Here is a 144,179-nt window from a genome sequence, read left to right on the forward strand (position 1 = left end):
TTGCAGGCAGATTCTTTACCATCTGAGGAACCAGGGAAGCCCTTCCATTAGGTTAAATTGCCAAAATTTAATTATTTTTACATATAAGTCACATATATTACTATTTCTTCCTAATATTTATATATCATTTTGTCTATTTATTTAATTTTACATCTGAGATAACAATGCTAAACAAATGAAGTTTATACTAGAAAAATTAAATAATTCTTTAGCATAATTTTTAAAAACTTTTTCCATGACCTTCAGATAATTTAAGTTTTCAACTGCTTCTGATCTATTTAACTGATATATAAACTTTTCCTCTTTCTTTTGTTTTCATATTTATTAGTACCATTTTATACAAATAATTCTCTTTTCATTTATTATCCTCTGTAACTGATGTTCTTTCTCAATTTGTATTTCTTAGTTTTCTTTTTAATGAAACAATCAACAAGTTTTGTTTTATAGTAGTACTATTTATTTCCTGAATTTCTCCCAAGAACCAATATTGAGATGCACTTATTATCTATTTCTCTTATTTTTAATTATAAATTTCTGTCTTCGCCCCTCTCATTTTACTTAGTTATATTCTAATTTCTTGAGTTGAATGTTATATTTATTTTCAATGTTTAAAGCTAAGTATAACACAGATCCAGGTGACATTTTTTTTTTCCAGATGACATTTTATACTTTTTTTAAAAGAAGATCTATAGGAACCTGGCAGACTACAGTCCATGGGGTCGCAAAGAGTCAGACACAACTGAGTGAATAACACGCATACACACACACGTACATTTCCAACAGTTTTAGATTTACACAAAATTGAGAGGAAGTTGCAGAGATTCCCCATATACCTCCAGTCCCACATAGTTTCCTCCATTATCAATATTTCCCACCAGAGTAGTACATTTGTTAGAAGTGATGAACCTACATTGACACTTTATTATCATCCAAGTCAACTGTTTACATTAGAGGCCAGTCCTGGTGTTGTAAATTTGATAGGCTTGGGAAAATGTACAATGATACATATTTGTCATTCTGGGCTTCCCAGGTGGCACAATGATATTTCTTAGTTACTTCCAAGCTTTGGCAATTCTTTGTGCAGGATGCAGCATTTCTGTATCTTATGATAAGAGTATGTTTAGTTTTGCAAGAAAACACTTCCAAAGTGGCTGTGGCATTGCATTCCTACCAGCAGTGAATGAGAATTCTGGTTGCTCCACATCTTCATCAACACTTAATGTTGTCATGTTCCAGATTTTGGCTTTTCTTATAGGTGTGTACTGGTACCTCATTGCTGTTTTAAAATGCATTTCTCTGATGACATGATGTGGAACATCTTTTCACAGGATAATTCACTATCTGTTTATCTTTGGTGAGGTGCCTGTTAAGGTCTTTGTTCCATTTCCTAATTTTTTTTTTTAACTTACTAAGGTTTGAGTTCTTTATATATTTTGGATGAAGTTTTTTGTTTGTTTTTAAGTCTGAAGTGTCATTTGTAAATATTTTCTCATTCATCATTTCTCATTCTCTTGAGATGTCTTTCACAGAAAATACATTTTTCATTTCAATGAAGTCCAACTTATCTATTATTTCTTTCATGGATCATGTATTTAATGTTGTATCAAAAAAGACACACATTTTCTCAGGGATAGATATCTAGATTTTGTCCTATGTTATCCTCTAGGAGTTAAGTTTGCATTTTATATTTAGGCTTTTTTAAATCTACTTTGAGTTATTTTTTTGTGAAATGTGTAGGGTCATTATTTAAATGTACATGTCCAGTTGTGCAAGCATTATTTGTTGAAGAGACTATCTTTGCTCCATTGTATTGCCTTTGCTCCTTTTTAAAGACTAGTCTTATGTATTTATGGGGGTCTATTTCTGGGCCCTCTTTTCTATTTCACTGATCTGTCTTTTCTTTCACCAATACCACACTGTCTTGGCTACGATAGCTTTATTGCAAGCCATAAAGTTGGATAGTGTCAGTCCTTCATCTTTTTTTTTTTTCCTCTTTCAATATTGTATTGACTATTCTGGTTCTTTTGTCTCTTCATATAAACTTTAGATTCCATTTGTTAATATCTCAAAATAACTAACTGGAGTTTTTATTGAGATTTCATTTAATCTGTAGATCAAGTTGGGGAAAACTGACATCTTAACAATATTGATATCTTCCAATCTAAGAACATAGACTATATCTCATTTATTTAGTTCTTTGATTTTTCTCATGAATTTTTTTCCTTGTTTTAGTTTTCCTCAAATAGATCTTGCTCATATTTTGTTAGATTCACACCTAACTATTTCATTTTGGGGGTTCTAATATAAAAGATATTGTGCTATTTCACATTTCACTTGTTTGTTGTTCATTTATTGAAAAGTGACTGACTTGTATAACTTGTATATTAACATTGTATTTTCCAATCCTTCTAATAATCACTTACTAATTCTAGAAGGATTGTTGTAAATTTTTTCAGATTTTCTATATAAATGATCATGTAATCCATGACCAAAACCAGATTTATTATTTTTAATTTTCAGTCTAAACACTTTTTCTTGTCTTGTCTTATTACATTAACTAGAACTTCCAGTAAATTATCAACATGAGTGGTGAGAGAGGGGAACTCTTGCCTTGTATTTTGGCATGAATATTACAACCATTTAATTGATTGTCCAGTCATTCAGATTATTGTTCCCTGTGTCCATGAGGGTGCTTTAGTCTGATGAGAAATTATTATTTTACTAGTCTGCTCAGATCAGAATTTCATTATGATGGTATTGCCTTGTGTACATTACAAATTAATTGCATTTTACAATTTTCTCTCCTTCATTGGAATTGTGAAGCATCCCAGTTCTTCAGTTGAAACTCTGGTTATATTTTAAGCCACAATAATACTTAGAAAATACCCTAGATGGTATTAAAAATAAATTTGTAAATTAACTCTTGAAATAGTTAATACTGAAAGGTTCAGTGAGTTATTTTACATAGACTTCTATAATGGTGGTGGCCTGCTCCTTGGAAGAAAGGTTGTGACAAACCTAGACAGCATATTAAAAAGTAGAGACATTACTTTATCGACAAAGGTCCATATAGTCAAAGCTATGGTTTTTACAGTAATCATGCATGGATGTGAGACTTAGACCATAAAGAAAGCTGAGCAATGAACTGATGTTTTTGAACTGTGGTGTTGAAGAAGACTCTTGAGAGTCCCTTGGACAGCAAGGAGATCAAACCAGTTAATCCTAAAGGAAATCAGTCCTGAATATTCATTGGAAGGACATGCTAAAGCTGAAACTCCAATACTTTGGTCACCTGATGCAAAGAACTGATTCATTGGAAAAGACCTTGATGCTGGGGAAGATTGAAGGCAGGAGGAGAAGGGGATGACAGAGGACAAGATGGTGGCATGGCACCACAAAGTCAATGGACATGAGTTTGAGTAAGCTCCGGGAGTTGGTGATGGACAAGAAGGCCTGGAGTGCTGCAGTTCATGGTGTTGCAAAGAGTTGGAGATGACTGAGCAGTTGAACTGAACTGAACTGATGATGGTGGCATCCATCTAGTAATGCCTATTGTTGACTCTTTAGAACATTTCATATTTTCTAAATTATGCTATAGGTAATAAAATCTCAAGATGCTTGGAGGAGGGAGATGTTTCACTGAAATGTTACATGTGCAAGGAAATTTGGAAAATGTTACTTTGTATCTCTCTCCTAGAAATTTGCAGTACATATTAATCTTTTAAAGCTCCTGAGAATTCTGCTAAGAGTAAACAAAATCTAACAGTTTAAATCATTTTTTCAATATAGAAGAGACTATGTCACAGTGATATCCAATAGGTATATTTTTAACTTACTCACATAAGTATTTTTATCCAGGTAACTCAAAATGAATGGCAAATGGAACAGTATTTTTGCTGAAGTTATCATCTAATTTTGTTTTTTTATGTGTCACTTTATTTTACAAGTCTGTTAATGTTTCCTCATTCTCAGTATTGCACCCCTTGGATTTTTCTTCTTTACATTTAAGAAAGTGCTTATTAAAAAAAAAAAAAAACATTTATTTGTTTTATTTAGTTGACTGTGCCAGGTATTAATCGTGGGATAAGAGATCTTTGATTGAACCCAGCACCTTGCATTGGGAGCACAGAATCTTAGCTACTGTACCACCTGGGAAGTCCCAGAAAGTGCTCATTTAAAAACTCAAACTCAAATGTGATCACGTCACTCTCATTTTGAAGAATATCAACCAATTTTAAATAAGATGATATTGAAAATAGTTCATTACATACTTGAACTTAATGAATCTACTTTATTGAATCTATTTCTATCCCTTCAAACTATGTCTTCTTGTGTCCCACAGAGTAGGAACTAGGGTCAACTTTCTTCTCTATTCTCTCTTTTCCCTTCCCGAATAGTCAAATTCATTGCTTTGGATATTGACTCTAACTCTCTTCCCTCTCCTTTTTGTATCTTTGTAGATTTTCTTTTTTTTCTGAATTCCTCTAAATGTTGACACATTACAAAGCTCCTAGGATGGAACTTCTTAAGTTACCTACATTCAGAGTACAAATGACTTACTGTTCAAAGTAATTATTTTTTCAAAATACCTCAGTTACTCACTGATAGAAAGCCTCTGGTTGTGTTTAGTTTATAGTCAGTACACTATTTAAAATCCATGATGGTATAACCTAAAATTTCATTTTTTAATTCCCTATGGAAAAAAAGCTATAGAGTCATTGATGGACACAAACTAGATTCAATAGTAATAATAGAGTATACCAACTATTTTTCCAGTCATGCAGAGAACATTTATGTGTATGAAGAGAATACCTACAATACAAAGAAAAAACAAATTTATATTTTATTTAATATATATTTTTGAGCACAAAATTATTTTAGTAACACTCTGTACACTATATTTAATTTATGCATTATTGAAAACAGTCAGGTGTTACAAGGAAGTAAATTTGGGAGGAAATAAAAATTATTTTGCAAAATAATCTCCAACTAAATCTGATACTACAAAAAACTCTGTGCTACCTTATTTTCTATATATTCTCCCTTGTATAGTCAATGCCTTGGAGAATACTTAAATTGCATAGGAGATAATGAGTATATACACTGAATTAATAAATAAATGAATAATGAATAATTCAAGTTTTGAAAAAAACAGTGTCTCAAGATGATCTGTTCTTCCCAGACTTTTGTTCTTCATATCTTCAAAGACAAGAAGTTTTCACTGATATTCAACAAATTTTGCTCTGATTAATTTTTCACTGATTTAGTCTCTGTTGATTGGAGTCTCTACATCTGAATTGTCACATTCAAATAAACTTGGCCTATTTGTTATAGAGAGGATTTTTATTAGAAGTTGTTAACGGAATCTTTAAAAAAATGATGGATCCTCTCCTAAATTTGTGCAAATCTTTGATATCATTTTTAAAAAGCAAATTTGGAAAACTCAGCAGTGGCCACAGGACTGGAAAAGGTCAGTTTTCATTCCAATCCCAAAGAAAGGCAGTACCAAAGAATGCTCAAACTATCGCACAATTGCACTCATCTCACACGCTAGTAAAGTAATGCTCAAAATTCTCCAAGCCAGGCTTCAGCAATATGTGAACCTTGAACTTCCAGATGTTCAAGCTGGTTTTAGAAAAGTCAGAGGAACCAGAGATCAAATTGCCAATATCCACTGGATCATCGAAAAAGCAAGAGAGTTCCAGAAAAACATCTATCTATGCTTTATTGACTATGCCAAAGCATTTGACTTATATGGACGACAACAAACTCTGGAAAATTCTGAAGGAGATGGGAATACCAGACCACCTGACCTGCCTCTTGAGAAACCTGTATGCAGATCAGGAAGCAACAGTTAGAACTGGACATGGAACAACAGACTGGTTCCAAATAGGAAAAGGAGTACGTCAAAGCTGTATATCGTCACCCTGCTTATTTAACTTATATGCAGAGTGCATCATGAGAAATGCTGGGCTGGAGGAAGCACAAGCTGGAATCAAGATTGCCAGGAGAAATATCAATAACCTCAGGTATGCAGATGATACCACCCTTATGGCAGAGAGTGAAGAGGAACTAAAAAGCCTCTTGATGAAAGTGAAAGAGGAGAGTGAAAAAGTTGGCTTAAAGCTTAACATTCAGAAAACTAAGATCGTAGCATCTGATCCCATCACCTCATGGGAAATAGATGGGGAAAGTGTCAGACTTTATTTTTGGGGGCTCCAAAATCACTGCAGATGGTGACTGCAGCCATGAAATTAAAAGATGCTTACTCCTTGGAAGGAAAGTTATGACAAACCTAGATAGCATATTAAAAGCAAAGACACTACTTTGCCAACAAAGGTCTGTCTAGTCAAGGCTATGGTTTTTCCAGTGGTCATGTATGGATGTGAGAGTTGAACTGTGAAGAAAGCTGAGCCCCGAAAAATTGATGCTTTTGAACTGTGGTGTTGGAGAAGACTCTTGAGAGTCCCTTGGACTGCAAGGAGATCCAACCAGTCCATCCTAAAGGAGATCAGTCCTGGGTGTTCACGGGAAGGACTGATGCTGAAGCTGATGAAACTCCAGTACTTTGGCCACCTCATGCGAAGAGTTGACTTATTGGAAAAGACCCTGATGCTGGAAGGGATTGGGGTCAGGAGGAGAAGGGGACGATAGAGGATGAGATGGCTGGATGGCATCACCGACTCGATGGGCATGAGTTTGAGTAAACTCCGGGAGCTGCTGATGGACAGGGAGGCCTGGCGTGCTGCGATTCATGAGGTTGCAAAGAGTTGGACACGACTGAGCGTGAACTGAACTGAACTGAAATTTAAAAAGTCTTACATGTAATCTGACACTTTTAATGCTCATTTCTACTTACTTTACTTAACAAGTTCAACATACATATTTACAACATAACAATCTTGAAGTATACATTTTTCTATCCAAAAATTATACCCACTTTCCCATAAAATCTTTATTTTCATATTCATTTTTATATTTTATATTATAAGCACTATCACCTTTTCATGAATATGTGAAGCTCTTACAGTTTCACCCTTCTATTTCACCCCCTTTTCACAGATCCATTTCAAGTTCAATTAGTACAATTAATGTTTTATTTATAATGTTTTTATGCCTTATGTAGAATATGCCTATAAAGATTTTGAACTAATACAGGGAATTTACTCACTGTCCTCATAATTCCTTCCAGGAACTTGAATATCAATTTTCTTTAGTCATCATGACACTTTAAAATATATTATTCATTTATTTTTTCAATCTAAAATATTTATATATCTATAAAATAATTACATCACTTTTGATATCTTCAAAGTTGTTCCAGATGTGTTCATACTTCAAATATTCGTCCTAGTAAAATTATATATTCTTTCATATCACACAATTCTTTCATATGAGGAGCTAAAGACACTCAACTTTTAAATAAAAAGGAATGAATTAGACTTTGCTATTAAAGGTATAGTAGCAACCAGCCCATAAAAGACCAAATAAATAACTAGAAAATACAATTAATCTTAGAAGACATTCAAAAAATAATTATTTTAAATGACATTTAAAGCAATTAACCCCTACCCTCAGTTTCTTTATAACATGAATGCATTTACAAGCATGCATACCCTCTGAATGCTTTATAACATTTTTTTCTTGATTTAAATTTTTATTTATTTATCCTAATAATAATAAAATATGCTTCATTTAAAATTATGAGACACATGTTTTGTCTGTATTAGCCAACAGTTCTATCAAAAAATACTCCAAGAAATAAAAAATTACACATATCTCTACACAACATTTTTCACTGGAAACAAAGTACTTAAAATCATGTCAAAAACCACAGGCACAAATAAAAATGAATAAATGATTAATACACATTTCAACAGGCATGACGGAGAAGGAAATGGCAACCCACTCCTGTGTTCCTGCCTGGAGAATTCCAGGGACGACGGAGCCTGGTGGGCTGCCGTCTATGGGGTCACATGGAGTCGGACACGACTGAAGTGACTTAGCAGCAGCAGCAGCAGCAGGCATGAACCTAATAAACAATATGCTGATTGAAATAATCTAGCCATGAAAGGACACATCTTATATAATTCCATTTATGTGAAATGTCCAGAAAAGGCAAATCTTCGAAGACTAAATGTATTATTGTTCTGAGTGCTAAGTTTAGGAATAAGATGTGGCTATAAATGAGCACAAAGTTTCCTTTTAGATTAATGGGTATGTTCTAAAATTAGATTGTAGTATAGTTGTACAATTATGTAAGTATACTAATATTCAGTGAACTGTATATTCAATATAGGTCAATTTGTGATATGCAAATTATATCTTAATAGAAGGGACATAAGCCCCCTCCACCCCAAAAAAGTTACACTCTAAAAAAGGCATTAGCACTTCAGCAACTGTGAAGAACTGTTGATCTAGAAAAAGAATTCCAAAAAGACTAGTACTTGAATGTAGTTTGCTCTAACTTAAGCTTTCTCCTTGATTCATGCTTGATCATATTCTCAGCTGGAAATGGTGACATTGAAATTATAGATGAACACCTTGAAGCTATTGAGTAGAGATTGAATCTCAAAGGTTTTAAGGTGAAATTCAATATTTAATATGAAAAGTTAACTACCTGATGTTATTAGAAAGCAAAAATAAACTATTTTTAAGTTATCGCACTTTTTCTCTTTTATGTCAGTGAAAAGAAAACTTTGAAAACTTTTGTTGTCCTCAGCATCAATATTATGGTTGTATTTTCTTATCTGTTGTCTGCAGAGAGCTCAAAATATAAGGATAAATAGATGTGCTGATACCAAATGACACTGTACAAGGATTGCATTCCACTACTTAGTTTGTGAAAACTTATATCCTAGTTTGCCCAGGGAGGTAAGTTAGTATAAACTTAGGGAACTGCTGAATAGATGATGGAATGAACTAGTGGCTAATACAGCAGATGGTGCTGTGAAGGTAGCTGAAATAATGTTTTGAAATACCTTTAATTTCTCAAACCAGGTGTCCCATGAATATAAGGTACTAGATCTGATTGTATAGTAATTTGACTCTATAGTGAGAAAATTGCTCACCAAAATGGGGTGAATTATCTCTTCCCCAAATACGAAGGCTCCAGTTCAATAATGTACTGGAAGTGATTATTTACCAAACGTCATTCTGATCCTTTGAAGTTAATCCAATTCACATGGTTAAAATGTGTATATCTAGTGACTCTTTACATTGGCTAATACCATTTTTTTAATGTTTAACCTTATATTTAAAATATTTGTGTCAGTGGGTTTGTGTAGCTGCTGTTTTACAACCACTGGACATATGCATATTAAAAATTTAAAATGTCAATAATTAGGTAGATTTTTTCTTAATAATTTTGAAATGAAGTCGTGCATGAGACAGTAAAAGTTAGCAATTGCTGAATTGACAGAAATTTTAAAAAAAGCATAGAAAATGAGAAAAAGTCTTCCATAGAAAATATCTGCTTACTTGTTCCTCTATAAAATTTGCTAGTTGCAAGTGTCAATTGTGTTAATGGAGAGAGCAATTTGAAGTTGTAATCAAGATTAAGCCTCCATAAGACTCTTCATTTTTCTTTTCCATTTGATGACAATTTTCTGTAATTAATATCAGTCCTTTTTCACATCACAACTGCCTTCATATTACAAGCAGAACATTGTGCTGTGGCTTTAGGTAAGGGGTAAATTAAGAACAGATGAATTCTTAATAGCAGTCTTCTCTCACAAAATGTTCAAGATTATAAAACAATGTAAGGAAATAATTATTGAGGATGTGACACTGTATAAGAGAAAATTCATCTTAAAAATGTTTGGTGATTTTTCTTAAATTCCATTATCTTTAGTTCATCCGCACCTATGTATTTACATGGGCATGCCAAAGGATCTAGAAAATGCAATATATAGGAATTATGTATGTGTCAATTTACACATGTATATGTATTTATTTAAATATTAGAAATAATATTAAAATAGACAGTGTATATCAATTGAATTTTAATCTTTTAGATAAGGTTATTAGTCATGCACATGTAAAATTACATCTAGTTTGTATAAGTACAATGAACTCAGAAAATTTTGAGTTTTTTGTTTTTGTGCTTATAGAAAATAAAAGGATGAAAACTTATACATTAAATTATTGCTAATGGTCATGTCCCATCAGACTGTAGGGCAAAAAATCATGTTCATGCATATTGATTTTTTTCCTTTTACTCATTAGCAGCTTATTTTTTATTTCTGTATAATATACATATTTCTCTGTTGTTTTTAAAGTAAATAGATACATTTAAAATAAAACTGCTGTGAAAATTCATATGTGGGTAACTTAGCTTTGACAACTTTTAGAGACACAAAAGAATAAATATGTGAATTTTAAATTAGATAATTCTTTTTATTCTTTTTTCTAAAATCAAATAGCTATTTATTCTAAAGGCTTTGAATGGACCTAAAAAGTTCTTCATTCTGGGAACTGTAAGTCTAGCCTTTAATGCATAAATGGAATTAAAGCATTTATAAATCAACTATAACTAAAATAAAAAAGAATGATACAAAGCGATCAAAGGTATAGTGATGCAAATAATTTTTTTAATTAATTCTAATTAGCCAGAGTATGAATATCCTGTCTCAGTTTTCTTTTAGCAAAATGGGGATATTAACCCTTATCACTGACACAGTCAATAACAGATACATTTACAGAAAAGTTAAAACTTGGGGTAATAATGCTGCACTTCAAAAGTACCTCCTGGAACAGAGTAATGAAATACATAATGGAATGATGTTCTTCCTGGAAAATTCAGTATTTCTTATTGTGGTAATACAAAATAAACATGTTTTTCAAGAAAGAAAGAAAGAAAGAAAAACTTAAAAAAGCCTTCCTATTAAAAATAAACTCTCTCCGCTCATACAGACAGTAACTTTCCAGCTCTCACACTTAAAATTTAATAATCCCTAAAATATGATTTTTATTATGTTCATTAAATAAGAATAATCAACATAAGGACAAAGGTATGACTTATTTATTTCATCATAGTTCCCAAATAAATTTTTCCTTGCATAGTAACAAATGTTTAGAAAATTAATATTCGCATGAGCAGAGTAAATCTTTTACTAACTGAAGTTATACAACCCTTTTGGAAGTGACAATGCTGAATCGTTATCTAAAACTATGCTTTTTTTTTTTAATTGTTTTTTGTTGTCATCTGATCTTGAGCAAAACTTGCAAGACTATATTTTAAATTTTTGTCTTACCAACATTATGAAAACCCTGCCAAGCTTTTTGTTTAAAGTATAAAGTGATTCTAAGTTTTGGGTTTTGAGAATTCCTGAGTGGCCACGAGAGGAAAAAAATTCTGAAAGTTTTAGGCTTGTAAAAAGTTGAAAATTATGTGGTACTTATATTTAGAGCAGACTCAGTTGAGCAGTTTCAGGTTACTGAATGAGCTTAGTAAAATAACAAAATATTGCTACTACAGAAATAAGTTACTCTGTCACTAGGGATTGCCAGAAGAATCTACTTACATTTGAAAAAATATCAAAGAAATGAAACTCAGAATTGAAGCAAAAACTGGTCCAAAAAAAAAAAAATTGCTCCATGAAAAAGGTGAGAGGAAATAATTTAACTTTGCTTTGCTTTTTTAGTTATAAGTACATATATAAAATATTTATATAAAGTTTATAAAAGATCTTTTTCAGTTCAAATGAAGCCTGTTTTAGGCGGTGAAAACCATAGTGTGGAATGAGCTAAATATTGGAACTGAATTCCAACGGATTTTTTTCTATTTAAGTGGTATTTACTAAGATTTTTTTAAAGCATCAAGCATACTATTATTATATGCAAAGCTTCATTGAATAAATGTTAAATCTTCTGTGTAAATCAAGTATGAATAAAATGCTTATACATTCAGTTATACATTGTGTGTGTGTGTGTTCAGTCAGGTCTGACTCTTTGCGGGTTACTCTTTGTAACCCGCAGGCTCCTCCATCCATAGAAGTTTCCAGGCGAGAATACTGAAGTGGGTTGCCATTGCCTCCTCCGGGGGATTTTCCCAACCCACGAATTGAAGCAGTGTCTTCTGCATTGGTAGGTGGATTCTTAACCACTAGAGCCACCTGGGAAACCCCAGTTATACATTACCTTTTAAACATAATTTCAAAGACCAATATTTAAATTTTAAGCCTTTACATTTAGGGTTCTGATATAGAATCAAAAATCACAAAGGTCACATGCCCAACTTATTAATTTCTCAATTTTTTTTACTCTAAGTGCATTTCCGGTGACCATAAGCTTTATTACAGAGTAAATGCTGTTGAAGCTGTTACAGTTTGTATACTGATATACTCATGTTTCATGAAAGAAATATTTACATGTTTATGTTTACCTACTTATAGACAAAGATTTCTGAGTTAGGAGCAAGCAATTTCAAAGGAAATTGGAGTTGATAAAGGTGACTGATCTATCATTCACATCCATATGTGCATATTTTGTCTTATGTCTCCTTCAAGATAACACATTGATATTTGTACTGCTTTGTAACCATATTTACAATAATCATTTAGAGATTATTTCCATGTTTAACTGGTTTTAATATTCATAATTAGTTATTTTATATGACAGATTTCCCTTATGAGCTCTTTACATTTCTTGCTATCTCAATTGAGTAAATGTATTAGTTTGTTAGGACTCCTAGAGCAAAGTAACACATGCTGGGTGTTTTAAACAACAGAAATATATTGCCTTCCATTTCTGGAGGCTAGGAGTTTGAGATGAAGATGTTGACAGGGTTGGTTCCTTTTGAGATTGATGAAGGATGTGTTGTACATTTCTCTCCCACCTGGCAATCTAGTGTTCCTGGGTTCCTGCTGCATTATTCCAATCTCTGCCCTCATCTTCACATGATATTCTTCCCATGAGTGTGTATATGTGTGTGTATCCAAATTCCCCTTTTTATAAAGACACCAGTCATATTGTACTAGGGCCTGCATCACTCCAGTGTGACCTCATCTTAATTAACTGCATCAGTAATTGTCACATTACCAAATGAGGTCACATTTGGAGGCACTGTGTTTACGTCTTCAAAACATGAATTTTGAAGGTGACACAAATCATATTCACATAACAGTTAGTATATTTTTAATAAAAAGTACTATTGGTGGAGTAACATGAGTAATATGGTTTCTAGTCCTTTCATAACTGAGAATGTTTTTTAGTTCCTTTTGTACACAAACAATATTTTTGCTAACTATAAAATTTTTTAATCATTTTTTGGACAAAAGAAATTGGAGAATACACCCCAAGACCAGGTTTTGAAACAAGATTGATTGTATTTTCTTTGTGAACAATTTTTATTTTTGACCACCATATATTTGAAGGCATTTTTTTCTTTATCACAGATATTGCAAATGTACTTGCAATACAGTAAACTAATTTAATTTTCAAAATCTGATAGTATTAGTTAAAATGTGGGTTTTGCCACTGAAAAATATGACAATAGTTCACAAGAGCTTGACTCATAAAAATTTATTTCTTATTTAATTCTCTTTCTTTAAAAGATCCTCTATGTTCAAGGCTTTCCTCCGTGAAGTCATCAGGGTCCCAGGTTTGTTCTACCTTGATGTCGCTGCTGTTGCTGCTAAGTCACTTCAGTCGTGCCCGACTCTGTGAGACCCCATAGACGGCAGCCCACCAGGCTCCACCATCCCTGGGATTTTCCAGGCAAGAATACTGGACTGGGTTGCCATTTCCTTCAGCCACCCTCAATATCTAGCTTTCATCTTCTGTTCTGAAATGCTTATTCCAATTGCCGTTAACTTATCCCCACTCCAACTACAGAAGGAAGAAATACAAAGACACGGTTACTTGTGTTAAGGGCACTGACTAGAAATTGTACACATAGCTTTTGCTCCTATGCTATGGAACAGAAATTAGACACATAACCACACTCAATTTCAGACAATCTGGAGAAATGTAGTATTTCCATGGGGAGCCAAGTGCTCAAATAAAAATTCTATTAATGTAGAAGAAAACAATATATAAAGGGACAGATAGTAGGCACTGCTATAATTTACACTTTCCTTCTCTTAAATATCCATTTGTAAATATCTTTTCATGCATTTGAATATACTTGCCTTTTTTTTTCCCCAGAGAATAACACTCAATATTTCATCCACTCCAGAGTTCCATCCAGTTACTGTGTCCTACTTAAATTCTAGGATCTCTGGAAAATGTGTATTCTTAATTGTTAGGTCTGAATCTGCCTTATCATAGCCCAGCATCTTCTAAACTAAAAGACATGTTATCTATCTCCTTCTAATCACCCCCCATAACCAATATGGAATATAATAAGAACATATCAACAACAGATCTTACAATGACTGTAGCAAAGGGATGTTGGCTACTCCAGGTCACCCAGGGATGCTGCCCCATTGCAAAGGGTGATGGTTTCCATGTTAAGGAAGCAGACATGCATGTTGGTCTTGCAGTCTACCCCCAGCCAGAGCTTCAAGGAGTTGTTAACTGTGATCCCCTCCAACACTTCATCAGGCTCTGTCTGCCACATGCAGATTCTGGCTGATCCATCATGGCATCCTCTGCATTGGAGTGAATAGAATTCTTCTCAGTGTGATGGTTTCTGGAGAGAAGCTCCTCAATCACATTTTGATAGTCTTCCAGTGTTATTCTCTGAGTCATACACATGGAAAAGAAATTTTAGGGTTTTTTTTTTCTTTTTTTTTGGTGCACCTGCACCTGCTCCTCTACTACTCTGGTGTCCGTGGGTTGGAAGTAAGACATAATGATCAGGAAGTCCTCAACATTGACCTCCTAGGCCAGGTCACTGATCCCCTGCACACTTTCATATGATCAAAGAAGTCAGATGGCTATTTGGATCATATTTTGTCAAGCTCCAATTCTGGGACTTTGTTGAAGTTCTCTTTAGGAATGGGTAAACCATCCCTGTTTCTTAAGTTCAGCTTCTTAAACTCAGCTGTTTAAATCTCCATTGGAACTGTTGAGAAGCCTGTCTAGTCCATTAGCTCCTGCACCTTTTTAGGTGGGAGGTGGGTGGAGCCCATGGTGTTGTTGGCAGGGGCTGTGGGTAATGAATTTCTTGCAGGGTGAGAACTGGCATTGACTCTGCAACACCTGGTTAGGCCTTGGATCTAAGGGTGAGGATGCCAGGGATGTGTATGAGCCACAAGTCAAGTAGCTTAGGCAAAGAAAAAATAGGCATCCAAAGAGGAAAGAAAGGAGTAGAACTGTCACTATTTGCAGATGTTATAATATTTCTATTGAAAATCCTAAATATTCTAACCAAAAATCTGTTAGAACTAATAAACAAATTAAGTAAAGTTGTAGGATACAAAGTCAATATAAAAAGCTCTTGTGTTTCTAAACAATAACAAGACTGTCAGAAAGAAATTAATAAAAACAATCTCATTTACAACTGCACCCTCAAAAATAAAATATCTAGAAATATATTTATCCAAAGAAGTGAAAGATCTGCACAATGAAAAATTTAAGATATTGATGAAAGAAATTGATGAATTATTATTGTGGAAATAACCATACTACTCAAAGCACAAAAGACCCCAAAAGTCAAAGCAATCTTGAGAAAGAACAAAGCTAGAGGTATCATATTTCCTGATTTTAAACTCTATTACAAAGCTATAGTAAACAAAACAGCATGGTATTAGCATAAAAACAGACACACAAATTGATGGAAAAGAAAAGAGAGCTTAGAAATAAATTCACTCATATATGTTCAAATAATTTATCACAAATAAGATATTAATACACAAAATACATGAAGAACTCATACAACTTAATGAATGGCACAATAATAGAGAATTCACTTGCCAGTGCAGGTGATGCAGGAGATATGGGTTCCATCCCTGAGTTGAGAAAATCCTCTGGCATAGAAATGGCCTGCTCCAGTATTCTTGCCTGGAAAACGCCATGGGCAGAGGAGCTTGGAGGACTACAATCCATGGGGTCAAAAAGAGTTAGACATAACAGCACACACAAACACACACATCCAAGATGCATAAAGGACTCATAAAACTTAATATCAAAACAAAAACAAATACCAAAAGAAAAAATCTAAAACACCAAAAAGCAATCTGATTAAGAAATGGACAGAGGATCTGAATAAACATGTTTCCAAAGGAGAACTACAGATATATGGCCAATGGTACACAAGAATGTGCTGAATATCACTAATTATTAGGGAAATGCAAATCAAAATCACATTGAGATACACCTCACATCTGCTAAGATGGATATTATCAAAAAGACAGAAATAACAAGTATTGGTGAGAATATGGAGAAAAGGAAACCATTGTGCACTATTTGAGAGAATGTAAATTGGTGTAGCCACTAAGGAAAACAGTATAGAAGTTCTTAAAAAAAATTAAATAGAAATATCCTATAATCCAGCAACTTCACTTCTGGTATTTATGTGAAGGAAACAAAAACACTAATTCAGAAAAATATATGCACCCCAGTATACATTGTAGTATTATTCACAATAGCCAAGAATGAATAAAGAAATTGTAGTATACACACACACACACACACACACCACACTCACACATATGTAATTCAGTCATAAAAAAAGAGAAGGAAATCTTGCCTTTTGACAACAAGGACAGACCTTAACGGTATTATTCTAAGTAAATTTAGTCATAGAAAGACAAATAGCATATGACCTCACTTACAAATGAAATCTGAAACAGATAAGCAAACCAAAATAAAAAACAAAACTGAAATCACAGAGAATATATTGGTGGTTACCAGAGGTGGGGTGTGGGGAGTAAATAAAATGGGTGAAGGTGGTCAAAATGTATAAACTTCCAGTTATAAAATCAATAAGTACTGTGGATATAATGTACAGCATAGTGACTATAGTTAATAACACTCTATTATGTATGTGAAAGTTCCTAAAAGAGTTGTTCTCATCACAAGAAAAATATCTGTAAAATGATGGATTTTAACTATACTTACTGTGGTGATCATTTCTCAACATGCACAAATATCAAATTGGTACATTATACACTTGAAACTAATATAATATTATACATTTTATTTTATCTGGTAAAATATTATTGTCTTTTACTTGGGAAATGAAGCCCAAGGTCATACAGTTGAAAAACAGATCACACTTCTTCAAACATTTCAGCCGTCAAATATCTATGCTTACTCTAAGCCAGGAAGAGCTAGGTAAATATTTCCTGTCCCATAGTAAGGAAGAAAGTGGCAGAGGTGTAGGAGGTGACACTGTAGTGCCTTAGAGTTTTTTTCTGATACAAATCAGCTTCTCCAGAGAGCTGTCCAACTAGATAACTTTGAACTTTCCTCAGAGGATCTCCTATGGGTGCTCTCCAAATATGGCTGTTTGTGTATAGCCCTGGATGTTCTTCTATACCTGACATTCAGGAAAGCTGAAAAAATCAAGAGATAACAGGGATTCCCTGAGGGTACTGATGATGAGAGCCATTTCTAGAAGAGACCACTGTTATTCTTGACAGCAGCCTTCCTGGGAGCAGTAGAAGGCTTCTAGGAGTCAACACCAGTGAGACTTGAGGCCAGAAATAGAACCGCCATGTTGTAAGTGAGAGTACTATGGTTCTCGTGGTGAGAAGCGCAGACTTTATTTCATCAGTCTTCTCTGTTTCCAAACTTTGTAGGAAGGGGTGTGATACTAAATGCTCAGAAGATAACTTTAATAAATTAGTGTGTTCACATTTAAGTGATTTTTCACTCCATGATGGGGTACACTGGGAGAGGGAACTGGATGAGTAGAAAAATGAAAGTGTCAAAAGAAAACTGGAAAATTAGTTTTATTTATTTTTAAAATTTTATTATTATTATTATTATTTTGGGGTGGTTTTTGCCATACATTCACATAAATCAGCCATGGGTATACATGTGTTCCCCATCCTGACCTCCCTCCCACCTCCCTCCTCAATCCCATCCTTCAGGGTCATCCCAGTGCATCAGCCCTGAGCACCCTGCCTCATGCATCAAACCTGGGCTGGCGAAAATCAGTTTTTCAAAAGAAGCATTCATTTATCTTTGGCTGTGGGTCTTAGTTGCAGCGTGCAGGATCTTCACTGTGTCCCTCGGAGTCTTTGTGGAGCACAAACTCGTTAGTTGCGGCATGTGGGCTACACTTTGGTAGTGGTGGTGCTCGGGCTTCGTTGCTCCATGGCGTGTAGGATCTTTCCCAACCAGAGATCAAACCCGAGTTTCCTGCATTTGAAGGTGGATTCTTAACCACTGGACCACCAAGAATGTCCCTGGTTTTTTTTTTTTTTTAATTGTTTCACCCCAACGTGAGGACAGACTAACTACTGTGTCTTCTCCTTTGAAATCAATATATGGCATTGAGCTTCACAATGTTATAATATATCAATGCAATTTATGAAAAGATGATAGAATGCCTTCTTATTTAGGCAAGTCATGTCATTTTATTTACTCATTTCATATGACATTCTTCATGTTTTACCTTATGTGAAAGTGAAAGTGAAGTCGCTCAGTCATGTCTGACTCTTTGCCTCCCCATGGATTGTAGCCTACCAGACTCCTCCGTACATGGAATTTTCAAGGCAAGAGTACTGGAGTGGGTTTCCATTTCCTTCCTTCTCCAGGGGATCTTCCCAACTCAGGGATCCAACCCCGGTCTCCCGCATTGTAGGAGACGCTCTTACCGTCTGAGACGCCAGGGAGGCAGTGTAATAACACTACCTTCCACAGAAACGCAACTAAATATGTTTCGAAGAATACTGGATATGAATTGGGAGGTTAGTCATAGCCATCTGAATCTTAAAGGAGTGTAAAATATTTTTACATTTTATTCATTTATTCATAAACCAGATATTTATTGAGAACTTAGTCTGTATCAGTCATTTAGGTAGATGGTGACCTAAGAAAAAATGCTTATGCCCTCAAAGAGCATATAGTTTATTAGAAAAAAAAAATTTTAAACAGTTTCAGAATAATAAAATCAAAATTAAAATAAAAATACTGTCCTGTACTAAACAGGTACCTCAATGAGAGAAGATTCAATTCTTTCCTGGAGAGGAAGGACTCAGAAAAATTGTATAGGGATAACACACTACAACATATGACTTAAAATGCCAATTAAAAAAAAATAGTTTAAGTAAGTGGGATTGTTCTTTAAAATATGAGAAATATAAATAAAATAGGTCTATAAATTATTTATGATTTAAAATATCCAAAGTTTCTTCTAAATATTTAGAGAATGTCTAAATAATGGTAGAAGTGAAAGTATTAGTCTCTCAGTCATGTCTGACTCTTTGCAACCCCATGAACTGTAGCCCACCACACTGCTCTGTCCATGGAATTCTCCAAGCAAGAATACTGGAGTGGGTAGCCATTCCCTTCTCCAGGGAATCTTCCTGACCCAGGGATCAAAACTGAGTCTCTTGTATTGCAGGCAGATTCTTTACCATCTGAGCCACCAGGGAAGCCTAAATCATGGTACTAAATTTAACTGAATAAGAAAAATGTGTTCAATTTGAAGGGCTAAAGTGTGCAAGTTTATAAGGTTTAAAAATTTTTAGGCATAAGGGAAAGCTGTTTAATAATGGAGGCAAATGGGCAAAAATTTAGTGATGTTATTCCACTGGCTTCTGATATTCCATCAATTTTGTTAACATATTAGCATTTAGTCCTATGTTGACTCATTTAGTTTTTTCCTTTAATTGTTTAAAATTTTTTCTGTTTAAGTTATTTATAAAATTTTGAGTATGTTAAGTATTATTTTCTGTATTTATCCTGTTTTAATTTTATATAGTTTTTTTTTTTTTTTTTTGCTATGAAGACTAACATCATAAGCAGGTTTCAGAATTATATTTTCTTAGGTGACTTGGAGGCTTCGATAGTGGCTCAGACAGTAAAGACTCTGCCTACAGTGCAGGAGAACCCTGCAGTGTGGCAGACCCAAGTTCAATCCCTGGATCGGGAAGATCTGGAGGAGGAAATGGCAACCCACTCCAGTATTCTTGCCTGGAGAATCCCATAGACAGAGGAGCCTGGTGGGCTACAGTCCATGGGGTCGCAGAAAGTCAGACAAGACTGAGCAACTTACATTAGGGGGCTTCCCAGGTGGACTAGCACCTGCCGGTGCAGGAGACATAAGCAATGCAGTTTCCATCCCTGTGTCGGGAAGATCCCCTGGAGGGAGACATGGCAATCCACTGCAGTATTCTTCTCTGGGAAATCACATGGGCATAGGAGATAGAAAGGCTAAGATCCATGGAATCTCAAGGAGTCCGATGCAACTGAAGCAACTTAGCATGCACTGGTAACTTGGATTGTGTTCAGTAATATGGATGGTATCTCTGCATTCTGCTTTCTATATTTCAATAGTCAGAAGTTTTATTTAATATCAAAAGTTACATTGGAAATTGATGAATAGATTTTAAATTTCTTTATTTATTAATTTATTTTCTGTTTTATATTTTTGATACTGAAACAGCATACCCTGGTGGCGCAGACAGTAAAAAATATTCCTGCAATACAGAAGACCTGGGTTCGATCCCTGTGCTGGGAATACACCTGAAGAAAGAAATGGCAACCCACTCCAGTATTCTTACCTAGAGAATTCCATGTACAGGGAAGCCTGGCGGGCTGCAGTTCATGGGGTTGCAGAGTACATATGATTAAGGGACTAATACTTTTACTTTCAATAGACAAAACATTCTTAGTAAATTTTAGTGTTATCTGGAAGTGTTATATTCTAAAGTACTACCTTATGTATTAAATTAGGAAGGTTAGTAATGTATATTAATGATATTCAATGGGTTTTAAGTAATAACTTGAATAGATATGTCCCATTTACTTTTAAGATTTCTTTTTTCACATTTGCATATATATGTGTTGCATATGTACTTTTGTGGTGACTCAGTGGTAAAGAATCTGCCTGCAGTGCTGGAGTTTCAGGAAACTTAAGTTTGATCCATGGGTTGGGAAGATCCCCTGGAGGAAGAAAAGGCAACCCAACCAGTATTCTTGCCTTGAAAATACCATGGACAGAGGAACTGGTGGGCTACTGTCCATGGGGTTGCAAAGAGTCAGACAGGACTGAGCACAATACACATGAGGCACATAGATATACAGATATAAATATAGAGAGAGACATAGTGTTGATGGAAAATGAGATCTCTGGAAAAACTTCTTCCTTTTTGTTCTCTTAGTGAGAACATTTGACTCATACACCATTGTTCTGATTCAACCAAACACTTTTCCAGAATTTTATCATATGCATTTATTTCAACAGGTCTCTAATTTGAAAAGTATACTGGAAAAAACAGAGTAAAAAATAAAATTTAGAAATCCTTGATTTAAGACAGAATGTATAATTTTGCAGTCCAATTCCCATTCTAATTCCATATGATGATAGTAAAACATAATTAAGTTTAAAATCATATTCTACACCTCCATTTACCACATTTGGGTAACAGTTGCACTAATTAGTCTGTTGTGTTTACTCTACATTGCCCCAGAACTTCAGGAAATTCTCCCTGGAAGGTCATTTAGAACTGACATGGTGCTAACTTAAAAAAAAAAAAACTATTAAAAATTAATTTTTGTGCCTCATTAATTTTTAGATGCTACAGAAAAACATGTCACTTTTCCCACCACAAAGAACTTGCAATGTGATTAGGGAAATAAGACTGAGAATATCAATAAAAAAGTCAAAACGATTAGGTTCTAATCATTTTCCTTGTTTTACTTGTACTTCTATATTGCAAGAACAAAATACTAATATCAAGTCATATACTACAAGTATTAAATATGCCTGTGAAGAAGTTGTGGAATTTACACTTCGACTTTGCATTTCCACAGACAGGGCGGTAATGTTCATCAGTGCATAGTTGGTGATACTGTGCCCCTCAGAACTTCATCTGTCCTACAGACAAAACATATGAGACACGAACTGTCTGAGATCATGTTCAAACTTGGACAAGTCATAGACCCAGTGATCATAAAAGCCAGTGCAAGAATTACATACCTTGAGGACCAGTCAGTTGAGAAACCACTCACATAACCAAAAATCAGGAAGAACTTGATATGGTTTCATCACAGTGAAAGGAGGATTGGAAGTCAGAGCCAAAGGGAAAGATTTATAAGTTTGGTTTGTGGAAAAGTTTTCTAAATTTCATCACAAACTGTCCAATTTATCTTCTGGTATTTATGCTAAAAGTAAACAAAGTAAAGGAAGGCCTTGTTATAATTTTTCATAAAAAAGACAGTGAAGAATTTTATAACCTTTGATTATGTAGAAATGCTATAAACCATAAAAATGAGATGGGAAAGGGACAGAGAGTGGAAGATACAATAAACGGTACAGTTTTCTCATATTTTATAATAAGCAATCATTTTATAATCAAGAATCACAAAGAAATGTTAAAAGTATTAATGCAAGATATATATTTATATATTTATATTTATATATATATATTTAAGGACATTAAATAGACACTAAATAAAGTAATATAGTTGAAGTCAAGTAGGGGTATTATAAGCATTTACTCATATCTGGCTCACTTCACCTTCTTGGTACATACAAGGAGTACTGACTCCTTCCTAAGACTTGGTTTATGGCCAAAGGGATATCAGCAGAAATAACTGCTGTCACTTCTGGCTGCTCTGCTGACTTCCTGGTCTTCTGTACTCCCGTCCTCTGCAGAGTGCACATGAAGCATTGTATTGAGAAGTAGGGGTCACAAGATCAAAGCAGTCTAGGATCCTGAGCTATTGGGAGAATAGCTGCTCTGGAGGGCGTTTTTTACATTTGGAGAATAACTGCACTGGAGGGTACCCAGACTGTAGGGTACTTTTTTGCAAGAAATAAACTCTGTTGTGATACGTCACTGAAATGTTGTGTTCTTCTTACTGCAGTATAATCTAGTCTTACCTGATTGACCCAAAATAAGTGGTTGGGACATAGTAAAAGAGGAAAGTATAGATTTAGATAACAAATATACTGTCTAAAGATTTAAATAACTAAGGATGCTGCTAAAAGTAATACCGATAAAGAAAACCTCTGAAAAATGTATAAATTTCCCAAATTATAAGGAAAAAGCTCCATAAACATGCATAAAAGGAAACAAACACTGTTTACATAGTGGGAAAAAATAAATTACATTTTAACCAAACATGTAAATCACTTAAATAAATATAAATGGGCTTAAATTAGCCATTTAAAGAAAAAAGTTTTTATTAGAACCAAGGACAAAACCTAGTAATATGCTGTATACAAAAATACAAAAATTACAAAATAACCCAGAAAAGCCAAATATAAAAAATGTGGATGGAAATGGCAACCCACTCCTGTATTCTTGCCTGAAAAATCCCATGGACAGAGAAGCCTGGAGGGCTATAGTCCATGGGGTCACAGAGTTGGACATGACTGAGCAAATAAACACTTGAATGTAGCCAGCCCAAGAAAATGCAAATAAAAAAAAAAGAACTAAAGTGGGATTAGCAATATTGAATCAGAAACAGAAACACATTTTAATTGCAAACTCTTATTTTTTTCCAATTTCAGTTTAATAAAAATTTAAGACAATTAAATATGCTGACTATAAAATATTATTAATATACACATCATTTTTAAGTTCTGTACTCTAATAATAGAAAATAGTCTTTTAAAAATTGCTATGAACTTCCAAATTTGGTCATATGTAGTGTCAAAAAACACTTCAATAAACTTTGAAAAATCAAATTATTGTATACTATACCCTCTGATTTAAGAGAGCACAAATCTGTAAAAAGTACACTCTTGCATTTAAAAACAATATGTATGTGTGTATACACATTTAAGGGCTTCCCAGGTGAGTAAACAATCTACCTGCAATGCAGGAAACACAAGACTTGTGTTTGATCACTGGGTTTGGAAGATCCCCTGGAGGAAGGGCATGGCAACTCACTCCAGTATTCTGGCCTAGAGAATTCCCATGGACAGAGGAGCCTTGAGGGCTACAGTCCATGGGGTCACAAGGAGTCGGACACAATTGACGCAACTTAACACACATACACATATAAACATATTTTTAACTTTATTAAGATGTATTTTAAAGAGCAAAAATATCAAACCATTTCAAGTGTACAATTCAATTTTTTTATTGGCAGTTTCAGTGATCACCGTAAGTCAATTTTGGAGTGTTTTTACATGTCCCCAAAAGATTCCTCATGCCCATGTATATTTCAACCCTGTTCCCACCCCAATTCCCTCCTCTAGTCCCCGGCATCCACTAACCTACTTTCTGTCTGTGTAAAGTTGCTTCTGTTGGATATTTTATGTAACTAGAACCATATAACATGTTGTGTCTCTTATGTCTAGCTTCTCATACTTAGAATGAGGTATTCTGATATTAATCCATGAGACAGCATGGCCAGGAGTTTCTTCCTTTTTATTGCTGTTATTCTATTGTATGGATATTCCACATTTTATTTATTCATTTATCAATTGATGGACATTTAACTTATTTACATTTTTTAGTCATTGTGAATAATGCTGCTGTGAATACTCATGTGCAAGTTTTTGTGTGGACATGTGTTTTTATATAACCTGGTTATAGACTTAAGTGTGTTAGACTCTACAGTAATTTATAAGAAACTTTCTTTTTTTTTTCATTTATTTTTATTAGTTGGAGGCTAATTACTTTACAATATTGTAGTGGTTTTTGCCATACATTGACATGAATCAGCCATGCATTTACATGTGTTCCCCATCCCGATCCCCCTCCCACCTCCCTCCCCATCCCATCCTTCTGGGTTTTCCCAGTGCACGAGCCCTGAGCACTTGTCTCATGCATCCAACCTGAGCTGACGATCTGTTTCACACTTGATAATATATATGTTTCAATGCTATTCTCTCAGATCATCCCACTCTAGCCTTCTCCCACAGAGTCCAAAAGTCTGTTCTATACATCTGTGTCTCTTTTTCTGTCCTGCATATAGAGTTATTGTCACCATCTTTTTGAATTCCATATATATGCGTTAGTATACTGTATTGGTCTTTATCTTTCGGCTTACTTCACTTGTATAATGGGCTCCAGTATCATCCATCTCATTAGTACTGATTCAAAAGTATTCTTTTTAATGGCTGAGTAATATTCCATTGTGTGTATGTACCATAGTTTTCTTATCCATTCGTCTGCTTTCAAACTGTTTTCCAAAGTAGCTATACTATCTCATTTTCTCCCATAAATTGTATGAGATTACTCCACATTGTCACCACTATTAGTTATTGTTAGTCTTATTTTGTATAGCTGATCTAGTAGATATAAAATATTTCATGTAGTTTTAATTTATATTTATCTAATTATGAACTTGTACTTATGAACTCTGATGTGTTTTTTTCAAGGCCACCAAACAATTAACTTAATCTTGACACTATCTACCTGGAGATAGCATGAGATTGCACAGGTAAAGGGTTAAGTAATACAAGACTGCCCCCCACCCCACTCAAATGCACAAATTTCAGAGACCAAACACAAGCCCAGTTTGTGGCTTGTGCTTCTGACCAAACAGCTATAGATAGGAGAGTCCCATAACTTTCTGCCAGTGATTTGTCATTCAATTGTGTCACCCTCTTTATGACCCTTTGGACTGTAGCCCACCAGACTCCTCTGTCCATGGGATTTTTAAGGCAAGAATACTGGAGTGGGTTGCCATTTCCTTCTCCAGGGGGACTTCCTAACCCAGAGATCGAATGCATATCTCCTGTGCCTCCTGAATTGCATGTAGGCAAATTCTTTACTCACTCAGTCTTGGGCTTTGTTAATATGCTACAGTAGTTCACAGGATTTAGAGAAACATTTTACATATGATTATCTTATAAAAGTATATAGCTTAGGACTCTGTGGGAGGAGTTTCATTGGAAGCTCTCAAAATCCTGTCCTTTTCAGGTTTATGTGATGGCCTCATTATATCAGTATGGTTGATTAGCAAGACATTCTAGAACTAACATCCAATTAAGACGTCCTTTTCATCAGAGGAGACTGTAATGCAAAAGTAGGAGGTCAAGACATACCTGGAGTAACAGGCGAGTTTGGACTTGGAGTAAAGACTAACAGAGCTTTGCCAAGAGAAAACACTGGTCATAGCAAACACCCTCTTCCAATAACACAAGAGATGACTCTACACATGGACATCACCAGATGTTCAATACCAAAATCAGATTGATTATATTCTTTTCAGCTGAAGAAACAGTCAGCAAAAATAAGATGGGGAGCTGACTGTAGCTCAGATCATGAACTCCTTATTGCGAAATTCAGATTGAAACTGAAAAAAAAAGTAGAGAAAACCATTAGACCAGTCAGGTATGATCTAAATCAAATCCCTTATGATTACACAGTGGAAGTGACAAAGAGATTCAAGGGATTAGATCTGATAGGGTACCTGTTGAACTATGGACTGAGGTTCATAACATTGTACAGGAGGCAGTGATCAAAACCATCCCCAAGAAATGCAAAAAGGCAAAATAGTTATCTGAGGAGGTGTTACAAATAGCTGAGAAATGAGGAGAAGTGAAAGGCAAAGGAGAAAAAGAAAGATATGTCTATCTGAATGCAGAGTTCCAAAGAAAAGCAAGGAGAGATAAGAAAGTCTTCATAAGTAATCATTGCAAAGAAATAGAGGAAAAAATAGAATGAGAAAGGCTAGAGATCTCTTCTAGAAAATGAGAGATACCAGGGGTATATTTCATGAAAAGATGGGCTCAATAAAGGACATAAACAGTATAGACCTAATAGAAGCAGAAGATATTAGGAAGAGATGGCAAGAATACACAGAAGAATTATACAAAAAAGATCTTAATGACCCATTAATGATGGTGTGAACACTCACCTAGAGCCAGATATCCTAGAATATGGAGTCAAGTGGGCCTTAGGAAGCATCACTACAAACAAAGGTACTGTAGGTGATGGAATGCAGCTGAGCTATTTCAAATCCTAAAAGATGACGCTAAAAGATGAAAAGTGCTGCACTCATTATGCCAGCAAATTTGGAAAACTCAGCAGTGGCCACAGGACTGGAAAAGATCAATTTTCATTCTGATCACAAAAGTAATGCCAAAGAATCTTCAAACTACTGTATAATTGCACTTATCTCATACACATAAAAAGTAATGCTCGAAATTTTCCAAGCTAGGCTTCAACAGTATGTGAACCGAGAACTCTAGATGTTCAAGCTGGATTTAGAAAAGTCAGAGGAACCATAGCTTAAGTTGCCAGCATCTGCTGGATCATAGAAAAAGCAAGAGAGTTGCAGAAAAACATCGACTTCTGCTTCATTGACTATGCTAAAGCCTTTGAGTGTGTGAATCACAAGAAACTGGGGAAAATTCTTCAAAAGATGGGCATACCAGACCATCTTACCTGCCTTCTAAGAAAACTGTATGCAGGTGAAGAAGCAACAGTCAGAACTGGACATGGAACAAAAGACAGGTTCCCAATTGGGAAAGAAGTACGTCAAGGCTGTATATTGCCAGACTGCTTATTTAACTCACATGCAGAGTATACTATGTGAAATGCTGGGCTGGATGAAATTCAAGTTGGAATCAAGATTGACAGCAGAAATATCAATAACCTCAGATACACAGATGCCGTATCTTCCTTTAGTGAAGAGGAACTAAAGAACCTCTTGATGAAAGTGAAAGAGGAGAGTGAAAAGCTGGCTTAAAACTCAACATTCAAAAAATGAAAATCATGGCTTCTGGTCCCATCACTTCATGGCAAATAGATGGGGAAACAATGGAAACAGTGACAGACTTTATTTTCTTGGGCTCCAAAATCACTGCAGATGGTGATTGCAGCCATGAAATTAAAAGCCACTTGCTTCTTGGAAGAAAAGCTATGACCAACATAGACAGCATATTAAAAAGCAGAGACATTACTTTGTTGACAAAGGTACATCTGGTCAAAGCTATGGTTTTTCTAGTAGTCATTTATGAATGTGAGAGTTGGACCATAAAGAAAGCCGAGCACAGAAGAAATTGATGCTTTTGAACTGTGGTGTTGAAGAAGACTCTTAGAGTGCATTGGACAGCAAGGAGATCCAACCAGCCCATCCTAAAGGAAATCAGTCCTAAATATTTGTTGGAAGCACTGATGCCCAAACTGAAGCTCCAATACTTAGACTACCTGATGCAAAAAGCTGACTCATTGGAAAAGACTCTGATGCTGGGAAAGATTGAAGGTGGGAGGAGAAGGGGACGACAGAGAATGAGATGGTTGTAATGGCATCACTGACTAGATAGACATGAGTTTGAGCAAGGTCCAGGAGTTGGTGATGGACAGGGAGGCCTGGCATTGTTGCAGTCCATGGGGTCGCAAAGAGTCAGACATGACTGTATGACTGAACTGAACTGATTGATGGTTGATTAAGTCACTGCCCTTGGTGAAGGAACTCGATTTCCACCCTTTTCCCTTCCCCAGAAGTGAGGGACTGGTGGGATGGGAGTGAAAGACCAACCAACTAAATACCGAATGGTCTCCCCTGGCAACCAGATCTCACCCTCTGTTACCTAGGGGCTTTGCAAAAGTCACCACGCTAACATAACAGAAGAAGCCCTTAATGCGTTCCTTGCTTATGGAATTCCAAAGGTTTTAGAAGCTCTAGGCCAGGAACTGGAGAAAGACCAAATACGTATTTCTTATTATAAACCACTGGACTACATTATTTGGGTTTCCAAGTGGTGCTAGTGGTGAAGAACCCACCTGCCAATGCAAAATGCTTAAGAAATACGAGATCGATCCCTGGGTCAGGAAGATCCCCTGGAGGAGGGCATGGCAAGCCACTCCAGCATTCTTGCCTGGAGAATCCCATGGACAGACAAGCCAGGCAAGCTATGATCCATAGCATCTCAAAGAGTGGGACATGACTGTTGCGACTTAGCATGCATGCACACTGTCCATTTCTACACTTTGGTAAAATGTCTATTAAAATCTTTTGCTCATTTTTAGGTTTATATATATACATTATATAGCCTTGCATATTATATAGTATGAAAGGTAAGGTATTATGAATATATTACATACTATGTTACATATATGTATATATTATGTATAACAATTATATGTAAATAATGCATAGAAAATAATTAAAATTCTTTTTCTGAATTAATGAAATAAAACTAAAGCTTTTGGGGAAGAAAACTGATGACCTAACATATTTAGTTAATGGAAAGCAAAAAAGTGAAAAACAGGTGAGTTTTCAACTCAACAAATATGAAATTACAAAAATTAACATAAGAAAAACTGAAAAGAAACTGTATATATATATATACAGAAATAAAGGAATTATAATAAATAAATTAATAAACAAATGACCTATCTTGGGGGAAAATTAAGAAAATATATGTCATTTTCCAAATCAAACAAGGCAAATTGACATCACACACATATATGACATGCCCACTAATAATAGAAATAATCACAGATATAGGGGATGTTAAATAAGTTATGAGAGACTAATTTTCTCCATTCTATGCCTACGCATTTACAAACTTAAATTATGTGTGTATATATATTTGTGTGTGTATCTTTTTTTTATTTTTATTTTTTTTTAGGAAAATTTAAAATGCCACCACCAATCACAGAACAGACAGATAATCTTGAACTGAGTAACATGAACTACAAAACAGATTTGCCAAAGAGATATACTAAAAACAAACAAACAAACAAAAAAACGGACTGTTTCCCAGAGCAGTTCATTAAAAACCAGTTAATTCTAGAGCTATTTAAAATCCTTTGAAACACAAAAAGAGCTTCCAACTCTTTTTTACCAAGGTGGAAAAGTATTAACACAAAACAGTGATTAAAAAACATAGTCTATCTGCTACATAGTCCCCTACACTTTCAAAAAGATAAAGAAAAATAAAGAGAACTCCAAACTAATCTCACCCATGACACCAATTTACAGAAATATTAAATAAAACCTACCAACTACCCAGAAGCATACTAATTAAGACTGAGACTTATTCCATGTACGTACCTACTCCCTGAACTTGACTCCCTGAACTTGACTGCTCTAGCATCAACATCTGCAACATTACAGCATCTAAACAATAGTTGGTAACATTCGATGCTTTTCCACTTGTGCTCACAGAGTGCCTAATGTCCAAGTAACTCTTAGGTGACTTGAATCATTGTTATTCTTTAGTAAATGACTTCATAGGGAATGATTGATTCTCCATTTCTTCTCTCAAGACTCAGAAATGTCCAAGTGTTCTATTTTCCATTGCATTCTATCCTACATTTCATCTCAGCTTTATTTTGTATTTGTGTGAAGAGGCAGAGGTTTCCCTGGACCAGAATTAATTGTTAGGGCTTTCATTTCTACACTATTTACTTTTGTATGCAACTTATTTAACTAATTAGATATATAGCCTTAAATGCAATATATACATTGATAGTTTTGTGTTCAAAATAAACAAAACACCATGTAATATTTAAATGCAACATTTTTCAAATTTTAAGAAAAAGGCCAATTATTAAGCTAGTACACCTAGAATAGTGATTAACAACTTTCTGCATCTCTCTTTATTCCCCCCTCTCTTATATCAGTCTATTATGTTTATCCATCTGTCTTTCTATAAAGCTATTATCTAACCATTTCCTTGAAATTCCTTAAAGTTCTACTCTCACAGAAGTCCTAAAAAGGCTTTTAGGATAAGCTGTACATTCAGATTCTTTTCTGAGGGCAATAGACATCATCTGATTATCTTACTAATGGAGGTAAATGTCTATCTTGATTGGGAGAAAAATACCACAGCCTTGTATCAAAGTATATCATGGCATAATAAGAAATGAGTATAATGCATGGCTTTTATCTGCATTTTCTCTTCTTACTGAAAGAAGGAATGAGACTAGAATAGGTGCTGCAGAAAGCCATTAAAAATAAGGTTGTTTGCTCTGGGTCTTGCCTGGACTGGCATAAAGACACTGGGATAAGATGGGAGCCAAGGTGTTAGGAAAGCATCTCGTTAAAGATAGGCTGCCCAGAGAGAGCAGAAGGAACACTTCAGCTTGAGAGCAGAGCAGTAGCAAGTCCAGACATACAGGGATTCATACACCTGAAGTCTGGAACAGTCAAACCAGCTTGAGGCCATCTATCGCCATAGTGGTTAGCAGCTGCAGGGGCTGTTTGAACCCTAGATTCCTGGAGAGAGTACAATACCAGAGTGACTACTTCACAGAGCTTCTGACCCTGAGATCCAGTAAGTAAATGTTCATAAAGCAAGGATCAAGAGGTTTGGTTCTCCCTGGGCACTTGGCTCTGAGGGTGAACAGGCATTCATTAGAGAGATAAGGCTCAAGTTTGAGAGATAGGTCTTAAGCATTAGCAAGAGCATATCAGAGGCTTCCTAAAGTAAAATAGCAGGCCACCCACCAGAGTGGAGAAGGCTCGGAGAAGGCACAGCTGTGGCTGTCATAGAAGGATTGGACCAAGGAAAATTTTTATTATAAATGAGACTGTCTCTAAGAAAAGCAAAAAATTTACTGGGTGAGATAGTGTTAAACACTCATCCTTCCTATTAAATATACAATGCAGTTTGCTTTTGACTAAAGATTTGAGTAACATTCTGCTTCTGGTATCTCTAAAGAATAAGTATGCAAATTTTAAATTTTATGTTTTAAAAAATTAAAGAAAAAACTTGAGAGCTAGGAAGGATTGTCAAGATAATATATTCTATCACATACCCACAAAATCCATTTCCAAATGAGAAATGTGACACTCAGGGAGGTTCTCTAACTTGCCTAGAGTCACGAGTGGTAATGAAAGAATTAATAATCATATTGCTGATTCCTAGCACAAACTTAACTTCATTATACAATATAGAATGTAGCTAATAGAAAATAAATTTGCTAAATAAAATTTCTACCTTATTCTACTTTTGAAAACATTAACAAAAACAACTAATGGTTTGCCACTTGCAGGAACACAGGTTTGTTTGTTTTTTTTTTAATAAACAAAAATCCTTATAAATATAACTCATAGGTATTGGCACATTCTATATAGGTGCATAAAAATATATAATGTCACTATACATACACTGGATATATAGAGATATACTATCTAAATATATATCTATCCATCCAGATATACAGACAGATATATATATAGCTTTATATATAAACAAATATATGGAGGTATATATGTATATGTACAGTTTTCACTGAAGATGTAATTTCAACTTGTAATTCCTATCAACTGAAGAGTAGAATGTGTGTATACTTAGTCACTTCAGTGGGTCTGACTGTGATCCTGTGGACTGTATCCCACAGGCTCCTCTCTCCATGGGATTCTGCAGGCAAGAATACTGGAGTGGGTTGCTGTTCCCTTGTCCAGAGGATGTTCCCAAGCCAGGGATCGAACCTGGATGCCCTATACTGCAGGAAGGTTCTTTATTATCTCAGTCACCAGGGAAGCCCTTTTGTTTGTGTTTTGTCACTAAGTTATGTCCGACTCTTTTGTGACCCCATGGACTGTAGCCCACCAGGCTTCTCTGTCCATGAGATTACCCAGGCAAGAATACTGGAGTGGGTTTCCTTGCCTTCCTAGAGGGGATCTTATGGACTCAGAGGTCAAACCAACCTCGCTTTATGTTTCCCGCATTGGCAAGCAAGTTCTCTACCACCAGCACCACCTGGGAAAGGAAGAGAGAAAACGCTGCCTCAGAAGGTGCCGTATTGGCATGTGGATTGTTTTGAGTGAGAGGCAATCAAGATAGAGCAGATTTAAGAAACACTTTTTTGCCTTCACCTTAACTGCCTAACATAATTTAAATAAAGGGTCTGTTCCAGGAAGAAACTATCACCAGAGATAACTATGAAGAGTATGGGTTATATGTGGTAAGCTGGGGGAGCTCAGCAGGGTCTGTTCAAACTCCTCTCTTTGTCCCATTGTCTCTGCTTGGCATGGAAAACACTTGTTTGCCAAACATTTGCTCTTTCCATCTTGCTGTGATTTGTCATCATTTGAGGACCTAGACCCCTACCCTCTCCTTAGTTCAGGATGACATACTTGCTTGTGTGCTCCATATAAGTTTCAATTGCCTGAGTGTCTGAGAACCTCTCATGTCTGTGGGAGGTTCTGGTACACATGAACTTAATTTTGTTTTTCTCCTGTGAATCTGTCTTATGTCAATCTAATTATTAGATGAGTTAAAAAACTATGAAAGTAGAAAAAACTTTTCCTTCCTGACACAACTTAAAAGCTTGAACGTAATACAACAAGCAAACATAGGAAGATTCTGACTGATTGGAAAGAAAATGTGGAGCTGACTAAGGACAATGGGATTTGATGAATGAAAATACAGTGAGGTCCCTGGCTGTCATTTTCACCCTTTAAACAGCCAGGATGAGGCACAGGGGCCTGCAACCTGGAACTATCAAAAGAGGTAGACAAAACCCCTAAGAGAACCCCTAGACCTTCTACTTAGCCAAAGAAGAAGGAAAATGGTACCTTAACAGAGTAGTAAAATTTTTGATGATACCCACTGTACTCTACCTAAATACCAGTGGAAAATTTTTCCTCTCTCCTTTTTTGGTGTTAGGGGAGCTGAGCGCTGAGCCAAAGTTCCACACATTCTCCTCTCATCCATACTGACAATCAGTTCAGTTCAGTTCAGTCACTCAGTCATATCAACTCTTTGCGACCCCATGAATTGCAGCACGCCAGGCCTCCCTGTCCACCCCCAACTCCCAGAGTTTACCCAAACTCCTGCCCATCGAGTCACTGATGCCATCCAGCCACCTCATCCTCTGTCATCCCCTTCTCCTCCTGCCCCCAATCCCTCCCGGCATCAGGGTCTTTTCCAATGAGTCAACTCTTTGCATGAGGTGGCCAAAGTATTGGAGTTTCAGCATCAGTCCTTCCAATGAACACCCAGGACTAGATGGCAACAAATGGTGCTCTGATTATCACATCAGATTGTTCTTGTTTGAGCTAAGCAAAGAGCCAAATTTTGACCCTACCAGGCAGCAAAAATGTGGAGTAAAGCAGTGCTCATTGGTGTTATCCAGCACCCTGGACATCTGCACCAGTATCAGTGAAGCTCAGTGGACTGATGAACCTCCACCCTCACTGTTCTCCATCCTGCTGTCAGCAGTGAGGAAGTACCAAATGGTGTGAGGCAGCACTCACTGACATTCTGCTTTTGCTGATAGGATAGTATTGGTGGAAATCATAAAGTGTTGAGTTTCTACCCTTGTCCACCAGTAATAAGGTAGTACAATGCCATGCTCTGCCCTTTCAAGGGTAGTGTCATTAGAGCCCAGTGGGCATCTGAACCTCCACCTCCACCCCTACCTCTGCCACCACTAAACAGGGTGACTGTTCACTAAAACAGACTAAATTGTGAATCCAGACTCTCACAACATATCCTAGAAGTCCAAAATACAATCCAAATTCACACACCAATCCAAGAACCAGAATAATCACAACTTGTATGATGAAAGATAATCTATAGATGCCAATACTGAGATAATTCAGCTATTAGAATTATATGACAAGTATTTGAAAAAAATAATCATCTACTTGCTACAGTCCATAGGGCTGCAAAAGTTGGATATGACTTTTGCATCGTCTACTTGTTTCATGAACAATTATGAACTCTTTTAATAAGTGAAAAAGTAGAAAAAGTCCATGTCGAGATGCATTATGATCAAACTTTTGAAAACTAAAGACAAAGAAAAAATCCTAAATACAGCTAAATAGAAATGATCCATTTCCCATACAGGAACAATGGTTTGAATGACAGCATATTTCTGATCTGAATCTATGGCTTCAAAAGGAAATGCAATTTGTTTTTCAAAAAAAGAAATATCAACTTCAGATTCTATATATTGCAAAAATATTCTTGAAAAATAAATGCACTCTCAGATGAAGGAAAACTAAGAGAATTTGTCATCAGCCTTTTACCTTTTAAGAATGGTTATAAGAAGTTCTCCAAAGAGAAAGGAAAATAATAACTGTAAACTTTCATTTGGATGTCATAGCTGAATCACATATGGATTTAGCAGCTTAACACAGTTCCAATGGTAGTTTTTTCAGTGAGATTAATTTTCTTTATGTATGTTAAGTACTCAGTTTGTTAGTTGTTCACATAATAGATACTAGGCAAATGATTGTAAGCCTTTGCCAAGCACTAAGCTAGGCAGAGGGAACACAGCGCATGTTAAAATTGCCCACGTTAGAATTTTATACATGCAGAGAACATAAAATTTCATGGGAGAAAATGGCATTGGACACACAATGAGACAGTTTTAAAATTTTACAATTATTTAAGAGCCTATGAAAATGTGTAAGATCAAGGAGATTGTATGTCAGAGGAGCCTTACTTCATCTAGTGGATTGGGTAGGCAGGGTTTTCTGAGAAGTTGTGATTTAAGATATGTAAAAATGAGGGAGATAACAGGATTACTGTTGATAGGAGCAAGGAAGGGTGCAGGAAGAGCATTCAGAATAAAGGGACGCCAGGCAACAGAAACTGATGTGGAAAGAAAGGAGTTTGGGGACATTCTAAGAACTAAAACAAAACCAGCATAACTGAGATTTTAGTGTGTAGCATGGGGAAATGAAATTTTTGAGACAGATGGAGCCTGAAAGACACACAGTTCATTTTAAATTTTAAACTATGTGTATGATCAACATGAAGCTGCAGTTTTTTGTTGTTGTTACTATTTGTTTGTTTTTAATTGAGGTACAGTTGCTTTATGATGTTGTGTTAGTTTCTGATGTACAAGGAAGTGAATCAGCTATGTGCATGCATATACACTCTCACTCCTGGACCTCCCTGCCCCCTACATCCCACCCATCTAGGTCATCAAAGAGCACCATGCTAATCTTCCTGTGCTATACAGTAGGTTTCCACTAGCTATCTCTTTGACACATGGCACATGAATCAGTCCCATTCTCTCAATCCAACACCCCCCCCCCACCCTGTGTCTACATGTCCATTCTCTGCATCTGTATCTCTATTCCTGCCCTGAAAATAGATTCCTCAGTACCATTTTTCTAGATTTCCACTAGAGTCTGTCATACAGAGTGAAATAAGTCAGGAAGAGAAAAACAAATATCATATATTATGCAGCAGTGTTTTGAATGCAAAAGCATTATGATCAAGCCATTGGTTCCTGTTAGTGCTTTTCAAAGCCTCTTCTTTCTTTCAGGAAGCACAGGTGGATGACAGGGTGATTCTTAGTTCTTAGTGATTCCCAAGGATAGCAGTTATCATCAGTTTCCTCTCTTTGTGACAGGGGTAGCTACTGACAACAAATATTCCAAGTGACTTCTATCTTCCTTATCAATTTATTGCCCATTTTCTGGAGAATATTTCAACCAATCATTACTTTTTCAACACCTTTACTACACTTCTTTTTCCAGTATGCTTCTAATTTTCTTAGTTAAATGAAATCAATAAAATTATACTTAGAATAAACCTTGACACATAACTGCAAGAAAATACATTAATTTAAGGTAGTACCTATTGTTTGGGCTTCCCAGGTGGAGACAGTGGTAAAGAGACTGCCTGCCAATGCAGGAGACCTACGAGACACAGGGTTCGATCTCTGGGTTGGAAAGATCCCCTTTAGGAGGGCATGGCAATCCACTCTAGTATTCTTGCCTGGAAATCCCCATGGACAGAGCAGCCTGGCAGGCTACAGTCTGTAGGATCACAAAGAGTTGGACATGACTGAAGGGACTTAGCATGCATGCACACAACTATGGTTTACACAATTTTTTTTCAAAGTCCACCTAAGATGTCCTAGCGGAGAAGGCAATGGCACCCCACTCCAGTACCCTTGCCTGGAAAATCCCATGGACGGAGGAGACTGGTAGGCTGCAGTCCACGGGGTCATGAAGAGTCGGACACGACTGAGCGACTTCACTTTAACTTATCACTTTCATGCATTGGAGAAGGAAATGACAACCCACTCCAGTGTTCTTGCCTGGAGAATCCCAGGGACGGAGGAGCCTGGTGGGCTGCCGTCTATGGGGTCGCACAGAGTCGGACACGACTGAAGCGACTTAACAGCAGCAGCAAGATGTCCTAGAGACTTCTCTGGTGACTCAGATGGTAAAAGCGTCTGCCTACAATGCAGGAGACCTGGGTTCAATCCCTGGGTTGGGAAGATCCCCTGGAGAAGGAAATGGCAACCCACTCCAGTATTTTTGCCTGGAAAATTCCATGGACAGAGGAGCCTGGTAGGCTACAGTCCATGGGGTGGCAAAGAGTTGGACAGGACTGAGGGACTTCCCTTCACTAAGAAGTCCTAGGGAAGCAAGCTTGAATAACACCATTTACTGGTTGTAGTTATGTTTCCATCAGCTCCATGCCCACAAAGCCCCGTCTGGAGAGTAAGAGCAGAAATGTATTTGCTTTCTGAGCTCAAATTGATTGTTATGTACTCTAATCTTTTCAAGTGGTTGCAATGGAAATTTCTCTAGTACTATGTTAATTTATTTAAATGCTTAAAGTTTATTTTTATGTATATCTCCTGATGCTACTTCTCCTCACTTAGCAGTAAAAGGCTCAAGAATACTTCTGTAAAATGAGATTTATGTGGAAAATTCTTAAAGAGATGGGAATGCTAGACACCTGACCTTCCTCTGAGAAATCTGTATGCAGGTCAAGAAGCAACAGTTAGAACTGGACATGGAACAACAGATTGGTTCTAAATAGGAAAAGGAGTACCTCAAGGCTGTATATTGTCACCCTGCTGACTTAACTTATATGCAGAGTTCAGTTCAGTTCAGTTCAGCGCTCAGTCATGTCTGACTCTTTGCGACCCCATGATTCACAGCAGGCCAGGCCTCCCTGTCCATCACCAACTCCCAGAGTTTACTCAAACTCATGTCCATCGAGTCGGTGATGCCATCCAGCCATCTCATCCTCTGTCGTCCCCTTCTCCTACTGCCCCCAATCCCTCCCAGCATCAGGGTCTTTTCCAAGGAGTCAACTCTTCGCATGAGGTGGCCAAAGTATTAGAGTTTCAACTTCAGCATCAGTCTTTCCAATGAACAGCCAGGACTTATCTCCTTCAGGGTGGACTGGTTGGATCTCCTTGCTGTCCAAGGGACTCTCAAGAGTCTTCTCCAACACCATAGTTCAAAAGAATCCATTTTCGGCACTCAGCTTTCTTCACAGTCCAACCATCACATCCATACATGACCACTGGAAAAACCATAGCCTTGACCAGATGGACCTTTGTTGGCAAAGTAATTTCTCTGCTTTTAAATATGCTATCTAGGTTGGTCATAACTTTCCTTCCAAGGAGTAAGCATCTTTTAATTTCATGACTGCAATCACCATCTGCAGTGATTTTGGAGCCCCCAAAAATAAAGTCTGACACTGTTTCCACTGTCTCCCCGTCTATTTCCAATGAGGTGATGGGACCAGATACCATGATCTTAGTTTTCTGAATGTTAAGCTTTAAGCCAACTTTTTCACTCTCCTCTTTCACTTTCATCAAGAGGCTTTTTAGTTCCTCTTCACTCTCTGCCATAAGGGTGGTGTCATCTGCATATCTGAGGTTATTGATATTTCTCCCAACGATCTTCATTCCAGCTTGTGCTTCTTCCAGCCCAACGTTTCTCATGATGCACTCTGCATATAAGTTAAATAAGCAGGGTGACAATATACATCCTTGACGTACTCCTTTTCCTATTTGGAACCAGTCTGTTGTTCCATGTCCAGTTCTAACTGTTGTTTCCTGATCTGCATACAGGTTTCTCAAGAGGCAGGTCAGGTGGTCTGGTATTCCCATCTCCTTCAGAATTTTCCACAGTTTGTTGTGATCCACACAGTCGAAGGCTTTGGCGTAGTTAATAAAGCAGAAATAGATGTTTTTCTGGAACTCTCTTGCTTTTTCGGTGATCCAGTGGATATTGGCAATTTGATCCCTGGTTTCTCTGCCTTTTCTAAAACCAGCTTGAACATCTGGAAGTTCTCGGTTCACGTATTGCTGAAGCCTGGCTTGGAGAATTTTGAGCATTACCTTACTAGCGTGTGAGATGAGTGCAATTGTGCAGTAGTTTGAGCATTCTTTGGGATTGCCTTTCTTAGGAATTGGAATGAAAACTGACCTTTTCCAGTCCTGTGGCCACTGCTGAGTTTTCCAAATTTGCTGGCATATTGAGTGAAGCACTTTCACAGCATCATCTTTCAGGATGTGAAATAGCTCAACTGGAATTCCATCACATCCACTAGCTTTGTTCGTAGTGATGCTTTCTAAGGGCCACTTGACTTCACATTCCAGGATGTCTGGCTCTAGGTGAGTGATCACACCATTGTGATTATCTGGGTCATGAAGATCTTTTTTGTACAGTTCTCCTATGTATTCTTGCCACCTCTTCTTTATATCTTCTGCTTCTGTTAGGTCCATACCATTTCTGTCCTTTATTGAGCCCATTTTTGCATGAAATGTTCCCTTGGTATCTCTGATTTTCTTGAAGAGATCTCTAGTCTTTCCCATTCTGTTGTTTTCGTCTATTTCTTTGCATCGATCGCTGAGGAGGGCTTTCTTATCTCTCCTGGCTATTCTTTGGAACTCTGCATTCAAATGGGAATATATTTCCTTTTTTCCTTTGCTTTTCCCTTCTCTTCATTTTACAGCTATTTGTAATGCCTCCTCAGACAACCATTTTGCCTTTTTGCGTTTCGTTTCCATGCGGATGGTCTTGATCCCTGTCTCCTGTATAATGTCACTAACCTCCGTCCATAGTTCATCAGGCTCTCTGTCTATCAGATCTAGTCCCTTAAATCTATTTCTCACTTCCACTGTATAGTCATAAGGGATTTGATTTAGGTCATATCTGAATGGTCTAGTGGTTATCTCTACTTGCTTCAGTTTAAGTCTGAATTTGGCAATAAGGAGTTCATGATCTGAGCCACAGTCAGCTCCTGGTCTTGTTTTTGCTGACTGTATAGAGCTTCTCCATCTTTGGCTGCAAAGAATATAATCAATCTGATTTTGGTGTTGACCATCTGGTGATGTCCATGTGTAGAGCCTTCACTTGTGTTGTTGGAAGAGGGTGTTTGCTATGACCAGTGTGTTCTATTGGCAAAACTTTATTAGCCTTTGCCCTGCTTCATTCCGTACTCCAAGGCCAAATTTGCCTGTTACTCCAGGTGTTACTTGACTTCCTACTTTTGCATTCCAGTCCCCTGTAATGAAAAGGACATCTTTTTTGGGTGTTTGCTCTAAAAGGTCTTGTAGGTTCATAGAACCATTCAACTTCGGCTTCTTCAGTGTTACTGGTTGGGGCATAGGCTTGGATTATATGCAGAGTACATCATGAGAAATGCTGGGCTGGATGAAGCACAAGCTGGAATCAAGTTGCCGGGAGAAATGTCAATAACCTCAGATATGCAGTTGACACCACCCTTATGGCAGAAAGCGAAGAAGAACTAAAAAGCCTTTTGATGAAAGTGAAAGAGGAGAGTGAAAAAGTTGGCTTAAAACTCAACATTCAGAAAACTAAGATCATGCCATCTGGTCCCATTAGTTCAGTTCAGTTCAGTTCCACAGTCATGTCTGACTCTTGCGACCCCATGAAGGGCAGCACGACAGACCTCCCTGTCCATCACCAACTCCTGCACTTTACCTAAACTCATGTCCATTGAGTCAGTGATGCTGTCCTACCATCTCATCCTCTATTGTCTCCTGCTCCTCCTGCCCTCAATCTTTCCCAGTATCAGGGTCTTTTCAAATGAATCAACTCTTTGCATCAGGTGCCCCAAAATATTGGAGTTTCAGCTTCAACATCAATTGGACATGGCTGAGTGACTGAATTGAACTGAACTGAATTGAAAGAAGACTTCTGCGTGTATCCCATAGTTGTACATGGCAGAGAGGAAAACTCAATAGAAACAATCAAAAAAGTTCATGAACCTCTCTGTGAAACAGCAAGATGTTTATTTTTGCTTGGTTGTAAATAATATTAGTTTATCTCAGAATTCTTCATACAGAAAGTAGGGTAGGTGCATCACTCAAATGTCACCTACCGGCCACAGTTAAAAAGGAGAAGCTAGTTGCTGGCTCCTATTCCTTTGTGGATATTCTGCCCATTTCATACTTTAATCTCATTTCATTGACCCAAATTATTTTCGTTTCAGGATCCCATCACAGCTGTGTTCATATACTTGCATAGAATCTTTTTGCCTCTCTTCCAACCAATATCATGGCCTCTATGTCTTTATATCTGACTTGACAACCAAATTCTGACCTGATGGTTTTATTTGTCTGTACCATGTGTGGTATAAGAGTGGTATAGGAATCTGCCTGCCAGTGATGGAGATGCAGGAGACGAGTGTTCAGTGCTTGGGTTGGGAAGATCCCCTGGAGGAGGAAATGGCCACCCACTCCAGTACCCTTGTCTGGAAAATTCCATGGACAGAGGAGCCTGGCAGGCTGCAGCCCATGGAGTAGCAAAGAGGTGTACATAACTTGGTCACTGAGAACACACACATATATTCCTTAACCTTTTTCCCTCTAGATTAAATCATGTAGGGTTAACGTTTACTTACCAGAGTTATACTGCCAACTCTGAGAAAAAGCGCCAGACTCTTCCATTTGAAAATAAGCAAAAAATAATAATGGTGCATTTTTCTGTTAAAGATAATTATTTTTTATTGAATTATGACTTATTTCTTAACCTAACATCACAGATTGTTTTTAAAAATTCCATACACTTCCCTTGATATATTTATTTTATATTATAAAAATATATCAAGGAGATACTTAAACACATTATGTTGGGAAAATCTTTCAAAAGATACTGATATAAGAAACTAAGGAGAAAGTCACTTTTCAGAAATGAGAGTAAAAAATAGAGTAATTTTTATACATGGTGGCTCTATATTAATTTTTAAACTCTTTAATTCAAATGCACTTTTAATATAAAAGATCACTCTATGATAACATTAACAGACTTGTTATGTGCCTACAGCATCAGAAATGTACCAGATGTATTATTATTTTTCTTTTTTTTTATCTTAACAGCATCTCTATGAAATAAATATTATAGCCTCACTTTAAGGTGAGCAAATTGGGATTCAAAGAGGATTAATGGCTTAATTAAGTTTACATGCTAATAAATAGTGACCCTTTGATGGAAACAAGTCTGATTGGAAACCCTTTTCTAGATTCCAGTTCCATATCATGATATGTTGAATTTGGCTACTTTTAAATTACAATTAAAAAAAAATACCGAGACAGAAATTTCAGTGAGAATCAGTATAGTTCTGATAGTCATATCAGCCAGTTCAGTTCAGTCCCTCAGTCGTGTCCGGCTCTTTGCAACCCCGTGCATGCCAGGCCTCCCTGTCCATCACAAATTCCCGGAGTTTACTCAAACTCATGTCCATCGAGTCGGTGATGCCATCCAACCATTTCATCTTCTGTTGTCCCCTTCTCCTCCTGCCCCCAATCCTTCCCAGCGTCAGGGTCTTTTCCAAAGAATCAACTCTTCACATGAGGTGGCCAAAGTATTGGAGTTTCAGCCTCAGCATCAGCCCTTCCAATGAACACTCAGGACTTATCTCCTTCAGGGTGGACTGGTTGGATCTCCTTGCTGTCCAAGGGACTCTCAAGAGTCTTCTCCAGCACCATAGTTCAAAAGAATCCATTTTCGGCGCTCAGCTTTCTTCACAGTCCAACCATCACATCCATACATGACCACTGGAAAAACCATAGCCTTGACCAGATGGACCTTTGTTGGCAAAGTAATTTCTCTGCTTTTTAATATGCTATCTAGGTTGGTCATAACTTTCCTTCCAAGGAGTAAGCGTCTTTTAATTTCATGACTGCAATCACCATCTGCAGTGATTTTGGAGCCCCAAAAATAAAGTCTGACACTGTTTCCACTGTCTCCCCATCTATTTCCAATGAGGTGATGGGACCAGATACCATGATCTTAGTTTTCTGAATGTTAAGCTTTAAGCCAACTTTTTCACTCTCCTCTTTCACTTTCATCAAGAGGCTTTTTAGTTCCTTTCTACTCTCTGCCATAAGGGTGGTGTCATCTGCATATCTGAGGTTATTGATATTTCTCCCAACGATCTTCATTCCAGCTTGTGCTTCTTCCAGCCCAGCGTTTCTCATGATGCACTCTGCATATAAGTTAAATAAGCAGGGTGACAATATACAGCCTTGACGTACTCCTTTTCCTATTTGGAACCAATCTGTTGTTCCATGTCTCTGTATTTAAATAACAAAGGCCGTTTTTTGAAAACACATGAAGACTATCACTTTGTATCTCTAAACAAGACTGGCTAAGAGATTTTTTTTTTCCCTCAATTTTGCTTTTAAAAGACATGTGTTCTTTGTGATAAATATGATCTTCATGGTTATTTCTCAGAATTAGACATTTATTTTCACAAATTCATTGTATGCTTATGAGAGAATATTATAGATTATAAGTCTAACTACAATTACTCACTACCTATTCATTTTCCAGATTTTGGAAACTATGAGTTATTTATTGCATAATTTTTATTACATAAAATTCCAAATTAGTGAATTTATCAGTTTATATAATGCTGTCTCTTTGTGGATATTATCCTCCCTACCTAGTGATTGTGTGTATAGTTAACAGGTCACTATCACATTTGTTGTTGCTGTTGAAGACTTCAGTTCACTCCAACATGTCTTTGTGAGCAACTTCTATGTGCCAAACCAAAGCAAGGGCTGCTGAATGCAAAACAACACAGTTCCTACCCTCAGTAAAGGCCTCATTCTAGTACACTGGCTCAGATGGTAAAGAATTTGCATTCATTGTGGAAGACCTGGGTTCTGTCCCGGGGTTGGGAAGATCCCCTGGAGGAGGGCATGCAACCCATTCCAGTATTCTTGCCTGGAGAATCCCCATGGACAGAGGAGCTTGGAGTGGGTTACAGTCCATGGGGTCACAAAGAGTCAAGCATGACTGAGCGGCTCAGCACAGCTCAGCACACTGTATAAAGTAGCAATTACAGAAGTTCATTTTTGAATTTCAAAAATGATTAGTCAAGCTCCTAATAATGGAACTGGCTAGAATTAGAATTTTCAGATTTTATTACACATTAAGCAGCAGCAATTTTCAGTTAGGGCCCTTTGTAAAATGAGATTTAGAGGAAATACTGACTCTGCTCTGTACTTACATCACTGGGTACTCTCTGCCTACAGCCTAATATCTATTGATTTTAACTTAGAATCTTCGATGTCTTGCAGTCTAGTATTCCACCACATGATTTTTTTACTAACTGCCTATAGACTACTTTATCTGATTCTACTCTGTGAAACACAATGCCAAGTGCTGTCAGGGTCATATCCCCAGTTTTTCAGGACTCTGAATTATTCTGTTATTCTTAAGCATGTTTCTATCTTTACTTATCTTCTGACCAACATCCCAGTTACAATATGGTCAAACTAAATATTAGTAGCTAATGGTGTTATCTAGCTTTTGATAATGATTGTATTTCTGGTTTCAAGGAAATCCTCCACCACACAAATGGGAAAAATCTAGCCCCATTAACAAAACAAGAAACAGAGAGATTTATTTTCTATTCCTTAGTGGAGATTATAGTTACCATTCAAAATAAGCGCATGGCAGAGCTCAAACCACAATGCCAAAATTTTAGAGAGGACTCATTTAGATACATGATTGATACTGATTTGTGATGTATGTTGGAACAATGTTATCACTCTCAATGTAATATTGTGATTATTAAAATATAAACAGTTTAATTAAAAATCATTTTATTAATCAATTAATGGGTATCAGGAAACTGATCTCTCAAGAAAAATAATAGATTGGTATAGTAGAAAGACAAAGGGGTTTGAAGTTTAGTTTCTAAAATGGAGTGATAATACTTTACAAATTTACAATAAGGGCAAAATAAGAAAGTCATATGAAGCACTTTTATAAAATGCTATCATAGTTTTAACTCAGATAACTATCTGGTAATTAACTGTAAAAATAAGACATCAAATTGACTAATATTGGAATGATTCTTATGAGAGGAGAAATATCTCAATTATACAATACAAGTGTGTAGAAGTCCTACTTTCAGATAGCTTCTTGACTCCCTAAGATGTCTAAACAGTAGATATGAAACTACTTCAGGGCTGAGATTATTGGTTTCACTTTTATATTCCTCAGTTTCTACATTTACATTAGCTGTACTAACAAAGAGGCAGGCTTGTTTACTTTTTCTAAGTAGACCTATAGTAATGTTTAGAGAATATAATGGACAGAATATATCTCGTAACATGCACATTAATTTCTCATTTTAACCACGATTTTTAAATGCAATGAAAACAACGATGTTTAAGAATGTGAGTAGATCACAGAGGAAGAGAAAGCTGAAATGGCTAATATACTTGACCAATATACTTGTATCTGGGGTCACATGTGGGGGAGAAAGCAGTTCTTACCATTGAAAGCTACAAAAGACTTTGCGGTCACTGCATTTGGATGTAATAGGTAACCAACAGAAACACAAAGTGGAACTTGCTCCGTTAGAACAGCAGATAACACAGCTTGAAAGCGACTTTACAGCTGCCAGGAAACTTTGTAGTTAGAAAGATCAGCTACACCCTTGAGATTGTGAGACATGGGGAAGCAGATATCTGTTAAAAAATCACATTGCTATTGATAAGGAGAGGGAACTGGAAATATACTACTTTGTTCATTTTTTCTGAATTATTGAGAAGTATCTATTTTGCCATAAATTTTGTGAATCCACCTTTCTCTTGTTTGTCTCTAAATTCAATATATACCGTAAGTGCTGGTAATAGAAATGCCATCAAGTTTCATTTAGATAGAGATTAAAATGAAATAAAAATGCAGTATTTATTAACTTATGCCTGTAGATGGCTGGAAGATAAATCTGCCAAAACTGTAAGTGTAAATCCTTCCCTATTCGCTTTGTATTTCAGAGGCAAAGCAAACGACACGTTTTTCCTAGTGGGAAAAATGACACGTGTCTGAAGGTGAAATTAACACCATCTATCCAATTCAATTGACTAAGCGCTTATTGTATAGAGAGCTAAATATAGGACTCTGGGCTAGATGCTGACAACATACAGATAGGCAAATAAGGCAAAGTCCTGATCTACAGGGAGCTTATTTCCTGACGGGAGTTCATTGAGTGGGCTACTGTGTGATACACAGGCTACTATTATGTTCATTAAAAAGTATGCAAGTTCACTTTACTAAGTATGCAATTTTTATTATTCATTAAGAGTAGGTTTCCTTTTTTAAAAAATTAGCATGAAAATCAATTATCTGAAATCTAATCAACAGTATGTAATCTCTACATTCCAGAATTTTTCAATTTCTAAATTTTAAACATATATTCATAAAGCATGGATAAATAAGTTCTACTCCCTAGTTCTTTTAAAGTTAGTTTTACTACATAACTTTTATAATGCAGTGTTTTGGGGTTTTTGTTTTTTTAATCTGGATATTTGCACAACCTGCTCAGAATAAAGACATGGAAGAAATGGCCACTGAGAGATCTAGGACTTTGAAATTTCCCATAGAAAACAAACAAAACAATATAATTCTTACATTTGTAACAACTGTTGAAGTGTTTCATTATGCTGAATTATTTAAAGACTATTAGCTATATTAATACCAAATCATTCTTGCATTGAACTTACAATTTAACAGTTGGTTAGGGAAAAGCCATGTAGAATTGAATAGACTAACCCACACGTTTTATTAATAATAACAGAAGTAATGGAACAATGAAATACATATCCATAAGAAGATATCACATGCCATTTACTAAGTTTTGTACACCTGAGAAAATGTTAATATAAATAATTGTTATGTTAAAAATATAGCCAAACATGTCTGCAGGTTTTAAGCTGTCTAATGTAATTCTACATTCTCAGTGAATAATGTTTAACATTTGAACCAAAAACAGTTTGGCACGAATAATTAAAGGCTTAAGTTAAATACATAGACAGTCATTTAAATTTAGATCTGCAATAACATTTACTATTATTCTCCAAGGCTTTGACTGCTTGACAGAAACAAAGTACTCTGGGATTAATTTCAAGAAATGGTGCCAACTGTGCCGCAATTTGCTGTAATTAAGACATGAAAGAACACTAAATATTCAGATTAAAAGAAGCATGATGGAGCATGATAGAAAGTCAAGGTGTGGCAGAGAGCCAAAAAAAAAAAAAAAAAGACACAGCCAGGAATACCATATTGATGGATATGAAAACAGCACCAGTAAAGGTTGGTGAATTTTCTTTTAAGGAAGCACATCATTTTAGTCTTAGATTACTTTTTATACCTTTCTTCACTCAAATTTAAAGCTGAGACCTGGTGTGTTAGAAAGATAATAAAATTGAAAGAGAAAGTGACAAACATTGTGTCCTTCTATTAGTTTAAGTGATGTGGAGAAGTCATTAGGAGGGTATCATAATTATCTTTATGGTGAAGGAATTTCCCTGTGTGTTACATTAGTGTAGTTTGCTTTAGAGCTAAATGAAAAAGCCACATAGGTGTTAACTACAAGAGATTAAATACACTTTCTGTGTTCATTAAACTCCCCTTTACAATTAAAGGGAAAGAATTCATTTTGATCTAACAAGTCTCCCTTTTAATTCCCTAAGAATCATGAGAAATATTATTCTTTAGCCTTGGAACATTTATGTATTAACACTTCATTTAGAATAATGGTGGGTGAATCTTCTCCCCAACTGACTTTTTACTTTTTTTTTCTTTTCCTTTTTTGGAAGTCCCTTTAAGGTTTTGATCCTAGAAAAGAAGTGGATACTTGACCCAGTTGCTAATGAGGGGTTGAATAATCTCTAGTATCCTATAGCTCGAAATAGCAGGATGGCAGTGTAAAAGGTCCATCATAAAAGGCAATACGTAAAAAAAAAAAAAAAAAGACTTGGTAAGAAAGTCAGAAGCTGGTCTCCTGCAAGCACATGAAGCCATCAAAGTCAAAGTGGGTGATGGGGAGGCACCTGGACAGTGTGGTCAAGAGACTGAAAGAAAATCCAGAATCTACAAGGAGGGAAGCCTTAGCAAGATCAATCTTCCTCGTCAGAGCAGGTCTGCAGCAGCCACATGGGGACATGCAGAGTCTGCAGAGAGCAGGGCTTTGTGAGAGAAACCAATGTACCCCAAATTGTGAACTTCACCAGAATGGAAATCTGTTCAGCCTGACAAAAGAGAATTTCCTGTTCCAGGTATATGATTAAGGCTCGAAATAGAAAATGTGGATCTTTTCAGGCTTTGAAGATGCTGCGAAGAGTCAGCATCTTTCGGAGAACCATAAAAATAAAACTGAGTTGTTTCCCTATATAGAAATCTTTGCAGAAAATGTATGATGTCTTTTGAATACAGACTTTTTATCTTAGCTTTTCCCCTTGATGTTGCAAAAATCTTCATTTGGGAATATAAAGCTTGTAATAAAGGGTTTATTATATAGTGCTCTGAAGCAGTTCAAATTGATATTCTGTTTAGAATCTTACTATTCTAACAAAAAAAAAAGGTAGTTGAAGAGACATCAAAGAATTTCATAGGCACTAGTATTTACATAACTTAGATAAGATAGAAATAAGATAATTCATTTCATAGCAAAAATAAGTCATTGGTATTACTTGTAATCTATGACACATAATATTCACACAACATTGAATCTCTATAGTTAAAAGTCTGTAAGTTTGCTAGGTTTTTTTTTTTTTTTTTCCATATAAATGGATAGTATGAAGCTATGAGAATTATTATTGTTATTATTACCTGTGGGCTGTTGTTTGACTAAAGTTTGTGGTGTAATACTTTTATAAACTAGAATATGAATGAAGTCGTTGGGTACATAATAGAGAGTCATCGTCAGCCCCTTAATTTTTCCTTCTACTATTCACAACGTTTCCAAATACGTGTTTCAGGATAAAACCCCCTAGAGGTCTCCTGCAAATTCTTTTTCAATACAACCAGATCATTGCAGATAATTGTATTACACAGTGTATCGATCCAAAATCGTTGTGCACCGGAAACATCTGAAAAAACATGATTATAGCTTTCTGTTTATTGTTCGTACATCATATAAGCAGGCTTTTGTGTGAATCACCTGTAAAAAACGCAAGGTGGAAACATCAGAGAAATTACCTCTTTACAAGAATCTATTGATCACTTTAAATCAAAGAAGTATGTTTGACATAAGATTACCTGCCAGTTTGAACATTAGGTACACTATGTTATAGCCTGGGGCAGTTGTAAGTCTGACAAAGGGATTGTAAATAAAGCATGCAGCTGCGAGTGCCTCTGGCTTGGGATCAACTCCAGCTCAAGTCCAAGGCATAGGTAAACTTAAAATAATTTACCCCTTTTTAACCAGCATATAATGAATTAGAATAGACTCTTAGGAGAACCGTGAGGCATAAATCTCTTAGTCATTTTGAAATGGCAAACTTCATAGAAAATTCACAACATGCACAGTTGATAAAAGGTCTTTTTTGCACATATGCCATAAGTTGACTCTAGTAGTCTAGAAGTCAGTCTATTGGTACAAGTAGGTTCTTCAAACAAGAAACTTCCTGAAACAATGTGATATCTACAATCTTTTGTAGATAGCTTGATTGCTCAAAGTCAGGGTCATCAACCTCTCAATTTCAATATCAGAAAATTCTCCTTAAACTTATCTAAAAAGTTTTGGTGCAGTTTTTTTTTTTTTGGATAAGAAATACATATATTGTGAAAGGTGAAAAAGCTTATAAAATGAAATATCATACTTTATGGAACTACATATACAATGTTAAAAATCTATCACTATAAAAATATTGATTATTTTCACTTGATGACTTGACTATAGTTTTTTATTGGTCAAGATCAAGGAAAGCTAAAGTGCCTTTATATATACTTTAAGCTTGAAGGATTTTTTTTTAAATTTTGAAATCAAGCTTGTAAGTTTTTTATTGGATTTTTTCCCTGCATGCTTTAACATATATTGAAATTATTAAACATTTAGCTCATTTGTTCAGAGAGATTTCGATGTATTTGAAATTTAATAAAGATGAGCTCTGGGTGATGCATTCTTCCTTGTTAAATATTTAGCTGTTTGTGTTAGCTCTCTGGTTTCCTGAGGCACAAATTTAAACTGTTAATATAGAGCAGGTTTAAGCTATAAAAATAGTAGATGCCATAATTTCTTCTGGGGCAAACTGGTCATTTTGAATATTTGCAAGAAAACAAAGGAAACATGTGTGTATATATTTATTAAAATATAAGCACACAGTTGTTTATATATAATATATAATCTTAAAAAAATCTATAAATGAGAAATGGAGGATCAAATATTCTTAGATCTAATTTATAAAGGAGACATCATTCAACTTCAAAGATGAGTGATAAATGCAGAATATTTATATGAGTCTCTTCTTTATGAGGTTGACTGTAAAAGATACCTCTGATGTAAGACTGTAATACTGTGGTTTCCAACTTTACTGAAGCTTAAAATAAACACCATTTTTGGACATAAAATGAGAATCATTAAAAGGGAAGATGCTCTTTTTATAAAAATCTGATCTTCTCTATTTCTATTTCTATTTTTATTGATTTGGAGATACTAAAAAGCATTTTTTTTTTTCTTCAGTTGGATTGCAAGACTGAAATTACTAATTTTCGTAAAATATCATGATCTTTAATGCAAATGATTATAAATCCAGTTATATTTAAGAATACTTCTAAAAAGATACTTTTAAAATAATGCAAATAAACAAATCCAAACATATGATTAAAAATAAAATTTAAAACCTGATAACATTTGCAATTGATGATATGTATTTGAGCCAGTTGAAAAGAAAAAAAAAACAAAACAGATAAACATTTTTATAAAGGGGGAATAGTCGAATAAAATATACAGATATATATCTCTAAGAATACAGTCAACAAAGAACAAAGGAAAAATGTCTTTGTCTTAAATCACTTATTTTTTGAGAGCTTGAAGCATACCGCCTGTCTGCTTTGGTCTAATGAAAGAGTGCCATCTATTGGATGACCTTGAAAAAGTGTTTAAATTTCATAAATATTATACATGAAAATAAATCAGTGGAGAGTCATCATTTTGGCATAATTTATAATGTGTCAGTCTTTGTCTATGTGAATATATATACATATACCCAAGGCCTATGCTAAAGAAAGAACAAGAGAACTATACATTAATGTTATTTCATAATACACTTATATTGCAGCAAAATTTTTACAAATTATCTTGGGGAATTGTTGTCTGATGAAGACATTTAAGTTTTTCATTCAAATGCTTTATAAATTCGAGTTTACTGACAAGCATCTTGTATTTCTTCATACATACCTTTGTTTACTTGTGCTTTAAATAAAGGAATCTGAAAATGTGACTACACAAATTTGTATTTGGACAAGAAGGATCTGTTTAAATCTTTCTCAAAGTTGCATTGCATAAAATTTAAACCAAAAACAAAAGAAGAAAAAAAAAAAAAACAGATGAGCTTGGTTTTTTAAAAGGCAATGTTCTTGTTTTATCTTTCAGCCCAAGAACTTGCCAGTCAAGATGAAAAACTTCTTCTAATGGAATCCAGCTTTAAGGCTACTCAAGAGCAGCTAACAGCAAATAGCAGAAACAGTTCGCCAAGAACAGAACAGTAGAAAACCCCAGGCAGAGCCGAAGACAGTGACAGCAGGGCTTATTGCTTCTGAAGAAGAAAAAAATGATTACAAGTGAGTTGTTTTTCAGTCTTTCAGAAAGTTTTACTTTACAAACTGAAATCAAGTCAGTCCTTTTGACTTTAGTTGCTAAATGTTTAATTCTCTCTGTCTTGCAAAAGGTTATGTGTAAATATTCTAGCTTGTTCAATATATTGTTCTTTCCAAAATAGATAAACTTTCAGTCTGCAACATTTCTTAACTGAAATGGCACATGTTGAAAACGGTAACTGTCTTATTCCAGATTCTGAATAATGATGTGGCAGTCAACTTTCTTGTTAACTATCAAGAAATGTTCAAGGTAGGATTCAAGGGAAAGAGTACACTGTGTTTCTGTAGCACCTATCTGCCAATGGCATTCTCATCTTTCTCCTTTCAGAGTCCAAAGGTTACATATGGCTCTTGTTGCTTTTCTTTTTTGTTAAAGTAGCAGCTCTAAGCAAGACACTATTAAATTGGGAGACATTGAGAGTGGAAAATTTTTGATCAGACCATTGAGGCATGTAAGAAACTATGAAGAAAAGTAATAAAGACTTAGGTTGTTCTGAAACATTCATGAAAACTGTCCTTAGTGAAGCATCTAGTATTTAATTTCTGTTTTTATTATCTAAATCTTTATGCAGTTACTTTATATCTCTGCAGTGTTTTCAGATTTTATCATTGGCTATTCAAATAAATATTAGTTTCTTTTTTTATTTTAGTATTCTGATAATTAAGTATTCTATCGTCTGTGTCTTTTTTTCTGTATTCATTCTCTTAGTCTGTTTTCAAAAAACAAATAGAAAGTAGCATAGCCCAGATGAATCTCTCTGTCTCTCTCTTTCTGTTTGTAAAGAATTACACTTTACTCGCTGAACTTGCTTGAATCAAGTAATTGAAGTTAGATAAAGCATCCACACCTGAAGTTTTTTCCCCTGTCACTCACACCTTTGAACAAAGTCCTGCAGCCAGAAGTAAATTTGGCCTGTTTTATTTGATCTTAACTGCTCTTTGGAAGTCAAATTCTAAACTTATACTCCTTAATGCATATCTTGATATACCTAACAAGAGGATTTCAAAATAATGCATATAGTAAACATTTCTTTCTTGATTTGTAGTTTATAGGGCACATAAAATATAAAAACAATTTTTTTTTGAAATTTATTTGTGAGTAATTTGTGTTTTAATTCAATGATTTAATATTACAAGGCACTAAAACAATTATAAAATCTAGGATAATATTTTGTGTGCTTCTAAATAAAATCAAACCCTATAATAAACACCCTTTGCCATTCATGTACCTTTAGTCAGATGCCAGGACACACACAACAACAAAAAAAGACACATTTAACAAATATTAAAAGGTAGAAATTGGTACCAAGGATTAAAAGCATATTGGGCAAAATTTCTTTGGGAATGCATATAGTAATGTACTATTGTTATAAATATTATGGTGTCTTAAAAAAGCAAAATTATTTTAGGGGAATAATATGCCTAAGATATGTTTATAAAATAAGAAATATATAAAAATGATTGTGAACTAATGTAAAACTAATGATAGTATTTGATGTTAGCATATTGCTCTTAAAATAATGCCAACCTTTTTTCTATAGTTAAACAGTACTATAAAGGCACATTATTCAGTATGTCCACAAAAATATAATTTTTGATCTGAAAACTGACATGCAGTGATCTGCTTTCAATCTTGAATTTTATAAGTAAATAGACAAGACAGTGATTCATCTAGTTAAATAATAATGAAAAATCAAACAAGTTCTATATGTTTGATCTATATTTATCTATTTTATTTTCTAATACAGCTTCATCCTGAAATTAAGTATGATATTCTCTCTTAATATAAAACTGCTGTCAAGGTATACAGATATCATCTAAGAGTATTTAAAATTGTAACCGCATGTTTTCAAATCTAACTATTTGAAATTGTTTTTAGCAATTAAATATCTTAAAAGTCATAAAATTAGAAATATTATTAAGACATAAGAAAATGTTATTAAAGTTTAAAAGGATTGATAAATGATCATAATCAAAACAGTGATGATTTCTTAGGAGGAACACATTTATCTTTCTTTTCAAATATAGCCTCAACATAGATTGTCACAGGATATGAGTACATGTTACATATACGTGTCTATATGTTTTCCATAATACATGGAAAAATACACTATTGTTTAAATGTCAAATAAAAATCAAAACCCTTTGACTTAGCAAACAAAATATTCTGTTTATTAGTTTTGATTTTTTTTTTTTTCCCCCACTCAATCGACAGGTGGCATGAATTGATCAAATTTACCAATTGGTTTGGTTTGGGGCCCTGCCAGACACCATTGGGTTTGCCAGTCAGAAGAAAGAAAGACCATGTTAGGTGTCATAAGGCATGAAAGTATTATAGTTAGTTCCCTTAACCTGTCATCCCTTTTTCTGAAAAACTCTTTGAATTTTGACTAGCAGATAGAGGAACAAAATGTATGGGGGATAAATTTAAGGTTTTGAGTAGCTTCTAGAGTTTATAATCAACATAGAATCTTTCTGCAGAGAGCAGACAATCTCATGTAGAACAAAACATTCTGGGATTTTTATTTAGAAAAACAGCAACTCATTTTTGAAATTATAACTTTTTTATTTTACAAAAAATAGAAAAAATGGAATACCTCAAACATGATTTTTTAAAATGTGTTGGGATGAGTCATAAAAATAATAACTAGAATGTGTATTTTAAGGGATCTGCTACAATTTGAAATATTTGTCAGTCAGGGTCCTATATGTATCTCTCTAACAGTGATAATGTATTCAAGTGACTGTTTGATAAGTTATCCCAAAGGTATTTCTTTCATTCATTTATGTTGGGAAACATTCAAAATTAACCAGGTTGCTATATCACCTACGTCTATTATTAGAGTAAGTCATTTCTTAACTAAATGTGAAACAGTTAAAAAAGAAATGTGCACAAAACTTGGCAATCAAAAGGAAGATGTTTTTAACATTAAAAGGTGACCCGTAAGTTAGTTTCCATAGAGCTGAATTTTTAAAGAACGCATAGGATTTAGATTTTATTTTTCCCCTTCTCTTTTTGAAATAAATGTAGAGAACACACACCATATACTCAGTATAAGACTGTTACACTTGAAAGATTTGTTCTGAATGTCCAGTGGGAACCTGGAAATCGTAATAATTTGTAGTATCGATTGAGTGAAGCTATGCAGCTGGGGCCTCCGGTGAATAGACAGGAATAGACATTTTATTGATTAACTTTTACAGTCATATTTTCAAGACTCCACTGCAACATAATTTTCACTTCCCAGCTTTGTGTTGCTGCATCATGAAACTTGGATTCTTCTCTCTTAACATTTACCCACTTGAGGAAAAAAGTATGAAAGTATGGACTTGTCTTGCCAGGGTTGTGATCTACAGAGATGCAAAACTTTCTGGAAAAATGATTTATCTCAAGTGCCATTCCACTACAAACGGTAGAAAGGAAGTAACTGGTTGTAACAGTTTTTGGAAATATCATGATGGCAACTATTTAGAATTAAAATTCTTATTTTTCTCCTTCTTTTCATATTCAGGAATCTTAAGTTTCCTACCCTAACTCCATACATGTAACTATCAAAATGAAATATCTTGTGATGGCTTTGCTTTCATTCACATGTACTTTACGTCTCATTTAATGTAAGCCACAGGAAAAAAAAATTATTGTAATAATAGGCTAGAATTTAGTCTAAAATGAAAGCTGTTACATACTAAATCATTTTGGCCAATAATTCCAAAGTATGAATATGTGAATATAGACCTATTGGACATATGTGCTATTTCTCTAGTCCTATGAGAGTTTTTAAAATTATTTGAGTAGAAAAAGATTGTATTTGCACAGGTGAAAATCTTGCACATCTTCTCTATATAGTCATATGTTTATTTACCTCAGGTTCTTCTCTGCTTGCATTTTTGGCCTCTGAAACAAATTGCAGATTTTATACTCTCATTTACATACATGGAAATATTTCACTGCAATTTTATGTAAGAGTTGATGACAGAGATATTTAGACATTAGATTGGATTTTAAAACGGGATTAAAAAAGATGACATCGATTTCTTTTTTTAACTCATATCTGCATTTCTTTTATTTATGACTTTGAAAAATCTAATATAAGTATAAATTGATCCAAAGATAAAATTCAGGAGCCTCATGTGACCACCCAGAGTCATGAAATATAACTAAATTAGACCAAAAATTTAGCACAAGCTTTAATAGTTATGCAAGATAATTCATATTCCTTAATGTTTGTGTCTCACATAGTTAATTTTAGGAATTTTATCTTTATTAAAATTCATGAATAATTAGTATGGAGTTTTGGTTATGAAATTCATAATTTGAATTAAGAGGCATTTTAAGGTTCTAATTTACTTCTATCTCAATCTAAAGAAATGAGTAAAACATCCTATCTTAATAGAGTGTGAAACAAAATTTTTTTCTCATACTGAATATTCCTTTTTTTTTGATATTCAGTAAGCTTATAGATTTTTTCCTATTGATTTTCAGAAATACAAATATTGAGAATTTGCTTTGATTTTTCTTCCAGGGAGTATTAATTTATCCTGTTAAAAGTCTTATAAACACTTTTATGTACAAAATATATATATAGATTGTGTTGGTTGAAGTTTCACAGTTATCACAATGAATATAGCACATTAATGTGTGTCTAGATTTTTCAGTTACTCATATATATATACAAAGCTGTGTTTTTTTCTTCTAATCTTCATTTATAATGCAAAGATATTTGAATAAAATATCTATGGTTAATTCTTTCCTACTTCACATTGAAAGAATGGACAGAATAACATATAAAGAATACAAGTTATTTTATAATATGCGTGGATCTTGAAAGACTCTTACCTCTGTAATCAACTAGGTGTTTTAAAATTATTTACCAAAATAAGGAATGCAATTAAGACAGATCTAGTAATAAACATAAAATATGAAAAGTCTGAATTGAGATTGATTTCAGCATAATCCTGTAGAGGAATCCCCACTTATTGATCAATTTTAAAGCCCATGCATAGCACTTAGAAAGATAAAGTAAGCAAGGTCAGATAATCAAAGCATTTAAATAGTAAAAACAGCAACTGCCACTGTAGACTGCTAAAATAAATCCATAATACAAATTGCTTTAGCAAAAAGTGGATGAGCAGCTGATCTTCCTATTGAACTCTGATACTGTTCAGTGACCACACTGGGAAAAGGATTGGGAGAAATGCCTTAAAGATCAATATTGAGTGAGATGTAGCAGGGATTCATTTTGAACATGAAAGCATTACAGGTGTGAGAGTATAGACATCTTCAGGAGAGATGCCATCAAGAGGAGATTGTTTAATACAGTTAAAAAATGCCATCTATGCCTGATGTTCCCAAACCACACTCACAGAAATGCTCTCTTAACTGTTTCAAGAGATTGAATGAAGTTTAAAACAGCTCTCAACTTGAAAGTAGAGTACGTTGACTTTATACTAAAATAGTGGTACAACTACTTACCAAAGACAGTTAATATGTAAACTCATGTCACTAATACATATTTGAGATATCAAATAATTATATGATAGTGGTCTCCTGTCTTGTATAAATGTATATAAATTAATCATAGAATAAGGAAGAAATATTTTTTGGAATTTTGTGAAAATGTACTATCGTTGTGAGTTCCTTTTTGAAACTTGCCACAATTTGGGCAGTCTTATTTTTCATGAGTATTTGAATTCTATCAGCTAATTATATTCTTGGCTGTAGAGAACAATTGGAATTTCCAGTATATAGATCTATGACCGACAGAATTAAGTTTAACAAACTTAACTATTCTTTTTATACAATTTGAGTTTAACTTCTACACTTAATGAGACATCTTCATGGCTATAATGAAGTTTCATGGGAAACTAAATATGCACTAGCATAAGTACGCACAGTGTTATTGCATTTTGGAATAAAGTGGTTCTTCAATAATGCAGTTGAATTGCTTCTTACCTTTTCTTCAGGTTCCCATAGGTGTCATCCTTATGTCATTATCTGTTTCCATAGCTTCTGAATTCATCTACATGCTCATTTCATGAATGGTACTGTATCTTGATATGTTAAGTACACCAAAAGGGTTTTCTGTACAGATATGTCTGTGGAATACCATCACAGTCTCCTAATCTGACTATAGTATTTAGAGCCTTAAAATATTATTGACTGATGATTTTGCTTCATTTGCAAAAGCATTGCAATATTGAACTTCTCAAATAAATAATATAAAACATTGAATTATTTTAATCTCTTTTCATCTGGAACAGAGAAGAAAGAATCTAAACAATGACTGGTTACAGACAGAATTTCAACATCAAAATGATTAACATTTACACACTACTGAATATAAAATAATCAAGCAGACCCTACTGTATAGCACAGAGAACTCTACTCAATATTCTATAATAACCTATATGGGAAAAATCTGAGAAATAATGGACATATGTATATGTATAACTGAATCACACTGTTGTACACCTGAAACTAATAGAACATTGTAAATCAACTATACTCCAATATAAAGTAAAAATTAAATAAAAAAACTAAAAATAAATTCTAACATGAGTCACAAGTATAAATAAATACTGTGATCAAATGTGGGAAAAAATAAGAAAAATGAAATATAAAAATCAGGCTGAGGCTTAAAAGTTGCATAACTTAGGCTTAGTTTTCCTCATTCCTTTCTCGCCATAATGAATGGTTATTTACAACTATTGTAATCTCCATGTTTGCTGTATGAATTGCTGATAGCAGCAATTTTAATGGTAAAATTGTGGAACAATATTCATAGTTGTCAGAAAAAGGTCATTCTATTTGCATTCATTAGGAACCTGGAGGACTGCAGTGTGTGTTTCCTTTGGGATGTTGCAACTATTGATTTATATACAGCTGTAGGAAAAATTAATTAGGATTATATTTCACTTATTACTGCAGGCTGTGTAATAAGAAAGAAAACCATTTTTTGGTTAGAAAGTTGAACTGAAAAACCTAACTGGAATCATTGTTTCTTAAATCACAACTACTTTATCATAAAATTTTTCTTTTATAATCTGGTTAAAGGCTGAGTGCATTTATGGAAATTTAATTAGCACATTGAAAAATGAGTGTTTTAGTATATATCCTATGACAATAATTATAATTCAAATTAAGCCAAAGAGACATTTTCTCCTTGTTAATTGAACCTTTCCTTTCTTTAAGCAAAATCCATGTATACTTGTCTACTGTGAGTTTGCAGGCACTGAGACATTATTGACAAAAGAAGTAAATCAAAAACTAAACAGAGACCAAGATCAGGTGAATTCTCAAGGTGAAGAAACAGATTCCAGAGTCGAAAGCTTAGAAGTATAACAAATGAGAAAGAAGTCTTCTTAATTTTTACATTTTCAGTCTAAACCTGCTTATAACTAAGTTCTCCTGTGAATTTAATATATCAAATAAATATGATGTATTTATATTTGAGAATATGTTACATTGATAATACCCTGTTAGTGTGATAATATCAGATTTCAGATTATTTGAAAAATATATTTGTCTCCTTTCTGTGAACACCCTGCATACTCCAAGTGAAAAAAAAATTGAATTCAGTTCTCCACATTGTTTATACGTGACACATGTTTGAGATTAATCAAATTGTAGTCACTTCTAATTAACAGCAGAGAATAATTTCGAAATGGGGCAGAACCAGATGACAAAAAATAGTTTGTGTGTGTTTAAGACATACTTTATGAATGGAAACACATGCTCATTGTGATGTTTCTAACTTGAAATTTTTATTAACTCAGCTATCATCTTTTAGATGCATCACATTTTCAGAGAAACCCACTGCCTGGCCTCTGGTGGACACTTAGGCATAGAATCAGCATTTAGGAAAAAGCCAAATCAAAGAGAGGTAACTTGATGCCCCTATAAAAGCTAAAACTAAAGTACAGTATCAAAATCCTTTCATATTATTGGAAGTTCTGGGTTTTACAAAAGGGACAGAGGTCAAAAGCAAAACAGTACAAATACAGGCTTCTTCTCTATATTGTACAGATTAGATGTTGTTTAAAATTAATGACTAGGATTGAAAATACACTACTTCCCTCTCTAAAACTTTTTTTTTTTTCCAGTGGGTTTTGTCATACATTGATATGAATCAGCCATGGATTTACATGTATTCCCAATCCCGATCCCCCCTCCCACCTCCCTCTCCACCCGATTCCTCTGGGTCTTCCCAGTGCACCAGGCCGGAGCACTTGTCTCATGCATCCCACCTGGGCTGGTGATCTGTTTCACCATAGATAGTATACATGCTGTTCTTTTGAAATATCCCACCCTCACATTCTCCCACAAAGTTCAAAAGTCTGTTCTGTATTTCTGTGTCTCTTTTTCTGTTTTGCATATAGGGTTATCGTTATCACCTTTCTAAATTCCATATATATGTGTTAGTATGCTGTAATGTTCTTTATCTTTCTGGCTTACTTCACTCTGTATAATGGGCTCCAGCTTCATCCATCTCATTAGGACTGGTTCAAATGAATTCTTTTTAATGGCTGAGTAATATTCCATGGTGTATATGTACCACAGCTTCCTTATCCATTCATCTGCTGATGGGCATCTAGGTTGCTTCCATGTCCTGGCTATTATAAACAGTGCTGCGATGAACATTGGGGTGCACGTGTCTCTTTCAGATCTGGTTTCCTCAGTGTGTATGCCCAGACTCTACTACAAAGCCACAGTCATCAAGACAGTATGGTACTGGCACAAAGACAGAAATATAGATCAATGGAACAGAATAGAAAGCCCAGAGATAAATCCACGAACCTATGGACACCTTATCTTTGACAAAGGAGGCAAGGATATACAATGGAAAAAAGACAACCTCTTTAACAAGTGGTGCTGGGAAAACTGGTCAACCACTTGTAAAAGAATGAAACTAGAACACTTTCTAACACCATACACAAAAATAAACTCAAAATGGATTAAAGATCTAAATGTAAGACCAGAAACTATAAAACTCCTAGAGGAGAACATAGGCAAAACACTCTCCGACATAAATCACAGCAAGATCCTCTATGACCCACCTCCCAGAATATTGGAAATAAAAGCAAAACTAAACAAATGGGATCTAATGAAACTTAAAAGCTTTTGCACTACAAAGGAAACTGTAAGTAAGGTGAAAAGACAGCCCTCAGATTGGGAGAAAATAATAGCAAATGAAGAAACAGACAAAGGATTAATCTCAAAAATATACAAGCAACTCCTGCAGCTCAATTCCAGAAAAATAAATGACCCAATCAAAAAATGGGCCAAAGAACTAAACAGACATTTCTCCAAAGAAGACATACAGATGGCTAACAAACACATGAAAAGATGCTCAACATCACTCATTATTAGAGAAATGCAAATCAAAACCACAATGAGGTACCATTACACGCCAGTCAGGATGGCTGCTATCCCTCTCTAAAACTTTTAACATAGTTTTTCTTAGCTGTGATCATAACGATCTGCTCCTTAATTCCTTAATGTACCTACTAGAATGTAAATTGGTAAACATTTTGTGCTTTACTTCTTCACTCCAAATATTTGGGGCCCCTTTGAGAGAAAGTATTTATCTTGAGTAATATGGAACTTTGTTTTTCCCGGGTAATAAGCAATATTTTCCACCATGACACATTTTGTATTCTGTTGCAAAAATTATATGAGGTAATTATACCGAGATTCATTGCAGGTCCTTGGCTTTTGTAGTGAATCTAACATTTCCAGTTTGTTTTCAAGCTAATGCTGTGTTGGACTAATAATGGGGTAACTAACTAAGAATTTTATAAAATCACAGAAGTCTAGGGCAAAAAATTTGAATTTTTTCTTAGCTAAAACAAAATGACCAGAACTGTATTTCTTAGGAAAATTTATTGATCAAACTATATACTGGTCCACAGTTGATTGAAAAGCTAATGTTTTAAAGGCACTGTTTCTTTGGGTTGTGAGGAACACAAAAAACAGCTAAGGTAGGATTTTTTACCCTGAAGGGGTGGGCTGCAGTCCATGGGTCTCAAAGAGTTGAACACGACTGAGTGAAGAACACACACACACACACTCATAAGCTAAAAAGGGGAAGATACATGATAACGAACATTCACAAACCTAGGTAATGTGTGATTTGTCCTTTAAATTGAAAAGAAAATTATCACGGTATAGAAATAATTGCCTCACAAGGGGTGATTAATTAAAGAGGCAATAGTTGGCAACTATCTTTTCAAATTGTGTAAATATTTGAAGGGATGTTTTGATGTTGTTGTTTAGTCATTCAATCATGTCCAACTCTTTGCGACTCCATGGACTGTAGCCCACCAGACTCCTCTCTCCATGAGATTTCTCAACCAAGAATACTGGAGTAGGTCGCCTTTCCTTCTCCAGGGGATCATCCTGACCCAGGGATTCAACCTGTGTCTCCTGCACTGGCAGGTGAATTCTTTAACGATGAGCTGGATGAGATGTTTACATGGACAAAAAGATTGAGAAGCAAAAACACAACAAGAAAGTGTATTTTTGGCCTAGAAAATGGTAAGTGATTTTATTTTATAGAGAATAGTTGGATGTATAGAAAGGCAGATTGAAACCACATTGTAGATAGTCTCTATGCCACTTCTGGGAATTTATAATTTGCTTAGAAGTAATGGGGAGATTTTCAAGAGTTGTAATATTCAAGAGCATATAATCGCACTAATTAGAGAAGCAATGGGCTGAATCTCTCACCATTTTCTCTTAATATTTCAACTAGCTAATTCCTATTCATCCTTAAATATTGGTATCTAGGTCACCACTTCCCTGTGACTGCCTCTTCATTCAATCCAAACTGAATTATGTTAAATATTTCACATTCTCTATGAGACCTAATGCATACACTACTATAGTAAGCATCTCACCTTATTTTACCTATTTTTGTAATGGTAAGACCCATTTACCCCAATGGATAGCTCTGTGTTCATTACTATTTTCCTGGACCATGATAGGCACTGCACTCTTTTAACTAATTTTTGGTAAACTAGTAGTTAATGAAAGTAATGAACTTAGCTATGTGCCTGGTTCAATATATCATCCATCACCTAGTGAAACAATCATAATTGCTGGTCTGACTTCTAGCATGCATTGCAAATATCAAAAGAAGACTTGATATTTATCTAAGGGTAGTAACAATATTAACCCTTGGCCGAGATATGGTCAGACAATTTATTCAAGTTTGAGAGAAATGGATTTGGAAAATGGAAGCTTTATTGTCATAGATGAGAGTTGGTAAATTGCAACAAATTGACACAGAAATGTATAGTAAGCAAGAGGTACCTGCATTATTGCTTTAAATATTTGGTGATGCTATGGTCTCTATGTGTGTGTTCCCTCAAATTCTCATATTTAAATACTAATCCAAAGAGTGGTGGTATTAATAAGTGAGGTCTTGGGTGATTATATTATAGGTATACAGCCTTCATGAATGGAATTAGTTTTCTTATAAAAGAGCCCTGAGAAAGCTCCCTTGCCCCTTCTATCCTGTGAAGACATAAGAAAAAGGCAGTTGTGTGTGAAGCAAGAAGCAGGCTTTCACAAAGCATGAAATCTGCCAGTGACTCCATCTCTGATTTCCTAGCCTCTAGAACTCTGAGAAATAAATTTCTGCCCTTTATAATCCATTGAGTTTATGGTGTTTTGTTATAATAGCCGAAAGTCACTAAGACAGGTGGAGAGAAAGAAAAGAAAAGAGAGAAAAAGTAGAATAGCTGATTAAAAGGAGTGAGGAAGGACTAAGTCCTCATGCAATATCGACTTGAATTTGACGATAGAAGAAAGATAAAGAGGACGTGGACAAGGAAGATACAAGACTGAAAGTGGGTCATTGATGGGGCAAGCATTCAGAACATAGAGCAGACATTTATGAAGTATAAAGATAGACACTTACAAAGGTATCTTTTACATCTGAGAAGATATGAGTGAATGATGGGTACAGATGTCAGGAAAATGAGAATAGCTTTTGAAATAAAGTAATCTGACAGAATGAATATAGCAGGGGTTTAGAAGACTGTAAACAGGACTGTAAAAAATGACTCAAACCATTGAGAATTGAGTGGAAAATGAGAAGACAGCATATACTAATGTGTATGTGCTTAAGGAAAATTAGACTCATAAGATATTAAGGGGCAAGGATTACTGAGCTAAAGTGAATTTGAAAATACCAAATTAGCTTATTCAACAATTATTTCCTTAGATCCGGCTTTGCAGCTAACACTGATCCTATGTTTAAACGACAACAAAATAACTAAATCCTTGCCCTCAAAAAGGTTACATTCTAGCAGGGAGTCAGATAACAAAAGAAGAAAAAAATTGTTCAACAAAATTATACAATGAAGCCTGTATCTTTCTTGGGTTTTATAATATATATATATATATATTTATTTATTTTATAAATAAATATGTGTATATATACACTTTTTAAGATTATTTTCCACATAGGTTATTACATAGTATTGAATATAGTTCCCTGTGCTATACAGTAGGTCCTTATGTATAAATTTTCTTTGTTATATTAAAAAAGACTTTGTTATTAGAGATGAGAAAGTGCTTGAATGGCTTAACATCCTCCAGTTCTGGGAGTATTTTTTCCTCAGAAATTCATCTCTTTGGGTTTTATGATTTGCATTCCTTCTGAAGACTAGAAAAGAGAATATTTTAATATTTCTTTATAATAAAAGCCATGAAAACTTTATGACAATGATTGACATAGCAATACAATACATACTCAAATCACATTTTCACTTTTATTTGGAAACATCTTATATTTTTTTATTCTCTTTTAATTTTGATGCAACTCTAAAATCTAAATTTCTCTTCTTTTCACCATCCTCTTTACTGTCGATCTCATGGATTCACTTACAGAGATGAATCTAAACTGTGAGAACCTCTGGACTATAGCACAGAAGTATTAAGGATTCTCTCTCCCCCGTGCTTCTTCTGCTCCCCATGAAGTTAATGTAATTTTCATGTTAGAATTATTCTATTTTTATCATTGTTGGCACTGAATCTCTTTACTCTCCTGGAAGCCTGAGCTGTCTTCTCCACAGTCCGTTCATAAAACACTTGATCAAAGATGGATTCAAACTAGTGGTGACTGCTCTTTGTCTGGATTATTCTTGATTTGGATTAAGACAACAGATAAACCAAGGCTAACTAGATATTTCAAGAGAGCACGGAAGAATCTACTCATTAAGCAATTAATTTAATATCAAATAATTTAATGTCAAAGAATGACAAATGATAAATATAGAACTTAGAAAGGGTTTAGACTTTCCTGTCACAGTCAACAGCAAATGCTTCTATGACATTGTTCCTAACCTATTCACCTAATTGAGTCGTGCTTTCAGTTGCCAATATATCTATTGCTTGTGCTTTGTATGTGGCTCAGTGGTAAAGAATCTGCCTAATGCAGGAGACTCTGGAGATGCAAGTTCAATCCCTGAGTCAGAAGGTCCCCTGGCATTTCATAGGAAATGGCAACTCACTCTAGTATTCTTGCCTAGGCAATCCCATGAACAGAGAAGCCTGGTGGGTTACAGTCTATGGGGTCACAAAGAGTCAGACACAACTGAGTGACTAACACCCTGGAAATGGAGTTCCATGTATACTTGGTAGACATTTAACAGAGCTAAGACTCTATGATACTTTGAGGAAAATTCTGAATATTCACTCTCTAGTGAATTTTAAATTTCTTAAGGTCTAAAATGATGTTCACAAATATATTCTCAAAATATAAAATATATATTGATGCATTTGTTTATGAAGTCCAAGAAAAGATTTGGAAAGATGAAATTAAAGCTCATTTTTTTTTCTCCAATCAAAATAAATGACAAACGACACAATAAAAAAACAAAGCACAAAGATTGTAGGAAGTGTCTAGCTATGAAAATCACTACATTTGTGCATCTGACTTCAATAAACTAATACTTGGCCTAAAATCCAGTATGTCTGATGCTGCAGTTTTACTTGAGATAAGACACCTGGGGCAAACTTGAAATATTGCAATGGGAAGAAAAACATAAGGGAGATTCACCCTGTCCCACTATGCTAAAAAACCCTGACACATTTGAGGTTGCAATGGGAACACAGACTGTTTGCGGAAAGGATTGTAACTCCACTGGCAAAATGGACCAAAGGTGAATTTTAAAGCCACCTCCCCCCGCCAAATGCTGTCAAATCATCAACCATTGGTATATTTTAGAAAACAAGTAGGCAGGGCTTTATTTTTTTTGAAGTCCAGATAGCGCTGTGCTGTCATTATGACTTAACAAGGCTGAGTTTGTTTGCTTGCGTAAAAGACTTTTCAGGAAAATTTGCTCATATTTTCAAGTTACGCACTTGAATAAATATACATTGCTTTGCCTAGATTTATTTTCCTCCTAACAAATTAGTCAGGCTTTCTGGTCTAATGTCTTATTGTAAACAACATTTTTTTTTTTCTTTTAAACAAAGAGGAATTTGTGAAACCTTGCCCCTGCCTCCATAGGAATGAATTGATTATGAGGACCCCTCCTCTGCTCTCTCATCTTCAAGATGCTTTGTGCTGAGGGAGCATTGAAGTTAGCTTCTGTCACAAGTGAAGATACTTTAGGAGAGTACTACTTTCTATGGAATAGCTTTTATTTTTTTTTCCTGATGAATCTGGAAGTCTCACTCTAATAAAAATTATTTACTTATTTATGGCCGAACTGGGTCTAATTGCTGCAGGCGGGCTTTCCCTTCCGTGGTAAGCAGGCGCTGCTCTTCCTTGTCACGCACAGGTTCTCATTGCGGGGGCTTCTCTCCTTGCGGAGCAGGGCTCTAGAGTGCGGGCTCAGTAGTTGTGGCACACACATTTCGTTGCTCCGCATCATGTGGGATCTTCCCGGATGACGGATCAAATCTGCTTTGGCAGGGGGATTCTTAACCAGTGTACCACCAGAGAAGTCCTCTTCCCCGCTTTAAACATTTTCGTGGAAGTATAGTTGATTTACAATGCTGTGTTCTTTTCGGGTGCATAGCAAAGTGAATCAGTTATATACATACGTATATCGACTCGTTTTTAGATTCTTAGGATTATAATGCAGAGTTGCCTGTAACGCTACTTTTAAATTCAGCTGTGTGCTTAGACAAGCAAAGGTACCACAGTGCCATGCCTGTAGTTAAAGAGAACTTATACTAGCATTTAGGAAATATATAGGCACACACACACACACAAAAGAACACGATTGAAAAAAATAAAGATGTCAACTTGAACTCGCAGTGTATTTTAGCCTTATCTATATATTGGAATTTTAATTCATATTATCTCAGTAAAAAATTAATACATATATCAAGCATGGAGGTTTGCAGGATATTCCATCCCATTTTTTTTAAAAATTATAGAGAAATAGCAAAGAGAACTAGGGAAGGAAATGGCAACCTACTCCAGTAATCTTGTCTGAAAAATTCTGTGGACAAAAGGAGCCTGGTGGGCAGTCCGTGGGCCTGCAAAGAATCGGACATGACTGAGAGACTGAATACACATACAAAAGTATAGACAGTTTGTGAGCTTCTCCCTGTCTTGTGGTGGATCTGAGACCACAGCACTGATCTTCTGACAAACCTCAATAATCTTCTAATTAGGAGTTCCATTAAATGAAATCTGACCATTATAAAAATGTCTTTACCAAAGGACTCTATCTCCTTCTCATATGGCTTAGACTGAGTCTGAGAGTTGAAGTGTAGTAGACCAGCAGTAAGAATGTGAATTACAAAATAATTCCTAGCCTCAAGTGAATATTTCAATTATGATATTCTGCACTTGAGGTTAAAGTAAATTTTTGCTTATGCGAGAAATAAATTCCACTTAGGTAAAATGTAGTGTATTATTTTTCTTCTTATAATTAATAAATGACCTTGAGGAATCAAAATCACCCAGTAGTATGGAAGCACTTATTAATGACGATACATTTATCCAAAGAAATATGTTTTTTTCTGAAATGAAACCTCTTCAAGTAAGTTGTGTCACATAGTCAATCTGCGTCTCCTTCCCCACCTTTAAAAATAATAGATCATTAAAGTTACACAGTAATACTCAAAGCTGAACCTGACTGGGCTAAAGAGAAATGTTGCTTGACACTAGAGAAAGTTTGAGATGTCTTGCCTCAAATGTTTTTAGCTGAATTTGACTGTTGCAGATAAAGGAACAGAGCCCTCAATTGCTCATAGAGGAAGTTGACATAGGTGAACAAATACATTCATTTCAATAGTAATACAAGAGTGATTCTTCAAGATTTTTACTGGAAATAATTGTAAGCAATGTGTATGGTTAATGCCACGCAAAATTCACTTTGGTTTATAAAAAATATTTCACAGAAATAAAACCAACATTGTAAAGTAATTATCCTTCAATTAAAAATAAATTTTATAAAAACTAAAAAAATATTTTAAATTAATGTATTGAATGAATTGTTTTTTTTCTTTAAATACAATAGAGTGAGACCTCCAAGACTCTGCTCCAAGCAGCATCTCATAATGGATAATAGAGTTCAGATACACCTGAATTCGAATCCTTTTAAGCTATAACCAGTAATTTGAGCCAATTACTTTATTTACTTATTTATTACTTATTTATTTTGGCCATGTCCCACAGCACATCTGGGATCTTAGTTTTCCAACTGAAACTGCATCCCATGCAGTGGAAGCTCAGAATCTTAACCACTGGACCACTAGGGAAGTTCCTCAATTACCTTACTTTTAAGACAGTATTTTCAGCTTTAACTTAGAGATAATAATATTTTCCTCATAGGGATGTTACAAGAAAATAGACAATTATATAGAGGGCATGCACAGTGCCTGACATAGTCATGATTCTCTATTACTGGTAGACATTATCAAACTAGAAATAAAGGTTCTTTTTCATAAGATACAACATGTTATACATTTTCTAACAGCAAAACTCCACCATTAACCTCTGCATGGAGCCATGATGGATACAAGATTAAACAGATTAATGTATTTAGAGGATATTGCCCTTACTTAAATGGATATAAAATAGCCTTTGGCAACCCCTAAATAAGGGTTTTTTGGTTATTGACTAGTATCAGCTCTCAAGAAAACGAAGGCTTTTCCTCCACAACTCAGCAGCATCATATTTGCAATATTATTAACCTCATTAGAGAAAAGAAAAATCTGGTTCTCTTAGAATTGTCTAGAACTATTCTCTTTAAACTTGCAGTCTCTTAAATTTAGTATTTTGCTAACTATTTTAGATATGGTTTTAACATAGCCCCTGTAAAGAAGAAAGAGATTGATTAATTTGCTGCTGACAAGAGTTCACATTCTTTTTGTTTTTCTCAGAGAATGCATCTGCTTCCTATTCGGAACATGGTTCCACTTTTACAACCTAATTGCGCTAGTCTACACCGCTGTGCTATTTTCTGAGTCTGAGCCTATGTTTTAGGCCAATCATCACAGAGTCCGGGAAGTGTAGACTTGGAAATTGAAGGTTGCACAGATACATAGGACTGGATGTTTATGCATATATATACAGATACATAGCACTGGCAGCATAGCTGCTTCATATTGTGTAAGCATGGGGTTATGCATTTTAGACTTGTCCTCACAATTTCCTGAGATAGGTCAGGATTATTGTCTCCATATGATGTGTGATATTTGTCATCTAATAATAAGCGGTTGAATGATTTAAGCACTTTCTTTGGCTTTAAACTTAATTTGCTCTTTTCACTGGATCTTGGGCTAAATAGTTAGAATATTTTGTCCAGATGTATAAACAGAGATTTTTAACTATTCAGGCTTCAACTTAAGGCTCTATTAAGTTTAACTACTAAAATATCATGATGAGTAGTAATTAAATTAACATCCATGAAACACTATAGTCAATGAGATACAAGTTAAAGCAAACTTTTCAGATGCAGAAGCTAAATTCAAAGTAATATCCCCTTTTCTCCAGGTTAAAATCATGAATTAAAGTTTTGTTGCAATATCATTTCATTCTGTAGAAAATCATCACAGTGGTATCAAATTGAACAATGTTGTTTAGTCACTAAGTTATGTCAGACTATAATCCTCCAGGCTCCTCTGTCCATGGGATTTCCCAGGCAAGAACACTGAAGTGGATTGCCATTTCCTTCTCCAGGGGATCTTCCTGACCCAAGAATTGAATCCATATCTCCTGCATTGGCAGGTGGTTTTTTTTTTACCGCTGAGCCACCAGGGAAGCCCAATTTAACAATACCCCATCATATATTGGAACTAGGAGGTTTTGAGAGATTAAACTTTTGAAAGAATCTGTATATTTGAGCTTGGTACACATGGTTGAAATTTTGAGCTTCTGTTTCTTCTCTCTAGACACCAAATCTTTAATTAGCAACTTGCCTGATTGCTTCTTCTGCTTAGCATAGGAAAACCTTTCTGCAACATTTAGTAGGATAGACAAATCCTCCTTCCCAACCAAATCATCAACCTAAAGATTACAGAAAGCAAAACTGTTCAAGCTTATCTTGTCAAGTTCTCTCTTGTGAAATTTGATCTAATTTATTATAATTCTAGATTCACTGATAATATACTAAATATGCAAGCACTAAACATTTATTAAAATAAGTTCCTAACATGTTCTACCAGAATGGAAACTTTCATACATCGGAAATACAGTCTCAATGTGATTATTTTACAAGTGAACAGAAGCATTCTGATATATGATTTAACTCTGTTGAGGTCACTTAACTGATAAGCTGCAGGTTAGAATTTTAAATCTAGGGTCTCTAATGTCAAGGCCAGCATTTATTTGGTTATACTATACTTGACTCATAAACTATAAGATTTAATAGGATTTTGGAAAAAATGTATTTTCTTCATTAGTCTTGGTCTTCTCCCTGTTCAGCGGTTGAAAACAATGATCCAATTATTAGTAAGCTCATCTAAGGGCAGGGACCAGGTCTTCTGCCCCTCTGTATATTTTCAGCATCTAACACAGTGTTCTGCATGAGTGGAAATCCAATAAGTGTTGACTCAGATAGACAGAAATCATTCCTTAAACCAAATGTATGCCAAACCTCAGATTGTTGTCCCCACAGAACATGTCTAAGTTTCCCAGAAATAGAAATACTCATTCAATCTATTGCAAGGTTTCCTGATTCTGTCTTATTTCAATGTGTTAAGTTTCTTTTTTCCTTTTTCACTATAGCACGAGGAAATTTTTTGGCAAATATGTTGGATTTCCTCTAAGAAAAACCAACATTAGCCATGAAAATATTCCTATGATCATGATACAATATCATATTTCTTTCTTTATATTTGGAGATTAAGACAATATTAATAAAGCTACAGTAAAACTTGTTACAGCATGATAATCAAACGTGTTTGTTCTTTGTACTATACTATTCTATATAGTGTGGTTTTCTGTGTACTGTAGTATACAAAATGGAAAACTAGAATACTAAAATTCACAATAACTTTTACAAAGAAAAATCTTGGGCAATAATTGACAAGGTAATCTTTACTTTTACAAAACATACTCATGATATGAATCCTCTACAATATTATTTTCAGTTCAGTTCAGTTCAGTCACTCAGTTGTATCCTACTCTTTGTGACCCCATGGACTGCAGCACACCAGGTTTCCCTGTCCATCACCAACTCCTGGAGCCTACTCAAACTCATGTCCATCGAGTCGGTGATGCCATCCAGCCATCTCATCCTCTGTCATCCCCTTCTGCTCCTGCCCCCAATCCCTCCCACCATCAGGGTCTTTTCCAATGAGTCAGCTCTTCTCATGAGGTGGCCAAAGTATTGGAGTTTCAGCTTCAACATCAGTCCTTCCAATGAACACCCAGGACTGATCTCCTTTACGATGGACTGGCTGGATCTCTTTGCAGTCCAAGGGACTCTCAAGAGTCTTCTCCAACACCACAGTTCAAAAGCATCAATTCTTTGGCGCTCAGCTTTCTTCACAGTCCAACTCTCACATCCATACATGACCACTGGAAAAACAGCCTTGACTAGACGGACCTTTGTTGGCCAAGTAATGTCTCTGCTTTTTAATATGCTGTCCAGGTTGGTCATACCTTTTCTTCCAAGGAGAAAGTGTCTTGATTCCATGGCTGCAGTCACGATCTGCAGTGATTTTGGAGCCCCCAAAAATAAAATCTCCCCACCTATTTGCCATGAAGTGATGGGACCAGATGGCATGATCTTAGTTTCTGAGTGTTGAGTTTTAAGCCAAATTTTTCACTCTCCTCTTTCACTTTCATCAAGAGTCTCTTTAGTTCTTTAGACTACAAATAATACATCACTAAGCAATTTTTAACACAGGTTACTCTAATATTTGCTTGAAGTTATCATAGCTCCTGATAATCAGAAATGTTTAGTTCATGTATGAACTGCTAGGTGCAAATGAATTCCAAGTTTTTGAGCAACAGTGAAAAATCTTACTGGTGGTGTGTGGAGACTGATTTTTTTCCTGTAAATTCAGAGAAATCATATATATTCTTAAAAGCAGCTCAATCACAATATTTTCCTCTCATAGATGTTACTGATATAAGAACTGTTGTGTCTGTTTATTTGCATATATATATATATATATATATACATGCATACATATATATGTATATGCAGTATTGATGACATCCATCAAAGAAACTATAATACACTATTCAAATGAAGAACAAAAATATATACATGAGCAACAGATAGGCTCTTTAGATAGTATTCTTCATGGTAATGTAGGGTGTTTTGTTTATGTTTCCTTATATGAATAGTGTACTCTACTTTTAAGAAACCAGACAGAGTAGTTACCATTCACTTAGAACCACAAATATTTCTGAATCTTTTACTTTCCTCATAGGTCTCTTTTCATTCATACTATGGTTTTAGACTGTAATTTTCAAATACATATATTTATATTTATGTGGTATATCAAAATAAATTATTATATGTGTAATATTCCTTTATTCATTCACTCATTTTGTTACTGAGTAAGTATCTATTGATATGTGCCAGGTACCTTTTAAAATCCTTGAGAATTATGACAGGAAATCAAGCAGACAAAACAATTCCTTTTCTGATGGGTAAGTGTGAAAATCACTCAGTCGTATCCAATTCTTTGTGATCCCAAGGACTGTAGCCTGCTAGCCTCTTCCGTCCGAAGAATTCTCCAGGCAGAAATATACTGGAGTGGGTTTCCTTTCCATTCTCCAGGGGATCTTCCCAACCCAGCGATCGAACCCAGGTCTCTTGCATTGCAGGCAGATTCTTTTCCATCTGAGCCTCCAGGGAAGCCTATATCAAATGGAAGAGACAGACACAAAAGAAAATGATCAGTTTTCACTTGTGGTTTGTTTTGCAAAGGAAAAACACATTTGCGATACAAGCATATATAAAAATAATTTAAATCTTAACCATAGAGTCTTTTGAAATTAAAAGAAAAGTTAATAATGGTTTGGTTTGCAAGCCAAGAATTGTGTAACTTTCAGTAGTATTTTGTGCACTGCTAAAGCACACATTTCTTTTGTGTGCCGTTCGAGATTTTTTTGTCTCACATCCTGACAAAATTTTAGATATTAAAAAATAAACTGCATAATATCACAGCTTAGAAATTACAAAAATGACTTTTCAATCCTTCCCTTTCTTTCCATAGAAAAGGAGAGGTGAGCCTTTCGATTCATCTGTTTTTTGATAGGGTGAGCAAATTCATAAAAAAAAAAAAATCAAAATAACGATGTAAATACTTAAAGAGATCAATTCTACAATAAATTAAATTAGAAAAACTTCAGAATTCTGAATTTTAACTTATTGTTAATGTCATTAATTAAATGTAAACACACCCTGTGGAAGTTCTACTGGAGAATATTTCTGTGTCCCCATATTTTATATGCATGGAAAGTAATGGGAGCTTTGTGGTATATTTATAATCAGTATGTAAACAAGAAAAAAAGTCAGTGAAAAAATTGTGTTGCTTATTGAACATTGAAAAGTGTTAATAAATTTTAAATATCACAATAATTATAATTGGCCAACTGCAACATACCTGACCTTACAATGAGACTTTACATAATAGGGTTAATAGATATTTGCCAATATTTTCTTTTATAATATTTGCCTATAAATTATAGAGTTCATGATATTTAATTCATCTGTGTTTTTTAAACATCCATCTCCTGCTCTGACTGTAATTTATGTGAATAAAAATTCATGTCTGTTGTCCACCCAGTGTGCAGCACTTGGAAGTTGGTATACATTCAATTCCTATCTAGTGAATAAATAAATGAGCAGATAAATGAATAAAATGAAATGTGGGCTAACAGAGTAATAATGACTATCTTTTATCAGTGAATTTCAAAATCAGGTACCATTTATTGCATAATTATTATACTCCAGGTTTTGAACTTAGCTTGACATGATCATGTATATGCCATTGAAAGTATACAAATTTAAAATTTTGATCTCTTCATGGAGGATTATAAATCATTATGAAATATCCTTTTTTTAATCTGTATTCTGCCTTTTTTTTAAGTTTTCTTTTTCTGAAATGACTCTAAATGTTCTGTTTACTAGTGTTTGATGTTTTTTCCACCTTGTCACTCACTTAATTTGTACCTTTATAATTAACATGTCTTTTATAAGCATTGCATTCTTGGGTTTTATTTTATCTATTATGACAATGTTTGTCTTTATTTGGAGCATTTAATCCATTTACCAATGATCAGTAACATTTACATCAGTCATTCTACTATTTGTTTTATGTTTTTTCCATCTATTTTACTCTATTTCTTATCTGGCTCCTTGCCTTCATTTGTGTAACACAAGATAATATAACATTTTTGCTTTTTCTCTACTAACATGTTCATTACCTACTTCTTTATTATTACTTTAATGTTTGTCCTAAATATTAAAACATGCATTTGAAACTCATGGAGCTCTTGAAATATCATTTTTATAGCTTTGCCAAAAATTCTTTAACTTTGCTAACTTCCATTTTATGTTTTGCATTACTGAGAACAGGGTTCTTTGTTTGGTTTTGTTTTTTGTTTTCTCATTTATTTGAAACTCTAGAAGGTAGTATGATTATTGTTTTGTACAGTTAATGTTTATGATGCCTCACAGACTGTAGTGTTGTCTTTAGGGAACATTGTTGTTTGGCCCACAGAATTTCTTTTGCTATTTCTTTTAAAAAAGAACTGCTGGTAATTTCTGTGATTTGTCTGAACACTTTATATTGCCCTAATTTTTAAACTATTTTCTCTGGATATATAATGCTATATTGGTGGTTGTTGGATTCAATACTTTAAAATAGATCCTTTTTTTTTTTTTTTTTCCAAGCTTCCATTGTTTTTGGTTAGAGGTCAACTCTCTGTCTTATTATTTCTCATTTTTCTTTGACTTTATTTCTTATTTTGTCTTTATGTTTCCTAATTTGACTATGGTAGATATGATGTTCTTTGTATTTATCTTGCTTATCTATGGGTATATACCTTTTCTCAGTATTCAAAAATCTTAGATCAGCTTTTCAAATGATCAGCTTTGTCAATGTATGACAAAACCCACTGCAATGTTGTGAAGTAATTAGCCTCCAACTAATAAAAATAACTGAAAAAAAATCAAATACTGATTTTGTCTCATTCTCCTTCCTCACTTTCTGAGACATTATCAACATGCAAGCTAGAATAATTGACTGAACCATTTATAGGTATTATGTTCCCATCTGTACTTTTAATTTTTTCTCTGTTTTCAGTTTGCATATTTTTATTGATCCGTCTTCAAATCTAACAATTAATCCTGACTTTTGCTTTACTCTAATTGCTCTTAAACACATATATTGAGGTTTCAAATTTTTTAGTCTGACTTTAAATTTCACAATTATTTTATAGATTCCTCTAATTTGGTGAAATTTTCCATTGAAACTTTTTTTTTCTGTCTCATTACATCTATTTTTGAATATATGAATCATTATTTTAAAATACTTTCAGATAACCCCAATAACTTCATCTCTAATTATTTCTTTTAGTCTCTGGTCATTTGGTCTCATCTTTTTTGTCATTTGTATTGAATGATAAGACTTGCAAATGACTGGCAATTTTCACTCAATGGCATATATTTTATTTATTTATTTATTTTTAAACAGTGTAGTTCCAAATAATGTTAACTTCCTCCAGAGGGAACACATCTTTTCCTCTAATAGGCAAATACATGTGGGAGCTATCAGCTTAATCAAATCCGAGATTGCCTTGATTCAAAACTGGACCATGCTCTGGGTTCTGTTTACCTTTTGTTTGCCTCATTTTTGAGGCATAAATCTCCAGGGAATTCAGATGAAAGCCTATTGTTTTCATCGAAGCCCCTCTACCAGTGTGACTTGAACTTTAAAGCTCCATTCTCAGCATTTTGAGAATGTTACAAAATCTGCTCTGCTTTTCAAGGATTTTTGGCTTAGACTTTAACCTACCATTCCCCACAGGTTCAGAATTTGGGCAACTGTTTTGATGGTAAATCAAACTATTAACTTTAAACTCTTCAGGCATTGAGGGTTGTTTTTTTTTTTTTTTTTTAATTCTAAAAATGCCAAAAGCTTTGCTGTTTTCTCTATCTCCACCCCTTAGAAGCAATCAACTTGGGTTCTTGCTTCCCTGCCTACAGAGAAAATGACTGCTGTTTCAAATGCTAGTCAACTAACCTTTCCACAATTCAGTCCAAAAACAAAACAAACAAACAAAAAAAAAATGGATAAAGGTAGCAGTTTGTGAGTTTATGAGTTGATTTCTATGTCTTTGCAATTTCAAAATTTGTAACAGTAAATACTAACATGTTTCAGGATATTGAAATTCAGATCAGGGTCTCTTCTAAACAGTCATTAATAAAAGATGAAAGGATGCTGATGGAAAAATATAGCTCTTATTAAGCTGCATAATATAAATATAAATATCAGAAACTATTAATTCAATTTATTTCTTGGATTTTATTGTCATTGAATAGATGAGGTGACAAACTTTCAAATATTCATGAAAACGTAAGTGTAAAAAAATTGAAATTGTTTTTAATAAGGCATTTTATCAGGCTTACAGTGCCGTATCTTACATGATTTGAACAATATTGGTTTATCACTATTTATATTTAGGAAGTAAGTAACAAATCTTTTTATGTACAAATTATCATTTACAGTTTTATTTTTAATAGTGAGGAATTTTAATGAAGAATAAAAACTCTATCAACAGAATAATTTCTTTATAGCTTGCTTTATGATTTTTTTTAAATTACAGAAAAATTAAAAAAAATATTTGTAAGCCACATTATGGACATAATTTAGAAAACATGAAAGTCACTCAGTCATGTCCAGTTCTTTGAGACCCCATGGACTGTAGCCCCACCAGGCTCCTCTGGGCATGGAACTCTCCAGGCAAGAATACTGGAGTGGGTTGCCATTCCTTTCTCCAGGGGATCTCCCCAACCCAAGGACTGAACCCAGGCCTCCCATAATTTAGGAAGTCATGTGCTAATGCTGTGATTGAAGAGTATATGAAGATTATGGAAACACAAAATTATGTCAATATCTTTCTTTAATATAGGTGAATAGAGCATTATATGACATTGGTTTCTATTTATTTAATTTTGTTTGTAATTGCTACAAAAGTGTAAACTATACCAGCAGTGAATTTAAAGTACTTCAAGGTAAAACTAATGGCTTTTTCTTAATTTAAAAATATAGGTGCAATGATTAGTATGCCAAGATTATTTAGTAGAAAACATGGGAATTAAACTAAATATCTCATGCTTTTATTTTTAATTAATTTATTTTTTATTGAAGGATAATTGCCTTACAGAATTTTGTTGTTTTCTGTCAAACCTCAACATGAATCAGCCATAGCTATACATATATCCCCTCCCCTTTGAACCTCCCTCCCGTCTCCCTCCCCATCCCACCCCTCTAGGTTGATACAGAGCCCCTGTTTGAGTTTCCTGAGCCAGACAGCAAATCCCCGTTGGCTATCTATTTTACACATGGTAATGTAAGTTTCCATGTTATTCTTTCCGTACATCTCACCCTCTCCTCCCCTCTCCCCATATACATACGTCTATTCTCTATGTCCGTTTCTCCATTGCTGCCCTGCAAATAAATGTTTCAGTATCATTTCTCTAGATTCCATATATATGTGTTAGAATACAGTATCTATCTTTCTTTTTCTGATTCACGTCACTCTGTATAATAGGTTCTAGGTTCATCCACCTCATTAGAACTGACTCAAATGCATTCCTTTTAATGACTGAGTAATATTTCATTGTGTATGTATATCACAACTTCTTTATCCATTCATCTGTCAATGGACATTTAGGTTGCTTCCATGTACTAACTATTGTAACCAGTGCTGCAACAAACAATGGGATACAAGTGTCTCTTTCAATTTTGGTTTCCTCGGGGTATATGCCTAGGAGTGGGATTGCTGGGTCATATGGTGGTTTTATCCTTAGTTTTTTAAGGAATCTCCATACTGTCTTCCATAGTGTCTGTATCAATTTACATTCCCAGCAACAGTGCAAGAGTGTTCCCTTTTCTCCACACCCTTTCCGGCATTTATTGTTTGTAGATTTTTTGATGAGAGCCATTCTGACTGGTATGAGGTGATATGTTGTTGTAGTTTTGATTTGCATTTCTCTAATAATGAACGATGTTGAGCATCTTTTCATCTGTATGTCTTCTTTGAAGAAATGTCTGTTTAGGTCTTTTTCCCGTTTTCTGATTGGGTTTTTATTTTTCTGTCTTTGAGTTGTATGAGCTGCTTATATATTTTGGAAATCAATCCTTTGTCGGTTGTTTCATTTGTTATTATTTTCTCCCATTCTGAGGGTTGTCTTTTCACATTGCTTAAAGCTTCCTTTGTTGTGCAAAAGCTTTTAAGTTTAATCACGTCCCACTTGTTTACATTTGTTTTTATTTCTGTAACTCTAAGAGGTGTGTCATAGAGGCTCTTGCTTTGATTTACGTTATTGAGTGTTCTGCCTATGTTTTCCTTTAAGAGTTTTATAGTATCTGGTCTTACATTTAGGTCTTTAATTCACTTTGAGTTTATCTTTGTGTATAGTGCTAGGAAGTGTCCTAATTTCATTCTTTTACACGTAGCTGTCCAGTTTTCCCAGCACCATTTACTGAAGAGGCTGTCTTTGCCCCATTGTATATTCTTGATTCCTTTGTCAAAAATAAGGTACCCATAGATTCATGGGTTTACTTCTGGGCTTTCTATCTTGTTCCATTGTCTATATTTCTGTTTTTGTGCCAGTACCATACTGTCTTAACGACTGTAACTTTGTAGCATAACCTGAAGTCAGGAAGCTTGATTCCTCCAGCTTCATTCTTCTTTCTCAAGACTGATTTGGCTATGCCAGGTCTTTTGTGTTTCCATATGAATTGTGAAATTTTTTGTTATAGTTCTGTCAAGAATGCCATTGGTAATTTGATAGGGATGGCATTAAATCTGTAGATTGCATTTGATAGCATAGTCATTTTCACAATGTTGATTCTTTCTACCCAGGAACATGGAGTAGCTCTCCACCTGTTTATGACATCTTTGATTTCTTTCATTAGTGTCGTATAGTTTTCTGTGTAGAGTTCTTTCTTCTCCTTAGGTAAGTTTATTCCTAGATATTCAATTCTTTTTGTTGCAGTGGTGAATGGGATTGATTCTTCAATTGTTCTTTATATTTTTCATTGTTAGTATATAGAAATGCAAGTGATTTCTGTGTATTGATTTTATATCCTGCAACTTTGCTAAATTCACTGATTAGCTCTAGTAATTTTCTGATACTATCTTTAGGGTATTCTACGAACAGTATCATGTCATCTGCAAACAGTGAGAGCTTTACTTCTTTCCAATCTGGATTCCTTTTCTTTCCTTTTCTTCTCTGATGGCTGTAGCTAGGACTTCCAGAACTATGTTGAATAATAGTGGTGAAAGTGGACACCCTTGTCTTATTCCTGATCTCATGGGGGAATGCTTTCAGTTTTTTAACACTGAAATAAAGTTTGTGTCAGTCTTATCATACATGGCCTTTACTATGTTGAGGTAGATTCCTTCTATGCCTATTTTTTGAAGAGTTTTAATCATAAATAGGTGCTGAATGTCATCAAAGGCTTTTACTGCATCTATTGAGATGATATGGTTTTTATATTTCAATTTGTTAATATGGTGTATCACATTGATTGATTTCCATGTATATAAAAGAATCCCTGCATCCCTGGAATAAACCCAACTTGATCATGTTGTATGAGCTTTTTGATATGTTGCTGAATTCTGTTTGCTAAAATTTTGTTGAGGATTTTTGCATCTATATTCATCAGTGATATTGGTCTATAGTTTTCTTTTGTGTGTTGTCTTTGTCTGGTGTTCGTATCAGGGTGATGGTGGTCTCGTAGAATGAATTTGAAAGTGTTCCTTCCTCTGCAGTTTTTTGAAAGTTTTAGAAGGATAAGCATTAGCTCTTGTCTAAATGTTTGATAGAATTCTCCTGTGAAGCCATCGGGTCCTGGGCTTTTGTTTTTAGGGACATTTATGATCACAGCTTCAATTTCAGTGCTTGTAATTGGGTTGCTCATAATTTCTATTTGTTCCTGGTTCAGTCTTGGAAGAGTGAACTTTTCTAAGAATCTGTCCATTTCTTCCAGGTTATCTATTTTATTGCCATAAGTTGTTCATAATAGCCTCTTACAAGCCTTTGTATTTCTTCATTGTCTGTTGCAACCTCTCCTTTTTCATTTCTAATTTTGTTGATTTGATTCTTCTCTCTTTTTTTCTTGATGAGTCTGGCTAAAGGTTTGTCAATTTTGTTTATCTTCTCAAAGAAACAGCTTTTAGTTTTATTCATCTTTACTCTTATTTCTTTCATTTCTTTTTCATTTACTTATGCTCAGATATTTATGATTTCTTTCTTTCTACTAATTTGGGTTTTTTACTTCCTCTTTTTCCAGTTGCTTTAGCTGTAATGTTAGGTTGTCTATTCGATGTTTTTCTGTTTCTGGAGATAGGATTGTATTGCTCTAAACTTCCCAGACTGCTTTCGCTGCATCCCATAGGTTTAGAGTTGTTATGTTTTCATTTCTAGAAATTTCATTTCTAGAAATTTTTTGATTTCCCTTTCAATGCCTTCAGTAACCTGTTGGTTATTTAGAACCGTGTTGTTTAATCTTCATGTGTTTGTGTTTTTACAGTTTTTTTTTTCCTTGTAATTGATATCTAGTCTCATAGCATTGTGGTCAGAGAAGATGGTTAATACAATTTAAATTTTCTTAAATTTACTGAGGTTTGATTTGTGACTCAAGAAGTGGTCTATCCTGGAGAATGTTCCATGTGCACTTGAAAATAAGGTGTATACTTTTGAATTTGGATGGAATGTCCTGAAGATATCAATGAGATTCATCTCATCTAATGTATCATTTAAGATGTGTTTCCTTTCTAATTTTATGTTTTTATGATCTGTCCACTGGTGTGAGTGGGGTGTTAAAGTCTCCTACTATTATTGTGTTACTGTCAATTTCTCCTTTTATGTCTGTTAGTGTTTGTATTATGTATTGCGATGCTCCTATGTTGGGTGCATAGATATTTACAATTGTTACGTCTTCCTCTTGGATTGATCCCTTGATCATTATGTAGTATCCTTCCTTATGCCTTGTAATCTTCTTTATTTCAAAGTCTATTTTGCCTGACCTGAAGATTGCTACTCCAATTATTTTTTACTTCCCATTTGCATGGAATATATTTTTCGATTCTCTCACTTTCAGTCAATATATATCTTGAGGTCTGAAGTGGGTTTCTTGTTCAGTTCAGTTTTGTTTGGTCATTCTTTGCGTCCAACTCTTTGCGACCCCATGTACTGCAGCACACCAGGCCACCCTGTCCATCACCATCTCCCGGAGTTTACTAAAACTCATGTCCATTGAGTCAGTGATGCCATCCAATCAATTCATGCTCTGTTGTCCCCTTCTCCTCCTGCCTTCAATCTTTCCCAGCACCAGGGTCTTTTCAAATGAGTCATTTCTTCACATCAAGTGACCAAAGTATTGGAGTTTCAGCTTCATCATCAGTCCTTCCAATGAATATTCAGGACTGATATACTTTAGGATGGACTGGTTGGATCTCCTTGCAGTCCAAGGGACTCTCAAGAGTCTTCTCCAACACCACAGTTCAAAAGCATCAATTCTTCGGTGCTCAGCTTTCTTTATAGTCCAAGTCTCACATCCATACATGACCACTGGAAAAACCATAGGCTTGACTAGATGGACCTTTGTTGGCAAAGTAATGTCTCTGCTTTTTAATATGCTGTCTAGGTTGGTCATAACTTTTCTTCCAAGAAGTAAGCGTCTTTTAATTTCATGACTGCAATCACCTTCTGCAGTGATTTTGAAGCCCACTATAATAAAGTCTGTCACTGTTTCCACTGTTTCCCCATCATTTCCCATGAAGTGATGGGACCAGATGCCATGATCTTAATTTTCGGAATGTTGAGTTTTATGTGAACTTTTTCACTCTCCTCTTTCACTTTCATCAAGAGAATTTTAGTTCTTCACTTTCTGCCATAAGGGTGGTGTCATCTGCATATCTGAGGTTATTGATATTTCTCCCAGCAATCTTGATTCCAGCTTGTGCTTCATCCAGCCCAGCATTTCTCATGATGTACTCCACATATAAGTTAAATAAGCAGGGTGACGATATACAGCCTTGACACACTCCTTTCCCTATTTGGAACCAGTCTGTTGTTCCATGTCCAGTTCTAACTTTTGTTTCTTGACCTGCACACAGATTTTTCAAGAGGCAGGTCAGGTGTTCTGGTAGTGCCATCTCTTTAAGAATTTTCCACAGTTTGTTGTGATCCACACAGTCAAAGGCTTTGGCATAGTCAATAAAGCAGAAATAGATGTTTTTCTGGAACTCTCTTGCTTTTTTGATGATCCAAAGGATGTTGGCAATTTGGTCTCTGATTCCTCTGCCTTTTCTAAATCCAGCTTGAACATCTGGAAATTCACATCTCACGTACTGTAGAAGCCTGGCTTGGAGAATTTTGAGCAATACTTCACTAGCATGTGAGATGAGTGCAACTGTGTGATAGTTTGAGCATTCTTTGGTATTGCCTTTCTTTGGGATTGGAAGGAAAACTGACCTTTTCCAGTCCCGTCGCCACTGCTGAGTTTTCCAAATTCCCTGGCATATTGAGTGCAGCACTTTCACAGCATCATCTTTCAGGATGTGAAATAGCTCAACTGGAATTCCATCACCTGCACTAGCTTTGTTGATAGTGATGCTTCCTAAGGCCCACTTGACTTCTCATTCCATGATGTCTGGCTCTAGGTGAGTGATCACACCATCATGATTATCTGGGTCATGAGGATATTTTTTGTATAGTTCTTCTGTGTGTTCTTCTTAATATCTTCTGCTTCTGTTAGGTCCATACCATTTCTGTCCTTCATTGAGCCTATCTTTGCATGAAATGTTCCTTTGGTATCTCTAATTTTCTTTACGAGATCTCTAATCTTTCCCCATTCTATGTTTTTCTCTGTTTCTTTGCACTGATCACTGAGGAAGTCTTTCTTATCTTTCCTTGCTGTTCTTTGGAACTCTGCATTCAAATGGGTGTATCTTTCCTTTTCTCCTTTGCTTTTCACTTCTCTTCTTTTCACAGATATTTGCAAGGCTTCTTCAGACAACCATTTTGATTTTTTGCATTTCTTTTTCTTGGGGATGATCTTGCGCCTTGTCTCCTGTACAATGTCATGAACCTCTGTCCATGGTTCATTCGGCACTGTGTCTTTCAGATCTAATCCCTTGAATTTCTTGTAGACAGCATATATATGGGTCTCATTTTTTTTTTTTAAATACATTCAGCTAGTCTGTGTCTTTTGGTTGGAGCACTTAATCCATTTACATTGAAAGTAATTATTGGTATTTATGTTCCTATTGCTATTTTCTAATTATTTGGAGTTCATTTTGTAGATCTTTTTTCTTATGTTGTATTTCTTGACTATATAATTCCCTTTAACATTTGTTTCAAAGCTGGTTTGCTGGTGCTGAATTCTCTTGACTTTTGCCCTTTTGAAGTTTTTTATTTTTCCATCAATTTTGAATGAGATCCTTGCTGGGAGAGTAATCTTGGTTGTAGATTTTTCCCTTTCAGTACTTTAATTATATCCTGCCATTGCCTTCTGGCCTGCAGAGTTTCTGCTGAAAGATTAGCTGTAAAGAACATGAGGTTTCCCTTGTATGTTATTTGTTGCTTCTCCCTTGCTGCTTTTAATATTCTTTCATTGTGTTTCAGTTTAGTTCAGTTCAGTCGCTCAGTCGTGTCCCACTCTTTGCGACCCCATGAATTGCAGCATGCCAGGCCTCCCTGTCCATTACCAACTCCCAGAATTTACTCAAACTCATGTCCATTGAGCTGGTGATGCCATCCAGCCATCTCATCCTCTGTCTTCCCCTTCTCCTCCTGCCCCTAATCCCTCCCAGCATCAGGGTCTTTTCCAATGAGTCAACTCTTCGCATGAGGTGGCCAAAGCATTGGAGTTTCAGTTTCAGCATCAGTCCTTCCAATGTGTTGAGTCTTTGTTAATTTGATTGATATGTTTCTTGGCATGTTTCTCCTTGGGTTTATCCTGTATGGGACTCTTTGTGCCTCTTGGACTTGATTGGCTATTTCGTTTCCATGTTGGGGAAATTCTCAACTATAATCTCTTCAGAAATTTTCTCATACCCTTTCTTTTTCTCTTCTTCTTCATCTAAGGCCCTTATAATTCGAATGTTGGTGCATTTGATATTGTCCCAGTGGTCTCCGATACTCTCCTCAGCTCTTTTCATTCTTTTCACTTATTCTGTTCTTCAGAAGTTATTACACCATTTTATCTTCCACCTTATTGATTTGTTCTTCTGCTTCAGATATTCTGCTACTGATTCCATCTAGAGTATTTTTAACTTCAGTAAGTGTGCTGTTTATTCTGTATGCTTATGCTTTTATTCTTCTAGGTCTCTATTAACTGACACTGTGTTTTCTCCATTTTGTTTTCAAGGTTTCTGATCATTTTTACTATCCATTCTGAATACTTTTTCAGTTAATTTTCCTATTTCCTCTTCATTTATTTGAACTTCTGTGTTTCTAGTTTGTTCCTTCATTTGTGCAATATTTCTCTGCTTTTTCACTTTTAAAAAGTGATTGTTTGTATCCTTTCCCCAGGCTTCAAGTAAAGTTGAATTCTTTCCCTGAAGAAAGTTCAATTCTTTCTTCCTTTTGGTTTCTGCCCTCCTAAGGTGGGTCCAGTGGTTTTTGTGAGCTTCCTATAGGTTCAGCTTTGTGCTGAGCTTTTGTGTGTTTTTTAGTTTTTCCTCTGATGGGCAAGGCTGAGTGAGGTTGTATTCCTGTCTGCTGATGACTGGGTTTATATTTTTGCTTTGTTTGTTGATTATTATTATTTTTTAATTTATTTTTATTAGTTGGAGGCTAATCACTTTACAATACCGCAGTGGGTCTTGTCATACATTGACATGAATCAGCCATGGATTTACATGTATTCCCCATCCTGATCCCCCCTCCCACCTCCCTCTCTACCCAATCCCTCTGGGTCTATCTCAGTGCACCAGGCCCGAGCACTTGTCTCATGCATCCAACCTGGGCGGGTGATCTGTTTCACTATAGATAATATACATGTTTTGATGCTGTTCTCTTGAAACATGCCACCCTCGCCTTCTCCCACAGAGTCCAAAATTCTTTGCACAGGGTGCTACTGGTGGTTGAATGATTCTGGGTCTTGTATTCAAGTGGTTTCCTTTGTGTGAGTTCTCACTATTTGATAACCCCTTGGGTAAGTTCTCTGGTAGTCTAGGATGTTGGAGTCAGTACTCCCACTCCAAAGGCTCAGGGTTTGATCTCTGGTCAGGAGCGAAGCTTCCACAAGTGGTTTGTTATGGCATTCAGTCAGTCAGTCAGTTCAGTTGTGTCCGACTTTTTGTGACCCCATGAACCACAGCACTCCAGGCCTCCCTGTCCATCACCAGCTCTTGGAGTCCACCCAAACCCATGTACATCAAGTCAGTGATGCCATCCAACCATCTCATCCTCTGTCATCCTGTTCTCCTCCTGCCCTCAATCTTTCCCAGCATCAGGGTCTTTTCAAATGAGTCAGCTCTTCGCATGAGGTGGCCAAAGTATTGGAGTTTCAGCTTCAACATCAGTCCTTCCAGTAAACACCCAGGACTGATCTCCTTTAGGAGGGACTGGTTGGATCTCCTTGCAGTCCAAGGGACTCTCAAGAGTCTTCTCCAACACCACAGTTCAAAAGCATCAATTCTTCGGTGCTCAGCTTTCTTTATAGTCCAAGTCTCACATCCATACATGACCACTGGAAAAACCATAGCCTTGACTAGACAGACCTTTATTGGCAAAGTAATGTCTCTGCTTTTTAATATGCTGTCTAGGTTGGTCATAACTTTCCTTCCAAGGAGTAAGCATCTTTTAATTTCATTGCTGCAATCACCATCTGCAGTGATTTTGGAACTCAGAAAAATAAAGTCAGCCACTGTTTCCACTGTTTCCCCATCTATTTGCCATGAAGTGATGGGACCAGATGCCATGATCTTAGTTTTCTGAATGTTGAGTTTTACGCGAACTTTTTCACTCTCCTCTTTCGCTTTCATCAAGAGGCTCTTTAGTTCTTCTTCACTTTCTGCCATAAGGGTGGTGTCATCTGTATATCTGAGGTTATTGATATTTCTCCCAGCAATCTTGATTCCAGCTTGTGCTTCCTCCAGCCCAGCGTTTCTCATGATGTACTCTGCATATAAGTTAAATAAGCAGGGTGACAATATACAGCCTTGATGTACTCCTTTTCCTATTTGGAAACCAGTCTGTTGTTCCATGACCAGTTCTAACTGTTGCTTCCTGACCTGCATACAGGTTTCTCAAGAGGCAGGCCAGGTGGTCTGGTATGCCTATCTCCTTCAGAATTTTCCACAGTTTATTGTGATCCACAGAGTCAAAGGCTTTGGTATAGTCAATAAAGCAGAAACAGATTTTTTCTGGAACTCTCTTGCTTTTTTGATGATCCAGCATTAAGGGAGAGTAAAACAAATATCCAAAAATGAGGAACCAAAGATGAACCCCAGAGAAATTGCGGTTGCAAAATCAGGCAACTAATAATTAAAATAATGAAATATACACATATACATATACAACCACAAGCAAAGTGAAAATAGTCCAACAAAAATAAAGTACAGTAGATTGATTGGGCGAGCAAAGGAAATAAAAAAATATATTTACCAGTTATGGACAAAACTAATTTAAGCACAAACTGGAAAACAAAAATAAAACAAGGTGACAAGTGTCACATAAAGCAGTGAAAACAAAACTAAGAAATATTTTGAGAGGAAAGGAGAGAAAGAAAAGAAAGAAAGTATAGACATGAAAGTTAAATAGAGGTAGATAAAGAAGATTTATATACATTAAAGATTAACTGCAAGGGGAAAAGAACAGTAAGAAAGACAAATGAAGGAACAAATGTAGAAAAAATATAATAGGTTTAACAAAATTAAAAATTCAAATTATAAAAAAGAGCAAAGAGAAAAAAACAAAAGAAGAAAGAAAAAAGGGGGAAAAAAGGAAAACTCCACAGAACTGCCAAAGCCCAATGCAAAGGCAGAGGTTGCTAATAACACTAGAAAGTGTGATTGAATATACACACTTACATACAACTGGAAAACAAAACTAAAGCAAGGTGCCAACTGAGGAATAAAGCAATGAAAATAAAACTAACAAATACGTTTAAAGGGAAGGAGAGAAAGAAAAGAAAGAAAGAATAGATATGCAAAGTTAAATAGAGGTAGATCAAGAAGATTTATATACACTAAAGATTAACTGCAAGAGGAAAAGAACAGTAGGAAAAGCAAACAAAGGAACAAATGTAGAAAAAATAGTAATAGATTAAAAAATTTAAAATTTTAAAAGAGATAAAAAAAAAAAAAAGATGAAAACACAGATCTGCAATAGCCCAATGTAGAGGCAGAGGTTTGTGACAGCAATAAAAAATGTGACTGAGGAAAAAGGAAAAGAAAAGAAAACAACCTCAGAAACTTAACTGGATTTCTTAGTACCAATAAAATCGACAATTACAACGGGGGGCCGGGGGTGGGGGGCGGGTGGGCGGAGAAAAATAAATCCGAACGAATCTACAGCAAGTCAAAAAATAAGAATAATAAATGTTTTCTTGAGTCACTGCTGTCAGAGTCCTTTCCCACACTGGGAATCATAGTCCGCCTCACCTCCCTAGGATGCCCTCCAACACTGTACTGATCTCTGGACCTGCCGTGGGAGCAGCTCAGATTCTAATCTGGTCCTACTCCTCTGTGCTCTTGCCTCCAATGTCCACAGCTATCAGGGCTAGTGCGTTTTCCTTTGTGGGATCTCTCAGTGGCCTTTTATATATTCCATAGACACAGAGTCTGCCTAGTTGATTGGGTGGATTTAATCTGCAGCGTGTACAGCTGGTGGGAAAGTTTTGGGTCTTTTTGCTTAACCACACTGTCCCTGGGTTTCCATTGTGGTTTTATTTCCGCCTCTACATTTGGGCCGTCCAGGGGGCTTAGCTCCTGAGGCTGCCCTGGAGGGCTTGGATTTGCCCCTATGAGGGCCAGTGTGGAAGTGATGCAGCCGCTTGGGTCACAAGGGTTCTGGCAGCATCAGCTACTCAGGCGCATTGGCGGCTAGGGCAGCAGGAAATCTAGTGCTCTAGAAGGGGATGGCAACCAGTACTGGCCAATCCGCACCAGTATTCTTGCCTGGAGAACCCCCCTGACAGAGAAGCCTGGCAGCCACCATCTACAAGGCTGCAGAGTCAGAAAGGACCGAAGTGACCCTGCACACATAAACACAAGGCTTTTTTTTTTTTTTCGTCTGTGACAGCTCTGCCCCAGTGACAGTTGACCATGAAGATAGTGCAGCTGCTTGGCTTGCGGGGACCCTGGTGTTGCCAAGTGTTCAGGGACACAGACTGCCTCCGTGGCAGGAGTTATGGCCCTGTCAGAGTCTTTTCAAGCCTCTTGTAGCTGGCAATCAGAGGTCTCTCTGGCCAGTCTTTCTCCGTAGCTCGGCGGTTCAAGCACTTAGAGGGATCCCTTGCCTGGGGCCCTTCTCTATTGCTCAGCATGTCAGGCACACAGAGGGGTCCCTTTGACTGGGGTCCTACTCTGTAGATCAGCGCATCAGGCACTTAAAGGGGCACCCTGGGTTGGGTCCTACTCTATCCTTCCTCATATCAGTCAATGAAGAGATGCCCTGGGCGGGGTCCTCCTCTGTAGTTCAGTGCCTCAGGCAGTCAGGCATTTGATGGGCCAGCCTCTCTATTGTTCAGCTGCCATGCTGCCTTTTGGGGAGAGAGAGGCTTGGTGATGGCTCCACCCTCTACACGTGTCTCAGCAGTATCACCTTGCTTTATGGTTTGCAGTATGGCTGCCTGGCTTTCCTCCACAGGCATTTCCCATCACGATCTCCTCCCTCACATCCCCTCCATCCCTCTCTCTACAGTCAACAGCAGCCCTCGCAGTGGGTTTGCTCCACGATCCCTAAACTTCAGCTCCCAGCTGCTGCCCCTTCCAGGAGACCCACATTCCTGCCCGGCGTATGTATGGCTGTGGCAAGGACTGTCTGATTCTCATTCCATTTAGGCTGCCACAGATCAACTGTTTCACTCTCAGCCTTAAATGTTTCTCCTCTGACTCAGACAATTGCCCCCATGTGGGGATCTGACCACTGCTTCAGTTCCCCCACCCACTGAGGGCAGGTCCAGTCCTACTCCTGTTTTCCCCCCTAGTTCCTTCATCCTACCAAGTTTTGCCTGGTTCTGTATATTCTTTTCTGCTGGTCAGGTCCTCCTGTCTGCTCTCAGCTGGTGTTCTGCATGCACTTCTGTGTCTAAAGGTGCATTCCTGATGTATCCGTGAAGAGAGATATACTCCACATCCATCCACCTACTCCTCTGCCATCTTGTTCTCTGGCCTAAATATGTCACATTTTAATGTAAAAAAAAGAATTTCAATTAAATCAAGAAATATTCTGAGAAAAATAGATTATTCATCTTTAGTTAGTGCATATTTTGACCACGTTAAAAGAATAAAATATAATACTTATTATCAACAATCACAAAATAAATAGTCCAGTAAATTCCTGTTCCAGAAGACAGCTTTTACTCACTACTTTTCCTTATGTTATGTTGGAACTCTGCTTAAGTATGTCACACAGCAACCCAGGCTTAAAAATTAACCACTATCTGTATGATTCTTCAACAGGTTACAAACTTCTCTACATCTTATGCTTTATTTATGAAATAAAATTATATAACATAATTTCTAATCATTTTTTCTCTAAGATACTATGGAGCTCTATGTCCTTAAAGTAAGGTTTTCATATGATAATTGCAGGTACTCACATTTCCTTGTTACTCTTTATCCACTAGAAAATTGACTCAGCATTATGAATCCCAACACCAAATCTCATTTCGTAATGACACAGTGTCTGTGCACGCATATGTGTATTTTTCGGCCAAAACACAAAATTATCTAAATGTTCATTCTGAGTGATCAAATGAGATGGAAATGAATTTCATCCTTTGAAAATTTCCAATTCATAATCCATATTTTCTCTTTTTCACATCTACTTTGAACAACAATATCTAGGGAAGGTTAAATAGACTTAATGTATTAATTATTAATCTCTAACTGTGCTTTACCCTCCTGGCAGTGACAACAATAATAATGGTCACTCCATCCCCATGAGAACTCATTCATTCCTTCATTAAAATAAGACATTGCAGGGCATTATGAGAGTCACTGGGGTGTTATCCATACAACTGGACATATTGAAATGCCATAGAAATAACCAGGAAAGTGTGACTGTTGTTTTGGGAGATAACAGGGAAGATTTCTCAGAGTAGATTACATAATGGAAAGACAGTCCCTAAACTTTGAATAAAGACTTTTTTTTTTTTGGTGAAAATAATGTTCATAAAAAGGAAACCATTTTCCTTTTCAATGAACTCACACTTTCATCTGTCCTTTCCCCTTCTTTCTCATGGGAAGACAGATATATTCTGTTCTAAACCCAGCTGGTCCCTTGTTGCAGCTTTTACTTCCCCCAAGGTCTTATATCATTGATTATCACTTGCTTCTTGAATACTTACTTCTCTCATTGTCCACTGACTCTGTGTGCTTCCAACTACAACTATGTTCTATGATTTCCATGCATTAACAACAACAACAAAAAAACTGTCTTCCAACCTCCCCTTTAATTTAGCCACTCCTCTTTTGTACTCATAGGAAAACTTCTTGACCAATAAGCTTGCTCAAGCTTCTACTGAAATACCTTCTCTACATCAATAGAGATTCCTCAATGCTAAATCCAACAACTTCTCTATCTAGAGCCTACTTGAACACTTAATATCTGTACAATATTTGACTTCGAGGAACAGTCCTCCTGGAAAAAAGCAACTTTTCCTTTGGCTTCAAGTGTAGTATTCTCTTTTGTTGTTTTTCAGTCGCAAAGTAGTGTCCAACTCATTTTTGTCCCCCTAGACTATAGCCTGACAGACTTATCTGTCTGTGGAATTCTCCAGACAAAAATACTGGACTGAGTTGCCATTTCCTTATTCAGATGATCTTCCCGACCCAGGGTTCAAACCCACATCTCCTGCATTGGTAGGTGGGTTTTATACCACTGATCCACCAGGAAAACCCAATATTCTCTTTCAGCTATTTATTTAAATTGATCATGTAGGCTGTTCTTTCTAAATTCTTTTCTTAACAGTGTGTGTTACCTTATGTCTCTCTCACATTCTCCACATATAATGATTTGTGTGTTGAGTTCAAAGAGTTGCAGTGAAGATCAAATAATATAGTTCATGCAAAGTTATTGACACATGCCAAGTCCACTCCAGTATTCTTGCCTGGAGAATTACTAGAGGGCAGAGGAGCCTGCTGGGTTACAGTCCATGAGGTTGCAAACAGTAGAACATGATTGAACTGATGAGCACACAAAAGCTTTAATTAATAAATGGGAAATATTATTATAATCATTAGTGCTCCTAGTGATATAGTCTAATCTAACATAGTGATGACTGCTGAATCCAAGCTCTTTGAGCACTGTAGAGCCCAGAATTATTCAATACACTTTTCTGCTATGATGAAAATGTACAATTCTGGCATTCAATATGGCAGCCATTATCCACATGTAACTTTCAAAATATCTGCAATGTGGCTATTGTGAAAGAGGAACTGAAAATTTTAATATTCCTTAGTTTTAATTAATGTAAATTTAAATAACCACATGTGACCAGGGACTACTGTACAGTATTAGCACAGCTCTAGGCTTGTTTTTAACTTATATTCAGTTTGCAAAATTAAAATGTATCTAACAATCAGATTCCCCTTCTGTGTTTTATAGAACAAGCTACTTTTCTGAATTCCCTGTTTCAATTAATGGCATCACCATTTGCCAAGGCAACAATGTTCAAATGCTATGTGATGAATTAGGATTCATTTTGAAATGAAAAGAGCACGACCTTTGAATCAAACACACCTGGCTTCAAATAGGGCATCTCCATTTCCTTGCCATTTGACCTTGGGCAAATTAAATAACCTGCAAGAGAATCATTTTTTTTCCATTTGTAAAATAGAAATAAATGTGCGTATCACACAAGGCTATTATCAGGATGAAAAGTCACAGCTTATGTAAAACACCTGGCATAATGGTTGGGCATATAAAGCATATATATTTCATAAATATACATTACCTCTTTTCTTGCCTCCCATAGCAAATGGATTAACAGATTCTATTGATCTCCTGTTGAAATATTTTATGTCTTTCCTCTTTTTCCATTCCCATTGAATATGTTTTATTAATCTCTTTCTCATCAACTTTTTCCAGTGGAATAGCTCTTAATCAATACCTCTTCCCCAGTTATCTTTTGGTGATATCTCTTAAAGCCATACTCTAAATTTCTACAAAATAGCTTTTCCAAAATGTTGATCTGATCTCATCACTATTTATTGCTTTATAATTTTGCTATATGAGTATGTAATTGTGTATTGCATGGTTCTAATTTTTATATAGTAGGTGGTACCACAAGTGTATCATAGTACAAGTATTCTTCTACAACCCTTTCATGCTTGCATCCTTGGGGTCCATAATTTATAATTTTCATTATGCATAACTCTAAAGTCTTTATTTTTATATTTATGGCACATATAAAAAGGTGACGATTTAGTTATTTTTCTGTTGATAAATATTTAAGGCTACTTTGAACATTCTAGTATACTTTTCTTAATGAACACATACAAAATTTTTCTAGGATATGTACCTGTTATATTGAATAAAGTGAACAAATGCTAAGAGTACAGCTCATTTAAAGTGTATACGCTTCATTAACCACCACCCAAATCAAGACACGTAATGGTTCCAATATCAGAAGGCTGTTATTACCTACCATCCCTAGGATTACAGTTCTGAGTTCCATTATTCTACATTCATGTTCTGTAATTTCATGTATATCAATATATCTTTTTCATGTCTAGCCTCTTTTAAATATTATGTTTATAAGAATCATGATTGTCCTGCATGTAGCTTCAATTCTTCCTCCCCACCCCATTGCTCTTAAATATCTATTATATGAATACTCCATTACTTATTTATCCATTGTACACCTCAAGTGTATTTGAATTATTTCTAGTCTTTTGTTATTATTTCCATAGAATGAACACATGCACTTATTTCTGTTCAGGCTATTCCTAAGAATGAAATTACTAGATTACAAGGTAATACATTTTTAGCTACAGTAGATACTCTCCACACCATTTTCCAATGTGGATTACCAACTTACTTTCTTACTAGAAATTTCTGAGGATTTCAATTGCCCCACATCCTCCATAATATTTGAAATCCTGGTTGCAATTCTCATAGGATTGTCAGGATATCACCTTGTGGCTGTGCTTCTATTTCCTTGATAACTAATATTTTAAACAACTATTCATGTGATTATTACCATTTGTATATCTTTTGTAAAGTGCACTTTAGTGACATTTTCGACATTTTGTTCTTTTTTATACTTTTAGTTTTGGTTTGTTTAGACCTATTACATAATCTGGAATGAATCATTAGTTGAATATATGTATTGCAAATATCTTTACTAACTCTGTGACTTGACTTTCCCCTCTTATTGTGTATTTGATGAAAATAAGTTCTATATTTTCATGAAGCACATTTTTTAAAAAAACTTTTTGTTGTTAGTGATGTTATACTGTTTAATATTAACTCTAAGTTCATGAAAATTTCCTCCTATGTTTTCTTTTAAAGCTTTATTTTTTAGATTTTGCATTTATTTCTATGATACATCTGGAATTAATTTTTTGTATGGTTTGTATAGGGTCAAGGTCCATTTTTTTCCCCATATGGATATTCAATTGACCCACCACCATTTATTGAAAAGACAATCGTTTCCCCCACTGAATTGTGGAGGTGGCTTTGTCATAAATCAGGTTACTATATACATGTGGGTCTGTTTCTGGAATCTGTAATTCCCTGCCATTGAAATATTTATCTTCGTACAAACACCATACTGTATAAATTGCTGCAGTTTCAAAATAAATTTTATGGCTAACAAATCCTCTAGTTTTGTTCTTTTGAAGATTTCCTTTCCTACTCTAAATTCTAGGTATTTTGCCTTTCCATGTACATTTTGGAGTTTGTTTGCCAGTATCTATAAAAATCTGAAGTGTTTTCTAGCATATGAACATTTCTAGTATACAAATATTTCCTTATAAGAACTGCTTTTTGTATTTTTGACATGACATACCTTCATTACTGGGCTTCCTTGGTGGCTCAGTGGTAAAGAATCCACTCACAATGCCGGAGACACAGGGGATGTGTGTTTGATCCCTGTGTTGGGAAGATCCCCTGGGGGGAGAACATGGTAACCCACTCCAGGATTCTTCCCTGGAGAATTCCCTGGACAGAAGAGCCTGATGGTCTGCGGTCCATAGGATCGCAAAGAGACATGACTGGAGCGACTTAGCACACACACATATGCATCTTCATTACTATTCATTTCAGGTAATGTCTAATAATCTTGAAGAGTATTATGTTTTAAATTTCTAACTTCTTGGAATTTTTAATCTCTGTTATCGATTTCTAATTTGACTTTTTATGGTCGGGTAGTCTATACATTTTCAGTCTATTGAAATGTGAAGTGATATGTTTGACAAGACAGATTTTGATCAGTTTTGGTAAATACAGAGCATGAACTATATGTGGTGGTGTTTCTCTCTTCAGGAGAGTGATATGTGTGCTTCCTGTGACAGGTTGCCATTTTTCAAAATTAGCCACACAATACCCCCCATCCTACATGATCATTTACAATGTGACCATCACGTTTTTTGTTTGTTTTTTTTTTTTTTCAGTAAGAAGCAGGGTCTATGTTTCTTCCCTTGAATATGGTGGACTTGTTATTTCCTTATAACCAAAACAATGTTGTGGAAACACTATATAACTTACAAAGTTAAGGCAGAAAGTGCATGCATTTCTGCCCTGTTCACTGGAACACTTAGTTTTGGAGGGCCAGGTCACCACCTAAGAAGTCTAATTAATTATCTTGAAGTCACTATGTTGTCAGAAAGTAAGACCACATAGAAAGGCCATTGCAGGTGCTCTGGTCAGCAATTATTGTTTTTAGTTTGTTTTTTAATTGGAGGAAAATTGTTTTACAATGTTGTGTTGATTTCTGCCATGCACCAATGCAGATCAGCCATGATTATACATATATCACCTCCCTCTTGAGCCTCCCTCCCCTCCCCCATCTCACCTCTCTAAATCATCACAGAGCATCAGGCTGGACTCCCTGGGCTATATATGGCCAGCAATTCTACTCTGTCTTCCCCACCAAGGCACCAGACTCAGGCGTGAATCAACCTTCACAGGATTCTAGTTCCAAGATATCAATCACGCGTAGTCTTCTAGTCTACCAAAACTAAAACTGATCTTCATAAAGCAGAGTGAAGCTTTCCCCTCCCATCAGCCTCCTTACCCTTTCCCAAGATTCTGTCCCTCTGCAATTGTATAATAAGATAGTGTTATTTTATGTCTCTGAATTGAAAGAGAAACAATTATTCTATACCTGGACATGAAGGGCTGCTATAACATAAACCTGAAACATATGGTATTGGCTTTGACCTTGGGTGATGAACTGAAACTGAAAAGGCACAAAGACATCAAGATGACTGGAAGAACAGCAGACAGAAAAGACTTTCGGTATTTGATTATGGACAGTGTAGCAAAAGTTACCTGTAGCAATATAACACATATAAAGTGTACCAAATGAACCAGTGAGCTAAGAGAATTTACCAGCTATACAATTGATTTTCAAACTATAGCAATGTATACCATATGATGTTTGTCATGTAAGAAATTGGACTATTCTGTGGTCATAATGCTGTGTAAAGATTAAGAACATAAAGATACCACACGTACTCTTATTGGCAATCCTAGTCTTTAATCCTTCTCAGTTTATAAAGGGAGACATGAAGGTTAGACAAACCTTCAAATGAGTTTATCCATCAGTCTTTCTGTCATAATATTTTGAATTTGTCAATTTAAGTTATTTGATGTGTTTCAATCTGTGTAATTAACATCTTTTTTGAAGTTCATTGGCTTCTCTCTCTTCATAGGTGGATTCATTGTGAACTGATTCTAGTAGTAATTTCTTTCTTCCTCTTTTATATAACAAGATGTTATACTCTCAGAACTGTTAATACCTAAAATCAGATATTTTCCCAAGGAACTCTGTTTTTGTATGTGATTGTGTGAACAATAGTATTTTAAAAGAAAACTCTAGGTACCAAAAATGATCATTACTTCTCAGTTGCCTAATGTCTCTAGATGAAGTGACTATATATACATATATATATATAAAACAATTATACTTAGAAATAATATTTAGATATAAAAGATGTTACATTATATATATAAATATATGTGTATATAATCATCATGGGTTCATACAGATACTTCCTGTTCAAGACTAAAAAGATTATATAACATCTTTTGTGTTATAACAATATCGTCTTCCTTTCACACTTGGTTTTATAGATAGAGAGGAGAGTAGCATTAGGGCATTCTATTATTAGCTGTTTTACCCAGGCAATAGTCTAACAATATTATACTGCCACAAATACAATTACTGTACTTATTATTTTCATGCGCTGTCCACTTTTTCCTATGTGTTTATAGGTGCACTATATCTATGTTGTCAGAGCATGTAAATATTATATATAATATTCTCATCTTTAACCTTGATTTAGTCTTAATTATACAATTAATTATATATTTATCACACAGTTTGTATTTAGTTTCATGTCTCTTTAGCAATTTTGAATGCTTGAAGTTTATCCTCTAGTGGATGAATCTTCAAGAAAAACTTATATCGAGAGTATTTCTTACATTGTTGTTTGTTGATGTCTATTTTTTTTCATATTTGAAAGTTTGCTTGTTTAGAAATAGTCTAGTTCACATTTTAAATCCTTGTATGTCTTAAATATGTTTTATCTTTTTCTGACTTAAGATGTCAAAATTACTGATGCTAATCAATTTCTTGTCTTACAAAACATTTGCTATTTTTAATAAATGTCAAAAGAATATTTGATTTTTCTCCACATTATAGTGATTTTGCTACAAGATTTTGGTGTTGGTCTCTGTGGATCACTTTTTTTTAGTGATATAATTTATTAAATCAATTAGTGTTTATTTCTGTCTGTTAGAATACTTTTCATGAAATATAATTTTATTATTTGCTCTCTTCCCTTGCTTTGATTTTCTTCTTTAAGAAATTCTGTTATCTGTTGTTGGATCTTCTTTGTTTATCTTCAGTATTAGTCAATTTCCCTCAAACACTTTATCTTTTTCTCCATTTCTCATAAATTTTAAAATCTTCTTTTTCATTTTTAATTAATTTTAAAGAGCTATCAGTGATGCTTATTTACTCTTGGTTTCTTTTAGTTTAGTCTTCATTGCTGGTACTATTTTTTCCCCTCTAATACGTAATTATTTTCTAAGTCCTCACATCTTATTTTGAATTTTTCTAATTCTGATTTTTGTTATCAAATTGTTTGATTCAAACCATTTAATTCAAATGGTTTTTATCTTTTTCTTGGAAAACAAGGTTTACAGTTTTTAAAAATCTGTTTGTAAGTCATTTTCTGGTAGTATGCTTTTGTTGTCTAACAGTCCTTTTTATCTTCTATCCTTTCTTCTCCTCGAAACCACATTAAAAAGTATATACTATAGTCTTTTGAAAAGAAGAAATCTATAATTTTGGTGAAGTCTAGTATATTTTTTTTTCTTTAATGCATTATGCTTTTGGTGTCACATCTAAAATATCTTTGCAAAAACTAGGGATATAACAAAATTTCTCATATATTTTCCTTTAGAAATTTTATAATTTTAGATTTACTTTTTAACCTACTATATATTTTAATCAATTTTTGACATGACAATTTGTTTTTATTTTTGTTTCCTAATGAAGCAACTCCAGTGTTCTTGCCTGGTGAATCCCATGGACAGAGGAGCCTGGCGGGCTACAGTCCATGGGGTCGCAGAGTCGGACATGACTGACGCGACTTAAGACATGCACACACAATGAAGAGCCACTTGTTCTAGCACTGTGTTTTGGCAAAGATGATCCTTTTTTCCCTGAATTGCCTTTGTAGCCTTGTCAAACATTTTATTGTGTGTGTGTTTTGCTTAGTCTATTAATATGTCTTTATGCCAGTATCACAAAGTCTTGATTACAGAGGTTTTATAATAATTCTTGACATAGGATACTTTTGGCACTTTGTCTTTATTCTTTTTTTTAAATTGTTTTAACTATTTTAAATTCTTTGGAGTCCCCTATATATTTTATATATTTTAGAAACAACTTGTTAGTGTCAACCAAAAAGTTCTTCATAAATTTTATCGAATTGCGTTGAAACTTAATCAGATTTATTTCTAAGTATCTAAGTATTTAATATTTTTAAAAATCTCAATTTTGATTTTTGCTAATATAAAAAAGTACACTAGATTTTATAAATATTGGCTGGTATACTTGATATATTTTCTTATACATTATAGAAAGGTTTTTTGTGGTTTTTTTTGTACTTGAATTGCATTTACATAGATGACCATATTGTTATTAAATAGTTTTGCTTCTTTCCTTTTAAATTTTATTGACTTTAAAAATAATACAGTCAATTATTTTACCAACAAAAACGGAATTTATTCAGGAATAGCAGAGGAATGGCAATTCAGGACAAGCAAGCTATAGCAAAAGTCATAGGCAAGTCAAACAAACCCTGGAGAAAAAACATTAATTTATAAAGAAGAGAAGGTTAGAATGGACTGTTTTGAACAAAAGTCCATCAGAGGAAAGTGACGGTTCAGATGATGACAGTTTTTCATTGGTTGAGTTACTGGAGTATTAGATTTCTTGTAGAATATGCAAAGTACATATTCTCTTGTTGGGGCCTATAATTGATGAATTTTTTTTTTCCCTGTTGATAGTTCTTCTGTTAGGGTCTATAATTGACAATTTGTACTATAATTGACACTGAGTGGCACTTCATGAGAGTTCCTGCTTCAGTCCATTTTAGTGAAATTTCTCTTTGTTAATTTTCACAACGTTGAATACAGCCTTTTTCATGCATATTATACTCTCAAAGACCTTTAGTGCAATGTTGAAGACAAATGGTGAGAATAGATGTCCTAGACTTTTTCCTAAATTTGGAAAAGCATTCTTATGCTATTAAATATGAAGTGAGCTATATGTTTTTAGATGACTTTACCTGAGGACACCTATTTCAATTCCTACTTCACTGTTTCCAGAAGAAATGGATGTTAACTTTTGTTAACTCATTTCTTTTTGTATCTTATAAGATGTTCATTAGCTTTATATTTTTAAGCTGGTTAATACAATGGATTATGTCAATTTATTTTTAAATGTTAAACTAAGTTGGTATTCCTATAATAAAATCTCCTTTGCATTGAAATACAATAATTTAAAACATTCATTTTGCCAAAATTTTAAGAATATTTGCATCAGTGTTCATGGAGGTTAGCTGTCTGTAGTTTTTGCTATTTGTGATGTCTTTAGCGTTGGAATAAGAGTGATGCTGGACTCATAAAATAAATTAGGAAGCATTTCCTTCTCTTCAAGAAGAAATTTGTAATTATTTCATTTTTTGATTTTTAAGTGCATTTCATGAGGAAAATTGCATGGACCTGAAGTTATTTGGGATTGATTGCTTAACAGATGTTTTAACAAATAATTTAAAACACATAAGGCTACACAAGTGCCTTTCAGCAAATTTTCCCTTTCATCTAAGGTCTAAGCTTTTGACATAATAAAGTTTTTTTAATGACAGTTATTTATTTTTCTTTTAACATCCATGTATCTGTAGAGATACAACTTTTGTCATTAATGATATTGGTAATTTGCATCTTGTCTCTTTTTGTTTTCTTGGTCTAACCAGAGGTTTATCAATTGTATTAGTCTCAAAAAGCTGTATTTTGGTTTTATTGATTTTTCTCTTATTCAGTTCAGTTCAGTCACTCAGTCATGTCTGACTCTTTGCGACCCCATATACTGTAGCACGCTAGGCCTCCCTGCCCATCACCAACTCCCAGAGCTTGCTCAAACTCATGTCCATTGAGTCAGTGATGCCATCCAACCATCTCATCCTCTGTTGCCCCCTTCTCCTTTTGCCTTCAATCTCTCCCAGCATCAGAGTCTTTTTGTTTTCCCATTTATTTTTATTAGTTGGAGGCTAATTACTTTACAATAGAGTAGTGTCTTTTTCAATAAGTTGGCTCTTGGCATCAGGTGACTAAAGTACTGGTGCTTCAGCTTCAGCCTCAGTCCTTCCAATGAACATTCAGGACTGATCTCCTTTAGGATGGACTGGTTGGATCTCCTTGCAGTCCAAGGGACTCAAGAGTCTTCTCTAACACCACAGTTCAAAAGTATCAATTCTTTGGCACTCTCTCTTATTAGACTTTCTAAATATTTCATCAATATCATTTATCATTTATATTCATCCTATTTCTGATTACTCACAGTTACATCTGATCTTTTTTTTTTTTAGTTTCTTAAAGTGAAAGCTGAGATATTAATAGATGATTAAATATTAGTATTTAGTGTATTTATTGAAATAGTGATTTTATTCATCTCAGACACTCCAGTTGTCATTTCTAGAGTCTTGATTTAATTTTTAATTTTTTTAACATTGTATGTGTCTCTACTTAACCTTTTGATCGTGGGGGACATGGTAATAACTTTTAATGTCCTTGTCTGCAAAGTCTAGTATCTGTGTTAGTTCTGATTTATGTATTGATCTGTCTCTTCATCACAACTTTTATTCTTCTGCTTTTTTTAATTCTTTGATATCAAATGTTGAGCTCACCTTTCTGTGGTTTTCTTCTCTCTTGAAACTTAGTTCCTCAAATCTTTGCTATCTCTGTAGATCTCCAGTAACGTCACACGTACTTTTTATTTTTTAATCTAAGCTTTCTAATTGTTTTTATTAGATGGTTGGTACAAGAGAAGCAAACCTAACATTACTGGTAGTGGGATTCATCAATTATTTCATTTTGATTAGAAAAGAAAAAATAACAGTTTAGAGAAGAAAGTTGCAAACAAGCTGCAAGCAAGTTGCTTGACAGCAAATGATCCTTAATAGGAAGAGAGCTGATAAAAGTTTCCCTTTTGACTTTTGGAATGCTGGAACTCTCTCCTAGCTCTTGATTCCATAGAGGCTAAATAATAAATTCATGCCATAGCAAGACTACAGTTGCAAAATTTTAACCAAAAACTTGTCGACTCTTGGATGGCAGAGACAATCATCTTTAATTCCTACTGCACCTAGTCCAGCAACTTGAACTTTATTTTTAAAATAAAGTAAGGGTTTCAGTTTAATAGATTATTTTGGAGAACAATATTTAAAACATTCAAAAAGCATTTAGAATGTGCTATTCATTGTGTTAAATGATTTAATTATAAAATCTTGTTAACTCTGCCCAGCAATATTATAGTGTATGTTTGGGGGGAAAAAAAAAAAGTGAAACTTAGTCACTCACTAGTGTTTTTGCTGTTGTGTCCAACTGTTTGTGACCTCTGTCTATAGACTTCTCCAGGCAAGTGTATGTTTAAGGCAGGGTAAATTCAAATCTTTCACCCAAAGATTGTCTTATACTCTCTTCCCCAAAGAGAACATATCTTTTTTTTTTTTTTGCTTTATATATTTGAAATGTCACAAATTACATAGTTAGTTATTTTTATATCCTTAGCATTACATCAGAAAATCAGATGAGTGAATTTCTGAAAATTTTATTTTCATTTGCCATCACACAGTGAATGTATTTTATTTTTTAATTAATTAATTTCTTAAATTGAAGGATAATTATTTTACAGAATTTTGTTGTTTTCTGTCAAACATCAACAGCAATCAGCCATCAGTGTACATATTAGAGTTAAAGGTTGATTTCAGCTCCATCAATGGTCCTGGCTATACTATTATACTTCCTATTCTCTTCCCAGTAGCAGCAAATAGTGCATTGGATCCTGTTATTATTCACCGATCCCTTGTGTCAGCTGAATATTTCCTTGGCTTAGAGTGTGCACCTCCTCTCTTCTACCATCCTCTACGCCCAGTTCCTTCTCTGTGTTCTGTCTCCTGGCTCTGACAATCCAGCTGTCAAATCTCACTGCCCACTACTTGCCTCCACAAGGAGTTCCTTTACGACTTAACATAGAGCTTTGTCTGCCATGACTTCCTCAAAAAATTACACTGATTTCTTCCTCAAAGGAGCAAATCTAGCCCTAAATTCTGTCACCACCACTCTCCCTGATGTGAAGATAAGGCTAGAATTTTACAATTCCTTAAGTGCAGACCAAACACTGTAACTCAAAAGGGAAAAGAGGTCTACTAGGTTAGGTCACTCATCCAGACAGAATTGGAGTGCATATCTCTCGGCTATACTTGATTATAAAATAATAAATCATAAAATATACTGTACACACCAGAAAAGATAGTCTATCTACCTATGCAAATCCACAGCATTATATACAAGGACTTTCTAAAAAGAAGAGGCCCAAGTAGACATATAAAGATGTACAACATTCCCACAATTCAAAGATGAATGTTTTTCAACATTTTAATGTTTTTGAACCTTACTCTTGTTAATATATGTCAAATAGCAGCGCTTTTCACTTGTTTTTCTTGAACAAATTTTTTAGATAACCCCATGTCTTAGAATCCAGGACACTAGTGTTTATCAATTTGTCTCCAGATGTTTATCTTAGTGTTTATTTCATAGACTTCAGAGTCATCCAATTTTGCTGTTAGTATGTGATTAAACCATTTTATATTGACGGGCTTTGGTCACAGCAAAGCACAAACAAGTTTAGGAAAATTTAGAAAAATTATTTTTCCCTTCAGACTATAAATGTCTTTGTCTTTAAGAATACATTTATAGTAGTACTATATAATATTATCTTTGTTAATATTTTTCTACTTTAGTCATAATAACCATAGTAAGATTAAAATAAGTAATATGTCTAATTGAAATCATTCAAAGAATTTTTATGGATTTATATTTTCTTGGGCAAAGTGCTTATGATCTTTTCATCCATTTAGACTATTGAAAGAAAGATGAAACTGGTTTAAAATGGGTATAAATTATTCATAGTATTTTTATTCAATTTTCCTTTAAAGAAAAGAAATCGAATGTATTTTTCTTCAGCCTTTAAAATGGAGATTTAGACTCTTATGCTTACCAGATCAGTAACATGATGTCACCAGAATTTGACTTATATCACCTTGGTTTTCATACAGAGGCTCTTGTCTCAGACCTTTTCCACTTTCACAGGAAGAATTCTTACAGAAACTATTAAAATCATACCTCATCTTAATTTTGCAACAGTATAAACCCAACCTACAGTGGTAGGCACTAAATTATGGGTTCTTAAGTTTGGTTTCATGTGATTTTATTTGCTTTGTTTTCAGTATCTGGTATGAAAATGGCAATAGAGCATGAATTATTATGCACTTATGGTGTCTTTTCTGTGTGCTAGTATTCTGCTGATATTAGAAGAAACTTAGCCTAATAAACTGAAAGTAAAAAAGTATATCTCTAGTTAAATTGTTCAAGAGTTACACTTTGTATTCCTCTAACAGCAAAAATAGAAACTTCACATGCTGAAATACTGTCATACAATAAGGAGTGTAAATTTATAATTTCTCCATCAAGAGAGCTAGAAAGTCAACATATGTAAACACTATAGTTTGAACATCTATTTCAAAATTATAATGAATGATGTGTTAGTAAATGCACTATATGTCTTGTATAATCTGTCTTCAAATTCAAGATTGCCAGAATTTAGGAAGTTTTAAAATTAAAGTTGTAGGGTGTTCCACATTGCTTATTTTTAAAAACCTAGTATGCCAAACCAAAACAGCACTGTTGCACATGCTGATGTAATGTTACATACTGACTCTTTCACACAACTTTAGTTATTATGTTCATGGCTTTTTGTGTACATGATATCCTGAACAATGATTACTCTCTTAAATTGTCTCATGCTAGATCTTGGGAACAAAATTTGTTTTGTTGCATAGAAAACTTCATTCATGAGACTTTTAACTAAGACTTTTAGGTGCAATGTGACTTTTCTGGTAGCTCAGCTGGTAAAGAATCCACCTGCAATGCAGGCAGCCCCAGTTTGATTCCTGGGTCTGGAAAACCCCCTGGAGAAGGGATAGGCTACCCACTCCAGTATTCATGGGCTTCCTTGGTGGCTTAGATGGTAAAGACTCTGCCTGCAATGTGGGAGATCGGGGTTTGATCCCTGGGTTGGGAAAATCCCCTGGAGGAGGGCATGGCCACCCACTCCAGTATTCTTACCTGAAGAATCCCCATCGGCAGAGGAGCCTGGTGGGGTTACAGTCCATGGGGTCACAGAGTCAGACAGAACTGAGTGACTAAGCATAGCACAGCCCTTAGGTTCAATGCCAAACACAAGCAGTGGTAAAAAAAAAACAAAAACAAAAACAAAAAAACCTTGTATATGAGAGGGTTCTTATTTTTACCTAATACTATTAATAGTGATAATATAGTCCAGATGTTAAAAATACAGTTCCAAGGCCTTTAAATTGCAGACTGTGATAAGAATATAAATTAGTGTCCATAATATTGTCTAATAAAATGCCTAATAAAGATTCAACATCTATTATTCAATAGATGTGCTTTAGCAAAATCAATTTGTTTGCTTAGCCTATAGATATAGATTTTGTGATCATGTCTCCAACATGCTAAGTTATTTACTTAAAACCTATTGAATACTATTATATTCATTATGAAACATATACAAAAAGAAGAATGGAAAAAGTGAAGTAAAATTGACTATCAATAGAACTAGGTTTCTCTTCAAACTTAGCTCTGGAGACCACTATACTAGATTACTGAAACTGGCTAATTCTATGTATAAAAGTGTTACTCAAGTCTCTGGCTTTCCTGATGGCTCAGACAGTAAAGAATCTGCCTGAAATGTAGAAGACCTGGCTTTGATCCCTGGAGCAGGAAGATCCCTGGAAAAGGGAATGGTAATCCACTCTGGTATTCTTGCCTGGAGAATTCCATGGACTGGGGAACCTGGCAAGGCTACTGTCCATGGGGTCACAAAGAGTAGGACAAGACTGAGCAACTCACACACACACACACTTAGTCTGCTGAAAGACTTTTTACAAACTGTAAATAAATGCAACCCTCCCTTTTCAAGAGCTACTCATTCTAGTCTAATATATCATTCATACTTACTTTAATTTGATATTTCTGAGCATTTTATGACTCCTCCTATTTTCTTGAAACTTACAATATATGACTTTCTAGCAACTTTCCAGGCTTCTCTAAATATTGGCACAATTATCCTACAAAAAGATTCTTATAATTAAGAAATTATGTAATTTTAGGTCCAAACCAAGTTAATAATTATTAAATTCACTAAGATAACAAACATAAGTAGCACTGTCCTGTGAAATTACTGGCCTATATTTATCTGGCCAATAATGGCTATTATGAAGCATAAGTAAAATAACTATTCTTCCACTATATCTCACCATTGTTTGTGTGAAATTATGTATATACAATTGTTTAAATTTCTAACTAATTAACCTACAATTGTCTTTCAGGTCGCTCTGAGTTTGTCAGTAAAAAAGCTTGGTGTTTGACACTTTATGACTATTTTGTTCCTTCTGAACTTTTAAAATCTTTCATATAATAACTGTTTTTAAAAATTGAATAAAAGAGGCTGTTATGGATTTTTTCCCCTTTTCTTTCAGACAGTGGTGAGACAAAATGTATATAGAGAGGAAAATGAAGGTGAAGGTGAAGTCGCTCAGTCGAGTCCGACTCTTTGCCACCCCACGGACTGTAGCCCACCAGGCTCCTCTATCCATGGGATTTTCCAGGCAAGAATACTGGAATGGGTTGCCATTTCCTTCTCCAAGAGAGGAAAATAACAGACAAAAAGTGAGTGTGTGTAACATAAAGGAAAAAGCATAGACCCAATATGTTCTTTGTGGAATATATTGTGATAAACTTGCTGTCGGGGCCAGTTTGGGCTTCCCAGGTGGCTCAGTGGTAGAGAATCTCCATTTTAAAGGCCAATGCAGGAAACATAGGAGGCACAGTTTCGATCCCTGGGTTGAGAAGATCCCCTGGAGAAGGGAATGGCAACCCACTCCAGTGTTCTTGCCTGGAACATCTCATGGTCAGAGAAGACTGGTGGGCTAGTTTATAGGATCACAGTCAGACAAGACTGAGCAACAGAGCATGCTATGGGGGACCAGTTTAGTGACTACTTGAAGTAAAAACAATTTTCAGTTTTGGAGAAAGTAGAAACATTTTTCTGTATGTCCATTTAATGACCACTTTAGAAAAGAAAAGAACGACTTTGTGTTTTTCACTTTTGTTCTTGCTTGAGTCATAACAACACTACCTATAACTTTATTAGACCAAGTTAATGGTACCTGGCATGTTCTAGGGCAGAACCCTTGTCTTTGGTCATGCTAACTGCATAATTGTCATGGGTGAGAGGTGCAGGGAGTCAGAAGACACGATTTGGCTGGATTGAACCAGTCAAACTGAAATTAATAGGTTTTGATCTATCAGATTTTAGAATATATTTTCATTTAATTAATTTAAGTTTAAATTGAGTTCATTCCTCAGAAAAATTCTTAGAAGCACAGTTAATTAGCTATGGTCCAAATTTGCCATCTGATTTTAATTTGATGAGGGATTTCTACTGGGCTCTTAATTGCTATATTTGCCTTTTCAAAATCACAAAACCAAAGTCCAAGAAAAAGCTGCTAGCCAATTGTATTAATGCATTATAGAGAAAGCATATATTAGCAAGAAACATTATTGGAACTGGGTGCATTATTTTGAAAAATGAAAATTAATATGTGTGATAACGTAACTGTAATTATGTTTTTCAGATATCACTGGAAGTTCAGTATGAAAAGCTCATTATTTATTGAAAAAATAATGTATTCCACTTAATAAAAATGTTACAAAACAGTGAACATAATGCTTTTTGAGGCTGGTAAATTTAAAACAAATTTTTTTCATTTTACTTAAAAAAATCAACTACTATCAAAAGTATTTTGGCTATGTAAATGTTCCTTCTGAAAGACACATGACAGAAAGTCATTTTAAGCAGTCCATTTTCATCCTCATTGCTTATTAAGTATTACTTTACAAAATAAAGTAGTGTATCTGTTTCAATGTATTGCCTTAATGATCATTTTAAGACTAGAAGCTTTCAGAATTTTTTTATAGAAAGCAATATGATCCTACATACTTACACTGAGTCAGAAATTCTGCTTATAGTTCTATGGGGAAATTTTGAAAAAAAAAAGAACAATGTTTTTATTGAAAAATTTGAGGTGAACTATGGTGAACCTATTTATGACAAGCAATATCTCAAGAAAATAAATCTTAAGATTAGATAGTGACTATGTCTATACAGGCTTCCTTGGTAGCTCAGCTGGTAAAGAATCCACCTGCAATGCAGGAGACCCCGGTTCATACGTATATTTAGAGTTAAATTTTATTTATTCACTTATCTTTAAACATTTATTAAAGTATAGTTGATTTACAATGTTGTGTTAGTTTCAGGTGTATAGCAAAATGTTTCAGTTATACATGTCTTTACATTTTTTTCAAGTTCTTTTCCCATATAGTTACTACAGAAGATTGAGTAGAATTCCCTGTGCTATAGAGAAGGTCCTTGCTAGTTATGTATCTTATATATAAAAGTTTGTTTATGTTAATCCCAAGCTCCTTATTTATCCCTCCCCCACCCTTACTTCCCCTTTGCTAATCATAATTTTTTTAAAAAATCTGTGAGTCTGTTTCTTTTTTATAAATAAGTTCATTGATATTATTTTTTAAAGTTGGATTCTAGTATGAGTGATATCATATGATACTTGTCTTCCTCTGTGTGATTTACTTCACTTAGTATGATAGTCTCTAGGTCTATCCATGTTCCTGCAAATGGTATTATTTTTTCTTTTTTATGGCTGAATAATATTCCATTGCACATAAGCATATCTTCATTATTCCTTTGTCAATGGACATTTAGGTTGCTTCATGTCTTGGCTACAGCAAAGAGTGCTGCAATGAATATTGGGGTGCATGTATGTATCCAGAGAAAACCATAATTAGAAGTATTTTTATTATGAGGTTATAACGATGGAAACTGTTGCCTAAAGGCATCTAAATTATTAACAATTTGAAAATTTGTAATTGTTGTTCAAGGGTTTTCCCAGTATCTCAGTGGTAAAGAATCTTGCTGCCAATGCAGGAGATGTAGGCTCAATCCCTGGGTTGGGAAGATCTCTGTAAATGGCAATCCATTCCAATATTCTTGCCTGGGAAATCTCACGGACAGAGGAGCCTGGCCGGCTACAGTTCACAGGATTGTGAAGAACTGGACACAACTTAGTGACTAAACAACAGCAGCAGTAATTGTTCAACTGTATTGAGATTTCATGAATATTTAGGTTCAGAGTTCAGTCAATGGTTTTGTGTTTAAATAGTATTATTTTACTTGTAGACACTTTCAAGACCTTTTATTTTATATATTTAAATATACATATGGATATTAGACTTCCCTGGTGGCTCAGACGGTAAAGTGTCTGTTTACAATGTGGAAGACCTGGGTTCAATCCCTGTGTCGGGAAGATCTCCTGGAGAAGGAAGTGGCAACCCGCTCCAGTATTCTTGCCTGGAAAATCCCATGGATGGAGGAACCTGGTAAGCTACAGTCCATGGGGTCTCAAAGAGTCGGACACGATCGAGTGACTTCACTTTCTATATATGTTAGAATCTACTGTCCAGAAGACACAATTTAGAATGAGTCAAGTCTGTGAGTCACGCCTCAGAAGAAAGGGCCTCAGAAGAAATGTCTATCCAATGACATATACACTGGATTTTACTAGTGACAAATAGACTTTATTATGTTAAACACTGAGATTTTGAAGTTGTTTGTTACAACAGTCAATTTGTTGTGACTAATACACTCTCCAAATAGATAATATTTACTCTGTGTCCTAGAGAATGAAATTAATTATGGAATGGTGATAAAAATTACTTCTATGGAAGCTGAACATCTAGTTTAAAGTAGAAGAAATAAGTGCAAAGGACAAGAGAAGGGAGAGAGAATGAAGTAGGGTGAATGGGGTTAGGTAAGTCTAGAGGAAATTTTTTCCATAATCTATGAGATAGCTGAAGATAGCATTAATTAACAAAGCATGAGTGAGGGTGCAAATAAAATCATTGAACTTAAAGATGTTTTGAATATAAATTGAATGAATAAAGCAGTACAAGAATAGAGTATAATGGAGAAACACCCAAGTTTATTTTTGGCCACTTAGAAGCTGTGGGACTTTGGTTAAATGGTTTAACTTTTCTTAGGGGTCAATTTTCTCAGCTTAAAAAATATGTTTTCTTTAGCAGTTTTCAAATCTTTATGTCAGCCATAAATAAATGAATAAAATAATCTGCCATGAGATCTCTTTGATTTAGAGAGTGAGGCTCCAAAGCCTCAAAGTCACCAACTCTTTCCATATTGCCTTTCTTTTTTTTCAAAATTAATTTATTTATTTTAATTGGAGGCTAATTACTTTACAATATTGTGGTGGTTTTTGCCATACATTGATGTGAATCAGCCACAGGTGTACATGTGTCCCCCATCCCGAAGCTCCCTCCCACCTACCTCCCCATCCCATCCCTCTGGATTGTCCCAATGTACCAGCTTTGAGTGCCGTTTCATGCATCAAACTTGGACTGGTCATTCTCTCACTTCTCCCCACCCTCACCTTCTCCCACAGAGTCCAGAAGTCTGTTCTTTATGTCTATGACTTTTGCTGTCTCACATATAGGGTCATCATTACCATCTTTCTAAATCCATATATATGCGTTAATATACTGGATTGGTGTTTTTCTTTCTGACTTACCTCATGCTGTAAAATAGGCTGCAATTTAAAGGAAATCATGTTGCCTTTCTTGTAACTCACGTTGATTCCTAAGGAACACTTGGGATCTGAGGAGCCAATGGGAAAAAAAAAGCAAAAAAAACAGTTGATCTCCTGGACCTTTATATTTGGTGTTATAGATACATCCCAAGTTAAACTCATAATCATATTTCAAATCTATTTTTCCACATATTGTCTCTTTATTCCTCAGACTATATATGTTCTCTGGGAGTTATCCTATCCATTCTCCATTCTTTCTTTTCCTTTGCAATTATCTACTAACTATTCTCAAATCTATTATCTCCCTCCCATATATTTCATATAAGGTCTAGTTAACAGCATCAAAATGACCTACTGGCCCATCATACTTAATAAATTAAACTGAATGCATAAACTCCATTTGCACACCTTCTTCTAATCTTGTATTTTCTCATTAGAATGAATTCCCTTAAACTGTATTGAGTTGTTCATGCAAACAGCTTAGGTAAGTCTTAGAATCCTTTATCCCCTTTTTCTCTCTATTTCTCTTTTGTTTAAATGTCAATTGTTAAGACCTCAACTTCAATTCCAGGAGAAATATCTAGAGAGATATTATAGTGATTCAGTTCATCAATTAAATAATTATTGAAACCATGGAAAGTGATTAAATTAATCATGCAATGATGTATAATGAATGAGAAGACACTGGCCTGGGGAAGTCTCTTATAAAATTCATTTTAAAGACCAGAAAAAGAACAACAAGGAAAAAAATGAATGAATAAATAAACAAACAAATATGTAAGTGTGGGAAAAGGAAACTGAAGGTAAGAGGAGACCCATTTGAGTGTTAACTACAATAACCTAGGAGAGAAAGAGGTCAAAATTGTGAAATACTGTAGACAATAAAGCAGACAGGGAAATTTAGTAATAAAGAGAGGGTAGAAGTTCTTAATGAAGTCCCTTGCTGATGATGTTCCAAGAACCCACAAGAACCTGGACACTTCCCTCTGGAATGGGCTGAATTCCTAGAACCGTCATGAGCCTTACTTCAAACTGTTGGAGACTGAAAGACACAAACTTAACCAAAAAGAATAAACAAACCAGGCCATGTGGCCCCTGTCCAGCAGGAAGAAGTTTCAGAAGAGACCTTTGGCCCCTTAACCCTAAAGAGTAAGAATGCAGGGTCTCTTAGGAATGAGACAGTCTGGGACCTGGGGCCAGTGCTGCAGGGTTTGCATCTGGACACACTTCTCCTGGGCAATAAAATACAAAGAAACTGCATGAAACTAAAAATAACCACATGCATGTGTGGTTAAAGCAAATTCTGGACAAAGACACAAAGAGACCAAAAAAACCCAACTGCCAGTTTTGAAGAACCAGAAGCAAAAATAGAGGGTGGAGGAGCAAAAGCAGGACGTTGCACACAACACTACCTAGGGGGTGGGCAAACTACCTAAGCGACCCCTCTGTCTAACTCCTGGACACATCCCTGCCCTCCCTTCATATAAGGAACAAGCTTGCCTCCCCTCTGGTGACAAGCAAGGGAATCTGTTTTTGTTCTTGCTCCCTCCCTACTGCAGCAGAGGCCACAATTAGACCTTGACTGGAAAAATAAAAAAGTTCTATGAAAGAAGTTAGTGGCATTCTGAGCATGGCATTCATGTTTTATTGTGTTGAAAGGGGCACAGGGGATGAGCAAGGATTGGTGCAAGAGTCTTGGCCGGGAAAGAGAGGATAGCAAGTCACAGCATTTCTAAGCCTCTGTTTTCTCTTCTGCTCAATTATTATTGTGTGTTAAAAATGATTGTGGAAGCCAATTTAGATGATATAAATACACTTAATTTAACACTTCATAAAACAGACAGTTTCATGAAAGGACAGTCTCCTTTCAGCTAAAAGGAAGAAGAGGAAGCTTTAAAAGATAAAGAATGAGGAAGAGAAAAGTAGAAAATATCAGTGACTGGGGCCATATTGTTAACTTTATTTAGGGGTCAGAAGGCAACTGGCATCTGGAGATTGGCCATCTGGATAAATTGTGCTTCTGATTATGAGGAGCATTTACAGTAAAACAAAAGTTATTGAAATTTAGAATTATTAATGAAGGATCCTGGTAGGAGCGACTCCCTCCTGCGTCTACAAAGCTAATTCAACCTGTGACACATATTTGGTCTTCCTTACAGATTTTATGGGTAAGAATGAATTTATGGATGACTCTAGAAGCTTTTTGAATCATTTTTAAATTCCTGAAATATGTACCTCTTCTTAGTGCAGAAACAAGCCTCACAAAAGTTAGCACATTTTATTAAAATTATCTAATTTTGAAGACTTTGACCTTTCTGAAGACAGGCAATGTCTTATTCATTTTTGTATCTTCAGACTCAAGCATGGCATTTATCATATATTAAGAGCAAAATCAATGTCGACTGTGTTCCCCAAACTAAAGTTTGGTATGCAACTAAAATTCTATGAAAGTAAGTTATGGGTTAATATCTTTGTTTCCAGTCAAGATCCAAGAAACAGATAAAAATAAAAGGCAGAAAGGTGGATGCCACTCAAAAATTTTACCCAGCATATCCTTCTTTTTCTCTTCCTCCTGGAGATAGGAATAGGCCGAGTAGTTCACTAAACCCAAAGTTGGCTGCCATACTTCCAGTTTTCAGTTGTGAGCATTTATTTTGGAAAAAGATGTCTATCAGAAGACACATAAGAGGCAGTTTCTCTCCTCTATCAACAAAGCTAGGTTTCTATATTTAATGAACAAAAAGCAGTTACAGTGTGTTTTAGTAACATTCTATACAATTCCAGAATGATACTGTACTTGGTTTTTGCACAATGGAATTAAGAACTTCAAAACAACCTCCTTCCATATAGCAGCTCTAATTTGATGTAGAAAGTTCCCAAGTTTGGAACTTTTGCAAAATCCTTAGAGTTCCCTGGTCTCAGCTGTTATAGTAATTTCCAACTGATGTTAATTAGAAATTAAGTTTGAAATATGAGGAATCTTTAAATTGTCCTTTACCTTACTTAATCTTTTAGCTGTATTGAGAAAGTTTCCTTTGTGATATATGGCACAGAATGGTATGGCCTAGGAAGGTATTATTTTATCCATCAGAAATATTCCATTAAACCAACTCAAGTCATGGCATTCCCTGGGAGAAGGAGTCAAATTTAAAGAACCTTTGTGGATTGCTTCGATTAAGAGAATCATAAGGGCCATGGTACAGCAGAGTTCTTCAAAGCTCTGAACGATGGTTGAAATCATATAAAAGTTAGTGTTACTTTCAGCTCCTGGTGTTGCTCTAAGATCACCTCTTCAAGAGACACCACTGTCAATGTCACACGTGCTACAGTTGTCCTTCAAACCAGATGTGTGTTTACTGTGTGTTGTATACCAGTTATACTTCTGGTTCCTTTAGCGAACATGCCCAGTCCAACTTATTTTCTCCAATCAATCACATCCCGGGATCCAATGTATAAATCCAGTATCATATATCTTGTACATAACTGTTCTAAAGAATCTTATTTTATATACTATATGTGTTAGAATAGTGAACATTGTCATGTAAGTAAAAAACTTTGCATAAAATAATGCAGTAAACCATCCAAGTGTCATATCAACTAAAACACCAAATGAACCTTAAAGAGCAAAAAAAAAAAAACAAAACAGAAACAAAACCTCTTGTTTTGTTCAGTTATATCAAAATTGATATAATTCTTCACTCTAAAGAGGACTGATAGGGTTGAAAACTGGAATTTTAGGGCCACCAAATTTTCTCCAAACTTGTTCCTGTCTTATTTTTCCCCTTTATTTTCTCTCATTGTTTTGTTAGTTGCTAAGTCATGTCTGACTCTTTACGCTACTGTATGGACTGTAGTCCAACACCACGGACTGTAGGCTGCCAGGCTCTTCTGTCCATGGAATTTCCCAGACAAGAACACTGGAGTGGGTTATCCTTTCCCTCTCCTCTCTTTTTCTTAGGATCCCTCAGATGTGTAACTAGCTTTTTTTCTTTTTCTTTCTTTTTTTAAATCATGATTATAACTTTGAAACCAAAAAAAAAAGGTTAATTTGTGGATAACAGCCTTTGAGAATGTCATGTTAAAATACTGCTTAAATGTTTATAAAGTAGAATAGAAAATCAGAATGTTTCCTCCAAAAGAGAGGAAAAGACATTTTAAGAGATAAGATGATGGGATATATTTTAAAGGAAGTTTAGCAGAGCTTATGTGATTTGCTTTTCACCAACACAGTAACATCTCAGTTCACATCTTTTAAAAAATGAGTCCAAAAATACTCTGTTTATATACAATGACAGCTACTGATGCTGCTATGGCTCAAAAACCTTTCGCCATTTCTCTGCCCCATTTCCTTGGCCTTGGGTGTCTTTGCTCCCAACAGCCCACACTCACTATGCTTTTTTAGAGAATTTCCCTCCTTCTACTGGAGTCACTTTCTATATGAATGCAGAGAGACCTGGAAGTGAGGGTCTGAGTTTACAAAACTCCACGCAAACTACCTTCCCTCAAGACAAACAATACTGAGGTATAATTTGCACTTCAGAGATCCTTTGCAAGATCAGACTGAAGCTAAGCTCTATGGAAAAGACAATCTGAAATCACTTCCTTGCTTATTTCCCCCATTCCCCCTGTCTTTATTCTGTTCCTCTCAGTTCCTTACTAGTTTCTCCTGGGAACACTTCTTAATTAATCACTTGCATACAGATCCTTTTCTTAAGTCTATGTCTGGGAAATCCAATCCAAGGGCAATATTATGCAAAAATACTCCTGTGCAATAATTTTCTTATTTTAGGATTATCCAATGAATGATCTCTTTGTGAGAGAAAATGCATTATTCAATGAATTCATTAAATGTCTATTTATTGAGAAACTACTAAGTGTAAAGCACTGTAGTAAGAACTTTGGACATAGACAAGAACAAGACCTCTTCCTGCTTAAATTCTACTGACAGACAGACACAAGCATTAAATGAACGATATACTTAAGATATGTAATTGTATCTATGAAGGAAAAGTACAAGGATCTATGAAAACAAACATGGGAGAGGGGTAAAACAGCCTGGACTATCAGAGGAAATTTCCTTAAAGAAGTAATATTGAAATTGAAACCTGAAAATGACTAGGAGAAATTCAGATGGGTAGGATGGGGGGTTTCTCCAAAGTGGGAAACAAAGAGAAAGTCTTAGGAGCAGGACAGAAGGCCAGTATGGCCCTGGTAACGTGAACATTGGTGTGATGTAAGGCAAGGCAAATGGGTAGGTGCCAAATCATACATTTCCTCTGGCATATTAATCATTTATGTTTTATCCTAAAAGCAATGGGAAACCCTGAAGAGTTTTAGGATATGTGCATGTGCTTAGTTACCCAGATGTGTCTGACTGTTTGCAACTCCAAGGACCATGGGCAGCCAGGATTCTCTATCCATGGAGATTCTCCAGGGAAGATTATTGGCGTGGTTTGCCATGCCCTCCTCCAGGGGATCTTCTCAACCCAGAGACTGAACCCAGGTCTCCCACACTGCATGCGGATTCTTTACTATCTAAGCCCCCAGGGAAGCCCAGGAAGAGAAGGGATATGGTCAAAAGATTGCTTTGTTTAGAGGTCCTGGTTTAGTCTAAAGTGAAACAAGAGCATAACATCTTTTGGGGACACCTAGGTGCAATCTTCCCTCGTAGCTTAGTCAGTATCTGCCTGCAATTCAGGAGACCTGGGTTTGATTCCTGGGTTGGGAAGATCCCCTGGAGAAGGAAATGGCAACCCACTCCAGTATTCTTGCCTGAAGAATCCCATGGACAGAGGGGCAGAGGAACCTGTCTGGCTACAGTCCATGGGGTTGCAAGAGTCAGACACAAGTTGTTGACTAAACTACTGCTACTAGATACAATCTATGGGCTCTGATGGTGGCTTTGGCTGATGTTGCCAGAGGACATAGAGAAGTAAATGGTTGGATTCAAAGGACATTTTAACAGTAGTACTGAGTGAAGAGTTAATTATGGACAGGAGAAGGGAAAAGTGTCAAAAATCATAGTCCCATTTCTGTCATGAACATGTGGGTACATGTTCATGTTATCTAAGAGAATGTCAACCACGGGAAGAAAGCTGCTTTGAAGGCCCTAACAGACGCTAAAGGTATTGATTATGTATTCCAATTATATCCAATATATAAAACACATATTAGAAGTGAGAAACACCTTTAACTGGTGCATATAAATAGAAACACATATGGGTATTGTTTTAGTTTTTGATGAAATATTTAACTTGACTATGACTTAATTACATCTGTGCTCATTCAAAATATATTTCTATATTCTGAATATAGTTAGCCACCTAGAAAATGAAAAGTATATGAAGCTTTTCTGAAAAATATTGTAGGAGGAAAAAGGAAGAGAAGGAAAGGTGGGGAGATTTGCAAAGGAAAATTAGGGAAAACAGAGAGGAATGGAAAAAAAGAATAAAGAAAAAAATGGGAAGTGGGAAGGATGGAAGGAAAGAAGAAAAGAAGGAAGGAAGAAGACAGGATTTTTGTTTCCCTATTAATTGTCACTATCATATTTGACCTTCTACCAAGGTCATTCACCCTCCCGTAATGAAGACAAATGTAATGTACCGGATTCTGCCTAGATGATGAAACAAATCCATTTTTTCATTTGACAGTTCAGACTTTTAATTTGGTGTTTCATCTTCAAAAAAAAAAAAAAAAGGTTGAATAGGGTTTGGTATGCTTGTAAATTTGGATTAAGGTTAGTCTGATCTATTCTATAAGCAAAACAGCTTATTACTCTTGCAAATTTTAAGATGAGATCAAAGCAATACATTCTATTAACTAGACATTTTCCACTAAAGGTAAGTCATTTCTTGCTCCCAAGAGAATGCCTAAGAATAATTTAAAAAGAAAATTCTCCATGTTTCTCTGTATGAACGAGGAAAATCATACACATAGTGTAAGTACAATAGGAAACCTCTTCCACGTTTCTTGGTCCTGCAGTGTGGATTTTGTAGGGTGATATGTAGAACTCTCCACATGGCATTATAATTGAAACATTGTCGTATGTTACAAGATTCCGTTTTTTCATCTGCCTTCCATAATAGTCACTCTTTAATCTTTTTTTTTCCCCCTCTGTTGCCTCATTTTGCCTTCTCAGAGTATTACGCATGCTGAATACCATTATTACTTTTGGTTATTAACTAGGGATGGATTTGGAAAAAGTAATTTTGTGCCAGCTTGATGTAGCAGAATAAGCTGTCAAACATCATAGCAGGTGACAGTGCGCTGTCCTTCTGTGAAGCTACAGTGCAGCGTGTGTTATAGCTGGAAGGTTATAGGTAATCAGAGAGGATTACTGAAGGCAGCTTTATTAAATATCTGCGGAGGTCTACTGTGGCTGCGACCAGATAATATGAGCTTCCAATATGAAAACAGGAAATTATTAATAAACTGGATTGGCTGTTCTGAATGCCCTTGCAAAAGTTTATCTAATTTTACTTTCCAGGGAGATGAATGTCAAGTATTAGATTTATTATTACTTAAGGTGTAGGCCTTTTATACTTTGAAGTGATTCTCTTTTAATTTGTTATATTTCCCTGGATGTTTGATGATATTAACATTGTTTAAACCAGGATGTTTCCATTCTCATTTTCTAGTAAGTAAATTTTGACAGTTCAGAGTAGAGCAGGCTTCATGTATTCTTTCTGATGGTGTATGATAAAATATGGCTTACCAGGAGACTTAAATATATAAGTTGGCAAGATGTTTTTCCATATTGGAATAAAGCATTTTATAAGCTTGTATCCAATACAGTTCTTTAATTTTTTTTTCATGGAAATTTTCAAAAGCGAAAAAAAAGTCAGTTTGTTCTTTCTTTTAAAGGATGCTTTCATTTATGGCAGAAGAAACTGTTGATTTATTTTTGTTTAATTGCAGCACAAAATAATAAGGCATAGCATTTGAAGAACTCCTACAACTGCTTTGATGCACCTTCATCTATTCAGGAACGTGAGAAAGGCAGCACCTTACGTTTAACACTGTGAAGTTTGACAAGCATTGAAACAAAAAAAGGAAGTGTAAATTTTACTAATCAAAACATCTGTACGGTGCAGCCATTTACATTTTCCTATCAAGACATGAGAGAAATGTTAATTTTAGACGACTCTTTTTATGACCTATAATTACTGTCATTAAGAAAGCTCTGGAGACTTACAGGGGGGCTTTGACTGAAATACAGTTTGACATGTTCTATAATTAATGCTGAATTAACGTGCTACATGAAGTGCCTTTGGAAAAAAAAAAAAGGTTTCTTTTTCTCAAAGAGAAGTCAAAGAAATTATATTACATGCATGCCCACCAGCACAGCAGTATTTCAACATATATTTTTAAGCCTGTGAAAAGCTGACTTCTCAGGTACTTAAAAATGAGTATTAAAACTTTCTTTCAGTTTAGGTAGGATATGTATACAAAAGAAAATTTATTTGTTTCCAAGTTCTTTCTTTCATATTCTAGATGAAAAATTAATACATTAAAGATGCTTGCTCCTTGGAAGAAAAGATATGACCAACCTAGACAGCATATTAAAGACCAAAGACATTACTTTGCTGACAGAAGGCCATCTAGTCAAAGCTATGGTTTTTCCATTTGTCATGTATGGATGTAAGAGTTGGACCATAAGGAAAGCTGAGCACTGAAGAATTGATGCTTTCAAACTGTGGTATTGGAGAAGACTCTTTAGAGTCCCTTGGACTGCAAGGAGATCAAATCAGTCAATCCTGAAGGAAATCAGTCCTGAATATTCATTGGAATGACTGATGCTTAAGCTGAAGCTTCAATACTTTGGCCACCTGATGCAAAGAACTGACTCATTGGAAAAGGCTCTGATGCTGGGAACGACTGAAAACAGTAGGAGAAGGGGATGACAGAGGATGAGATGGTTGGATGGCATCACTGACTCAATGGACATGACTTTGAGCAAGCTCTGGGAGTGGGTGATGGACAGGGAAGCTTGGCGTACTGCAGTCCATGGGGTCACAAAGAGTCAGACACAACTGAGTGACTGAACTGAACTGAAGTTTAGTTGCTTTTGGTATACTAAGAACATTGAGAACACTGAAAAGAGCAGAAATTTTATCATAAAATGCACAATTAGTGCTTCTAATATAGTAATTCTAATGCTTTCTTACAAGAATGTTACTGTAATATTTTCCTGGAATATAAGATCCATGAGGGCAGGTGATATTGTCTTTAAAACCTTTACAACTAAAATTTACATGAGATCTACTGGGTGCTTAATAAATTTGGTAAATGAACTAAAAGAATAAGGAATATAATACCACTATTTCAATATTTTGAAAGATCTTCTCTATACTACTGTCATATTCAAAATGTTTTTGAAGTCCCTGACAAGAAATGTGATATAACATCTTCTGCAGGTAGGGTTTTGTGTTTGTGTAATATAAAAAAAGACAAATGATTTTTCAGAATAAATTTTTAAATGAAAACTTCTCAAATTAATTAAGAAGGAAAATCTCATTTTTGGGTAAAAGCATATTTTGTGGTAGTTCTAATAATTTCACATTAGCCATACTCAGAAAGAGTGAAACTATAAAATATCCTTGAGGACATTTCTAGAGAGTATCTTAAACAATTTCATTCCTAATAATATTTTAAATAAAGATAATTATCAAAATTCCTTGGCATCAAAACTCAACATTATTTTCCTTATGATTTTAATTACAATACTATTAAGATGTTTGTTTAATGTTTATTATATTACAAAGCTGATGTTCTGAAGAAGATTGGAAATAATGTGTCTTCCACTAGAATCCACTTCTAAGTTTACTACACAGAGTCATCCTCAGGGGACAGTTAATATACAAAGCATTAAAATACTTCTAGGTCAAGTTCCTAATATTGACTTTGCTATTGTTTTCCTTGGTGGCTCAGATGGTGAAGAATCTGCCTACAATGCAGAACTGGGTTTGATTCCTGGGTCAGAAAGATCCCCTGGAGAAGGGAATGGCAATGCACGCTGGTATTCCTGCCTAGAGAATTTCATGTACAGAGAAGCCTGCCTGGCTATAGTCCATGGGGTCATAAAGAATCAGCCATGACTGATTCACATTTTCACTTCCCTGGTGACTCAGTGGTAAATAATCTGCCTGCTAATGTAGGAGACATGGGTTTGATCCCTGGGTTGCAAAGATCCCCTAAAATAGGGAATGGCGATCCACTCCAGTATTCCTGCAGGGGAAATCCCATGGACGGGTGAGCCTGGCAGGTTATAGTCCATGGGGTTGCAAAAGAGTCAGTCATGACTTAGCTCATAAACAACAATTTTTGGTTTGAAAAATTAGATGTCTCAGATTATTTTGTTCAAAAATTTCCCAGAGTATCTCAGCACTTGAACTGATTCCTCCTTGCAATAGAAGCAGGACCGGACTAATCTGCTGTCAGTTAAAAAAAACAAAAAAAAAAATGCATGAAACAAAACAAATAAGGCAAACCAAAACAACAACAAGAACAGCAACAAAAAATGCCAAACTAAAGGATATCCAAATAGCCTCAGTAAAGGCAAAAGAGACTCTGACATATTTTAAACCAAAAAAAAAAAATATCTATGATAAACCCACAGAGGAATCTCTTCTTCAACTCCTGCTTCTGTGTAGCAAATGTTTGTTTTTATTAAAAGTGGTTTTGAAAAAAATGTCATAATAAATATGTGTAACCATATTGGACAGAAAGCTATCACTCTCAATCTGGAAAGCACACTCTCATGAGTTTCTAAAATAATCTGCACTCAAATGAGATGTGTACATGAAAATACAAGGAAATAGCTTGCATGTATGCAAAATTAGAAAAGAAAAGAAGGTGAGGGTGGGATGTTGCGAAAGAACAGCATGTATATTATCTATGGTGAAACAGGTCACCAGCCCAGGTGGGATGCATGAGACAAGTGCTCGAACCTGGTGCACTGGGAAGACCCAGAGGAATCGGGTGGAGAGGGAGGGGGGAGGGGGGATCAGGATGGGGAATACGTGTAAATCTATTGCTGATTCATGTCAATGTATGACAAAACCCACTGAAAAAAATAAATAAATAAATTAAAAAAAAAAAAAAGAATAAACCCTGTAATCAGAAACATTCTAGATGAATGCATAGGGGAAAAACATGGGGAAAAAATATTGATGGAAGCACAAACCAATATCTGATGTAATATGTGGTGACTTAAGGGGGAGGTAACGTTCACTCTATAAAAACTGAGCTATCCTAAAAATAAAAAAAAGCTACCTCTTCTACACAAAAAAAAAAAAAAAGAAAAGAAAACCAAGATTTACAAAGTATAGGCAATCAAAGTTAAGGAGCATGTAACAATGCTTTTAGATTTAAATTTTACTTATCACTGGCTGCTAAAATTGTTCAAGCTTGTGAAGAAAGTTTTCCATAAAAGTTTCAATTATTCTTCCTTTGATTGCTATTGTAGCTAAACTCTATATTGTTTGAGGCTAAGGAATATCTAATTTTTCATGTTGGAATATTAATAGGGACTTATAAGATATATTTGAAATGCCCTAATTTATTATTTCCTTCCTCATCTTTTGTCAGGAATTAAGCTCAATTTTTTTTTTTCTTTTTGATCAATCCAGGTAAGAGAGAAGGAAAAATATCACTCCAATCAGAATGAGCACAGTGAACTGAAGTTAACTACAGTGTGTTTTATTTTGGTAGGCAGCTTTTGCTACTTCCTTTTGGGAAATAAGAAAATGAAAATAAATAAATAAATAAATGATGGATCCAGTCCTTTCCTGAGCCTCCTGTTTGTATTTCACGAACGTCTCTTATTTGCTTGTTAGCTTCTGGAGGATGAGGGTCATGTTCTGTTCCTTTGAGAATTCTAAATGTAACCTTGATGTTGATACAGTCCCATCCCAAGTTGTAGGTGAATGCCATTGACACAGACACTAAGTCTTGAAACAAAGTTTCCTTCATATAAGAAATGAGGAGACAGCTGGTCTTTGCACAACTTTGATGTCTTCTCTGAAGAAAATAAACAGAAGTAAAAAGTGCAACTGTGGAAAGAATAAAAATACATAATGTTTTCTTCAAAAGGTGAATGATGTTATCAATGAGTACGTGTGTGTTTATGTGTGTGTGTGTGTGTGTGTGTGACTGAAGCAACCACTGAATAAATGGTATATTAAATACATTGCTTGCGGGCTATGATTAAAATAAAAAGTTTCTCTGAAACTGCTGCTACCTCAACAATAAAAATCCTAAAATGTTTTTAAGTTCCAAAGTAGAATCTCTACTCAGCGATAAGAATATATCCGGTCCAATATATTCATCAACATTTTATTTTTAGTCAAATTTAAAGCTTATTCCCTCTTTAAACCATGATAAGGTCTGTAACTGGGGTGTCTTTCTAGAAGAAGCGTGTTCAATGACATCGACTCTGTCCATTCATTCCCTCCCTTTCCCGTGGCAGCAATGAGGTGGGAGAAGGCAGGAGAGGCCGGGGATAGAACTGAAGTTTTTATTTTCTAGATGACTTCACACTTCCAGACCTTGAAGTTGATTAAGATGACCTTTCCCCTTTTTGAGGGCATCTGTGGAAAATTCAGAGTCCATCACCGGTGGATACATTTGAAATCCTCTTGATTCCAACCCAGAGTCATTCCCAAATGACTTTGCAGTCCCTCTGTGGCCCAGGCTCTCTCCTTATGTAGGACACAATGATGGTGTGAAGGTCTACTAATGCTGCCATTTCTGGCCTACTGCTTTCCGAAGGGTGAGTCAGGCACTATCCTTTCTCCCTGGCCCCACCTAAGTTTAGTGGGCCCAGAGCAGATTCTTTCCAGGGGCCTGTGAATGCCCTTTCACAAAACATAAGGTAAAGGATGTGGACCCTTCAGCCCTCCCTACTTTGGAGAAGGTAATGGCTTCACTTGTCAATTTCTCTCCAAAGATGTGGCTTTTCAACTCTCTCTCAACTACTGTGGTGTGGAGGTAGTCACTAAGTCATGTCCAACTCTTTGCACCCCCATGACAGTAGCCTGCCAGGCTCCTCTGTCCATGAGATTTCTCAGGCAAGAATACTGGAGGGAGTTGCCATTTCTCCAGGGGATCTTCCCAACCAGGGATGAAATCCTAGTCTCTTATGCCTCCTGAATTGACAGGTGGGTTCTTAAGCCCTAGTGCCACCAGGAAAGCCCTCTTTCAACTATAATCCTTCCTTATTTCCCTGATATGACCCACGGTCCCACAGTTGCAAAACTTATCATTTGTCCCTATAGTAAATTGTGCATTTCAAATCATCTACATTTTTTGTTTTCTCTACAACGCCTCCCATTTTCTTATGTTACAACTTCATTGAAAGAGATGTGCATGTGTGCTAAGTCACTTCAGTCATGTCTGACTTTTTGTGACTCTATGGACTGTATTTGGCCAGGCTTTTCTGCCCACAGGATTCTCCAAGCTAGAATACTGGAATAGGTTGCAAGAGAGGTTAGAGGAAGAAAATTAAGTTGGTAAGTATTTGGAAGCCAGAATGAAATATTTGGCTATGTTTCTAAACAATAAAATTATTTCATCAAATAAAACCTGACTTTTGTTCGAAAAAGAAAAGAATTGCATTCATTGAGGTAACATTGGAAAGCTTGATAGGTGAATCTCCTTCCTTCTCTCCAATTCTCTGCCCTTGAAACAACTCCTTCCACTGGAAGGAGTTTCTCATATCCAGAAACCACAGGATATGAGAGTATATATGGAAAGACCTCTCTCTCCTAGAGGCCATATATGATTCAGGACAAACACAAGGTTAATTATAAGGAAGACTAAACATCAGATCTGGAGAAGGCAATGGCAACCTACTCCAGTACTCTTGCCTGGAAAATCCCATGGATGGAGGAGCCTGGTAGGCTGCAGTCCATGGGGTCTCAAAGAGTCCGACAGGACTGAGCAACTTCACTTTCCCTTTTCGCTTGCATGCATTGGAGAAGGAAATGGCAACCCACTCCAGTGTCCTTGCCTAGAGAATCCCAGGGACGGGGGAGCCTGGTGGGCTGCCGTCTATGGGGTCGCACAGAGTCGGACACGACTGAAGTGACTTAGCAGCAGCAGCAGCAAACATCAGATCAATGTTGAGGAGAGAATAAAGGGTATGAAAAACAATTAGGAAACAATAAAGTGACTGCAGAAAAGGCAGAAAGAAAGTATATAAAGGGGCATTAACAGTGATTTAGTTAGCTTGTTAGGTAGGTAGTTGTTAGAAGAGCGAAATAACACAATCTTTTCCTTGTATTTCTTTTGCTTCTCTTGAGGAGTAGCAGCATGTTTTATGTCTATATCTTTGTAGCTTCAAAGGCATGTCTTTTTCTTCTTCCTACTTTCTCTCCATGGAGATGTTTACTTTCATTGTAATTCTATTAACACATTACATGTTAGCAGAGAATTTAAAGCAGATTTTGAGAAGTGATAGATTCATGATGGGATCCAGTTACTAAAATTTGACCACATCATCTCTGTCTTCAAACATGCTGCCAATTTTCATTCTTTCCCTTTTTAATGAAAAATAATTACTAAAGAATATCATTATTTCTTCTATAAGAATGAGGCTTGGAAGATTATAGGGACTTTTCAAATATCAACATCTCTTGGGCTCTGACTTTATTTCCATATCTCATAAATCTAAATGCACCATTTTTGTTAGCTATTTTTTTTCCTTTTTTAACAAAAGTATATATGTGAACTCAATATTTTAAATATGATTCAAAAATTTTTTGTGTATTTCACATCAACTGAATTTTTTTTCCCCTTTTATCTTTTGACCCACTTCACCCATTTCCCCATCCCTCCACCTCCTCCCTGAGGCTACCATCTCTTTTTTCTGTATATTAGTTTATTTTTTATTTTCCCTTCTGTCTTTTAGTTTTCTTTGTAAATAAGATTCCATGTACAAGAGAGTTCATATGATTATTTGTCTTTCTCTGTCTGACTAACTTCATTTAGCATAATGCCCCCCCCCCGCCCCCCAACTGTTGTCCACACGTCTGTTTCCTATGTCTGGATCTCTGTTCCTACAGTTTTCAATATCTGAGTCTATGACTTAGTACTGTTTGGGTTCAAAGCTGAAATGTCCATATACCAGAAAAATGACCATTCAACTACTAAGTATCCATATGTCTGATCCAATGCTTTTTGATTGTCTTGACACCCCTGAGCACCAACCTCCACAAAACAAGTAAGTGGATAAATAAACCTGCAAACATACCAAGAAGTCATCATTTTCTAGTGCTGTATTTCATTTGTCATCAGATGACACTGCAGTTTACCCAGTGCTATTAGCAGGTAGCATGAGACTTATCTCTGACTACTTCCTTCCTCTATCTAAATGAGTACATTTTCTGAATAGTTCAGAGTGCCTACCGGTGCCTAACGTTTGTCAGTGTCTTCATTTTTAGATAAAGTTTAAGATCCTCAGCATGCCAAACAGATCCTTCATGATCCAGTCTTGGTTAACTCATGCAGTATCATCTTTTGTCATTTTTTTCTATATTATAATTTATTTTCTAGTAGTGATGAACAACTTTTAATTCCCCAGACTTATGCTAACAGTGCCAGAATTTGTGTCTTGAGTGCCTTGGTTCCTTTTCTGTCTAGAAACTATTGACTTTACTTTTACTTATTTTTTTAAAATTAATTATTTATTTATTTTACTTTACAATATTGTGTTGGTTTTGCCATACATTGACCTGAATCCTCCATGGGTGTACATGTGTTCCCCATCCTGAGCCCCCCTCCCACCTCCCTCCCCATCCCATCCGTCTGGGTCATCCCAGTGCACCATCCCCGAGCACCCTGTATCATGCATCAAACCTGAACTGGAGATTCATTTCATATATGATAATTTACATGTTTCAATGCCATTCTCCCATATCATCCCACCCTCGCCCTCTCCCACAGAGTCCAAAAGACTGTTCAATACATCTGTGTCTCTTTTGCTCTCTCTCATACAGGGTTATCATTACCATCTTTCTAAATTCAATATATATACATTAGTATACTGTATTGATGTTTTTCTTTCTGGCTTACTTCACTCTGTATAATAGGCTCCAGTTTCATCCACCTCATTAGAACTGATTCAAATGTATTCTTTTTAATGGCTGAGTAATATTCCATTGTGTATATTGACTTTACTTTTAAAACATGATTGAGTTTTTAAAAATTTTCTTTAAAGACTCTTTATCCTGGTTCCAATAGCTAACAAATCCCTAAAATTGCTTACTAACGTAGGTAGGTATCTGTTTAAATACAGATATTATTACATCTAAAGTAACATTTTAGAAATATAGAGAATTCTAATGTGATCCACATGTGTAATTTTAAAATTTCTAGAACTTATGTTAAGAAAAAGGGAAAAATAAAACAGGTGAACTTAATTTTAATAATACGTTTAATCATATCAAAAACTTATTATTTCAAAATAAAATCAATGTAAAATTATTTTTGAAAAGTTATACTAAGTCTTTAAAATCTGGTGTATATTTTACACTTACAGTATATATCAGTTTGAGTTACTTAAATTTAAGTGCTTGGGCTTCCTCAAAATGTCTCAGTGGTAAAGAATCTGCCTGTAATGCAGGAGATGAGATACTGGTTCCATCACTGGGTTGGGAAGATCCCCTGGAGGAGGGCATGACAACCCTCTCGTATTCTTGCCTGGAGAATCCCATGGACAGAGGGACCTGGCAGGCTACACTCCATAGGGTTGCAAAGAGTTGGACATGACTGAGGCTACTGAGCACTCACCAAGCAAACTTTAGTGCTTAGTAGCTATGTATGGCTTGTGTCTTGGTTAATTGGCTAAGTCCATCCAATGAGTTAGGCTGTATTTTTACATTTAAATTGATGAAAATAATAATAAGATTAATAATATTTATTGACACTTGATATGAAATTTAAATTTCTGTATTCTTAATAGAGATTCGTTGGACTATAACAATGCTTATGCATTTATAGATTCTCTGTAGTAAATTCCATGCTAAAAAATGACAGTGAATTAGTTTTGAGAAACTATGTGGCCCCCAAAAGTTTAAGATATTTACTACCTGGACCTTTGCAGAAAAAGTGTACTGCTCTATTTTTTAGTGGTCCTTTCTGCTAGGGCCATGTATTAATTATTTTAGTCTGCACTCAACACAGAGCTGACACACAAAATAGACTCAATGTTTTCAAAATAGCATATATTTTATGCATTCGATTTACAAGCCCTTATTGAACAACCATAATCCTAAAACTCAATCTGTTTAACTAGAAATTGTATCTTAGAATTTTTCTAGCCCAGAACATTGTGTCACTAGAATAATAATTCCTACTCTTTGAGACACTTTCCAGCTCTTTGTCACCCCATGGACTATACAGTCCATGGAAATCTCTAGGCCAGAGTTGGTAGTCTTTCCTTTCTCCAGGAATCTTCCCAACCCAGGGATCGAACCCAGGTCTCCTGCATTGTGGGCAGATTCTTTACCAGCTGAGCTATTAGGGAAGCCCAGAATAATAATAAAACATTGTCAAAAAAAGAATTCTCAATTCAGATAGATCTGCATCCAAGCTCCAAGTCTTCCCCCTCCATCATCTTGAGCAATTTACTTACTTTCTGTAATTCTTCATTTTAATGTCTTTAAAATGGGTCAAAATAATGCTAACTCATAGGGCTGTACAATGATTAAATGAAATGATGCATATATAAGAGTATAGTGAGTGAAATCTGGTAAGTAGTCAATAAATATTAGATATTTTTAGTACATATATCTAAAGTTTCCTAACCTAAAAGTGTATTCCTTTCAGTAGCTTTTAGTCTCTGCTTTTCAATGAAATGATATTTTAGTTAATGGAGTTCAGAAAACTGTAAATATTTGTCCATTTCTTCAAATATTAGCATAACTATGTAGATAAATTATAAGTAATTTGAACACTGAAACATATTACTAAAATACTATAACTAAACAAGTCTTTCAAATGTATATAAATGGAAATGAAGAATAATTTCAAAGGAGAAAGTGGGATTAATCCATAAGAAACTAGAAAGTAGTATTACTTAGAAAGTTTTAAGGATTTTTAGAATGAGGAACATATATTTTAGTAATATATTATGAAGCTCTACACTAGGTCCATAAAATATTTTTTAAATAATAATTTAAAATGTAATAAGCAATGTGTAAAAGTTATAAATTATTATTTTTCATATTATAAAATTATTCAAATCAAATGGCTCCATTTATTTCCCTTGTTGACCTGTTAACATAGCTGAAAATAATTATTTGGACAGTTATGTTTAATTTAGGTTTTATGACTCCTTGGAGTGAAAGGAGGAAGAGTGTTGTAATTTTCTGGACATGGAGAGTCATTTGCTGTGGTAAACTGGATAAATGCTTGTGGTGCCTCACGGGAGTGGGATAGAAAAGAGTAGCCACTTCTCTTCTGCTGAGACACCAAGGTCTCCATATTCTTTCAAAATCAGTGGCCTTAGAGGGATCGTGAATTGCTGAGGTAGAACAATCCTTACTCTTCTTTATCTCTCATCTACTGCCTTGAAATCAGCTAGAGCTGCGTATTTGGAAGCAGCACAAAGGGTACGACTGGAAATAAAAATATGGCCTAGGATTTGTGATGCTCAAGTGATTCAGACTCATTTCTCCAATAGCAGCAGTACTGAAATATGCTAGACTTATCACTGATATATTGCAGTTCATAGTGTTCTAATTCATTTCACAGAAGTAATCCTGCCCAGCCCTACCATTACTCTTTTAAATAGAACTTACACTTGGTTCCATTTGAAATAATTCATCATTAAGCTCAGAATACCTGAGTCCATCAAATTATGCAGATACAGAAAGTGTCCAGACCTTCTTTGTGGACAAAATCACAGTGGTTAAAAACTCCTCTGATATGTAATGCTCAGTTGTGATATAAAGTGCACTTCCAGCATGCCAAAGCTTTTTCTTCCTTCAAGTAGTTTCTGAAATTCTGCATATTTCTTTCCCAATGACTAAAAATGGGCATAAGCAAGTCCCTTTGTTTCTGTATTCAACATGCAACAAAATGGGCTTATTTTTTCTTATGTGTAAGACTGACATTTTAACAATAGTCTCTTAACATCTTTATTGTACGAATCCACTGCATAGGTTAGTATTGTGTACTTTAGAGACAACATGCTTGTGCTTATTAATTTGTATTACATTAATGCATATTAATTTTGTTGTGTATTGTTGGCTCTTCATCATCAATTATGTGGATTTTATTTTACCATTTCACCAAAGAAAGAAATACTTATATAAGTATCTAGAAAATAATTATCACTATGTAGTATTTCACAGTGCAATGTTACGGATTATTACTGAAATCACTATATTGACTTTGCTTTTTTTTTTTCCTTTTAATTTGTAACTCTGTTGTCCACTTTACTGGGTTTATTTTATGGATCACAAATAGACCTAATGTCTTAAACATTTATCGCTGTGAATGACCACTTAACAACAATAACAAAAAAATTATATTGTCTTTAGATTTGTAGGATTTAGGGATTTTCTTCTAAAAAAAATAATCAGATAGATTTAAATAAAAGAAGCCAACCATTTAAGAAGAGAAATAACATAAAGTGTCCAAACTTTAACTTCCTGTTACTTATAAATACATAATGTCTTATGTTTGTAAATAAGTTCAGATAAAAAATACTCTAGTGTTTTTTTCAAAAGCTATCACATCATGGAACTAGTATTTTATTTAAGTGTATAATTATTAATCAGTTTCAATTCAAAACATGGCAATCCTTTGGTTTCTGCACACTCTAGTTTCACATTGAGTAGTCTCTTATTTTAAGTCAAACTCCTATCACTAATCATGGAGGAACAAAGATGTGTCCAAATTTTGAAGGAACATGGGTGTCCCAAAGCTCAGATAATGAATTTTAGCTCTCTCTGGAGAAAAGTCTTTCCTGTATGTAGTCTGGCAATATTCCAAGATTTCTTTTTAAAAGTAACTCCATATGTGTACTGAAAATAAGCTAGTGATGTTTTAAATCAACTGGAAAGAGAGGCTGTTCTTTTCAATATTTTTTTCCTAAGCATAACTTTGAAGTGCAGCATTTGGGGATTATGAAGGTTTGGGTTACCTGCTGAATGAAGGCATGGAAAATTATTTGAAAGTACCTTCTTTTTTTTGAAACAGTCCTTTAAACTTATGAAATATCACCTGTGGTTAAGAAAAGGTATGCAATTCAAAGCATTTTTTTCAACCTAAAGACAAAGAGTTAATTTTAAATTGTGATTATATTTTCCAAGTTCTCTATGGCTGCAAGATCATAATCAAAAGTTCGTGGTTCACTTATTTTAGAGGCAGGAGATGATGGGGACAAGTCAATGTTATTAAATTAGAGAAAATATGGGTAAATTTATAATGAGTTAGGTACTGTGAGCAAAACTGAAGCAAAGACCACAGCTTACTACACTCTAATGATTGTCTCACAGCAGGATTTTAAGTGATTTCATTCTCAAATAAATTCAACTTGCATCAATTTCTCAGTAATGTGTTCTAAATTTATGTAAGGCATTCAAATATTTGAAATATATATATATATATATGCATATATATATATTCCATTTTGTAATACTTTTGGCTAGTAAAAAATTGGGACATTGCCAGATTTGTATATCATATATATATATCATGTATATTATCATATATATATATATATATGGGAAATGTATTTGAATAAGAATTCTTCAGAAAGCAAAGGAATTGTAATAATATATGTCTTATTTATATCATGAAAGATATCCTTTGCCTAATGTGTCACAGAACACTTGATGGAGTTGGATATCGTCTAACAGCATTTTGAAATGATATGAATGGTTCTGTAGTTAAATACTTATTTTAATACATAAAATTTGTTTTTCACTATATCCAAATGGAAAATGGCTGCATCTTTTTTTTTTAGTAGCTATATAAATTGATAAAAAAGCAACCAAAAAAGCAACCTGATACTTGTTAAATGGCAACTGTGTTAAAAATCATGTTTCAGAAATACTGTAAAGCTATCTCTTCAGAAACTCATTTTCAAAGTATTTCAACATTTATAGTTGGCAAATAATTTTTAATTTATATATTTAAACAATGTGATATAGTGCATAACTTATGTTAAAACTAACATTCACTAGATATATCTTTCATGAAATTAAGAAATACTGAATGTATCTTTCATGTAATTGGTGCTGTGCTAAGAGCTAAGGAACCAATCAAATATGTTGTTGCTATTGTTCAGTCGCTAAGTTATGTCTGACTCTTTGAAACCCATGAACTGCAACATATTAGTTACCATGCGTATTATCTATTGATAAGTGTTAAGGAGAAAAAGATATTGTAGAAAAGGGAAATATAATATTCTGGGTATGTTGCATGGCAAGGTTATTGAAATTTTTGATAGAAAGGCTGAAAATCACCTCTGAAATAGCTTTTGAATAAAGACCTAAGCTGAACTTGGAAGTAGACATTGTATATGTCTGGAAGAAGTGTACTAGCTCAAGGTACACATAGGGGAAGTTTCTTGTATTTTACAAATAGAGAAGATGGCAATATGGCTGTAGAAAGGCAGAGAAATATGTAGCAGAAGAAGTCTGAAAAGTAATAGAGTCAAGATCAGATAGGATCTTGAATGCCATGCAAAGACTGGATTTTAATTAGGGTAGTTGGAGAATTCTGAGAGCATGAACAACATAATGTGAATTATGTGTTAGTAGACCATAGCAATTTTGAGAATAGACTGTAAGCAGGCAAAGATGGAGGCAACAAGATAATTTAGAAGCCCATCGCAACAACCAGGGAAGAGATGTTTTCCCTAGTAGTGGATTGTGACAGTGGTGATGGTGAAGATAATAAAATGTGGTTGAATAATAAATCTATGGTATTTTGAAAATAGAGACAGCAGGACTTGATCAATTTCACATAGGATACAAGAAAATAAGAAGGGTTAATACCAGCAAAGGCCAAGGTTGGAAGGTTGGGGTTCTCACTGACTGTGATGAAGAAGTCTGTTGAAAGGAGTGGGTTTGGGGAGAAAAAATCTGATATTTGGATGCTTGTAGATGTTCAGGTTGAGAGTACAACAGTTTATTATTGATATAAGTCTGGAGTTCATGTGGAAGCCTAGAGTTGAGATATAAATTTAGAGGTCTTTAGCACGTTGCTGTTGTTGTTTGGCTGCTACATAGTGTCTCTTTGAGACCCCATGGACTGCAGCCTACCAGACTCCTCTGTCCATAGGGTTTCCTGGGCAAGAATACCAGAGTAGGCAGCCATCTTCTTCTCCAGGGCATCTTCCCGACCCCGGGGACCCAACCTGGGTCTCTTCATTGGCAGGCGGATTCTTTTACCTCTGAGCCACCAGGGAAGCCCAAATTCAAAGCTCATTAGATTGTATTAAAACAACTACCCTGGATGAGTATACCCAGTGTGTATAGATAAAGGTAAATATCCAATTCCTTATTACAAAGTTAAATATAGTCTTTATTACTTTTTTATTTTTATATTTTTCAGACTCATCTATATAAAAAAGCTTAATATAAAAAACTGGAAAATGAAATATCAAGGAAAAAAATAACAAGATACTGACAAATAAAAAGGAGAGCTGGCAGAATCACCACAACTACCCTGCAGAATGTTGTATTATTACGTATTGTTTTTGAAAATGTATATGCCTTAGGATATAAAATTCACATTTATTGTGTATAGTGGGGAAATGTTATAAAGAATATTTATTATACATGCCCTAAAGACATACAACTATTTTATTGCAATATTTCAAATCAACATCTATCAGAAGAGAAATGGGAGACTGACTGAGGAATGAAATATTACATAGTTGTCAAAAATAGGTACACCAGAACTATTTTTATATACATGTCTATATATATGTATACATATATATATCAACTTTTATTGGACTCATAGACTGAATACTGAGTAAACAAAACAAAATGCAAAACACTTTATACAGTTATGAAATAATTGTATTTCAGTCAAAAATCATAAATATTGTACATACATAGACCTCTGCTGTGATAATGTTTGTACTAAATATAGAAACATGAATAGCCTTAACTTTAATCATAATTATTACTTCTAGGGTAGGAAAAGGGGAACATGGATAATTATAATATTATCTGTAGTTGATGTACTATCAAACACATAAAATAATCAGATACAACTATAACAAAATGTTTTCATTTCTTAGTTGTGTTGCGTTATCCTATTTTTTCTACATATTTTTATATCTTTTTAAAGAGAAGATCTGATGGTTTTGTGCATGTGTGAGAATTGTATTAGGAACACTCCCAGAAATTGAGTCACCATGCTATAGAGTTGGATTGCTGCTAGAACTATTAAATAAATTGGAAAATACTTGGCTCTTAGTAAAGAATTTTGCTAAACTCTATTATTAACTTCTCTCAATGTAGATATCAGCATTTTCCTTCCACTAGTTTCTAGTAGTCAAATATAAATTCATAGCATCACACAGTCCAAAATGAAAAGGGAGCAAAGAGTCTACATCTTAAAAGAAAAATCCCAGCCCTGACACAACTCAGTTTAAAAATTGAAATAGACATCATGGGGAGAAAATTCACAAACAGCAGATGTTGTGGTTCTCTTTTCAATTGTTGATATTAAACAAGAACACCTCTGAGATTTCACATCCTGTGTTTATATATTGTAGTTAAAATGGTAAAGTGGTATATTCTGGTACTTTTAAATATTTTATGATATAAGGCATTTATGATGAAGAATCATTTTGCTCACAAAATGTTAGATTTCCTCTAATATTCTGTTTTAACTTGGAAGGAAACTATACCTATAACCTATATTGCATGGATAGGAAACAATGAACAGATAGTGCTATAAAGTGATTTTGTACAAAGTAAATGTTTTCATTTTCAGAGAGGTAAATGTTTGACACAACATGGAATATGATCATTTTTTAATATTGTATCTAGTAGGATTATCTAAACATAAAAAATAATGAAATTGATAAATAAATATGTAAAATCATTCAATTTAGTAGTTTGAAATAAATATAAGAAAATATTCTATATTACATAGATCATTACTAATACTGATATAAAGTGTTCTCTTTTTAAATTGATAAGGCAGCAGAAAGTAAAGCTTGCCAAGTTACAAGTTGATCCTCTATTAGATCTAATTAGGTTTATATTCTAGATGTTTTAAAGGTTACATGAAGAAAAACTGTGTTCTATAGCTTCTATTTTTAATTCTTTATAACCATTTTGCACATCCCTACTATTAATTACAAAGGCATGAGGAAATAAAGCTATCTTTTGGAATGAGTTTTCTTTGACTTGAAAAGAAAAAAAAAAAAACAACAAAAAAACATAATGACCCTGCCAAGCACATGAGATCTGGAAGTAGATTGCCTAGATTTGAATTCTTTAATCGCACTCATCTTTCTCACCTTTAAAGTGAGGCTTATCATTTTGTGAAGATTCAATGGGATGAGACAAAAAGGTACCTAATGTTTGGCACCTGAGAAGCACCCAGCTATCATCTATTACAGCATTATTAGTACTGTTTTTGTTGTTGTTGGAAAGGAACTAATTCTAAAAATAGCCTCTGGTCTTACAGCATCTTCTTTACACTCCCTTTAACTCATTCTCTTTTAAGGATTATTTAAAAAATCACATCTGGTTAAATTCTTTTCCCAATTAAAATCATTAACAATTTTCATTTACTTTTAGGGCAAAGACCAAATATTAGGGTCCTACACAATATCATCCTTGCCTTCCTCAACAGCTTCATCATTAACAACTTTATCCACTGCTTTTGCCCCCCAGAAACACTTTGTTCTCCCAAAGACACCAACTTCCTTCCTCCTATGGACAAACCTATACATATGCAGCCCTTCTACCCAGTCAATCCCTGTTTACCCTTTCGATCTCTATCCTAAGTTCAGCTTCTCTGAATCTTCCTGGACACTCTGAACCCTCCAGCTCTGCTCAATCTGTTCTACAATACATGTTTCTTAAAATTTTGTGATTAGTTTTGCAGTGGTGTGCTATTTTATTATATCCAAAAAGAGAGTTTTTCCACCCAGAAAGTATATATTAAGTTAAAGGAATAGTCACTGAATCCCCTTCAATTGCCCATGGCTACATAAAGTTCTTCCCAACCAGAGAAAGGGAGAAGAAGAATCAGAGAGGGAATAAGAGAGCTTATACCTTTTTGGGTCCCAGAGTCAGGGTAGGTAGAGTAATGAAAATAAAAATAAGAATAAACAAATGGTATCTAATTAAATTTAAAAGTTTTTGCACAGCAAAGGAAAAGACAACCCTCAGAATGGGAGAAAATATTCACAAATGAAACAATATACAAGGGATTAATTTCCAAAATGCACAAGCATCTCATGCAGACTCAATAAAATAAATAAATAATTGAATTAAAAAAATGGGCAGAATATCTAAATAGACATTTCTCCAAAGAAGACATACAGATGGCTAAAAAGCACATGAAAAGATGGTCAACACCACAAACTATTAGAGAAACATAAATCAAAACTACTGTGAAATATCACCTCACACTAATCAGAATGGGCATCAGTTAAAAAAAAATTACAAATAATAAATGCTGAAGAGAGTGTGGAGAGAAAGGGAACATTCCTACACAGTTTGTGGAAATGTAAATTGGTACAGCCACTATAGACAACAGTTTGGAGGTTCCTTATAAAACTGAAAATAGAACTACCATATGACCCAGCACTCTCACTCTTAAGCCCATACCTGGAGAAAGCTATAATGTGAAGATACATGCATACAAATGTTCATTGCAACACTATGTACAATATCCATGACATGCAAACAACTTAAATGTACATCAACAGAGTAATGGGTAAAGAAAATGTGGTACATATACTGTTGTTGTTCAGTCACCCAGCCATCACCAACTCTTTGCAACCCCATGGACTGCAGCACGCCAGGTCTCCCTGTCCCTCACCATCTCCTGAAGGCTTGCCCAAGTTCATGTCTATTGCATCAGTGATGCCATCCAGCCATCTCATCCTCTGACACCCTCTTCTCCTGCCCTCAATCTTTCCCAGCATCAGTCTTTTCCAATGAATCAGGTTCTCACATCACATGACCAAACTACTAGAGCTTCAGCTTTACCATCAGTCCTTCCAATGAATATTTAGGGTTGACTTCCCTTAAGATTGACTGTTTTGGTCTCCTTGCAGTCCAAAGGACACTCAAGAGTCTTCTCAAGCACCACAGTTTGAAAGCATCAATTCTTTGGCACTCTGCCAGATTCTTTACAGTTCAGTTCTCACAACTGTATGTGACCACTGAGGGCTTGACTATACTGAACCTTGTCGGCAGAGTAATGTCTCTGGTTTTCAAACATACTGTCTAGGTTTCTCATAGCTTTCCTGCCGAGAAGCAATCATCTTCTGATTTCATGGCTGCAGTCACCATCTGCAGTAATTTTAGAGCCCAAGAAGAGGAAATCTGTCACTACTTCCACTTTTTCCTCTTGTATTTGCCATGAAGTAGTACATGAAGAGGTATATATATATATATATATGTATATATATACACACACACCACACACACACAATGGAATGTTATTCAACCATACAAAGACCAAAATAATGCCATTTGCAGCAATATGGATGGACCTAGGGATTGTCATGCTAAGTGAAGTAAGTCAGACACAGAAAGACAAATATCACTAATATGTGACATCTAAAAATAAGGTGCAGATATACTTATTTACAAAACCGAAGTAGAGTCACAGATGTAGAAAAGAGACATATGGTTACTAGGGCACTGGGGTGGGAAGAAGGGATAAAATGGGAACTTGAGATTGATATATGCATACTGCTACATATGAAATAGATAACTAATAAGAACCTACCATTTAACACAAGGAACCCTACGCCATACTCTGTAATGCCCTGTAAGGGAAAAGAATCTTGAAAAAAGAGTGGATATATGTATAGGTATAACTGATTCACTAATAAAAATTAAAAAAAAAAAAAAGAAATTGGTCAAATCCTAAATTCCCTTACCCTTACATGATGCTGAGAAGGCAGGAAAAAAATCTTAATGCTGTTTCTAGGCATTTGACCCTAAAAGAGCTCCAGATCTCCATTACGGTCCTAGAATTCTGCAGACAGGTAATAGCAGCATAGATGTTCCTTTGAGAGCTATTGTAACTTGAAACAGGTAAGAATAAAATATAGTGGAGATACACAAATAGAGCCAGGAGGAAAATTACTGAGGATGTGGCAGTCATGAGGGTTTATGAAAACCCTCTCTTCTCATCACCTCAACCACCACATTGATGCCATTGACTATCATGTCTAGGCTGGTGCACCAAGCATTCTCCAGAATCTGAACAAATCCTCAGAGAAAATGATTCCACCAATAAATTAGAAACCTGATATATAATTTAAGTTTAACTATAGGAAGATAATACAGTGAATTGGTTGCAGTATATGCTTACTAAATATTTTACTTGATTCTCTAAGATTATGTAACGTGATGCTAAATTGTAAATTCTATAAAGACAGGGATCTTTTCTATCTTATTCACTTCTCTATCCTCACAAGCACAGTCTTGGGCACAAGTAAGTGAATACCTACTTTGTGCTTGGATAGAGAGCTGTGATGAATGAATGATACGTATATGGTCTACTGGCTATGAACTGGAGGCATTACTTCATGGAAACATATATTTGAGTTAAAATTTAAATATTATAAAAAGATTCCTTAACCTAAAGGCAAAGATGTTGCCACACAACTTGGAACACTTGGTATATCTGGTCTCCAGTTCTCACATCTGTAAATTTGAGATGATGTAATATCTCAGTCACTAAGTGCAGAGAAGGATTAAAAAGAAATAATGTATGTAAACTGTATATAAGGTTATTTAAGCTGTCCATTACTTTTCTTCTGAGTAATTTTTTCTAAGCAAGTATGACAACCAGAAAACATTACTTTTTGACTCTATTTTTAAGAAATAAAACAATGTCTATACTTTGGCCTAGTGACATATATATATAATCATGTGACTATAAGTAAAAGTTCTTTATAATTGAAAGCAGTTTTTTTAATAGATGAATCTTAAGAAATTCTAGTTGTTTTATTGTACATAGTGTGTGTGCTCAATTGCATCTGACTCTTCATAACCCCATGAACTGTAGCCTGCCAGGCTCCTTTGTCCATGGAATTTTGTAGGCAAGAACACTGGAGTGGATTGCCATTTCCTAAGTGGTCAGGCAATATTCCTGACCCAGGGATCAAATCCACATCTTCTGTGTGTTTTTGCACTGGAAATGAATTTTCTAACATTGAGCCAGCCACCTGGCAAGCCCATTGATGCATAGAATGTGAGTTAAATATTACAGCAAATACTAACTGTTTTAAGTTATTCTCTGAAAATGCTTTTAAAAATATCGCATCTGTTTAGTTCTAAATGTTAATATTCATGGAGTTATTCTTTCCCAAGTCAAGGGATTTTTAAATGGATTTTTTTAGAGGTTAAAATATGTGTGGCAATCAGAGCATCTGACTAAATTACTGTTGTGAACCAAATTGTGTCTCCTTCTCAATAGTCATATGCAGAAGCCTTAACCCCTAATACTTTAGAATGTGTCTGTATTTGTAAACAGAGCCTTTAAAGAAGTAATTAGGTTACAATGAGGCCATTAGGGTGGGTCCCATTTCAATATGACTGATCTCCATATAATAGGAGGAGATTAGAGAGATATCACCTATATGCAGATGAAGAAAAGGCCATGTGAAGACAGCAAGAAGGGTGCCAAGCCATGAAGAGAGGCTTGGAAAGAAACCCAACCTACCAACGCTTTGATCTAGGACCTCCAGCTTCTAAAACAGTGAGAAAATTTCTTTCACTCAAGCTGCCTCAATCAGGTATTTTGTTATGGGAGCCCTAGGAAACTAATACAACATCATCAGCATTAGTTTTTCTGTAACACTCTACAGTGTAAAAATATAAAAACAAATTTTAAGTTCAAAAATAATACTATTTAACACCTCCTGGAGCTAAACATGTTGCAAGATTTCACTTAAGATATATGCCCATTAGAAGGTCTTCCCAAGTAGTGCTATTGATAAAGAACCTGCCTGCCAATGCAGGAGACATAAGAGATACCAGTTTGATCCTTGGGTGTGGAAGATCCCCTGGAAGAGGGCACGACAACCCACTCCTGTGTTCTTGCCTGAAGAATCCCACGGGCAGAGGAGCCTGGCAGGCTACAGTCCACTGGGTCACAAAGAGTCAGACATGACTGAAGCAGCATGTACACACTCCCATTAGAAATGTATGCCCAACAGAAATGTATGCCAACATTCATTATAAAGATATTCATAGCAATTTAATTCTTAATAGCCTCAAACTAGAAGCAACCTAAATGTGCAACAGCATGAAACAGATTAAACATATTATGGTGCAATGTAACTCAAATAATGAAAACAAAACAAAACAAAACAAATGCTGATACATGCAACAGCAAAGGAGAATTCAAAATATAATTTTGATGAAAGAAGCCAGACACAATATACATGGTGTATGATTATATTTAAATGGACTTCATAAACAGCAAAAGTTAATTTAGGATGATAGAAGTCAGACTAATGATTACACTTGGTAGATAGGTAGTAAACAGGAAAAGGAGTAAGAGGGAAAGAAATGCTGAAAATTTACATCCATAAACTAGTTGGTGGTAATATTAGTGATTATATAGGTTAAAAAAGTCATGAAACAACACAATATTAGCATGGTTTGTATAAGTTATACTTCAATTAAAAAGTTTAAAAATACCACCCATTTTACATTATTTTTAAATGTATATTTCATGACAAATAAGTCACCATGCTTATAATGAATTTCTGGCATATATTTAATTTAGGATTTATACCTTGGACAGGAACCAGGGGGTTATATATTTTGCTTAGGTAACTCTTCCTCAAAAACAATGTCATTTTGAAAAATATAAATTTTTTCTTAAACACTTGATCTTTCACATCGTTTCTTTACACATGGTGTTCCCCATTTGCCCTGGACACTTTCTCATCCTCTCCTCTAGTATGAAAATTACTTTTTCTTCCAGAGACTGTCCGAAAGGCACCGCTGCTTCCTCTCTGAGTCCCCTTTCTAGTGTATCAGGCAGAATTCATTAGTTGTCTATGTTCTTGAACTTATCATACCACATTGCAGTATGCTTTTATATGCGTGTGTCCTGCACATAAAAGTTATCCAAATTGTTTCTTAAATGAATAAATTAATGGAATAAATTATGTAAAAGTTAACCGTGGTATGTGCCCAGGTGGCCTGCCCGGCTTCTCCAGGCGAGTGACTGCAACCTCTTCTGTCCCGTTTTAGGATAAAGGAGGAGTGGAACTTCATGGTCGAGTGCAGAAGGAAAGACATTCCCCAGGCCAAGTACTGCAAGAATGGCTTTGTAAACACCAGCATGAGGCTGCTGGGGCAGATCCAAAGGAGCTCTCTTGCTAGGCAGAGGGTGCTCTCCAAGGAGAGAGACAAATGGAGGAGTGAGTTTGTGTTTGAAATTTCCAGGCGTCACTGGAAGGAGCTTCCCAGATTCTTTGAAGGAGCAGACGCACATGAAAAAATGGCACATCAGTAGTACTCTGATTCAAATCATTCCTAAGTATATTGAACTGTTTCAAGTCATGAGGAGTCTAGATCTGCCAAAAAACAGATCTCCCATCTTCCAGCTGAAATCAAGATCAAGCCCTTAGCCTTTGGAATGTCTGCAAGACTGACTGCAAGACCCTAGATTACCAGAGAAATAGCCCTAGGGAGTATCAAATAGTGAGAACTTGAATACAAGACCAGGCATCATCCAACCACCGATAGCACCCCTACAGGATGCCTCATTCTAAACAACAAACAAAACAAAAATATAAACCGAATCATCAGCAGAAAAGATTACCACCTCACTCAGCCTTGCCCATTAGAGGAAAAACAAACAAACAAAAACTCAGCACAAATATCACCCTATACAAAGCTTACACAAACCACTGGACCAACCTTAGGAGGGCAGAAATCAAAAGGAAGAAAGAATTCAACCTTGAACCCTGGGAAAAGAAGACCTCAAACACAATAAGTTAAAAAAAAATAATAATAATGAAAAGGCAGAGAAATACTACACAAATGAAGGAACAAACTAGAAATACAGAAGTCCAAATAAATGAAGAGGAAATAGGCAAACTACATGAAAAAGAATTCAGAATAATGATAGTAAAGATGATCAAAAACCTTGAAAACAAAATGGAGAAAATGCAAGAATCAATTAACAAAGACCTAGAAGAATTAAATAATAAACATACAGAGACAAACAAAACAATTACTGAAATTAAAAATACTCTAGAAGGAAGCAAAAGCAGAATATCTGTAGCAGAAGAATGCATCAGTGAGCTGGAAGATAAAATGGTGGAAATAACTTCTGAAGAGCAGAATGAAGTAAAAAGAATGAAAAGAGTTGAGGATAGTCTAAGACACATCTGGGACAATATCAAACATTTGAATTTTAGGGGTCTCAGAAGAAGAAGAGAAAAAGAAAGAGTATGAGAAAATTTTTGAAGATTTTATAGTTGAAAATTTCCCCAACATGGAAAAGGAAACAGTCAATCAAGCCCAAGAGGCACAGAGTCCTATACAGGATAAACCCAAGGAGAAACATGCCAAGACACACATTACTCAAACTAACAAAGACTAAACACAATGAAAGAATATTAAAAGCAGGAAGGGAAAAGCAACAAGTAATATACAAGGGAAACCACATACACTTAACAGCTGATCTTAAGCAGAAACTCTGAAGGCCAGACAGGAATGGCAGGATATAATTAAATTACTGAAAGGGAAAAATCTACAAAGATTACTCTACCCAGCAAGAATCTCACTTAAAATTGATGGTGAAATAAAAAACTTTTCAGACAAGCAAAAGTTAAGAGAATTTAGTACCAACAAACAAGCTTTACAACAAATGTTAAAGGGACTTATATAGTCAAGAAATAGAAGAAAAAATATCTACAAAATCAATCCCAAACAATTAAGAAAATGGCAATAAGAACATACATATCAATAATTACTTTCAAAGTAAATGGATTAAATGCTCCAACCAAAAGACACAGACTGGCTGAATGGATACAAAAACAAGACCCATATATATGCTGTCTACAAGAAACCCACTCAGACCTCAAGACACATATAGACTGAAAATGAGAGAATGGAAAAACATATTCTATACAAATGGGAAGCAAAACAAAGCTGGAGTAGCAATCCTCATATCAGACAAAATAGACCTTAAAATAAAGATTACAAGAGACAAGGAAGGACACTACATAATGATCAAGGGATCAAGCCAAGAGGAAGAAATAACAATTGTAAATATCTATGTACCCAACACAGGAGCACCCAAATACATAAGACAAACACTAACAGACATAAAGGGAGAAATTGACAGTAACACAATAAGAGTAGAAGACTTTAACATCCCACTCACATCAATGGACAGATCATTAAAACAGAAGATTAAAAAGGAAACACAAGTATTAAATGATATATTAGATGAGATGGATCTCATTGATATCTTCAGAACATTCTACCCAGATGGAGAAGAATACAACTTCTCAAGTGCACATGGAATATTTTCCTGGATATGCCATAACTTGGGTCACAAATCAAACCTGAGTAAATTTAAGAAAATTGAAATCATATCAAGCATCTTCTCCAACCACATGCTATGAGACTAGATATCAATTACAAGAAAAAAACCTGTAAGAAAGAGAAACACAAGGAGATTAAATAACACATTTCTAAATAACCAACAGGTTACTGAAAAAATCAATGGGAAATAAAAAAAAATTTTCTAGAAACAAATGACAATGAAAACACGACATATCAAAACCTATAGGATGCAGTGAAAGCAGTTCTAAGAGGGATGTTTATAGCAATGCAATTCTACCTCAAGAAACAAGAAAAACATCAAATAGACAACCTATCTTTTCAAATAAAACAACTTGAAAAAGAAGAATAAAAAAACCTAAAATTGGTAGGAGGAAGAAATCATAAAGATCCAAGCAGAAATAAATGAAAGAGAAATGAAAGAAATAATAGTAAAGATAAATAAAACTCAAAGCTGGTTCATTGAGAAGATTAACAGACTTGACAAACCTTTAGCCAGAGTCATCAAGAAAAGAGAGAGAAGAATCAAATCAACAAATTTAGAAATGAAAAAGGAGAGGTTACAACAGACAATGCAGAAATAAAAAGGATTATAAGAGACTATTATGAACAACTGTATGGTAACAAAATGGATAACCTGAAAGAATTGGACGGATTCTTAGAAAAGCTCAATCTTTCAAGACTGAACCAGGAAGAAATAGAAATATGAACAACCCAATTACAAAAGCACTGAAATTGAAGCTGTGATAAAAAATCTCCCAAAAAATAAAGCCCAGGACCAGATGGCAACCTGGGAGAATTCTATCAAACATTTAGAGAAGAGCTAATGCTTATCCTTCTAAAACTCTTTCAAAAAATTACAGAGGAAAGAACACTTCCAAACTCATTCTATGAGGCCATCACCACCGTGATAACAAAACCAGACAAAGACAACACACAGAAAAGAAAACTACAGGCCGATATCACAGATTAACATAAATAA

At 35.2% G+C, this 144,179-nt stretch overlaps 1 long non-coding RNA gene across 2 annotated transcripts; it reads left to right on the forward strand.

The window, feature by feature from the left end:
* The first annotated feature begins 51,373 nt into the window (after positions 1–51,373).
* Positions 51,374–118,993, forward strand: LOC122679058. 2 transcript variants are annotated; one of them, XR_006336325.1, is made up of 3 exons: positions 51,374–51,753; positions 62,180–62,326; positions 63,235–71,466. It is a non-coding gene; the product is annotated as an uncharacterized LOC122679058 (long non-coding RNA). The 2 variants fall into 2 exon arrangements; XR_006336324.1 differs by lacking the exon at positions 63,235–71,466 and adding an exon at positions 118,341–118,993 and having other exon boundaries at positions 51,403–51,753.
* The last annotated feature ends 25,186 nt before the right edge of the window (positions 118,994–144,179 follow it).

This window comes from Cervus elaphus, chromosome 21, assembly GCF_910594005.1.
Source record: "Cervus elaphus chromosome 21, mCerEla1.1, whole genome shotgun sequence".
NCBI classification, from domain to species: Eukaryota; Metazoa; Chordata; class Mammalia; order Artiodactyla; family Cervidae; genus Cervus; species Cervus elaphus.